This window comes from Notolepis coatsorum, assembly GCF_963971535.1.
Source record: "Notolepis coatsorum genome assembly, chromosome: 12".
Lineage (NCBI taxonomy): Eukaryota > Metazoa > Chordata > Actinopteri > Aulopiformes > Paralepididae > Notolepis > Notolepis coatsorum.
The window spans coordinates 11,584,823-11,718,538 of NC_140176.1; the positions used below are offsets into that span (position 1 = coordinate 11,584,823).

The following is a 133,716-nucleotide window of genomic DNA, read 5'->3' on the forward strand; positions in this document are numbered from 1 at the left end:
CCACCACACTGGGGGGAATTATATAGGGTTTTAATTTTAATTCTAGGGACCTTCCTTCTCCATATGAATGCAGATATTATCCTTTGTACTTTCTTGAAGAAGTTCTTATGTATAGATATAGGGAGGGTTTGAAAAAGATAGAGACATTTAGGTAGGATGTTCATCTTAATGCAGTTCACACGTCCGATTAGCGAGAGAGGCAGCTGCATCCATCTATCTAGGTCCTTCTCCACCTTTTTAAGTAGTGGTTCATGATTTAGTAAGAAAATTGTATCTATTTGGTTCGGGATTTTTAGACCCAAATATGTTACAAATTGTGAGTTCCACTGGAAGGGGAAATTGGACCTTGGCATTTTTTCGGCTAGTAAGTTAAGTGGCATGGCCACGCTTTTTTGTGCATTAATCTTGTAGCCTGAGATTACATTATACTTTGACAGTGTTTCCATAAGGGCAGGCATGGATGAGTCAAGATTGGTTAGAAACAGGACTATGTCGTCCGCGTATAAAGAGATGACATGGCTCTCAGGACCCACCTTGATCCCACTAATAGCTTTATGTGACCTTATTGCTATAGCCAGGGGTTCGATTACCAGCGCAAAAAGTGTCGGGGAAAGAGGGCAACCCTGCCTAGTACCGCGCCTTAGAGGGAAGGAAGGTGAAATCTCGGAGTTGGTCTGTATCCTGGCTGTAGGGTTAAGGTACAGCATATGGATCATTCTTAGCATATTTGGCCCAAAGTTCATTTTTTGTAGAACAGCGAAGAGAAAGTGCCACTCTACTCGGTCAAATGCCTTCTCCGCGTCCAACGAGATCGCTATGACTGGGTCTTCTATGGATTTGGCACAGTGCGTCAAGTTAAGAAATCTTCTCACATTGTCTATTAATGAGCGATTTTGTATGAAACCGGTCTGGTCCGTATTAATAAGTGAGGAGGTTACTCTCTCAAGTCGAGTGGCTATGATTTTAGTAAAAAATTTATATTCGTTGGAAAGGATCGAAATTGGTCTGTACGACCCGCATAAGGTAGGGTCCTTCCCTGGTTTTGGCAGGACTATAATAAGAGCTTGCTCGCCTTCTGTATTGTTGTTGAATGCTGTTTCACAGTTAGCAGCCACTATACAGCTAAAGAGACTAGTTTTGTCCGGTCTTACGGCTGCTAAAAAGTTGATAGCATCACGATGGATTCAACCGGACAAAATGTGCCGGAAGGTATGGGTTCTTACCTATCTCGATGTGATTTATTTAGAGATATCTACAGCAAGAATTTTAGGTGTCAATGAAGCCAGCATTGCAATCTGGTTAGAAGTGGTGGAGAGAATAAAGGTTAGCTTAATATGAATTGTAATCTCTGGTTGGAAACGAATAATGGATGGATTATCCAAGGGGGGTCCTGAGGGGGGGGAAGAAGAACGAGCAAGAGCATATGTATGTACTGTATTGTATAATGGGGATAATGGGGATTATGTATATATCTTGTAACCTACATTTATTGATTCAAAACAGGAACGTATATTCCTGTGATTTATTGAGATATTTACTGTTAATGTTTGTATTGTCAAAAAAATTATAAAAAACAATTTGTTCACCCCTCTGGGTGGTGGCGCCCTTAGCATTTGCCTATTTGCCCTTAGCATTTGCCTTCTCGTTCTTTCATTCGAAGGTTTTTTGCTCAGAAGCCTCCTGCAGTTTGAGAGTTAGAGATAGTTATTAGTGTGAATTTAGTTTAGAGATGACAACGGCACCAGCGCTTCCATCGCTTGGCCTCCACCGCTCACTGCGGGGGTTCCCTGGACCGGCTGTCATGGCAGTCAGGTGAGCCCTCGCGGCGTGCGGTGGGGTGTTTGAGCCGCCCGGAGGCCGTGGTGGGGGGCCCCTCTCGTGTGAGGAGGACCCCCGGCCCTGGTGTCCCCACAGAGTTCAGCCTGGGTAGGCTGCGTCGCTAAGGAACCTGTCAACCTGGGTTAAGTGGTTGGCCCCTACAGCGTGGCCCCTACAGCGTGGCCCCTACAGCGTGGCCCCTACAGTGTGGCCCCTAAGTGTGGCCCCTTTTGAGCAGTCAGTTCCGCTAGTGCCCCCTGTGGTTTACGGTCAAACGTGTCTCCTCCAGCCTCCAGGCACGGTCGAGCCCTGCTCTCGCTAAGGAACCTGTCAGCCTGGCTTAAAGGAGCAATCCTCCTCGAGGAGTGGATGTCTCCTCGGTATGCCAGTGGTCACGCAGCATACCAGACGCCCCCCCCCCCCCCCCCCCCCACCTGGTACACCAGTTATAAAGGTGTGGCTACATCATGGACTCAGGACTCACTGAGCCTCCACCTATTGTTTTTCCCTTTTTCCATGCGCTTATGTCTTGGAACGCACATAGGGAACTTCGGGGCTACCAGTCAACGGTTCGTTAGAAGGTAAAGCACGGTGGCCCTGACGAAGGAGAGGTGGTGTCACAAACAACGCCTGTGGAGGACACGTATGCTGCAGGATAAAGGGGGAAGATATATTTTAGTCTGGGGATATATGGGAGACCAACTGGTCACTATGCTAAATGTATATGGTCCGAACTATGATAACCCTAACTTCTATGTGAATCTTTTTTTTTTTTTTTTTAAACTTAAATTTTAATTTTAATTTTTTCAACAACATACATAGACAACATTCATAGACAATACACAGTACATAAATTAAAACAAATAGACAAAAAATGAGTAAAGAAAAAGTGTGACATGGGTCCTTCGGTCCATTCTACATTTGCATTATTTATTTACATTTTTATTCATTTCCTTGTATCCTTTTCAAACCTCTGTGATGTCGTTACTTCCCCTCCTGTATTCTTCCCATTTTCCCCATTTCCATTCAAACTTTTCTTCTTGCAGCCTCAGCAGATGTGTGATTCTCTCCATTTCCTGTATCCCCTCTACCAACTCTATCCATTGATCCTTTGTCGGCACTTCTACCTTGTACCACAGTTTAGTTAAAGCTTTCTTGGCTGCCACTATCAATATCTTAATCAAATATTTGTCTTCCCCTTGGATTCCTTCCTGTGACAGATTCCCCAAATACAACACTTGGCCTCCCTGGGGTATTTTGTATCCTATTATTTCATTTATTATCCCTCCTATCTCTTCCCAGTAGTGCCTTATCTTCTGACATCCCCAGAATATGTGTGTATGGTTCACCCCTTCCTGTCCACACTCCCTCCAACATGTTTTCTTTGCTGGTGTGTAATTGCCCTGTATTTCTGGTGTTATAAAGTATCTAATTATATTTTTCCACCCAAATTCCCTCCATATCCTTGATCCTGTGGTTGTTTGTTGTGTCTTACATGTGTCATACCATTCCTCCTCTGTTATCTCTATTTCCAACTCTCTTTCCCACTTTTCTTTCACATACAATGTTGTATTTCCCTTACTGTCCATTATTGCCTGATATAGTGCTGATATCACCCTCCCCTTCCGTCCTTCGTATGACTTTACCATTATCTTAATTACCCCATTCTGTTCTTTGTCTCTATCTTGCTTTATTTCCTTGTTATAGTAGTCCCTAATCTGTAAATATCTAAAGTGGTCCCTATTCTCTAGTCCGTATCTTTCTTTCAATTTTTGTAGAGTCTGCATCTCCCCTCCTTCTGTCATCGTGCACATTGCTGTTATACCCCCCCCCCCCCCGTTCCCACCTCTGTGAATCTTTTTCTTAACCTGGTATTAGACCCTGCTATGGACAGATCCTCCCCTACCCCTAAACCTTTAACCTCAGCGGCCAAGGCTCTTAAAAAATAACTTGTAGATCTTAATTTGTTGGATATATGGCGGGAGCCACAATACATACAACAACATACAACAATGTGGAACGCCCTATACCCACAGCCGTAAAAAGATGTGATTCCCTACCCACATTCAAAACCGCTCTTAAAGAGCACCTACGGGAGGCTGCAATACGAAACTGGCCACCGTAAATGTCCAAACCCCCCCACCCCACCCCCTCCTAATAGACAGTCTCCTCCCCACCGTATGTATATTTATTCTCTCCCCACCGTATGTATATTTTTTCTCCCACCCACCCACGCCCCCTCCTAATGTACAGTCTCCTCCCCATCATATGTATAATATACAAATTATACTTATGGCTATAACATATAATTGTTTTCCTGTGGTCAATTAGTAGTTTATTTACGTTTATTGATGAGACTGTGTTTTTTTTTTTATAGATGCAAAGCACTTCTATGACTGGCAACACACCAAATTGTAGATTTTAGAGCCTTATGCAAAGTGGCCCAAACGCGTACATCCTCTGCTTTCAAAAGCGTTTTTGCTACAATGGCCATAGCCTCTGACTCTGTTACTGGTGACTGGGATCAGCTGACTGTAGCTGTGTGTGCATAATGGCCTAATGCAAAACTACATTTTTATTGCCCCTTTTAATTAAATGTTTCCTGGCTTCAATCAGCAAAAGATGCAAAAGTAATGGGTTCAGGTTTACAGTTGGAAAGTCATGAGTTGGAGGCTATGGCATGAAATGACGTGACTGGGGGACGACCGCTGTTTGGAACGGTGTTAGAGTCAAAGTCGCTGAGCTGTGGTGTGGTGTGGTTTTTAATTAGATGGAGGAAGATAAGCGTTTAGGACACATTCTCAGATACACTTGAAGACGGCTGTGGAATCTGCAGAAAATAACTACCAGATGTTTCAGTAACGGTAAAAAGTTGTGAAAAGAGAAGAAGGAGATTTATTTTGTATCAAGGCAGGAATTACTTGGAACCCATTCATCAAAAAGACTGTCCAAATGACAAGTGCGCCATAGACACGCAGACACAGTGGAGACGTTCTGGATGACTTACAGGAGACAGAAACATTCTGGATGACTTAACTTACAGGAGACAGAAACATTCTGGATGACTTACAGGAGACGGAAACATTCTGAATGACTTACAGGAGACACAGCCACTTAGCTTCCTCCATCTAATTAACAGACGCTATACAGCTCGGACTCTTAATACCATAAGACAAATGACGTAATGATTTTCTTTATACTTCAGACTCATTGGCCTTGGTTAAATTTCTTTGAAGAACATAAGAACACATTTTGTGCACACACGCACACACATTTATATTAATATGTGGTGTTCGCGTCCCAAAAGTGTGGGAATTGTAGGCGAAAACAAGTCAATTATGGTAAGAATTTAACAAAAAGGTTCACTGTGTACCTTCACTGTCTGCCTCCACCTTGTTTCATTTATATATTTCAAGATAAACATGATTTATTCCACTCATGTCTTGATTATAATGGATTCTGGTTTTTCACATTTTATCACACAAAACAAATAGCACTTTTATTGATGAATGTTCTCTAGCAGAGGTAAATGGCTATGCTGTCTAAATTGCTTTGAGATAGAGTATTTTTTACATGAATTGTTATGGCTTTATTGTTTTAAAATCGAAATAATGTTGTGGGTCCACCAGACCCGCAGACATTGGGTGAGTAACAACATTAACCTCCAGTGTATGACTTTCCAACTGTAAACCTTAACCTAGAACTTTGAACTCAAGTCTTCCTAATCTAGTCATTTACCTTTAATGGATTTCCTGTCACGCACAGCACAGAAAACATCCAGCTCTTGGGCTGTTATTGACTTATGGTAAACATCTGTGATCATTCACCCAGCAAGTCACATTGTGATTTGTGCTTTGTTCCCTGCCCCCAGCCAGAAGTCATCGTATATAGAAGAAATGCAATCTAACTTCGTCTCCGTCCAGGGGGGCATTTTTATCGGCCCCTTTTTTTTCCACTGAACCTTGGCAGCATTCAAGGCCCCCAAGCTGTGATCTGGATCAATCACTGGACAAACCAACTACCCATTTTTTCTGGTCATCCAGGATATAAGGAGGAACCATTTAGAAGTGTCTGACTGTTAGAAAGTCCCCTTTGGCTGAACAGTGGCGGAGTAATTATTCCAGGGCGCTAACTCTTTGATCAGATTAATGAAGATCTCTCGGGCATCACGGCTCTGTGTTCTCCTCCCGTCTACAAGGTGTTGTCCTCGCCAGCTCGCCGGTTTAATTACACTGTCACTATTCTCTCCTCACCTCGGGGACGAACTCCACAGAGGAACGAACGGTCGGCCATTATCTACTCTTGTCCAGTCGGTCGCCTCGTTTGAAAGTGATTCAAATTGTCGTCTCAGATCGGTCGCACCACGTCGTCCGCCCCCCTGGGCCAGGGAAGTAAAGCCCTTGACTCAAGGAGCAAAACAGGAACAGGGAGAAGAAGGTTTTGATCAGACCATAATGGGAGCTTCACTGAAAAAGACCGTCATCATTAGCATCCATTCCTGAGGCACTCTAAGATGCATAGCATGGGTTAAAAGTGACTCGCGTGAATGGTTTTGTTTGATATCTTTGCATGTTATGTATGTTTTTTTACATCACAAACACCAATTTGAATCTTATTTTATTAAATGTTTGCATAAAAAAAACTTTTGGTATCACTACCCTTATAATGTATAGGATGGGTCAAACACTACCAATATGTATTCTCGGAGACCTGCTGTGTTATTTTCACCTATTTTAAAGATGGCATATTTGAATATTTCTGCATACTGGGGACCCTAAACAGTCTGGAAATTGCATGAAGTGGATATGCCTGGAAAGCTGAGACTCGTGTGTAGTCAAGTGTGATGATGAATAGATTAATTAAGCCTAATTTCCCTTTTCCCTTTTTTTACTCCAAAGCTTTTGAATATGTTATGCATCTGATGATTGAAAAATCATCTTGAATGCTTTGAAAAAGCTTGATAACAGAAGACTTTCCCCCCTTCTCTGTTGTCTTTTAGAGATGACTCTTTCATGATTATCACTCTTACAGAATACAGAGTATTTTAATGGAATTTTAATGATTGCAATTGTTAGAGCTGAACATTGAGATCAACCTCTCCATTGCAAAGTCAAGATACAAATATGCCCACCCTCTGATATGATATGAATCACCCTCATACATAATAACTAACCTGCTGGGTATCATAATGTGGTAAACAACACCACTGTGAGATAGACCTACAGTATAATACAGACACATCATTTGAAAGCTTACATTCTTTACTTTCACAATCTGTAAAAATCGGAGAAAATGACAATGGAGACATGTGGCCACGATCGCTGGTCGCAGTCATATATATATATATATATATTTTCTTTTCCGATTTTCTTTGGTGGGGGGGTGCTTATACTGTATGTAGGATATATGGAACTATATGGTACAATAGAGATATGGTCAAATACACTGAACCTCCTGTACGTGTGTTCGCACATTCTTACCCGAGCTGCATTTTGCTGCAAGCGCCTCTCTGATCTGATATTCCCAGCCCCGTTGTTCTATACAGTATGTCTAAACTTCTGTTGGAATAATGGAGTCTGAGAGCATGTATACACATTCAAAACCAGGTCCCATGGTTCCAAATGACGCTTGTTTCATTCATCATTTTATGAATAATGGAATAGGCTGCAGTAAGAGTCATGGCACACACAAGCTCGAATTAGCTGTACTGTTTAAATTGAGACTAATATGATGATTATATCAATATCCTGCTACTCTTAATCGAATCCCTCGTTATGTCCAAGCACTATAATACTACTGATATGTATTGACAACGATTAACCCTTTCACTACCACACTACCAAAGGTTTAACCCTTTCACTGCGACAATACAGAATGTTAACCGTCTGTAGTGTGGTAGTGAAAGGTTGACCTTCTGTAGTGTGGTAGTGAAAGGTTGACCTTCTGTAGTGTGGTAGTGAAAGGGTTAAAGGTGGGGTGGGCAATTTTGGAGAAATGAGCAAGAGTGAGTTTAGTGTCCAGCAAAGAGCATCACATCTCAAGTCAGGCATGTGCACTTTGTACGTGCGACTAAAGTTTTTCACAGACTCCCAGAGGCACCAACAGCTTCAAATTGGAATTAATAAAAAAAAACAATATTATCAACAGGCTTTTTTGCCCACTTCTTCTGATGAGTCCCTGGGAACCTCTTGGCCAAAACTACGGGATTTGGTTCTTAAGATTCAGGCCATTTTGGAATGGCTGATTACAGGGCCTGCGAGAGTCACAGAGACAGCGCATTTCTTTCTCACAGAATTAGATTTCACGGGTTCGGATTACACCAATGGTGACGCAAACACAGGAAATAGGTTTACATATTTAATAGGAATTTGATCGTTTGAACAGTCAAATCACCATATAGGCATCTCGAGGAGGATACACTTGGAGCATGCTCGTGGCCCTCGGGCATTCCCTCTTTCTCCCTATACCTCACTTGTAAAGGGAGTGTCTATATTATTATGACTTGATGGGAAGCTTTTATTTTCCTGCAGGGAAAAGCGTCCCACACTCAGTGAGTGAGGGGAGGGGTGATACATAATGAAAGCCTCTCTCTGCATGGGAGTCCAACATTATACACTCTGCAGGTACATACAGAGCTTGACGAAATGAGCAACGCACGCCAAGGGAGGACAGCTCTGGGATCCTTCATCATGATCACCACAGTGGAATAGGGAATATTCACATAATGAGCACACTTACTCACATGTAAACTCACTCACTCACATGCACATACACACACAGACACACACACGCACGCATGCACGCACGCACGCACACACACACACCTACGGGAGACTGCAATTCAACACTGGCCCCTGTAAATATCCTAACCCAACCCCCCCCAATGTACAGTCATTTACCTAGTATGGTTTTGTCAATAGTCCAATGTACAATTTTGTTTGTTTGTACAGTGTCCCCCCCCCCCCCCCTCAATGTACAGTTTTGCTTGTATATACAGTGTGCCCCCCCCCCCCCCCCCAACCACCTCCAATGTAGATTACCCAGTATGGTTGTCAATATCCCAGTGTACCCAACCCCCCCCCCACCCAACCTCCTCCAATGTACAGTTTCTACGTCAAATGTATATACTCCCTTTTCCTGACTCCTTCTGTATCACAAACGGTACTGTATTTGCAAATCTGGTATGACATAAATGTATAGATGTAGCAGTACTGACTATCTGTATGTCATGTATGTCATATATGTCCTGATGAATTGAAAATGGGGGACCCTGATGTAAACAAGACGAAAGTCTTTCTCTGGTCTGCATCCCCTTAACAATTGTGTGTATTGAGCTGTACTGTATTGTACCCATTCTGCAATCTGTTAATAAAGTTTTCAATCAATCAATCAAAACACACACACACACACACACACACAAAACCACACACACATATATATAAACAGCAAATAAAGGCAGATATGTTAGCAACTTACATGTACACACACACAGAGGCCAATATGCAGACATGAACACTCATACTCACATACACACACAGACAGACACACACACACCTAATTCATATTGATTTCTTGTTCATTTTTATTTATTATTTAAGAATAAAAGTTTACTTTCAATAAAAATCCTAGTGACTCGTCGAAAGAGAACTGCCTCATTGTTTGACACAGGAATTTAAATTCATAGGACATGTACGTTTGTGGTTTGCTTGCCTCAGGGACTATCTGATGGGTAATTGACCTGTCTCCATGTCTTAATTACACTGATTCGTACCTGGTGTGACTGGTTAAATGTCTCCTTATAATATTATCTTTCTTGTCACACCGCCAGTGTCATATCGATCAGCAAACTGTCCGTGAGTAATACCTACAGCTCTAGTCTCATCGTTCCGTGTCACGGAAGATGAGTATGTCTCTATGTGTTTGAATCACAGTGTTATTATTGATTAACATGTGTATCCGCTATTGGAAGATTATCGTATTGTGTGTACATGCAACTCCGTCGCTTGACGTGTGTACCACCAAGTAACGTGTTTTGGAGACAGTGCTCTCTCCACTTTGTTTTCCCCATTTATCGTATTGTGTGTATATATGCAACTCCGTCGCTTGACGTGTGTAGCAAGTAACGTGTTTTGGAGACAGTGCTCTCTCCACTTTGTTTTCCCCGTTTATCGTGTGAGTACCCTATGTATTGGGGATATATTCATATATAATGTGTTTTTGAGATGGAGATTCATCTCCCCTTTCATTTATACGCCATCGTCTGCATGTGCCGTTCGTTACACAATTAAAGTAACGGTGCCTTGTTTGAAAACCAACATCTGCCTTTCGTCGTATTTGTTCTGTACTGCACCTGGGTCCAACACAGCTTCATTTTATATAGCGCCTTTCAAAAGACCCAAGGTCGCTTTACATAGGGGGGAAAAATAACAAAGTAACAAACATAGTGGACAGACACAACATACAAAGTGAGAAATTAGGGGTTAAAGGCCAAGTTGAAGAGGTGGGTTTTGAGCAGTTTTTTGAAGGAGTCCAGAGTTGGGGTGTTGCGGAGTTCTGCGGGGAGGGAGTTCCAAAGGGTGGGAGCTGCCACACTGAAAGCTCTGTCCCCGAAGGTCCGCAGTCTGGTTCGGGGGATGGAGAGCTGACCAGTGTCCGTGGATCGCAGGAACCGGGACTGAGTGTAGGGGTGGAGGAGGTCAGTGAGGTACTGAGGTGCCAGAGCGTGGAGGGATTTGTAGGTGAGCAGTGATGCGGGATTTGATGGGGAGCCAGTGGAGGTGGATGAGGGTGGGGGTGATGTGCTGCCAGGGTTTGGTGCAGGTTAGAAGCCTATATAAAAACCTATTTTATCTATCTAGTTGTTTTATTATTATTATTAATTATTATTATTATTATTATTATTATTATTATTATTATTATTATTATTATTATTATTATTATTAATATTTTACTTTGCTTTGTTTTTAACATGTACTGTAGCACTCAGATTAATTGTGAAATGTAGAGTGCACTACACATAACATATTATTATTATTATTATTATTATTATTATTATTATTATTATTATTATTATTATTATTATACTATGACATTCTGGATGGTAGGCTACATCATCCTTTTAGGGCTACGTTGAACTGATCCCATGTTTGATGCCTCTGGCATAGTTTATATTGATTCTATATTCATGAATAAAATCAATCAATCATGGTTCATATATTGTCATTGAGCTTCGCACCTGTTCCATACAAAGTCTTATTCGTGGGCTGGTATGAAAAGGCTTGCAAATCCAACGTGTAATGATGCACACTGGCTGCTTTGCTGGTACTACTGTTGGATGATGCGGAGGATGGAGGATGAAGGAGTTCGAAGAGATTGAGTCTCAGGGACCGGCAAGACCTACCGGCCAATGACGACGAGTCATCTGGTAATCCGGAGGTTCCTGGTTCGATTCCCGTTCTTCCCGGAGTGATTGGGTAAAATGTGAGAAACAAATTGTAAAGCGCTTTGAATAAAAGCTGCTATATAAATGCAGGCATTTACCATTATTTTACCATGGGCTGTCCTGCTGGACCTCTATGCTTTACTGCGGAGTATCTGCAGGAACCATGCCTTAAAATTCTGCCACTCAGACGCATTTCTGGCATTGGTGATGCCGGCACCTAGTCCACCAAACTATATTTTTTTGTCTCCCCTATTAGAATCTCTATTTCACAATCCAATTTATTTTCTTTGCCTCCTTTGCCATGTTTGCCGTCATGTTCTCTATTTGGACCGTATCGATTTCTGTGATTTGGGGGGCGTTTCACTGGCCATGTATGGGTGTTAATTAAGAGGGTGGGACAAAATACATGCTCACGTGTTGCGCAAAGTTTCAAGTTGATCATGATTTATAATGGGGTCATTTATAATCTGGTTTCAGATCAGGCCACAGCACTATTACTGCCGTATTGAGTGTGACTCGTCTTGACCAAAATAATCAGCATTGTGCTGCTCTATTTATTGATCTTTCTAAGGCATTTGATTCAGTAGACCATGAATTGCTGCTAAATATACTTGTAAATATTGGTTTTACTTCTGCGACTGTTGACTGCATGGTTGAGAAACTATTTGGTACAGTAGATCGAACACAATGTGTCTATGCTGACGGCCACAAACTGGGTTTCTGGAGATTATTAAATGTGTCCCTCGGCTCTATTTTGGAACCTATTAATTTTCCATTTTTATAAATGGCCACTTGGGCAAAAAACACATCTCTATGTGGATGACCCTGTTGTCTACACACCCAGGCCTCCACTATAGACCAGGCTGTTGAAGAGCTTCAGGCTTCATTTCAAGCCATACAGGCTGCTGCTCTGTGCAACTTGAAACTGTTGAAACATGTTCATGATTCTTTTACGTGAACTCGCTCTGAGCCGTTTGATGAGCTGCAGCCTTTTTACATCGGAGGGTAAACCTACACTGAGATGGTGCCGTTGTACAAGCACTTGGGTATTTGGTTTGATGACGAGCCCTCTTTTAACCCTTTCACTGTCACACGACAAAGGGGTAACCCTTTCACAAACATACTACAGAAGGTTAACCCTTTCACTACCACATTACAGACGGTTAACCGTATGTGGTGTGGTAGTGAAAGGGTTAAAGTACACATTGACAACTTGGTCAGACGGCTTAGGATAAAGCTTGGCTTTTATTTTAGGAACACATCTTGTTTTTCTTTGAATGTCAAGAAAAAACGTGTCCAAGCTACTTTTATGTCTGTACTTGATTACGGTGATGTTGTGTACAGCTTCCACTGTCTTACAGAGCCTTAATCCAGTGTGTATCATGCATCACTACATTTTATTATTATTACTAATGCAAAGTCTAACTCACCACTGTACACTCTACCAATTAGTGGGCTCGACATCCTTGGCTACACGCAGACTGCAACATTCATATGTCTTTATTTATAAAGCTTTACTAGGTAAACTACCCCTCTACCTTTGTTCCCTGCTGTGTACCTGAACTCAAGCAGCTATTCACTACGCTCCCAGAACTGTTTGCTCTATAATGTTCCCATGGCTCATACAGAACTGGGAAAAACAGCCATCTCCTATATTATGCACCGTGATCGTGGAATACTCTGCAGGAAAAGCAGAATTTTGTGAATCTCATAGCTCTGGGTGATTTTAAAAGTCTTAGTCTACACAAGATACTGTAACTGAGTAGTGTAAATGTTTTTGAGATGCTATGTTTTCTGCAAGACTGAATAGCTGTCTCTGTGTATTTGTTTTATGCATTGTTGATTATTGTATTGTCTGTAATTATTGTGTAGGCCTACAATGAGACTTCCTGGATAAATAAAGGTTAAACGGAAAAAGAAAATGAGCGGAGGAGGGATAATTGGCCTTGGCAAGGGTGGGAGGGGTTGGTGTGGATGTAGGAATTGTTATGGTTTGTAACCGACCCCAATCGCACAACACAAGACAGGTATGAGAGTAGCCAAGAACTGGGCATTTATTGAACAGAAGGAAAAACGGCACTGTCCCTTAAAGGGAGAACACAAAATAATGGATAACATGAAAGGGAGAAGGCACAGTGCCTTTAAGAGGCGAGCTGGCTAAGGGGAAGGCTAAGGGAACAGGCCGGGGCAGGAAAACAGGGAGGAACTAGGAGGACCGGACGGGAGGGACTAGGAGGACTAGAGAGGGAAGGAGGGACAGAGGCCCGCGGAGGCGGGCTGGGGACAGGGAGGACTGGGAGGACTAGATAGGGGAGATGGGACAGAGGCCCGCGGAGGCGGGCTGGGGACAAAACAGGGTAAGGCCTTGGAAAAAGCAATAATGAGCACAGAATAGGAAAGTCTAAACAAGACAGGAACACAAGCAAGGGGGAAAATGTTCTGCTGCTCTGCAGCTTCTCCCGTGGTGGTAGTAGGGGGTAGCAGATGCTGACTTCTGAGCCGCTCTGCAGACTTCTCTCGGCAGAATCTCCGAGGTGTTGCGGGACCGAGAGAGAGAGAGAGGGAGTGAGTCAACAAGGGTGCAGGTAGAACGAGCAGGAGAACAGGAGAGGTGACTTGTAACCAAATACAAAAGTTATCCAAGTGAACTAATCTTCGTGTAGATACACACAGTGAGCAAAGTTCCAAAACACAATCCCAAGTGAATATCTTCGTGTAAAAAATAGACACTGAGAGTGAAGTCCAAAAAACAATCCAATGTGAATAATATCTTCGGTGTGAACAAACACACAGTGGGAGATGTAAGGTCCAAAAATATTATCCCAGTGAAAACAACAAAAAGGCGATCGCTGGGTGAGTGACTGTCTGATAAAAAAGGTGGTAATCTTCAGTGTTATAGAAACACACGAAAACGGAATTTGATCAAGACAGTCAGTAAAACTCACCCAGACGTAGTGCGTAATGAGCGCTGGAACAGCAGCGGGGCGAGAGCGTCGCCACCGGGGAGCCGGCTGTCCGAGCGGAGGTCAGAGTGGTGCGCCACTGCTTGGAGTGCGCGCCGGTACAGAGGGCGCATTTGCTGCGCGGAGGTCTGGAGTGGAGAGCGCGTCTGCGCGGAATGCGCGCCGGTACGGAGAGACGCATCTGGAGTGCGTCTGCGTGGAAGAGCGCGCCAGGCTCGGAGGTCTGGATGATGCGCGTCTGCTGAGAGTGCGCGCTGGTACGGAGGACGCATCTGGAGTGCGTCTGCGTGGAAGAGCGCGCCAGGCTCGGAGGTCTGGATGGTGTCTGGGCGTCTGCAGCGCGGAGGTCTGGATGTGCGTCAGGACGACTGCTGCGCGGAGGTCTGAAGTGGATCACTGGGATACCTCCCGTGGAAGTCTAGGGAGCGCAGTCCAGTCTCTCCCTCAGGCAACGGCGACAGGAGGCGAAGGCTGGAGCACATCTTTACGCCGGAGATAAAAACAGCATAGACAGAACAGAGGACCTCCCGAAGGAGTCTTGATGATAGAGAATATGATACCGAATGTTACGGCATGTTACAACACGACCCCACGAGGAACAGAGGGGAAGAGCCAGGTATTTAAAGCCCACAGGGGAACTAATTAGAATGCACCACAGGTGCGAGAGGTAATTGATAATCGAACTAAAAGTGTGAGTTCGGCACCAGACCAATCAAACACATAATGACAGGTAGTACAAGGGTGTGGCTGCTGAGAGCAAACGAGAGTAACGAACAAGAGGGTGGGGGCTAGTGAGAGTGAGTGAGAAGGGAATTCCTTAACAGTAGGCTTAAAGGAACAGAGAGAGTAGGTGAGCAGCGGACAAAACCTCACAGGAATTATATGCATTGCATGAGCAAATATTTCAGGTAGGTTGGATGAGCAGATGTTTGACAGTGGCTTTGGGTTGGTTGGATGAGCAGATGTTTGGCGGTGGCTTCGGATCGGTTGGATGAGCAGATGTTTGGCGGTGGCTTCGGATCAGTTGGATGAGCAGATGTTTGATGGTGGCTTCAGGTCGGTTGGATGAGCAGATGTTTGATGGTGGCTTCAGGTCGGTTGGATGAGCAGATGTTTGATGGTGGCTTCGGGTCGGTTGGATGAGCAGATGTTTGACGGTGGCTTCGGGTCGGTTGGATGAGCAGATGTTTGGCGGTGGCTTCGGGTCGGTTGGATGAGCAGATGTTTGGCGGTGGCTTCAGATCGGTTGGATGAGCAGATGTTTGATGGTGGCTTCAGGTCGGTTGGATGAGCAGATGTTTGATGGTGGCTTCAGGTCGGTTGGATGAGCAGATGTTTGATGGTGGCTTCAGGTCGGTTGGATGAGCAGATGTTTGATGGTGGCTTCAGGTCGGTTGGATGAGCAGATGTTTGATGGTGGCTTCAGGTCGGTTGGATGAGCAGATGTTTGATGGTGGCTTCAGGTCGGTTGGATGAGCAGATGTTTGATGGTGGCTTCGGGTCGGTTGGATGAGCAGATGTTTGACGGTGGGTTCAGGTCGGTTGGATGAGCAGATGTTTGATGGTGGCTTCAGGTAGGTTGGATGAGCAGATGTTTGACGTGGCTTCAGGTCGGTTGGATGAGCAGATGTTTGACGGTGGCTTCAGGTAGGTTGGATGAGCAGATGTTTGATGGTGGCTTCAGGTAGGTTGGATGAGCAGATGTTTGGCGGTGGCTTCGGATCAGTTGGATGAGCAGATGTTTGATGGTGGCTTCAGGTCGGTTGGATGAGCAGATGTTTGATGGTGGCTTCAGGTCGGTTGGATGAGCAGATGTTTGATGGTGGCTTCGGGTCGGTTGGATGAGCAGATGTTTGACGGTGGCTTCGGGTCGGTTGGATGAGCAGATGTTTGATGGTGGCTTCGGGTCGGTTGGATGAGCAGATGTTTGGCGGTGGCTTCGGATCGGTTGGATGAGCAGATGTTTGATGGTGGCTTCAGGTCGGTTGGATGAGCAGATGTTTGACGGTGGGTTCAGGTCGGTTGGATGAGCAGATGTTTGATGGTGGCTTCAGGTCGGTTGGATGAGCAGATGTTTGATGGTGGCTTCAGGTCGGTTGGATGAGCAGATGTTTGATGGTGGCTTCAGGTCGGTTGGATGAGCAGATGTTTGATGGTGGCTTCAGGTCGGTTGGATGAGCAGATGTTTGATGGTGGCTTCAGGTCGGTTGGATGAGCAGATGTTTGATGGTGGCTTCAGGTCGGTTGGATGAGCAGATGTTTGATGGTGGCTTCAGGTCGGTTGGATGAGCAGATGTTTGACGTGGCTTCAGGTCGGTTGGATGAGCAGATGTTTGACAGTGGCTTCGGGTCGGTTGGATGAGCAGATGTTTGACGTGGCTTCAGGTCGGTTGGATGAGCAGATGTTTGACGTGGCTTCAGGTCGGTTGGATGAGCAGATGTTTGACAGTGGCTTCGGGTCGGTTGGATGAGCAGATGTTTGACGGTGGCTTCGGGTCGGTTGGATGAGCAGATGTTTGACGGTGGGTTCAGGTCGGTTGGATGAGCAGATGTTTGATGGTGGCTTCAGGTCGGTTGGATGAGCAGATGTTTGATGGTGGCTTCAGGTCGGTTGGATGAGCAGATGTTTGACGGTGGGTTCAGGTCGGTTGGATGAGCAGATGTTTGATGGTGGCTTCGGGTCGGTTGGATGAGCAGATGTTTGATGGTGGCTTCAGGTCGGTTGGATGAGCAGATGTTTGACGTGGCTTCGGGTCGGTTGGATGAGCAGATGTTTGGCGTGGCTTCAGGTCGGTTGGATGAGCAGATGTTTGACGTGGCTTCGGATCGGTTGGATGAGCAGATGTTTGACGTGGCTTCAGGTCGGTTGGATGAGCAGATGTTTGATGGTGGCTTCAGGTCGGTTGGATGAGCAGATGTTTGATGGTGGCTTCAGGTCGGTTGGATGAGCAGATGTTTGATGGTGGCTTCAGGTCGGTTGGATGAGCAGATGTTTGATGGTGGCTTCAGGTCGGTTGGATGAGCAGATGTTTGATGGTGGCTTCAGGTCGGTTGGATGAGCAGATGTTTGATGGTGGCTTCGGGTCGGTTGGATGAGCAGATGTTTGATGGTGGCTTCAGGTCGGTTGGATGAGCAGATGTTTGACGGTGGCTTCGGATCGGTTGGATGAGCAGATGTTTGACGGTGGCTTCGGATCGGTTGGATGAGCAGATGTTTGATGGTGGCTTCAGGTCGGTTGGATGAGCAGATGTTTGACGTGGCTTCAGGTCGGTTGGATGAGCAGATGTTTGATGGTGGCTTCAGGTCGGTTGGATGAGCAGATGTTTGACAGTGGCTTCGGGTCGGTTGGATGAGCAGATGTTTGACGTGGCTTCAGGTCGGTTGGATGAGCAGATGTTTGACGTGGCTTCAGGTCGGTTGGATGAGCAGATGTTTGACAGTGGCTTCGGGTCGGTTGGATGAGCAGATGTTTGACGGTGGCTTCGGGTCGGTTGGATGAGCAGATGTTTGACGGTGGGTTCAGGTCGGTTGGATGAGCAGATGTTTGATGGTGGCTTCAGGTCGGTTGGATGAGCAGATGTTTGATGGTGGCTTCAGGTCGGTTGGATGAGCAGATGTTTGACGGTGGGTTCAGGTCGGTTGGATGAGCAGATGTTTGATGGTGGCTTCGGGTCGGTTGGATGAGCAGATGTTTGATGGTGGCTTCAGGTCGGTTGGATGAGCAGATGTTTGACGTGGCTTCGGGTCGGTTGGATGAGCAGATGTTTGGCGGTGGCTTCGGATCGGTTGGATGAGCAGATGTTTGACGTGGCTTCAGGTCGGTTGGATGAGCAGATGTTTGATGGTGGCTTCAGGTCGGTTGGATGAGCAGATGTTTGATGGTGGCTTCAGGTCGGTTGGATGAGCAGATGTTTGATGGTGGCTTCAGGTCGGTTGGATGAGCAGATGTTTGATGGTGGCTTCAGGTCGGTTGGATGAGCAGATGTTTGATGGTGGCTTCAGGTCGGTTGGATGAGCAGATGTTTGATGGTGGCTTCGGGTCGGTTGGATGAGCAGATGTTTGATGGTGGCTTCAGGTCGGTTGGATGAGCAGATGTTTGACGGTGGCTTCGGATCGGTTGGATGAGCAGATGTTTGACGGTGGCTTCGGATCGGTTGGATGAGCAGATGTTTGACGGTGGCTTCAGGTCGGTTGGATGAGCAGATGTTTGACGTGGCTTCAGGTCGGTTGGATGAGCAGATGTTTGATGGTGGCTTCAGGTCGGTTGGATGAGCAGATGTTTGACAGTGGCTTCGGATCGGTTGGATGAGCAGATGTTTGATGGTGGCTTCAGGTCGGTTGGATGAGCAGATGTTTGACGGTGGCTTCAGGTCGGTTGGATGAGCAGATGTTTGATGGTGGCTTCGGGTCGGTTGGATGAGCAGATGTTTGGCGGTGGCTTCGGATCAGTTGGATGAGCAGATGTTTGATGGTGGCTTCAGGTCGGTTGGATGAGCAGATGTTTGACGGTGGCTTCGGATCAGTTGGATGAGCAGATGTTTGATGGTGGCTTCAGGTCGGTTGGATGAGCAGATGTTTGGCGGTGGCTTCGGGTTGGTTGGATGAGCAGATGTTTGACGGTGGGTTCAGGTCGGTTGGATGAGCAGATGTTTGGCGGTGGCTTCGGGTCGGTTGGATGAGCAGATGTTTGACGTGGCTTCAGGTCGGTTGGATGAGCAGATGTTTGATGGTGGCTTCAGGTCGGTTGGATGAGCAGATGTTTGATGGTGGCTTCAGGTTGGTTGGATGAGCAGATGTTTGATGGTGGCTTCAGGTCGGTTGGATGAGCAGATGTTTGACGTGGCTTCAGGTCGGTTGGATGAGCAGATGTTTGACGTGGCTTCAGGTCGTTGGATGAGCAGATGTTTGACGTGGCTTCAGGTCGGTTGGATGAGCAGATGTTTGACGTGGCTTCAGGTCGGTTGGATGAGCAGATGTTTGACGTGGCTTCAGGTCGCTGTGGGCAGCGATGGTATCGGCGTCTCTACAGAATGAGTGGGATGAGAACTGATGAGCTGCTGGGAGGAGGCCTGTGCAGGAAATGACAGCTTGTGCCTTTACAGGGGCGTACCTTCCTACAGGCGATATAGGCGGTCGCCTAGAGCGCCACCCAGAGGGGGGCGCCAAAAAAAAAAAAAAAAAAAAAAAAAAATTCTCTGTGCAGTTTTGGCGCCCCCCTCTATATCTGCAACCATTATTTTTACATAAAAAAAATTCTAACATAAGGGAAAATGAGCCAAAAATCTAAAACGGTCGGTCGGTCTGAGCCTCAGCTTTAGGTGTTCACAGTCAGAACATGCTAGAGCGCTGTGCATTGATGGGTATCGGTCAAGTGTTTATAGAATTGAGCGTTGAGGAAAGAAAGACTAACGTTAGAGAACTATGAAGAGGCAAAAGCCATACAAAAAAAATTACAAAAAAAAAAAAAATTACAAAAAAAAGGGGCGGCGCAGTGGTGAATCTCGCCTAGGGCGCCAAATGTGCTAGGTCCGCCCCTGTGTGCCTATATATATATATATGAGATATGGAACTCTAAAATACACTGAACTTCCTGTACTTCTGTTTGAGCGCTCTCTCTCTCTAATCTGATATTCCCAGCACCCTGTTGAGCTATACAGTACGTCTAAACTTCTGTTGGAATAATGGAGTCTGAGAGCATGTACATGTATACACATTCAACACAAGACTGAGAGCATGTATACTGTACACATTCAACACCAGGTCCCACGGTTCCAAATGAGGCTTGCGTGGGAAATGGTGGCTTTGAAGTGGGACTGGAAGAAGTTTACAGGCAGGTAGCGGGGCTGAGAGGTGTCGGAGGTGAGGAAAGGGGAGAAGGGAGGGGAATGGGAACAATATCAGATGTAGGATGACTGGGAGTGAGAGTGGTTGAGGTGGGATCATGGGACATCAAAACTGTAGACGGAAGGGCGGCTGGGTAGCGCCTGCCTACCACCGCAGAGACACTGGTATCGAATACAGCTGTCAGCGGTACCTCCGGCTTGGTCGGTCGTCCATACTAACACAATTGGCAGTGTTAGCGGGTGGGAAGCCGGTGGGGTGTGTATCCTGGTCGTTGTAAACAGCGATTATTATTAATAATAATAATAATTATAATAATAATTATAATTATTATTATTATTATTATTATTATTATTATTATTATTATTATTATTATTATTATTATTATTATTATTATTATTATTATTATTATGTGATAGTATCTATCAACCCTCCCTAAACCGGCATGTGGGGGGAAATGCGCGCAACGGCCAGGAAAGGAATTGGCATAACGACTAAATTGGGATGGGAGAAAAATACAGAAAAAAGGGGGAGAAAAAGTAGATACATTTTTTTTAAAGAAACTGTAGACGGAGTGACCACATTGGTCAGTTTTACTGTGTTTAATGTGTATTCGATGGAGGATACAATAATGGGAATGCACTTACAACCTAGGGTTATGACAGGAATATAAATTAATTGGTGAGGGACGAAACAGCAAGCCGCCAGCGCGACTGCCAGGGAGGGACTGTATGATGGATCGTGTGGCTGGCAAGTATGGCAGGGGTTCTGCAGAGAGAGAGAGAGAGAGAGAGAGAGAGAGAGAGAGAGAGAGAGAGAGAGAGAGAGAGAGAGAGAGAGAGAGAGAGAGAGAGAGGGCAAGCATGGTGCGCACATTTATTTTTAAAGATACTTCAATTATCGGTAGGTATTTGCATGTAATGAGGATTTCACCAAATATGACCAAAATAGTTTAACAATAATTTGCCTTCCCCACCTTTAAGACCGGTATTCCCGACCTTGGGGTCAATATCAAAATGTGACGCACCACACGCACCCCATCATAGCCATTCAACTCTACCTTAATTATTCATTATTTTCTCTCTCTGTCTTGCTTGACTGGACAAGCTAAATAATTCAATAAACCTTGAATCTTCAATCTTGAATTATTTTGCTTGTCCAGTCAAGCTGGCATGTCAAATCCATCAGACTTTAATCACAGACAACCTATTGGTCAAAGGCTGAATACCTAGTCCAGTTGAACAGTTTTGTGTAAACAGGTCAATAGACCTAGTACTGCCATTTCGCTCACAAATGACTAGGAAACAGTTCACCCCAAAGCAGTGTATGACTCTATATACTATGGTAATATTTCTGTTCACTGAAAGCATTTAATTTCATTCTTTGTTCATGTCATATATTTCTGTTGAGCCTAAATTAAAAATGTATTCTGCCATATTGTGTAGGGCCCCCGACGCACGGAAGGCCCCTGGACACTTGCGGTGGCGTTTGACATGTTTTGTTGCTTGTTTATTCCATTTGCAGCCAAAACAGCAACACAACTGAGTTGAGTTCATAATCAACAGGGGGAAGAACTTGAAACGCTGCTACTCCAGATGGCTCTGAACAGCCTGTGTTCCTGGATAAATCACCAGTGGCATCAATCATACGATTTCAAGAAAATATACACACACACACACACACACACACACACACACACACACACACACACACACACACATGCATCTATATATTTATATAATGTATTGTTCTATATTGATAAAGGATAAGGAGGGCAAGGTGTTGACCAGCGAGGACAGTGGTGAGAAGGTGGAAGGAGTACTTTGAAGAGCTGATGCTGCTATGACAACAGAATGTATCCAAGGGGATCAATAAACACATGATTTGACTTGACTTGAAGTGAAGTGTTAGTGAACGCTTTGTCTGATTAGCAGTGTAATTGGAACACGCCTCCAAGTAATGTCTTAGTCTGCAGAAAACGAGAAGTGAAAATGTTCTTCTAGTTATTCTTGTGAGGCAAAATGAGACACTAAAATGAGTCTGCTATTTGCTGCAGCACGAATAATAAAGCACTTGCAGAAAAGCTTTCAGAAACACAGCAGAGCAGCTGTGATTATTGACTCACACCCCTCCCATCCACATACACATTGATCTTCTTCTCAAATTATATTTAATGGAGATGTTGAAATAGAATAGAGAAACCTTCAGAAAATAAATACTGATTAACAACTCAACATGCGCGAGGAGCATTATCTTTAGCAAATGACAAGTAGCTGCTAACGTTGTCTGGCTGCATACCCAACAACATACAACAGATCTTCACCATCCCTGTGTAATCCATAAGATACATTTATATCTACATGTAATATCAAATAAAGCTGCAACTATACTGAGGCAACTCCCAAGTATATAGTATGATGAGGCTCTCATAGTATGATGATGGGACCAGGCTCTTATATAGTATGAGGATATGATGAGGCTCTCATATAGTATGGTGATATGATGAGGCTCTCATATAGTATGTTGATATGATGAGGCTCTCATATAGTATGTTGATATGATGAGGCTCTCATATAGCATGGTCAAGGCCAGATTAAGAATTCAGAGGCCTCTGGGCCAGACTCTTGTGGAGGCCCCCACACACACATACACGTGCATGCACGCACAGTGGTGTTTTTATATGTAAAACATTGGTGGGGCAGCCACTAACCAAGGCTACATACCAGGCAAACTACAGTAATCAAAATGACAGTAATTTTCGTAAATTTCGCACCACATATCAGGCATAGGCTACAGGTAAGCCTGCATTGTTAGTCGTGAAAGCAAATTAACCTGTCCACGCTGAATTAAACCCTCTATTTTCCTCAGACTTTTCTTTTTTTGGCCACAGTATGACATGATGATCTCCAAAATAATAATAAAAAGTGAAAAAAACAATAATAATAAAATGATTTTTTTTTGGAGGCCCCTCGTCACTAGAGGCCCACGGGCCGCGGCCCAAACGGCCCGGTCGTTAATCCGGCCCTGAGCATGGTGATATGATGAGACTCTCGTATAGTATGATGATATGATGAGGCTCTCATATAGTATGATGATATGATGAGGCTCTCATATAGTATGATGATATGATGAGGCTCTCATATAGTATGATGATATGATGAGGCTAGGGTGACCAGGTGTCCCCCTTTTGGTTGTACTGTCCCACCATTTGACCAAATGTCCCACGTCCCTCATATTGAGAGGATGTCCCTCTTTTCGAAGCCAAAAAAAACATGCGTCTAAAAGCCCCTCCCTACAGACAGTAAACGTAGCAACCCGCCTCTTGTCCACACACATTGCTCTGATTGGTTATAGTACTTTAGCGTGCTGCTTGCCTGCTTGTGACGTGACTGAGACTGAGTCGTGACGCTACCTCATATCGCAAATCTGATTGGTCAAAAAAAACACAACAACATTACAAGCGAACTAGTTCAAGATGGAAAGCAGTAAAAAGAAACGGACCTGCAGTTACAACCAAGACTGGCAAACGACACATGACTGGGTGAGGCAGATGGCAGGCAATCCGCAGCAGGCTTTCTGTGTTTTGTGTCATAGTTCGTTTTCAATTGCGCATGGAGGAGAATACAACTTGAAGCGCCACAGTGGACGTGAGTCTCACTTGAAAGTGGCTCACCAAAAAGAAACATCCAGATCTATGGATACGTTTCTTTTTAAACCAAACAATGATAGCCAGACGGACAAGGTCACTGCAGCTGAGATAACAAGTGTCTATCACACAGTACAACACTCCCATTCATACAGGTCAGCCGACTGTGGTAACCTTTAACCTTTGATTTAAATCTATTCAGTGAAGACCATGGCAGTTATTCTAATATAGAAACACAATTTATTTGTATTATTATTTTTGTATTATACTACACTGTTTTCCCTTGTTCTGTGTTAACAGGGAATATCAAACACAAGACATTCCTGTCAAGTGATGACGTTTGAATATTTAAAACAGATGTAAGGTGGTATTTAATTTGTATTTATTTTGATTTAACCTTTAACCTTTGATTTAAATCTATTCAGTGAAGACCATAGCAGTTATTCTAATAAACATTTTTACATTATCTATCTGTCCCACTTTGTCCCACTTTGTCCCACCAAAATCGTACTGTTGTCCCACTTTGTCCCACCAAAATCTTACTGTTGTCCCACTTTTGGACTTTTTGCATCTGGTCACCCTAGATGAGGCTCTCATATAGTATGATGATGTGGCAGTGGCTAGTCCTATAGCGGAAGCCGAACTAGAATGGAGAAGTAACACAACTCCTTCCCTCCACTAGTCTGAGGGTCCACCTTGGGCAAGTGTTGGTAGTACCCTCTCTAGCCTCCCTACCTAGGGATACAGGGTGCCGCACTGCCTTGTGTGTGTGCGTAGGGATACGCAAAGGCTAAGGGAGAAAACCCTGAAAGAAAACCACACTGCCTTGTGTGTGTAGGAATTCGCAAAGGCTAGGTCCTCACCGACAATGGGGTTACCTGTAAGGAAGGCCATCCGAGGTATAAAACTAGCTACAAACCAAAAATGATGACTCCAGTGGTGTGGAGTCATCGCCCGTCCAACCTCACTGTAGTGGGAAAATAGGGACGTAAAACGAAGATGATGATGATGATGATGATGATGATGATGATGATGATGATGATGATGATGGGACCAGGCTCTCTCATAGTATGATGATGTGACCAGGCTCTCATATAGTATGATGATGGGACCAGGCAGCTCCCCAGGTAGAGGAATACAGGATCGGAGGGAAAGGACAGAGTTTCTTTGCTCTTGGCTCTATAAAGGCAACGGAAGAGAGATGGGGAGGGGGTCCATATCTGCTTCCATTCATTTGAGCTATTTTTTGAGCAATGTTTAAATAGGGGCTGGGTTTAAAAAAAAAGGTGAACTCGTAATAGCATAGAGCAAATATCATTGAACAGATTCAACTTTTAGAATGAGAGGATCTGTAAGCAGGTAGAAAAAGGGGGTTTGAAGGGGATTTGAGGGTCAAATGGATAGTTCTAATAGTTCAAATAGTTCTAATAGTTCTAGTTTTTTACTGAATGTGTCATTGGGGAGTGAGGTAGAAGTCATTCTGGAAGGATTTCTCTGCACTAAGACGTCAGGCGTGATACTTGAGTAACTGTTAATTAACAGTTTGTAAACATATAACCTAGTTGCTCAATAGGTACTTATTCATTATTAGCCTAGTTGTGATTGTTGGATCCTTAGCCCTATTCCTTACTTACCGATTATCTTTTCACAGCGCAATCCATGCTGGTCCTCATACGAGCTCCGTATAGTTGGCCACAAACCAATGCAAGGTCAGTGAGGTTGAGCTGCTGTCTGTACAAGCTGACTGAGGCTCACTGACATCTACTCCACACAGGGCACACAATGTCGATTCCAGTGAGCCTCAGTCAGCTTACACTGACTATCCAGAGCTAGTATGAGGAACAGCATGGAGGGGCAGGAATGGCATGGAGGACGAGTACTGGTTTTGACTGAAGGGGGGGAAACAAGATGGAGACAAAACAAACACTGGGGAAGCAAAGACATTGGGATGTAACACTGATCAACAACATCATTGGTAAGTAAGAAATAAGGCTATAGGTTTCCAAAAATCACCCTTTAAGCATGCAGACACTGTGATAGTTTGGTTAGAAAAAAACATATTGTGTTGAAAACATTAGAATGTTGCATTATTTCATTTTGGACTAATATCATTTACATCATTGCACAAAGATGAATAATAAGCAAGGACAGAAGAGCCAAGAAAGTTCCTTAAAATACAACCGCAGGCTGGAGAGAGACAGCAGAGAGAGAGAGAGAGAGAGAGAGAGAGAGAGAGAGAGAGTGAGTGATCAGCTCGTTCGCCTTTTAATTGCTGTGATATATCAGCGGGGCTATCATTGTCATGGGCCAATTATTATTACGGAGGGACATATTCAGTGTCTCCCAGTCTTCCTCTCATTATTCCTGGGGGAGCTCTAATTAGGCGTCTTGCTTCCCAACTCCGTCCGCAGCAGGTGGGAGCGAGAGAGACGGGAGAGCGGGAGGAGGGATGACATGATGGAACCCAGCAGGCTCCCAGACGCCTGGGTACATCGTCTGATAGGCTGCCTGCTGCCTGGTGGTGATGTACAGTATGATGTCACCGGAGACCTTTCTGAGGGAGTGTGGAACCCAGAGACCCCGACTTGTTATACTGACACCCCCTACTCTAGAAACCGCTGACCTATGAGAGGACCAGGGACAGTGTGACAGGATGAGACACCCGTCCACAATGAGCCACGGTTTCTTGCAGTGTGTCTTTTTTATTTTTTTTTTATTGAATTGAATTTTTGTCAGCAGTGTTGCCGGTTGACAGTGAATGAGGCATGAATATGAGGCGTCTTTGTCCTCAAGGCTTCATTAACCCTTCGCTGTGCTTCTTATTATGTTTTGTTGACTCAACACACATCATTAACCTGTTATTATATTCCTTGTTGGGTGTGTTTTTAATTTCATTTAATTTCATTTTTATTTATTCATACATGGAATTGTTACAGTCCAACAGTATACATATTAATATGCTCCACTAAATTCCATGGCCGAAAGGATCAGGAAGAAGAACATTCTTATTTTACACACATACAGTACACTGATAGTGCAATGTTTACCAAACCAAACAGAATGTACAGTACATACTTATTTTGCAGAAATGGAAACATCAACACAATTAAATTAACATAAATAAATAAATAAATGTTGTGTATCTATCATGCAATTAAATTGCATATTTAGGTTAATTCATTTATACACACACACACACACACACACACACACACACACACATGCATTTATATATTTATATAATGTATTATTCTATATTATACTTTTAATCTATATACTATATAATTGTATTATTTCAAATGTATTATAATATAACTAAATCATACTATTTATACTACACTATATTGGTATACAGTATTATACAATATTTTAATATATTATTATTCTATGTTACGCTGCTATATACTATATTACTATACTCCTACTAGCCTATACTGTAATGCTATGCTATATTATCCTGTTATGCTCAACTGCAATATTATACTAAACTGTGCTATACTGTCTATTTATCTTTTCTTTGTACAACCTCTTGAAGTGAAATATATTAGTAGAACTCTTTTCATAATTCTGCAAAGAGTTCCATAGTTTGATACCTATAACTGAGGTGCACCTTTGTTTTAAGGTGGTTCGTGCAAATTGGTGCTTCAAATTAAATTTCCTTCTGCTGTCATCTGGACAGGGAATGAACAACCTCTGTATATTTGCTGGTAATACTCTGCATTTTGCTCTAAACAAAACTAATAAAGTCTGTATTTCAGCTAACTCTTTAAGTTTCAATAGTCTGGATTTAATAAATAATTCATTGGTATGTTCTCTTGAATGTACTTTGTGAACTATTCTTACTGCTCTCTTCTGTAATATAAATAATGGCTTTATGTTACTTTCATACGTGTTACCCCACACTTCCACACAGTAACTCAAATATGGTAGGATGAGTGAACAATATAATATTCGTATAGAATTATAATCAAGCCCATTCCTTTCCTTGTTCAAAACAAAAACACTCTTGGCTACCTTCTTTTTTATGTACATTATGTGAGGCTTCCATGTCAATTTCTCGTCCAACATAACACCCAAACATTTGAACTCAGATACTCTTTCAATATTAACTCTGTCTATACATAATGCCACATTGTCCTCCTTCTTTCGATTAGTAAATATCATAAATGTCGTTTTTTTCAAATTTAGGGATAACTTATTGTTATCAAACCATATCTTGAGTTTACACATTTCATTTACAATGTCATATGCAAATTTGTTAAGGTATTTTCCTGAACTGAAGAAATGTGTATCGTCAGCTAATAAAACAAATTGCAATATGTTTCTTCTTCTTCTTTCGTGTATCATCAGATGGCCAACTCCGTGTCCTGCAGCCACGCCCTCGTCTCTGGTCCTACGTCGAAAAGACCAGCTTCTGAGGGCGGGCTGTAGAGGGGGCAGCCGGTGATTATATGCTCGGCAGTCTGTGCAGGCTCGCCACACTCGCATGCCGCACTGTCCGTGAGGCCCCACTTCTTCATGGAAGACTTGAAGCGCCCGACTCCAGTGCGTAGACGGTTCAGCGAGGTCCATAGATGGCGTGGCAAATCGTCTCCTTTTACACCACCTCCTGGGTCCTGGATGTATCGCTGGATACGGGAGGGCCCAGCCGACCCCCATGATCGTTTCCAGGATGCCGCCAGCCAGGCGTCTCTGGACAAGTCCTCAGATATAGAATGTAGCATTTCTTGTGCTGCCTTGTTGTAGGGATGGCAAGAGTTTAGCCTGCCTGGTGGTGCCGGTGTTGTTGTGGCCAGTCGTACTTCTGGGCTTTTCTTGCCAGGGTGAGGGTAGCCACATCACGTCGGAGACTGGCTGGGGCGATTCCAGCTATAGGACTGGCAGGTAGGACACAGGGGTGGGTTTCAGGCAACCAGTTACTGTCGGAGGGCGCTGTTGATGACAGTATCTACCTTGTTGACGTGGGGCCTTCTGCTCCAGACAGGGGCGCAGTATTCTGCTACGGGCAGGACCAGGGTTTGCGTGGATATGCGCAGGGTCTGGGGGGAAGCTCCCCAAGTAGAACCCGCTAGGCGGCGGATGAGCAAGACCCTTGCTGTTGTTTTGGCCTTCACTTCATCTAGGTGTTGCTTGTAGGAGAGTGTCCGATCCAAGCGTACGCCGAGGTACTTGGGGGCTTGCTGGAACTCCAGGCGGTGGTTGCCCACATGCACATCCAGTTGCCTCCTTGCTTCCCGATTAAAGAGGTGGTAAGCTGCAGACACTGTTTTGCCCATGCTGAGCTGAAGATGCCACTTCTGGAGGTAGTTTGCCAGAATGTCCATATCTTGGTTGAGGCCATCTTCCATCTTCCAGCAATATGTTTGACACTTCACATATATCATTAATATAAAAAATAAAAAGTTTGGGCTGGGTGGCGCAGCGGACATTACGCTCGTCACCAACGCAAGAGACCCCGGGTTCGACTCCGGCTGTCGGCGTTGCCTCCGGCTTGGGCCAGTCGTCATACTAACTCAATTGGCAGAGTTAGCGGGTGGAAGTCGATGGGTGGTAATCTGGACGTTGTGGACAGCGACTCCTACAGGTCGGTTGGGGGACGGCTGCACAGCAGAGACAGGAAATGGCGGGCGTAGTGTGAGCCTCCCACACGTTACACCTCGCCAATGAGAGTCCGCACTGGCAGGTGAAAAGATGTGACAGGCTGCCTCCTCGTGTATCGGAGGGCACACGTGATGCAAGGCTTCTATCCTCCCTACAACCGGTCAGTGGGGGGCATATGCAAGCAACGTTCAAGACAGGGGAGGGGAGAATTGGCACAGCGGGTAATTGGGATGGGAGAAAAATAGAAAAAGAGGAGGAAAAAGTGGATAAAAAAATAAAATAAGTTTGGGCCCCAGGACCGAACCTTGAGGGACACCACATTCAATATTCATACATACATAACCAGAGAGTTGTACATATTGTTGTCTATTTTCAAGATAGCTACTTAACCAGTTCATTGCCACCCCTCTCACACATTTGCAATTTAGAAATTAAAATGTGATGATCTATCGTATCAAATGATTTTTTTAAGTCAATAAACACCCCTATTGTGTAATTCCTCTTATCTACTGCTGTGGTTATGTCTTCATATATATTCATTAAGGCTAAAGCTGTTGATCGATTTGCCCTGAATCCATACTGACTCTCACTCAGCAGGTTATTCTTTTCAATAAAAAAAATCTAATTTGGCGGCTGGGTGGCGCAGCGACAAGGCGCTCGTCACCAACGCAAGAGACACTGGTATCGAATCCAGCTATCAGCGTTGCTTCCGGCTTGGCCGGCTGTCATACTGGCTCGATTGGCAGAGTCAGCGGGAGGGAAGCCGGTGGGTGGGTCTGGGAATCATCCTAAGCTACCCCCCCCCCCCCCCCCCCCCCCAGCTACGCCCCTGCAACAGAACACCGCTGTAGTACAGTCACACAACAGAACACCGCTGGTTCGACCAGCGCTTTTGCCGCGTCTCTCTTGCCGCAAGGGCGTGTGCTAGTGGATTGATTGATTGGCCAATCAGAGAAACGCTGAACGAAAAGCTGAACACAAGTTGGTTGCCTTTAATATTCACGCCTCCCAGACCGACGGTAGGGGGTAGAGTGCGCAACGACCAGGAAGGGGATTGGGAATTGGCATAACGACTAACATTGGGAGGGGAGAAAAAAGGTAAAATGATCTTCGAAAATTGTGAAAGCAAGGACACTGGTCTGTAGTTGTTAAAGCTGTGTTTATCCCCAGATTTAAAGAAAGTTGATTTAATAAAAATAAATAAAAAGACTAATTTAATCAGATTAATCAATTTATTCAAATTGAGGATTTAGTTTGAGGATATTTCTTTAAAAAAAAACTGACAAAGTTCGAAGCCCAAAAACAGGCTTCCCAATCGCACGCATAGCCCTCAGACTATTCTCTCGTCCCCCTAAGCCCCCTCACCCTGTACCTCCCTCCCTCTCCCCCTTTCTTCTCTCTCTCTCTCTCTCCCTCTGGTTCTCACTCTCCCTCTCTCTCCCTCTTTTTCCCTTTCTCTTTTTCCCTCTCTCCCTTTCCTTCTCTCTCCCTTATTTATTGTTGTCCTTGTATACTATTGCTATACTGTAATTTTGTATTTTATTTATTTGTATGCATGTACATAACCTTGTTTTTGTTACAGCCTCCCTCAAAAGGCCTTTGCTTTTTGGACAGGCTGCTTTTGTATTTAAGCATTACATCACGCGCAGGAGTGGTTTGTGAACAATAAACCATGCCTAGGGGTGGTCGTTAGGCCCGAGGCGCAGCCGAGGGTCGTTAGACCCCCCTAGGCATGGTTTATTGTTCACAAATCACAACTGCAAGTGGTGTAAAGCTTTTATACAAATGCCAGATTCATCCAACCTTATTTCTATACAATAAACACACATTAATCGAAGATTTATTGAAAAAACCATCCGCCAGAAAAAGTAGTTCCCACAACTACAAAAAAGACAAGTTGCCTCCATGTGGAAGCAGCTTGAAGTGCATCCAACCAAACTAACACATCCAACTGTGTATTATTGGAATGATTGAGAGAAGTTGCCTCATGTGGAAGCAGCTTGAAGTGCATCCAACCAACTAACACATCCAACTGTGTATTATTGGAATGATTGATTGAAAATTTTATTACCAGATGCAGAATGGGTACAATACAGTACGGCTCAATACACACAATTGTTAAGGGAATGCAGACCTACTTTCCATAGAACTTCATTCTTAGATGCTTCTATATAAAGTAGGTAAAACAAATTAAAAAGTTTTCTTTGCCCTATAGGAAAAAAACTTTTTCTTCGCCCTATTCTTTTATTTATTTTTTTAAACCTACTGTAGAGGGCCTAAACTTAACCAGTTGGAAACCAAGCGTACAGTAATAAAATTAGCAATCAATCAATCAATCAATCAACTCAATAGGCCATGCTCACTTAGAACAGTGCAGCACCCAGCTCTCAGACTATCCCCCGCGTTGCAGGCAGAGTGTGTGTGTGTCTGTGTGTGCGTGTGTGTGCGTGCGTGTGTGTGTGTGTGTGTGTGTGTGTGTGTGTGTGTGTGTGTGTGTGTGTGTGGGGGGGTGTGTGGCGGTGGGTGGAGACTAGAGCGAGCGCTGACAGTCGAAAGGAAAAAGAAATTAATCAATCAATCAATCCGCGATTTTTCTTTTGTTACAGAATGATTCAAGACCGATCAATTACATCATCCAACATTGTTTAAACGACTAAGACATTCGCTGTGACAGAATCGCTTGATATTTAGTCGTTTAGTCGCTATCAACATATCCATTTGTAAAGATTATTGTCCACCTTCTTGTGATCCGGCGGAGTGATGTGATGTGGCTCGGTTGTGGGCGGGTCCTGGGCCAGCAGCGTGGAATTGTTGCCAATAAAGACGTGTAAAATGACTGTTTCAGCCAATCAGAATCGAGAAATTTGCATGCCGTTGTATAAATAATAATTAGTTCTTAATTGCTTGCCTGGGTAAATAAAGGTTAAAATTTTAATTAATAAAAAAAAATGTGAGTCGCCTCCTCCTCACACACGACCTCGCTGCAGCCCAGTTCCGGCCAGCCAAGCTGCAGAGGCACGGCGAGGCGAGGCGTACACACTTTGCTATTAATCACCCAAATACAAAATGTCCCGGAGGAACCATTAGAGCGAAAACTTCTGTGGGTTGGAGATAAATGCCAGGGAGGGATTCACAGGAATCAATCCCTGCCACTAAACCCCCGCCCGGTCACAGTCCCTTTTTCACTGCCAAGATGGGAATAATGACTCGTAGTCAGGGGATGTGGTGGTCGGGTAAACTCACTTAATCAATTTAGTCACGCTATCTGTGAAATATGAGTTTAACTTAACCTGCGCCCCCAAAAGTGGCTATTTTAGTTTTAGTTTTTGAGGACTACATACTTTTTTTGCAAACCAAAACAACATACTTTATACTTATAGCACATGCAGGAGCCTGGTCACTCTTGAAAGATGACATTCTGAAGTTTTCTGTGGTAGTTAGTAGTCCAGAGGTAGTATTTCCCCAGAATGTCTGGAGGCTTAATCATCCAGACGGAGCCATAGCCTGAAGCCTTATGTAGTACATGTGCAAATGTCCTAAAGATCCATTCGAAATGAGTGATTAGGAGTGATTTTGGTAAACTGTGTACAAAAGAAAAACTCAGTTTTCTCATAGACTTCAATTAATTCTGCTGTTTTGTTAGTTTTTCACCTAGATCCTAGATCATACATCGCCATATGGGGTATCATTGGAAAGCCACACTCATTGGCTACAACCCTCCACAATCATTTTTGAGATCGCCAAATGATTGACGGAACTAGAGCCTCAAGAGTCGGGAGTGGTATTTTGCGCAATACCGTGTACTTTGCACAAGCCTCAAACTCAAATACCGGCATGTAACTCGAGAACCGCTGAACGGATTTTGACGCTATCGACAGGCAACAAATAAGCCTTCAATTCGATATATATATTGTATTACAAAATATGCACACCCGAGCCACTAGAGGCCCACATGTGGTACGTTGCAGGGTAAGAGGTCAATAATGTCAAAAAGGTTCTGAGCACAGCTGTAGAAGAGACATCCTGCATAACACAGTTCAAGCAGTTCATACTTGCATCTCAGTTATGCAATAATCCACAGCATACATTTTGACTTTGATTGGGCGGGTAAATTCAATAGGTGCATATTCCACAGGTGGCAAACATTTAGTATATTTAAAAAAAAAAGTGCATGTTAAAATGACAATGTCAATATATAGGAAGGGGGTTGTACATTTACATTTAGTCATTTAGCTGACGCTTTTATCCAAAGCGACTTACAAGTTCTGTACGACAAGTCATCAGGAAGGGCACAACTCTATCAGCTGAGTAACAATGTTCACACAACGTGTTGAGTGCTACAGTGTAGGTTAGTTTATTAGGACAAGTGCATAACAGTAAGGTTAGTTAGGGTTAGATATTTTTTTATAAATATATATATATATTTTTTTATGTATTTATTTTTCAGATAATGGTTGAAGAAGTGCGACGAAGAAGTCGACGGCGAAAGATTGGACGGGTTTCGGCTGTCCTAACTGGGGTGGGCAGTTCATTCCACCATTGTGGTGCAAGGACTGAGAAAAGGTGGCTTCAAGTTCAAGTTCAAGTTCTTTAATAGTTGTCATACAGAAGTACAGAATACTTTCATACAAAATGCTTCTTACTGTTACGCTCCAGAGACTGTGCTAGACAAGATAGTATCAAATAACATAATAACATAATATAGCATGAATTTAGAAGAAGAAAATGAGGTCACAGTGTTCGGTATAGACATATGTACAATGTTCTGAGTTACCATATAATATACAATACACAATAATATGCAGTGTACTAATGTACAGTACTATCTAGTGCAAAGCAGAAATGGGATGAGGTACAATGACCCTCCCGGAGCTCGGGTAGGAGTGGGTCTGAGACGGCCAGAAGATGCAGAGTGTAGGGGTCTTGAGGGTGTGTAGTTATTAGAGACCATTGACCGGAGGTAGGCGGGAGCGGTTCCCTTTGCCGCACGGTATGCCAAGTCGAGGGCCTTGAAGCGGATTCGTGCAGCAATGGGGAGCCAGTGCAGGTCCCTAAGAAGTGGGGTGACATGGGCCGACTTCGGTAGGTTTGAGATCAGGCGGGCCGCTGCGTTCTGAATGAGTTGAAGAGGATTGGTGGCAGTGGCCGGGAGGCCAGCAAGCAGTGCGTTGCAGTAGTCGAGGCGGGAGATGACTGTTGATTGGACGAGGAGTTGAATGGCTTCTTTTGTCAGGAAGGGGCGGATCCTTCTGACGTTGCTCAGGAGGAATCTGCAGGTTCTGGTTGTAGGGGGATCCTTGTCCTGTCATCCCGTGACAAGTTTCCCAATTACTGCACTTCCAAACACACACACACACACACACACACACACACACACACACACACACACACACACACACACACACACACACACACACACACACACACACACACACACACACACACACACACACACACACACACACACACACACACACAGATCAATGAAAGTGACCAATACATTTTCTTTTTCCGGCCCTTTCATTTCATGGAGACGCTCCCGGGCAGCTGAAGTTGCAAATATGACAGTAGAAATATGGTATATGGTGAGTGGGCGGCATTCATCCCCCTCCATTTGATATGAGCAACGCTGCTATAAAAAATGAATTCAATATACGATCTCTCTCCCTCTGACTCTCTCTCTCGTTCTCCCTCCCGGGTTGTGTGATATATCTCGCCCGCAGCAGTCATCTTTAAGCCAGATGCCAGCAGCCTCTTTAATAGACCCAGTCCTCTCTTGCTAGTCAGGTTACCACAGGCTGTATGTGGTGAGTGATGTACTAAAGATGCGCCATCAGTTTAACGCGTTCCTCGCTGCCTATTAGGACGAGGTGACAAGTCAGCGACACCACGACCGTAACCCTTAGATTGATCCTGTTAATGTGGGCCGGCCCATTTACAAAACTGTCAGCAAATGAAATAATCTGTAGCTACAGTATGTATATCTTCCTGATTTAGCACTGACTACGAAGGTCTAACCTTTTTATACAAGGCTGTAACCTTCCAAAATACATTCAATAAATCATAGGCATCGTCTCTGCTGATTCAGCGCTATAGACACAGTGTGTCAGCAGTTATCACTATGGAGTCATTCCAGTCTCCTGGGAACCACACTATCCTGGGAACTCTGACTGCACTGCAAAAAAGTCTGAACAAAGGATGTACTTCCTGTGGCCTACACAGCCACTATTGAGTCCATCCTCACCAACTCCATAACAGTTTGGTTTGGGTCAACCAGCACTCGAGGCAAGGCCCAACTGAGACATCCAGACAGTGGAGAGAATCTTGGCCTGCAACCTGCCAACCCTCCAGGACTTCTACAGCTCAGCACTCCAGGACCTCTACAGCTCAACACTCCAGGACCTCTACAACTCAACACTCCAGGACCTCTACAGCTCAACACTCCAGGACCTCTACAGCTCAACACTCCAGGACCTCTACAGCTCAACACTCCAGGACCTCTACAGCTCAAAACTCCAGGACCTCTACAGCTCAACCCTCCAGGACCTCTACAGCTCAACCCTCCAGGACCTCTACAACTCAACACTCCAGGACCTCTACAACTCAACCCTCCAGGACCGCTACAACTCAACACTCCAGGACCTCTACAACGCAACACTCCAGGACCTCTACAGCTCAACACTCCAGGACCTCTACAACTCAACCCTCCAGGACCGCTACAACTCAACACTCCAGGACCTCTACAACTCAACACTCCAGGACCTCTACAACTCAACACTCCAGGACCTCTACAACTCAACACTCCAGGACCTCTACAGCTCAACACTCCAGGACCGCTACAACTCAACCCTCCAGGACCGCTACAACTCAACCCTCCAGGACCGCTACAACTCAACCCTCCAGGACCTCTACAGCTCAACACTCCAGGACCTCTACAACTCAACCCTCCAGGACCGCTACAACTCAACCCTCCAGGACCTCTACAGCTCAACACTCCAGGACCTCTACAACTCAACACTCCAGGACCTCTACAACTCAACCCTCCAGGACCGCTACAACTCAACACTCCAGGACCTCTACAACTCAACCCTCCAGGACCTCTACAGCTCAACACTCCAGGACCTCTACAACTCAACACTCCAGGACCTCTACAACTCAACACTCCAGGACCTCTACAACTCAACACTCCAGGACCTCTACAACTCAACCCGAGAAAATTGCACCAGTATTGCACTTTGGCAATCTCAGAATCCTTTCCTATGGCAACACCGAGGTCAGTGGATGAATAATGAATAAAAATATAGAATAAAAGTATAATAAAAATACCAAAACCCGATATATCTCGGGTCTGGCGCCCAACGCATGGCGAGTTAACCCGAGATATCTCTGGTCTGGCAGTCAATGTGTTAATGCACCATCTACCCCCAGTTAAGTGCCCTTTTGTTACCTTGCTGTGTGTCGTTGGATGTTTCCCTCCCCCATCCTTTGCTGTCTGTGCTCGTAACTTTTTCCTCTATTTTAGTCTCACTGGGTGTACAAAATAGCAACATATAATGATGAAAATACAAAATACTACCAAAGAGTAGGGATGTCCAATATTATCGGCCTACCGATATTGGCATTAAAATGTAATATCGGAAATTATCGGTATTGGTTTAAAAGAAAATAATAATAATCTTCTTTTATTTATTGTCAAAAGTATGCATAATGTTGTGTTAATTCCACGACAAGAGATATTATGTAATGTTAATTACCTGAAATTATTCCGTTTTTGGGGGGGGGGGGGCCTGCATATATCGGTATCGGTTGATATCGGTATCGGAAATTAAGAGTTGGACAATATCGGTATATCGGATATCGGTAAAAACATCCGAACATCCCTTCCAAAGAGGTTATATACACACAAGAAGATCAACTCTACTTTTGTCAGCAGAGGGCGCTCGAAGCACAATGTGTCACAGTTCCTACCTGGCTACTCTCTCTATTGTTCTCTAGTCCATTGTTCTTCGACTGTGTCTAACCCTTGTTGTCCTGCGTCTCTACATTTCGTAGCCGCATTTCTGCAGACCCCTCTCTGATTGGTTGAGCTCCATTTCTGCAGACCCCTCTCTGATTGGTTGAGCGAAGTCCCTCTCTGATTGGAAATGTACTACCAGATTCGCTTATAACGTTATTTCGCGTGACTTCGCGGTTTATTCATAACGATAACGTTATGCACATTTCACAACACAGCCAGCTGTCAGAAACTGTACATTGTAACGTTGTTATTTCGCGGCCTGCCCATTTGATGTTCCCAAATCATATTCAGAAAGTATCACAGAGACTTCTATTGACCAAGGAATTAGTTATTATTAGTAAGACACATTTCCAACATATGTGTAAAGGCACACACAACATATTCCAGTTAACGGTATATTTTTTTAATGATTCGTTATGGCGTAATCAATACTTCCATGCGTATAAATTGCGTTCGCGACCTCCATGTTTTGGGGCTATTCATCAGAAAACTCGGATCCGGGATTCGGCTCCCATCCGTCGGGCAACAACTGTGGGTTTTCAGCCTCTCTCTCTGGAGCTTAACAGAGTTTCGACTCCTGGCTAGAGGAGCTTGTCGCGGCTCATGCGCATGCGCGCGCTCGGCCAATCAGAGAGCGGTCTGCAGAAATGGCCTCAACCAATCAGAGAGGGGTCTGCAGAAATGCGGCTACGAATTGTAGAGACGCTGTTGTCCTCCTTCCCCGCAGTCCTACCTGGCTCTTCACCCTGTCCTCTGGCTCTCGATAAGACGTGCTCTGACCCCTGCCTGCCTGCCTGACAACTCTCCTTGCCTTTTCCCGGAACGTACTGTATGAGGACCTGTACCTGTTTTGACCCCTGCCTGGCTGACTACCCTGTACCTGTGTATCGACCCCTGCCTGGCTGACTCTCCTGTCCCGCGCACGCCCCTGGACTGTACGAGTGCTCCCCCCGTGTATCGACCTCTGCCTGAATACCTGACTACTCTTTTCTCATTAAATATACCCGTACTGGCAGCGTGTACCACTTCCGCAACGTATTTGATTTCCGGGGTTGGCCTGATTGGCCGCGACGGCCACGTGACGCGCGTGGCACGCCCCCGCGGCAGCCGCAGCGGCAAGCGCGCTGCCGTTGGCGAAAGCAGGATGAGAGAGCGTAGATTTCGATTTGAAAGGCATACATTGTTGTCATACAGAAGTACAGAATACTTTTATCCAAAATGCTTCTTACTGTTACACTGTTAGAAACTGTGCTAGACAAATGAATGACTAATTCGGTCTGAAATAGCGTAACTAATAACGTTAGTAAGCACTGCTTATATGCTTATTATGTCTGCGGGGTACAGTAATGTTGTCATACAGAAGTACAGAATACTTTTATCCAAAATGCTTCTTACTGTTACACTGTTAGAGACTGTGCTAGACAAATGAATGACTAATTCGGCCTGAAATAGCGTAACTAATAACGTTAGTAAGCACTGCTTATATGCTTATTATGTCTGCGGGGTACAGTAAACGTTTCTCCCGGTACATTCTGAAGAGCACACCGCTGTATGTTGGAGAACCAGCGGTCTTCCGCTCCTCCTCACTCTGGGCGGCACCTCGGCACAGCTCAGCCCTGTGAGACGCGAGCAGGAAGGAGGAGATGGGAGTCCTTCCAATCGGAATATGTTGTTTCTTTACACATATGTTGGATTATGAATATGTCTTCATAGCTACAAATGAACGACTAATTCGGTCAGAAAGCAGTAACACAACAGTTGCAATGTTGTGTTACTGCTTCTCGGCGTAAGCCCCAATAAGACCGTCACCAGAGCTCAGCGATGCCGCTCGCGTGAGCATATTCTCCCCGCTGGTGATCGCAGCACGGAGGGTTGCGGACCAGCCTGGCAGCATAGCTATAAAGACATATTCATAATCCAACATATGTGTAAAGAAACAACATATTCCGATTGGAAGGACTCCCATCTTCGAATCCAGCTCACAGCTCCGGCGTTGTCACCAGCTTGTTCGAATCCAGCTCACAGCTCCGGCGTTGTCACCAGCTTGTTCGAATCCAGCTCACAGCTCCGGCGTTGTCACCAGCTTGGCTGGCCGTTCACACTAATACAATTGGCTGTATTAGAGGGTGGGAAAGCTGGCGGGGTGGGTCCGGGTCGTTGTAAACAGCGACTCCTACAGTTCGGTCGGGGCGCCTGCTCAGCGCGGATAGGATCTAAGGGGGGTAGTGTGATCCTTCCACACGTTACACCCTCTCAGTGAGAGTCCGGGCTGCCAGGTGAAAAGAAGCGGTTGATTGGCTAGACGTGTGTCGGAGGAAGCACGTGATAGCCTCCACTCTCCCAGACCGACTGTGGGGGGTAAGTGCGCAGCGACCAGGAAGGGGATTGGGAATTGGCATAACGACTAACATTGGGATGGGAGAAAATCGGAGGAAAAAGGAGGGGGAAAAAGATCAATAAAAAATTATAATAATAATAACGCCCTTATTCCCATCACTGGATGTCACAGTATGATGTCATAATCAAACATTCTAGAACATTTGTGATGATGTCATAATAGTACATTCTAGAACATTTGTGATGTCACAGTATGTTATGTCATAATAGGACATTCTAGAACATTTGTGATGTCACAGTATGATGTCATAATAGGACATTCTAGAACATTTGTGATGTCACAGTATAATGTCATATCAAACATTCTAGAACATTTGTGATGTCACAGTATGATGTCATAATCAAACACTCTAGAACATTTGTGATGTCACAGTATGATGTCATAATCAAACATACTAGAACATTTGTGATGTCACAATATGATGTCATAATAGAACATTCTAGAACATTTGTGTACAGTATATATTCAACAATTCTCTCAGAAGTTCTCAGATCGCAGAAGTCCAAGTGAAGATATCACTTGTTGTTTCCGGCTACTTGTCTTTAAGCTTGAATATATTCTGTAGATACCATTTTAAAATCACCACATGGAAAAGGAAACAATGTCCTGTACAATCCTTAATGAGCTGCGTCTGGAGGGAAGGCTCTGTGATGTGGTTATTAAAGTCAACAGCACTGAGTTTAATGCCCACAAGGCCCTCCTGTGTGACTGCAGTGACTATTTCAGGTAAGTTTAGCTTGGTTCAGGTTAGCTTGGTTCAGGTTAGCTTCGTTAGTAAACAGATACCATACTGTACTTTTACTGTAAACAAATATCATACTGTACTTCTACTGTAAACAGATAATATACTGTATGTCTACAGTAAAAAGATAATATACTGTACTGCTACTGTAAACAGATACTGTACTTCTACTGTAAACCGATACTATACTGTACTTCTACTGTAAACTGATACTATACTGTACTTATACTGTAAACCGATACTATACTGTATGTCTACTGTAAAAAAAACTATACTGTACTTCTACTGTAAAACGATACTATACTGTACGTCTACTGTAAACATATACTATACTGTACTTCTACTGTAAACAGCACTTATACTGTAAACAGATAATATACTGTACGTCTACTGTAAACAGATACTATACTGTACTTCTACTGTAAACAGATACTATACTCTACTTCTACTGTAAAAAGATACTATACTTCTACTGTGCTAAGACCCTATACTTCTACAGTGAAAATATATTACTACTAGGGCTGTCCCCAACTAAGGATTTGCCGTTAGTCGACTATTAGTCGACTATATAAAAAAATATATATATATTTTTGTATCATTCCATTTGGGCTGTGGGGGGTGCTTAATGTCTGAAGGAGTCGACTGAAGGCTTGTTGTCCTCTGCAAAAGCATGCAATTGGTCCACTGATGGATACATCTTGATATTTGTCTAGTCTAGTGTGTTCATTAGATGGGTGAAATCCTCTTTCAGTGCCTCTGTGACTGTTTTCTTAGGCAGTTGGCCTCTGGTATGCGTGCCATTAGCGTTAGCCACGCTTCTAAGAGGTTGGCAGTCGACTATGGCTCCTTTCGACCGATTAGTCGACTATTCGACTAATAGGGGTCAGCCCTAATTACTACACAGGGCAGAATGTTGCTTACTGTTTACTCATCAGATATCTCTGTACTCTGCGTCCCACAGAGCCCTCTTCACTCGCTGGAGCGACTCAGAGAAAGCAGTCTACACTATCCCTGGGGTGTCCCCGGGTATGATGCAGCTCATCATAGAGTACGCCTACACACGCTTTGTGCTGGTGACAGCAGAGAACGTGAAAGAGCTTCTGGTTGCTGCAGACCAGCTTCGCGTCACTGGCATAGTAGGAGCGTGCTCTGACTTCCTAGAAGGCCAGCTGTCTCTGGAAAACTGTGTCGGCCTCTGGAGGTTCACGGACATCTACAACTGCCCTGACCTGAGGCGCAAGGGCCATCTCTTCATCGTGTGCCACTTTGAGGAGATGCTGCGCGTCTCACAGGAGTTTGTGGAGCTGTCCTCGCAGCAACTGGTGGACATCATTGAGAGAGATGATCTGAACGTGAAGAGCGAGGAGACGGTGTTCGAGGCCGTCCTCCGTTGGATCAACCACTCAAGTGAGGAGCGTAAAACACACATCCCTTTGCTGCTGCCCAAGGTAACTAATTGTATTACGGATACGCAAACATGGTTGCTAGTGCCTGAGCCACATTTATTTTAAAATTTATTTTTATTATTTTACTTTTTCTTGTTTGTCTGTCTCTTGTCAAGGTCATTATGATTCATGTTACTGTTATTATTGTTGTCGTCGCTGTTGTCATTGTTATTATTATTATTGTACTGTTATGTTCTGTTTTATGTATGAAAATAAAATAAAATAAAATCATGTATAAAAAATAAAAAAAATTATTGTATTACTGTGCATTACATTAAAACAACACTACAGTGGTTCCCAAACATTTGGGTCCAAACTGTTCCCTAGCAACAGAAACCGTCTACAACCGATGTCTAAGTTGTACCCGCTGTCTGCTTGTCTCTTCCCAGGTTCGCATGGGCTTGATGAGGCCTGACTACTTCAGGAACAACGTCCAGAACAACCCTGTGGTGAGGGACAGCCACGACTGCAGGGCCCTCATCCTCAGCGTCCTGAAACCCCCTGGCTCCGGCAGGCTCCCAAACCCCCTGACCCGCCCACGCCTGCCCCAGGAGATCCTATTGGCCATCGGAGGCTGGCCTAGGGTGGCGACCATGGAGGCTTACAATATCCGAGCCGATGGATGGATGGACGTGAGTGTTGAGGGGGAGAGTCCCCGGCGGCACCACGGCACCGCTTATCTCCACGGTCTGGTCTACTGCGTCGGCGGCTGGGACAGCAGTAAGCCTCTCAACAGTGTGAGCACGTTCAACCCCGTCACTCGCAGCTGGCTGCAGGCGGCTCCCATGCACTCACACCGCGCTAACCTCAGCGCGGTCGCGTTGGACGGCTGTATCTACGCCATGGGAGGGTGGCTCGAGGATTTCGTGGACCTGAACACCGCCGAGCGCTACGAGCCTGAAACCAACCAGTGGACAGTGATCTCACCCATGCTGGAGCACAGGAGCACCGCCGGGGCAGCAGCCCTCCAGGGCAAGGTGGGTGGAACTGAGGGACACGGGGTGCTAGATGAACACAAGGAACGTTAGATCAGAAATCATAAATGTCTTTATTGCCAAGTAAGCTTGCACATACAAAAGATGTGTCTGGGTCCTTTGGTGCATCAACATTAACAGACAATTAAAGTAGAATGAAATCAAATGGAATATATAAACTAAATTAGAATATTCTTTCTTATTACAGGTTTACATCTGTGGTGGCGACACTGGCGAGAACAGGACGGGGTGTCTGCTCACAGCTGAGTGCTACAGCCCAGACATCGACCAGTGGACTCTGATCGCCCCCATGAGCAGCAGGCGTGGCGGCCTGGGAGTCGCTGCCTACGGAGAAGAAGTCTATGCGGTAGGTGCACACAGAGACAAATGCTTTATACTAGATATTTTTATAGTTATGTATCATTTGACTTCCAATGCTGCTGTGATGCCCTCATTTCCCTAAATGGATTAATACAGTGTCTGCCTGCCTGAGCCACACACTAAAACATTCCTCTCATGTGTCCTGTCCTCAGGTGGGAGGGTGGGACGGTAGAAACATCCTGCGTAGCGCGGAGGCCTACAGCCCCTTGACTGACTCCTGGAGCGCCCTGCCCGACATGCTCACCCCCCGCAGACACTTTGGCATCGCGGTGCTGGACGACCTGCTCTTCGTGGTCGGAGGCTACAATGACTTCCACACCCTCTCCAACAAGGTGGAGCGCTACGACCAGAGCAGCGTCAGGTGGACTGCAGCCGAGGACATGAAGATCCAGCGCGGTAGCCTAAGCTGCTGCATAATGCATGGCCTGCCTAACATGAGCCAGTACGCTGCTCCCCGTGGAGGAGGAGGAGGAGGAGGAGGAGGAGGAGGAGAGGAGGAGGAGGAGAGGAGGAAGAGGAGCAGGAGGAGCAGGAGGAGGAGGAGGGATGAGGAGGAGGAGCAGGAGTAAGAGGAGGAGAGGAGGAAGAGGAGGAGAGGAGGAAGAGGAGGAGGAGGAGGAGGAGGAGGAGGAGGAGGAGGAGGAGGAGGAGGAGGAGCGGGGGGGGGTGGACTCCAGTTAAAAGTCACGAGATAGCAAGATAAAGCAGGGGACTTTGACACACACACATGACTGCGGTGATACCTACGCACAAGCTGCTCACGTACACTCGTTGGGGGCGTCCATCTCTCCCCCAGGAGATGAAACTGGACACAGTACATGGGCTACGATGCAATTCAGGGACTATACATGTTTAATACTGAACGATTCTGTGTGATTCGATGCGATACGATTCGATCTGATACAGTTCTTAACATTTGTTTAATGTAGACTCTCTCTCTCTCTCTTAAAAATAAAATGAAATATGAGCTAAGTTAAGACAATAGAATAATATATTTATGAAATAATATAGGCCAGGGCTGTACAAGTGGGCAGATGTGGTCAATTATACAATTATAATACACGAATTAGAATGAAGTAACAATACAGTGGGCAAGTATATAGTCCAGTAGGGTGTGTTAATGTAACACAGTGGGGGGGGTGTCAGTGAGTGTCCTGAGCCTTGTTGATGAGGCTCACTGCAGAGGGGAAGAAACTGTTCTTGTGGCGTGAGGTTTTGGCCCTGATGGACCGCAGCCTCCTGCCAGAGGGGAGCGTCTCAAACAGGTTGTGACCGGGGTGGTAGGGGTCAGAGGGGAGTGACTCCAACAGGTTGTGACCGGGGTGGTAGGGGTCAGAGGTGAGTGTCTCAAACAGGTTGTGACCGGGGTGGTAGGGGTCAGAGGGGAGTGACTCAAACAGGCTGTGACCGGGGTGGTAGGGGTCAGAGGGGAGTGGCTCAAACAGGTTGTGACCGGGGTGGTAGGGGTCAGAGGGGAGTGTCTCAAACAGGTTGTGACCGGGGTGGTAGGGGTCAGAGGGGAGTGACTCAAACAGGTTGTGACCGGGGTGGTAGGGGTCAGAGGGGAGTGACTCAAACTGGTTGTGACCGGGGTGGTAGGGGTCAGAGGGGAGTGACTCAAACAGGTTGTGACCGGGGTGGTAGGGGTCAGAGGGGAGTGACTCAAACAGGTTGTGACCGGGGTGGTAGGGATCAGAGGGGAGTGTCTCAAACAGGTTGTGACCGGGGTGGTAGGGGTCAGAGGGGAGTGACTCAAACAGGTTGTGACCGGGGTGGTAGGGGTCAGAGGGGAATGACTCAAACAGGTTGTGACCGGGGTGGTAGGGGTCAGCCACAATCTTACCTGCACGCTTCAGGGTTCTGGAGGCGTACAGGTCCTGGAGGGATGGCAGGTTGCAGCTGAACATCTAGCAGTGCTAGCGATTTGATGTAAAATCAGTGTAAGCAAAGCGCACGATTCGGGGCGTCTCCGACGTGAATCCGCAAGTAGGTGGAACAGAATGTGCACAAAATGTGCACAAAATGTAATAATAATAATAATAATAATAATAATAATAATAATAATAATAATAATAATAATAATAATAATAATAATAATAATTTAGGACCTGCTCAGAGGTCATTAATCGGCATGCATGCGATGCATGTATGCGATTTGTCTCTGCGATTAACCCATCCCGTCGTCCTTCCCCCCCAAGGGCAGCCGGGAGCAGACAGGCGCAACGTGAGCCGCGCCAGGGGACCAATCCAAGTGCTCCTGTCCGTCTTCATCAAGGACGCCACAGCGTTAGCGATCTGTTGTTGTGCATGTTTTTCCATTGGGTTTATGTTATCGGGGGGGAAACCCTTGCGAGCACGGGGAGAACATGCAAACTCCACACAGAAAGGCCTGGGAGATACCCCACCTGGGTAACTGGCATCATGGAAACCTGGTCCCCAAGCGGGCATCGAACCCTGGACCTTCTTGCTGTGAGGCGACAGTGTTTAACCACTACACCACCGTGCCGCATACTGTTACGGTATTAATATAGCCAAATGATTAGGGCCTATTACAAAAAAGATTTAAAATAAAATAAAATATAACTGTATTTATCAATGAACAAGTCCAAGTCCTCGTCTGCACCTTCCGAGTCCGAATGCAGTCAATGCTCGAGTCCAAGTCTTCAGTGCTCAATTGCAAAGTCGAGTCACGAGTCCTGAAAATCAGTCCAGGACTCGGACCGGAGTACTACAGCACTGGCACTGTAATAATGTACTGTGTGTTGAGTGACTGCAAGAGTGAGTCATATACATGTGAATATCCTCCGAGTCGTGGCCACTCAGGAACGGCAAACGGTCATGGAAGTATGTACCGTTTCTCAAGGTCATTTAGCCTTCGTCATCCCAGTAATGAGTGCTGTGTCTTCATCAGATGCATCAAAGTGCCTTTAAAAGTTTTGCTTTGAGGGGGGCAATCGTTGAGACACACATGATAGTGGTCACAACTTTAACTTTGCTCTTTACTTTGATATACAACTCTGGCACGCGTTTGTAACATAAACACCATTACACTGTAAGGTTGTAGTTCAGTGCTTAGCTAGAAAACGGGCAATAGATGGCCATGATTGATTATGTTTCAAGTTTCAAGTTTCTTTAATAGTTGTCATACAGAAGTACAGAATACTTTCATACAAAATGCTTCTTACTGTTACGCTCCAGAGACTGTGCTAGACAAGATAGTATCAAATAACATAGTATAGCATGTAATTTAGAAGAAGAAAATGAGGTCACAGTGTTCGGTATAGACATATGTACAATGTTCTGAGTTACCATATAATATACAATACTATGCAGTGTACTAATGTACAGTACTATCTAGTGCAAAGCAGAAATGGGATGAGGTACAATTTAGGTACAATTTACAGTAAGGTGTACGAGTTGTAGTGCAATCCTTCATCAATAAATATAAAGTGTGGGGAGTGGGTGCTACAGTGTGTTTGTTTAAAGTGGGTGTGTGCTATAAAGTGTGTGGAGTGGGTGCTACAGTGTGTTTGTTTAAGTGAGTGTGTGCGTGTGGATGTGTGTGCTATGTGCGTTTGGTGGTTGTTGTTGTGTAGTGTTCATTCATTGTTCGTTTAGCAGCCTGATGGCCTGGGGATAGAAGCTTCTTCTGAGTCTTTCTGTGCTCGCCTTGAGACTCCGATATCGCTTGCCTGACCGCAGCAGTTCAAAGAGGCAGTTGTTCGGGTGACTGGAGTCTTTAATGATTCTCTTAGCCTTGCCCTTGCAACGCTTGTTGTAAATGTTCTGGAGGGTGGGGAGCCCCCCTCCAATTGTGCGTTCGGCTGAACGTGTCACTCTTTGTAGTCTGCTTCGGTCTTGTGCAGTGCTATTCCCAAACCAGGAGGTGATGTTGCCGGTCAAGATGCTCTCTATTGTACATGAGTAGAAGTTCTTAAGGATCTTCTGACTGACTTGGAACTTCCTTAGGCGCCTGAGGAAGTAGAGGCGTTGTCGTGCCTTCTTCACAACACTGTCAATGTGTGTGGTCCATGTCAAGTCCTCGGATATGTAGGCTCCGAGGTACTTAAAGCTGTTGACTCTCTCAACCGGTGCCCCGTCGATGCTGAGGGGGCTGTAGTCCTTGACCCCCGACCTCCTGAAGTCCACAATCATCTCCTTTGTTTTGCTGACGTTCAGGGAGAGGCTGTTTTCCTGGCACCATCCCGCCAGGACCTTGACCTCTTCCAGGTAGGCCCTCTCGTCGTTGGCAGAGATCAGGCCCACCACCACTGTGTCGTCAGCAAATTTGATGATTGTATTGCTACTCCGCTGAGCCACACAGTCGTGTGTGTACAGGGAGTAGAGGAGGGGACTCAGAACACAGCCCTGGGGGGCCCCTATGTTGAGGGTGATGGATGAGGAGGTGCAGTTGCCTGCTCTCACCACCTGGGGTCTGCCAGTCAGGAAGTCCAAGACCCACTGGCAGAGGTCATAGTTCAAGCCCAGGTCCCTGAGCTTGGCTATGAGTATGGAGGGGACTATGGTATTGAATGCCGAGCTGTAGTCGATGAATAGCATTCTCACATAGTTCCCCTGCCTCTTGTCCAGGTGTGATGCTGCTGTGTGCAGCACATGGGCTATGGCGTCCTCCGTGGACCTGTTGGGGCGGTATGCAAATTGCAGGGGGTCCATGTTGATGGGGAGGGAGGAGCAGATGTAGCCCTTTACTAGCTTCTCAAAGCACTTCATGGCTATGGAGGTGAGAGCTACAGGGCGGTAGTCGTTGAGGCAAGCAGGCTTGGATTTTTTGGGTACAGGGATAATAGTGGACTTCTTCAGGCAGGTGGGGATGACAGCCTGTTCTAAGGACAGGTTAAATATGTCAGTGAATACTGGGGCCAGTTGGTCGGCACAGACTTTTAGGACGCGGCCGGGGATGCCGTCCGGACCTGCTGCCTTCCTGATATTCACTTTTTTAAAGGTCCGCCTCACCTCATGCTCTGTTACCCTGAACACTGCGCCTCCATCAGCAGCCGACCCCCCCCCCCCCCCCCATTGCCGTGGCTTGTGAGCTGGTGTTGTTATTACCAGCATCAAACCTTGCATAGAAGGTATTGAGGTCATTTGCTAAGGAGATGTCACTGTTCAGTTTGAGAGAGGCGCCTTTGTAGTCTGTCATCGTTTTGAGCCCCTGCCACATAGCTCTAGAGTCAGCTTGTTCAAACTGGAGTTCAATTTTATCCCTGTAGCGCCGTTTGGCCTCTGACACTGTCCTCTTTACGTTGTATCGCGCCACCTTGTGGTCATTCATGTTGCCTGCCACTAGGCCGTCGTTGTATGCTTTGGTGCGCTCTCTCAGAGCTTCACGGACGGATTTGTCTACCCAGGGTTTTTGATTTGGGTAGACTCTCATTTTGGTAGTGGGGATTGTTTCTTCCACCCTAGTACAAACATAGTCCAGCACTGTTTCCGTGTAGACATTAATGTTATCTGTGTCGCGGAACACATTCCAGTCTGTGCAGTGAAACACAGACCGGAGCGTCTCCTCTGACGTCAAATCCCATTTCTGCACCTCTCGCGAGACTACAGGAGTACTTTTTATTCTCTGTTTGTACTTTGGTGAAAGAAAGATTGACGCGTGATCTGATTTACCAAAGCCACTATCAGAATGAGCCTTGTAGCCACCTTTAAATTGCGTGTAACAGTGATCTAGGATGTTACCGCCTCTGGTGTTGCAAGTCACATGCTGATAGAAGTCAGGTAATACCTTTCTCAGATTGGCGCTATTGAAATCTCCCAGAACCAAAATGGCGGCGTTAACGTTCGTCGCTTGTATTCTATTTACCTCGTTGTGGAGTCTGGAGAGCGCGGCGTTGTTGCTGGCTTGCGGTGGAATATACACTCCGATCAGGATGATCGCCGTTAACTCCCTCGGGAGGAAGAAAGGACGGCACTTGATGGTTATATACTCCAGGTCTGGGCAGCAGTGGTTGGATAATTCCTTCACGTTAGTTGGATCGCTCCAATTTTTGTTAAACATGAAGGCAATACCTCCTCCACGTTGTTTACCGGACTCTGATGACCGATCCTTGCGATGGATAAAGAAGTGATCGGCTGGTTGAATTGCGTGGTCTGGAACCTCCGGTGTGAGCCACGTTTCGGTGAAGCAGAGAACGTTGCAGTCCCTAACGTCTCTTTGGTATTGAATCCTTGCTCGGATGTCATCCAGTTTATTGTCAATTGATTGTACATTGGCTAGCAATATACTGGGCAATGGTGTTCGGTGGCGTCTGGATCTCAGCCTGTTACGGATCCCAGCTCTCTTCCCACGCCGTCTGGTTCCTCTGTTCCTGGGATCAAGGAACAAAGGATCTGGTCCTAATCTCCGGAGAATTTCTTCAGGCCATTGTTGCGGTTCGGAAAGCTGGTCCAGTGAGTAATCCAGTTGGTAAGTTTCCCGTAATCCAATGTCTATGAGTGACTGACGGTCATATACATTAAATGCACCAACAGTTGGTACAAACAAAACTCTAAAAACTATAAATATTAACAAAAGTAAGCACAGTCTCGACGGAGCGCACAGACAGGCAGCCGTTCGTTGCGGCGCCATCTCATCACGTGTTAGACCTGTTGTGAAGTTGTGGCTGGAAAAAGGTCAATATCTGTGTCAGATCACAGACATGTCACTGCATCACTGAGCACAGGGTGACGGTACTATCCTCCTGGACTTTTACTTTCAAACCAACATAGTAAAATGTTACACTTACTGTATATTTCTGTATATTTTTATTGTATATTTTATATTAGAATGTAACATACAGTAGGAAATGTATATCCCGGACCGTATGTTATTCTCAGGCTTATTTTTATTCGTATTGGTGACTTTTGTTTTTGTCTACCTAAATGTTTACCGTGAGCGATAGTGTAGTGCCAAATTTCGCTCGGGATGAATAAAGTATTACTATTCTATTCTATTAGAATCCAAAGAATCCTTGTCGCTTGCATAGATTGGTTCCACCGTGGAGGCCAGACTTTTAGTAGTACTTTCCAAAGCGTTAGAGTTTAGATTCGGCGGTGCGCTACATGTAAACCGCGTCGGTGTTCGCAGACATGTTGTTCTCACTCTGAACACCGTTGACCCTCGTGACCTTCCGCACGCACACAGACGGTGGAGGTGCTTTCACCCACTTTTATCATTGGCACAACATTGGCAACGTTAGCAGCTAACATAGGCGACATTATAAATGTTAGCACCATGCGTTAGCCACATTGTTATTAGAATTTTTGTCTTATTTACTTGTTTTAGGCCAAATTCGTCTCAATACAAGATTTAATTGAGTGTTAAGGAGGTTATTTGTCTCATTGTATTCATGTAAGATATCTAGGGACGGGCCGGCTGGTATGATGCTATGCCCTCCGTGTCTTTTACAATAAAGCTGAGAAAAGGATTCTTACAAAACATCACAACAGATGTTTTTAAATGTTAATGGAACCTAGAGCAGCAACAGCGCCACCAGGCTATGGAACCGTTATGTTTTCCAGCTCCTACCTCTCAGCTGGAACTTAAAAACAGGCATCTGGCAACCAGTACAAAGAAATGTGAGTACACAAAACCTTTACTTCAGTGTGTTCAAACCTCTCTTACTCTATATAGCACTCAAAGTGATTTTAAATGGCAAATTACTGGGAGTGTTGCATTTATTTAATTTATTTTACATTTTTTGGACTTTATGGTGTTTTTGTTTTGTCTCCAGGTCTTCACCCGCAGGTCAGTGTCTCCAGGTCTTCACCCGCAGGCCAGTGTCTCCAGGTCTTCACCCGCAGGCCAGTGTCTCCGGGTCTTCACCCGCAGGCCAGTGTCTCCGGGTCTTAACCAGCAGGCCAGTGTCTCCGGGTCTTAACCAGCAGGTCAGTGTCTCCAGGTCTTCACCAGCAGGTCAGTGTCTCCAGGTCTTAACCAGCAGGCCAGTGTCTCCAGGTCTTCACCCGCAGGCCAGTGTCTCCAGGTCTTCACCCGCAGGTCAGTGTCTCCAGGTCTTAACCAGCAGGTCAGTGTCTCCGGGTCTTAACCAGCAGGCCAGTGTCTCCAGGTCTTCACCCGCAGGTCAGTGTCTCCAGGTCTTAACCCGCAGGTCAGTGTCTCCAGGTCTTAACCAGCAGGCCAGCGTCTCCAGGTCTTCACCCGCAGGTCAGTGTCTCCAGGTCTTAACCAGCAGGCCAGTGTCTCCAGGTCTTCACCCGCAGGTCAGTGTCTCCAGGTCTTAACCAGCAGGCCAGTGTCTCCGGGTCTTAACCAGCAGGCCAGCGTCTCCAGGTCTTCACCCGCAGGTCAGTGTCTCCGGGTCTTAACCAGCAGGCCAGTGTCTCCAGGTCTTCACCCGCAGGCCAGTGTCTCCAGGTCTTAACCAGCAGGTCAGTGTCTCCGGGTCTTCACCCGCAGGTCAGTGTCTCCAGGTCTTCACCAGCAGGTCAGTGTCTCCAGGTCTTCACCCGCAGGTCAGTGTCTCCAGGTCTTAACCAGCAGGCCAGTGTCTCCAGGTCTTAACCAGCAGGTCAGTGTCTCCGGGTCTTAACCCGCAGGCCAGTGTCTCCGGGTCTTAACCCGCAGGCCAGTGTCTCCAGGTCTTCACCCGCAGGTCAGTGTCTCCGGGTCTTAACCAGCAGGTCAGTGTCTCCAGGTCTTAACCAGCAGGCCAGTGTCTCCAGGTCTTCACCCGCAGGTCAGTGTCTCCGGGTCTTAACCAGCAGGTCAGTGTCTCCGGGTCTTCACCCGCAGGCCAGCGTCTCCGGGTCTTAACCAGCAGGCCAGTGTCTCCGGGTCTTAACCAGCAGGCCAGTGTCTCCGGGTCTTAACCAGCAGGCCAGTGTCTCCAGGTCTTCACCAGCAGGTCAGTGTCTCCGGGTCTTCACCAGCAGGTCAGTGTCTCCGGGTCTTCACCAGCAGGTCAGTGTCTCCGGGTCTTCACCGTGCAGGCTAGGAGAGAGGATGAGAATAGAGATTATAACAAGGTTGTGATCAAGGCCAGCATCTCCAGGTCTTCAATCAATCAATCAATCAATCAATCAATCAATCAATCAATCAATCAATCAATTCACTGTATAGGCTAGGAGAGAGGATGAGAACAGAGATTAGGACAAGGTCGATGAACAAGAGATCCAGGCGAACAACTTAAGCAACAGAGTAGATAACAAGAACATAGTAACGTGACTAACGTGGTAGGAGAGTTTACGATCTGACAGCTTCTCCACGTCTGAGGCGGGTTTATATACCATGATACACTCTGCCTCCAGACCGCAGATCAGCTGCCTCGTGACACACCACCTGTGACTAGTTAACGATAATGAGAGCAGTAGAGTGGTGGGGCGGACCTAGCACATTTGGCGCCCTAGGCGAGATACACCACCTTTTTTTTTTGTAATTTTTTTTTTTGTATTTGTTTTTTTTGTAATTTTTTTTTGTATGGCTTTTGCCTCTTCATAGTTCTCTAACGTTAGTCTGTCTTTCCTCAACGCTCAATTCTATAAACACTTGACCGATACCCATCAATGCACAGCGCTCTAGCATGTTCTGACTGTGAACACCTAAAGCTGAGGCTCAGACCGACCGACCGTTTTAGATTTTTGGCTCATTTTCCCTTATGTTAGAATTTTTTTTATGTAAAAATAATGGTTGCAGATATAGAGGGGGGCGCCAAAACTGCACAGAGAAAAATAAAATAAAATAAATAAAATAAAAAAAATAAAAATAAAAAAAAGCTTTTTTTTTTTTTTTTTTTTTTTTTTTTTTGCGCCCCCCTCTGGGTGGCGCTCTAGGCGACCGCCTATATCGCCTGTAGGAAGGTCCGCCCCTGAGTGGTAGAGTGAACAGAGAGAGGTAGAACCATGACAGGTAGAACCATGACATGCTCTGCGTTGGTAGGTACTGCCCAACCCATCTTACTGGCTGCTGTGGCCATGTTGGGTTCCCCCTCATCCAGTCTGCGCTGCATTCAGACCACCAGTAAGCAGTTCCAAATGAGCTTTTCTGTTCCCCCGTCCTCAGTGTTTTTCCTCCTGTACATTAACCCGTTCACTACCACGCTACAGAAGGGTGAAAGGGTTAACCCTTTGTCGTGTGGCAGTGAAAGGGCTAACTTTTTCCTCTATTTTAGTCTCACTGGGTGGGAATGTGTACAAAATAGCAACATGTAATGATGAAAATACAAAATACTACCAAAGAGTAGGGATGTCCGATATTATCGGCCTACCGATATTATCGGCCGATATTGGCATTAAAATGTAATATCGGAAATGATCGGTATTTGTTTAAAAAAATAATAATAATAATCTTCTTTTATTTATTGTCTAAAGTATGCATAATGTTGTGTTAATTCCACGACAAGAGATATGTAATGTTAATTACCTGAAATTATTCCGGTTTTTTTTTGGGGGGGGGGCCTGCATATATCGGTATCGGTTGATATCAGTACCGTATCGGAAATTAAGAGTTGGACAATATCGGTATATCGGATATCGGTAAAAAAGCCAATATAAAACATCCCTACCAAAGAGGTTATATACACACAAGAAGATCAACTCTACTTTTGTCAGCAGAGGGCGCTCCAAGCACAATGTGTCACAGTTCCTACCTGGCTACTCTCTCTCTCGCTCTCTCTCCCACTCTCTCGTTAAGTCAGGTGTAGAGTGCAGTGTGATGCTGTCAGCGCAGCAGCTGATTGACGTCTGTGGGCCAATTACGTCAGTAATATAACCCCGCCGCAGATGTCATGAGGCTGCCAGATCGTAACTTCGTATTTCCCAGTTATTCTGCTCCCTCGTATTGTTCTCTAGTCCATTGTTCTTCGGCCGTGTCTAACCCTTGTTGTCCTCCTTCCCCGCAGTCCTACCTGGCTCTTCACCCTGTCCTCTGGCTCTCGATAAGACGTGCTCTGACCCCTGTCTGCCTGCCTGACAACTCTCCTTGCCTTTTCCCGGAACGTACTGTATGAGGACCTGTACCTGTTTTGACCCCTGCCTGGCTGACTACCCTTTACCTGTTTTGATCCCTGCCTGGCTGACTACCCTGCACCTGTTTTGATCCCTGCCTGGCTGACTACCCTGTACCTGTTTTGATCCCTGCCTGGCTGACTACCCTGTACCTGTTTTGACCCCTGCCTGGCTGACTACCCTGTACCAGTTTTGACCCCTGCCTGGCTGACTACCCTGCACCTGTTTTGATCCCTGCCTGGCTGACTACCCTGCACCCGTCTTGACCCCTGCCTGGCTGACTACCCTGCACCTGTTTTGACCCCTGCCTGGCTGACTACCCTGCACCCGTCTTGATCCCTGCCTGGCTGTCTAACCTGTACCTGTGTATCGACTCCTGCCTGTCTGACTCTCCTGTCCCGCCCACGCCCCTGGACTGTACGAGTGCTCCCCCCGTGTATCGACCTCTGCCTGAATACCTGACTACTCTTTTCTCATTAAATATACCCGTACTGGGTTTGAACAATACCTGTCTACCATTGCTCTTTATCTGCATATTGGGTCCAATGCCCCGGGACTTGACACAATGAGTGTATAGAATGAATTGTGGTCAATGGGAGAATTACACAAAATAGACATTTATGACTAACAAAAGACACACTTTAATTTCTCTAAAAAGGTTGTTTATATAGATTATCTTGAGAAATAGCATTTCTATTCACGATCATGTGATGAGACAGTGACATGTGCTCTGCTAAACTGATTTATGGCTTTTAAGACATGCGCACACCTTCAACGGCGGACAAATGTGCTCTAATGGGAGAGATCGACAATTTTTTCTGAGTTTAAAAGCGATGTTACTATGTAGACTATGAGAATGGAGGTCATTCTCATCTACTGACGTTATACAACTCGTTGGCTTCAATACAGCCAACAAATACACACCCATACACACACACACGCACACACACACGCACACACACACACACACACACGCACACACACACACACACACACGCACACACACACACACACACACACACACGCGTGCACACACTACCAACAAGCCTGGACTAAGCTAGAGGGAGACAGACGGCCTGTCAGAAATGTTTTCCACATCACCTGACGTTACAATTAGTCTGTCAGCCTCCCTAAGTATTATCTTATTGTAGGCTAACTTCTTATCTGTCCAAAGCAATAGCAAAGACAATACTTCCACTCTGCTACCAAACCAAAGTCATCTCTTCTTTGACAGCAGCTACAGTATAACTTTCAGTTCAGTCTAGTTGTGTCCCATTGGTCCAGAAAAGCAGATGGTATTCCATTAATCTTGTTGTTGATAATGCTGTCTACAATGTTTTACTGTTTTTAGATTATCATTGTTAATTGTGATTGTCATATGTATCTCATGTTGTTATGTTTTGTGTGTTCTGTTGTCCTTCTGTGTGGACCCCAGGAAGACTAGCTCGCCACTTAGGTGACAGCTAATGGGGATCCTTTTAAACAATAAACAATAAACAATCCATGGGGCAATTCTTCTCTGCTTCTGTACTAATGTTAATATCCATCCATGGGGCTGTTCCTCTCTGCTAGCTTCTGTAATAATGTTAATATTCATCCATGGTTCTGTTCTTCTCTGCTAGCTTCTGTAATAATGTTAATATTCATCCATGGTTCTGTTCTTCTCTGCTAGCTTCTGTAATAATGTTAATATTCATCCATGGTTCTGTTCTTCTCTGCTAGCTTCTGTAATAATGTTAATATTCATCCATGGGGCAATTCTTCTCTGCTTCTGTACTAATGTTAATATCCATCCATGGGGCTGTTCCTCTCTGCTAGCTTCTGTAATAATGTTAATATTCATCCATGGTTCTGTTCTTCTCTGCTTCTGTAATAATGTTAATATTCATCCATGGTTCTGTTCTTCTCTGCTTCTGTAATCATGTTAAAGCATCTGCATATCTAGTGCACCGCAGACCCTGTGGACAACTTGCTGGCTGGCTGTTGGCTGGCTGCTGGCTGGCTGCTGGCTTAGGAGTAAAGCTAACATTAGGCCTGTTCATTATTTCCTGCAATGGAAGGAAATGTAAAATATGAGATATGCTAATTATATCTACTTTTCTGTACTACAGGAGAAAGGGGAAAAGTTTTGTTTCATTACAAAATATAATATTCAATGAAGTAAATTAAATACTCACATGTGGGTGGGGAGGAGATGGGGAGGGATTTGTTTAACTGTAAATAATTATTACAGGCCTAACAAATGCAAATATACTATTCCTTTCTCCGTATTGTAGTTTGGGAAGGAAGCCAATTTTATTCTGTGTAAAATTGTTCACTTTGGGTTTGGGGGTCTAATCCAACTGGAGTGTTTCTAAATAGACCACTACTGCCCTCTGGCGGTTACATATCGCGGTCGCACAAAGTGGTGCGCAATAATATAGCAATGATGATGCGCTCAACGTCTGAATCCAGATGTTTAACTGAATTAACATTAACTATATAGACTGAGCTTCGGAGCTCCAATTCGAAAATACTCCAATTTCTTCCTGTCTCCCGGTTAAAATGGGAGCCTAATATGGCATATGCGCATTTATATGCACCTTAATAATAATTATAATTATTATTATTGATTAGTGATCGATTCTTGAATTAAAATTTTACATTTACATTTAGTCATTTAGCTGAAACGCTTTTATCCAAAGCGACTTACAAGTTATGTACGACAAGTCAGCAGGAAGGATACAACTCTATGCTGTAACAATGATCATCAAACAGTGCCGAAACTTGGGTGCTGCAGTATTGAGTGCATATATACATAAGACAGTATAGTAGGTAATAATAATAATAATAATAATAATAATAATAATAATAATAATAATAATAATAATAATAATAATAATAATAATAATAATAATAATAATAATAATAATAATAATAATAATAATAATAATAATAATAATAATAATAATAATAATAATAATAATAATAATAATAATAATAATAAACTGTATTTGTATAGCACCTTTCATACAGAAACTGCAGCTCAAAGTGCTTCACAACAGAAAAAAGACAGGCATAAAATTAGCACATAAAGTGCAGACATATAGAATCACAGTTTTCCCACATTAGGATCTAACATCAACAGGCCAGTTTATGGTTTGATTCAGTTTTAAATAGACAATAATAAAAAGAGTAAGATAAAAATAGACAAGAGTAAAGTAGTGCAATAGTGCAGTGGTAGTATTAATAGGACAGTAAGAGGTTAGTGTTTTTTTCCCAATTTTTTTTCATTTCAGATATTGATTGAAGAAGTGCGTTTTTAGTCGACAGCGAAAGAGATTGGTCGTCGGGATTCGGCTGTCCTGACTGTGGTGGGAAGTTCGTTCCACCATTGTGGAGCGAGGACCGAGAATAAGCGGCTTCTCTTCGACGACCCTCCCGGAGCTCGGGGTCTGAGAGGCGGCCAGAGGATGTAGAGCGGAGGGGTCTTGATGGTGTAGTACTGTATAGTGTGCATTTCTATAGACATGCAGTCTACTCCCAATCTACTCACCAGGCCTGTTAGAAGTCATACGGTAGGTATATATAGGCCCATTTGTCTTTCTTGGTGCACACACACGATGCTCTAGCATTTAATGCATATTATAGGCGAATAAAATATCCCTTTGGGGGGGGGGGGGGGCGCATGCGCGTAGCGGTTAAACCAACTGGTTGTGTCTTTAATCGGAGCAGACGGTTGTGATCGAGCCAAAATCACCTGTATTCTGGCATTCATGGTGACACAGTGAGTACGAGATTTGCATTTGATTTTTTACATATAAAGAGACGCCGGCCTGTGTGTATGTATGCTTGCTATATCAATGCCACTGACTGGCAGCTTATTTAAATAAATCTCCATCTTCTGCACATCTGCAGAGGAGAACGAGGCGCAAAGAAGAGCCTCTAGTCGGTTATAGGTTGAGGGATTTTATTAAACTGTTCCAGCTAAAATGAATTCCTGACTAAATATGTTCTTCCTCAAAATAAACACATATTGTAAACACCATGGAAATTGCAATCTGTGTTTGTTGGCTATGTAGGTCGTATCAGCCATTATAGCTGTGTGGTTATCGGCTGATGTGCGTGCGGCTTCTGTCTTTATAGGGAGAATTCCTCTATTTGCACTATATTAGATATTCTGCATTATGATAATTATTTTCTTTATGATAGGCACAACCCGCCAGCTGCAGGATACTTGTTGCTGTTAGAATAAAATGTGTACAATAGTCCGTGCAAAGTGCATCCTCTTTGCGGGTGTGATTGATGGAGGCTGCGGTGCAGCCGAGTGAACGCCTTGTCGTTGTCATACAATTCGCCCCCTCAGAGGATGGAAGCTGCGCTCATCCCGTTTCCACACAGCCGGCTACCGTTCATGTTATTTATATCTCAAGCCAAATAGCAGCTACTATTATTATCTCGTCTGCTCTTTTCGTTTTTATATGAGCGTGTTCTGACGCTTTTTGCTCTATATATAGAAACGAGGTTGATTATCGAGCTTGTGTGACACACAGAAGAAGTTAATTTGAATGAAGTATAACCTATTCCGAAAGAAAGCATTCCTGACACAGATTCCTCCTATAATGTTGACCAACGCCCATTTATTATTAAAAGGCGGAATATTAAATTGCCCCTATATATAAAAAAAATAAAAATAAAAAAAAAATCCCAAACATGCACTAAGATCGGTTCATTAATCAACTTTCATTAATGTCTGCCAAAAGAAAACGCCAAAGATGTATTGGTGCCCTACCGGACATCGCTTCCTAGTAGGTGTCATCATCAAACCCTCTTAATTCAGCATGATGTTGTGTAAACACAGTGTGATTTCCCCTTGTTTATGGAGGAATATGGAATATGGTTCGTGTACAGTGCACTCTCTCCGTGCCTATATACGGTCACTATCTTATTATTTCCCGCAGTCTATGGGTTCCGAGAGCCGGGTGGAGATGCGTAAGAGACAGATGCAGATTCACCAGGAAGCTGCCACCAGTGTCCTCCAAGCTCGCCACAGCCACACCGACATGGGCAACACCCACACCAACGCCTCCAACGCCTGCTGCTTCTGCTGGTGCTGCTGCTGCAGCTGCTCCTGGTGAGAAGAGCCTCGATCCCCCACACTATACCCCCCTACTGCAGACCCACACTATACCCCCCCGCTGCTCCCCTACTGCAGAGCCACACTATACCCCCCTGCTCCCCTACTGCAGACCCACACTATACCCCCCCTGCTCCCCTACTGCAGACCCACACTATACACTCCTGCTCCCCTCCTGCAGACCCACACTATACCCTGCTGCTCCCCTACTGCAGAGCCACACTATACCCCCCTGCTCCCCTACTGCAGACCCACACTATACCCCCCTGCTCCCCTACTGCAGACCCACACTATACCCCCCTGCTCCCCTACTGCAGACCCACACTATACCCTGCTGCTCCCCTACTGCAGAGCCACACTATACCCCCCTGCTCCCCTACTGCAGACCCACACTATACCCCCCTGCTCCCCTACTGCAGACCCACACTATACCCCCCCTGCTCCCCTCCTGCAGACCCACACTATACCCCCCTGCTGCTCCCCTACTGCAGACCCACACTATACCCCCCTGCTCCCCTCCTGCAGACCCACACTATACCCCCCTGCTCCCCTCCTGCAGACCCACACTATACCCCCCTGCTGCTCCCCTACTGCAGACCCACACTATACCCCCCTGCTCCCCTCCTGCAGACCCACACTATACCCCCCTGCTCCCCTACTGCAGACCCACACTATACCCTGCTGCTCCCCTACTGCAGACCCACACTATACCCCCCTGCTGCCCTACTGCAGACCCACACTATACCCCCCTGCTGCTCCCCTACTGCAGACCCACACTATACCCCCCTGCTCCCCTCCTGCAGACCCACACTATACCCCCCTGCTCCCCTACTGCAGACCCACACTATACCCCCCTGCTCCCCTCCTGCAGACCCACACTATACCCCCCTGCTCCCCTACTGCAGACCCACACTATACCCCCCTGCTCCCCTCCTGCAGACCCACACTATACCCCCCTGCTGCTCCCCTACTGCAGACCCACACTATACCCCCCTGCTCCCCTCCTGCAGACCCACACTATACCCCCCTGCTCCCCTACTGCAGACCCACACTATACCCTGCTGCTCCCCTACTGCAGACCCACACTATACCCCCCTGCTGCCCTACTGCAGACCCACACTATACCCCCCTGCTGCTCCCCTACTGCAGACCCACACTATACCCTGCTGCTCCCCCACTGCAGACCCACACTATACCCCCCTGCTGCCCTACTGCAGACCCACACTATACCCCCCTGCTGCCCTACTGCAGACCCACACTATACCCTGCTGCTCCCCCACTGCAGACCCACACTATACCCCCCTGCTGCCCTACTGCAGACCCACACTATACCCCCCTGCTGCCCTACTGCAGACCCACACTATACCCTGCTGCTCCCCTACTGCAGACCCACACTATACCCTGCTGCTCCCCTACTGCAGACCCACACTATACCCTGCTGCTCCCCTACTGCAGAGCCACACTATACCCTGCTGCTCCCCTACTGCAGACCCACACTCAATATTGAGAATAGTTCAATTGTCCCCCTCAAAAGATTATAGCTAATGAAAGACAACCCCCTCTCCTCTGGAGAAACTGGAGAATAAATATTTGAAAGCAATACAGAATGCCTGAGAGAGCCTTGTACTGCATTATATATTACAGTTATCATTTAACATATTAGATTAGATTTTTCATAAATAAAGACATAGATTGATGCAGAAAGGGCACAAATGGGTGCACAAAAGTACACCAGAATGCAGGAAATTAAGTGTTTGATGCTCAAAATTGCATGGGGGATGACCCCCAGACCCCCCCCCCCCCCCCCCCCAAGTGTTGAAACCAATTTTAGGAGACTTAACAGGCCTACTTTTTCTACTAAATCAAATCAAATCAAATTTATTTGTAAGGCCCGACAACACACGTTAATGTCCCCATGGGCCAGACAACAAGTCAAGAAGAAACATCACAATAAGTCAAGAACAAAACAAGAACACCATAAAGTCCAAACAATTTTTAATGAATGCAACACTCCCAGACATACCCCACGCGAAGGTATGGAAAAACTCACTAAAACCTAGCAATAGGGAAAAATGCACCACAGGCAATGTGGAGGAGAGAAACCTTAGAAGGGCCGTTCAAGGGGGGGATCTCCCTTCTTAGATGTCGGTGATAGTAGTGTTGCAATAAAACAGGTGAACAGTTGGTAGGCATGCACTCATGTGTGTAGTGAAACACCGATAAGTGCATGCGATAGCAACTGAACATTTTGAAAGATTAAAGATAGAGCTGATAGCGGATCTATTTGAGGCAAAGGGGCGGCGCAGAGAGGGTTGCATCCTCCCGGTCTTCATCACGGGACGTCCAACACATTTATACCCTTCAGGCTAATAGTTACTATTTATAAATGGGGTTTGTATGTACAAGCAGCTCATAAACATGATATATTATTTATTACCGTTGCCCAACCACCTTTAGGAGTTCACCTAATATGTAGCCTATATCCAAATACGAAGATATGATGTTTAAAATGCATGCTCTCTCCGTATCAGCCACGTCGTACACGCGCTCTCCTCCTCTCGAGCGGCCGCGCTCCTGGACGCACCTGTTGTGTGCCGAATACGGCCACGCGGATTCACTCCGCGGGGAATGGATTTAAGTTCTGTCTCCACATCTACCTCGATTAATTTCGGGCTAATTGCTCCGCGCCTCTGCCGTGGCGGCGCCAGGGACCTATACTCCCAGATGCAACAGCGCCTTCTGGATTCTCACATTGGTCCTAATTAGCCAACAGGTCATGGCTACATCAGGTGTTCAGATAATTTCAATTACATATACGGTCCCCTGTAGGACTATCTGGAGGGTTGACACACTGTAATGTTTACGTGTGGGACTCCCTCTGGACTAGAGCAACCAGATCTGGGTGTTCTGTATTTACCATGACTGTGCAATGTGGAACAAACAACATGCCTGTCTACCAGTTTCCTGCTGCCCAGAATATGGAATATCAGTGATCTGGGGATTTATTTCGGTTCAAGCTCCAATTGGCTCTTCTATGGCACTGGTTCTCAACCTTTTTTTGTGTGAAGGACCCCCAAATGTATATATACATAAGGCAGCGGGTCACCCATTTGATAAGATGGTGTCATCGGTCTAACTTTTACTGAATTAAATAGTGAAATTAGACAATTCCACATTCCTTAAGGACCCGTTTGTTTGTATGAATGTGGTGGAGATAGGGGACAGGGTCTCTGGGTAACAGACTCTCCTTGTATGGATGTAGTGGAGACAGAGGACAGGGTCTCTGGGTAACAGGCTCTCCTTGTATGGATGAGAGTGGAGACAGGGGGTAGGTAGGGTCTCTGGGTAACAGACTCTCCTTGTATGGATGTAGTGGAGAGAGGGGACAGGGTCTCTGGGTAACAGGCTCTCCTTGTATGGATGTAGTGGAGAGAGGGGACAGGGTCTCTGGGTAACAGGCTCTCCTTGTATGGATGTAGTGGAGACAGGGGACAGGGTCTCTGGGTAACAGGCTCTCCTTGTATGGATGAGAGTGGAGACAGGGGACAGGGTCTCTGGGTAACAGGCTCTCCTTGTATGGATGTAGTGGAGAGAGGGGACAGGGTCTCTGGGTAACAGGCTCTCCTTGTATGGATGAGAGTGGAGACAGGGGGCAGGGTCTCTGGGTAACAGGCTCTCCTTGTATGGATGAGAGTGGAGAGTGTGTCTCAGTTTCTCATGACATTTTCTGCTCAGCTCTCTCCCTCCCACAACTTTATCTGCAATATTAATGAGAGGCAGGTCGTTCTTTCATGCACACATTGACCATATCCTCACACAGCAAGAAAGGAATCCCACCCTGAGCGTGAGAGCAAAATGGCCACCGTGTGAATATGGTCAATTGAGTGTGATCTGGCAGCATGGGGTGCAATCTGGCAGCTCCCGCTAAAATTCTTTCCAATTTCTTCTCTGTGCATTCAGTCGAAAGCTATCCGACTGCAAGCTAGCCTAGCTTAGCACAAACTAAGCGGATACGGATCAGTTAGAGCAGCCTACCTTAAAACTCTGGGAGAGGTGTTTTTGGCCAACAGCTACAGTAGGCTAGCTGAAAAGGTGAAAAGGCAAAAGAAACGATTGAACGTCGGCTATTGTATGCGTATTGGCTAGACACCATAACGATCCTAACACAGACTACACATTATATACAGAAAGAAGGAATAAAAAATCGCTGTCAGACAGGATCCGTGTTTCAAGGAAGCAACATTTTTCTTTTGTGAAAGGTCACATATATACACACACGCACACTCAGCTGGTGTCAAATCAGTCAATCACTCAGCTGGTGTCAAATCAGTCAATCACTCAGCTGGTGTCAATGAATCAATCAGTCCCCACTCACACTGGGATATTGGGATAATGATGACAGGTCACACATAACTGTATGTTTTTGTATAGTATATCCAAAAGGAAGAGCTAAGAAATCGACTAGTAGCTACCAGGACAGGAGGGCAGAACAACTTAGGAGGAAGAGAAAGAAGAAGGAGCGAGTCGGGACAGAATTTGATAGGGATCCATTTAAGTTTGTTAAAGGAATGTTCAGACCAGGAAAGAGAGGACAACTCAAAGCCTCAAAGCAAGAGGTAGAGGAATATTAAAAAAAAGAAAAATACTTACTCAGATGCAGGAAAGAATAGAGAAATGAGCCTTCCTCCAAATATGTAGTAAGGCATGCAAAGGCTTATTCAGCCCCAGGGCCGAATGGAGTCCCCTACCGGGTTTATAAAAGTGTGCCTGATGTACTACTTGTGGAGGTAATTGAGAGTAGTATGGGATACGGTACCCAAAGGCTTGGTGTATAGAGCAGGAGGAATCCTAATTCCCAAGGAGAAAGAGTCCTCACTGTTAAGCCAGTTTCGGACTATATCCCCTGTAGACAGTAGAAGGTACGATTTTCTTTAGTGTAGTTGCCCAGAGGCTAGCAAACTATACCTAGAAAGGAATAGTTTAATAGACACCGCAGTGCAGAAAGCAGGAATCGCAAGGTTCGCCGGATGTATAGAACACACACAAGCATGATATGGCACCAGATTCAATCAACCAAGATAGAGAAAAGAGATTTACAGGTGGTATTTTTAGTAGACGTGGCAAATGCGTTTGGTTCGGTACCGCATTGCCTTATTTGGAGTGCGTTTGATTTCTTTAGAGTGCCAGCGGTGATTGTAAACTTGGTGAAAGCATACTTCCAAGATATTATAATGTGCTTTAGTACTGCAGAGTGTACAACAGCATGGCAGAGAGACTAGAGATAGGCATTATATAATGGCAGGGTGCACTATTTCACCACTAGCGTTCACAATGCCGATGGAAGTAATTATCAGGGAAGCCACCAGCATGGAGTAAAGCAGGTCCCACAGAAAGGAGGAAGCTGGTAGTGGAGCAGGTGAGGCGGCGACAAGAGGAAGTAGTGAGGTGTACAAAGGCTGTGGCCCAGGCTAAGCAGGGGCAGTGGATGAACTGGGAAAGTGTAGAGAAGTGGAAGATTAGTTGGAAGGACCTGTGGACTGGAGTATGGAGGAAAATCGTATAAAGTTCCTAATAGGAGCTACTTATGATGTGCTGCCATCACCACAGAACCTAAAGCAGTGGGTCGATGGAGACCCGTCTTGTCCACTGTGTTCAGAGACGGCAACATTGAGGCATAATATGCCAGGCTGTAAGACTAGACTTTCTTTATCCACTTTTTCTCCTCCTGTTTTTATGTATTTTCCTCTCATCCCAATTTAGTCGTTATGCCAATTCCCCCCTCCCCTTCCTGGCCGATGTGCGCATGTGCCCCCCACTGGTCGGTCTAGGGAGCCCTGAAGTCTATCACATGCTTCCTCCGATACATATAGGAGACAGCCAGCAGCCTCTTTTCACCTGACAGCGCGGACTCTCATTGGTGAAGTCAGTGTAACGCGTGGGAGGTCACACTACCTTCACCATCTCCCTCCCTCGCTGTGCAGGCGCCCTGACCGACCTGTAGGAGTCGCTGTTTACAACGACCAGATTACCACCCACCGGCTTCCCTCCCGCTGACACCGCCAATTGTGTCAGTATATGACGGCCGGCCAAGCCGGAGGCAACGCTGACAGCCGGATTCGATACCAGTGTCTCTGCGGCGGTAGACAGACGCTTAGTCCGCTGTGCTACCCGGCCGCCCTAAGACTGGTCTTTCTCAAGGCCGATATACATGGTGACATAACCAGGGTTTGAAGAGCTTAGTGGCAGGAATTGAAAGTAGAAGAGTACAGCTGAATTCTGGATGTAATCGGATGGAGGGTGCAGCCATTCAATTTGTCAGAGAGGCAGAGAGAAATGTAGAGGAGGTAGGTTTTTAGTAGGGATGTCCGATATTATCGGCCTACCGATATTATCGGCCGATATCGGCATTAAAATGTAATATCGGAAAATATCGGTATCGGTTAAATTTTTTTTTTTTTTACATTTCTATAAGCTTTATTTACCCAGGCAGGCAAGTAAGAACAAATTCAGATTTTATTTATTGTTAAAAGTATGCATAATGTTGTGTTAATTCCACAACAAAAGATATGTAATGTTATTTACCTGAAATTATTCCATTTTTGGGGGGGGGGGAAACCCTGCATATATCGGTATCGGTTGATATCGGTTGATATCGGTATCGGAAATTAAGAGTTGGACAATATCGGTATATCGGTATCGGTAAAAAAGCCAATATCGAGCATCCCTAGTTTTTAGGCATGAGTCGGGCCACCTAAATGGAGCTACTGATTGGGAGATGCAGGTAGATTTGGGAGGACAATTCGTTGTTTCACGAGAGATAGTTAGTACTAACTTGAGAGGCCTGACCTAGTATTATGGCCCTGCTAGTCAGCCGGTTAGTTTACTTTATAGAATTGACTGTGCCTTGGGAGGATTCAGTGGAGGAGGCATATGAAAGGAAAAAGCTGAGATATGCAGACTTGGCAGCAGAAACTGAACAGTGAGGATGGAAAGCTAGGGTTTGTCGAGTGGAAGTAGGATGCGGAGGATTTATAGCACTCAACTTTATCATTATTGGGAGAGTTGGGGATTTGTGGGCGGAGCTTGAAAGGCAGTCAGTGGATTTGGTTGAGGAGAAATAATGTCGGCTGGGGGCCAAAGTAAACAAAGGGTGAGAGTATTCCTTTTCTTCTCTGTTATTGCTGTTTCATGTGTAATTTTGTAGGAGTTGTATTTTTGAGATAGTATAACATAGGGAGGCTCGGCGTGTGAATATCATGGAAAAGTGGGGGCTAGGGGGGGGGGGGGTTCTGGGACGCTGGAATTAACCTTCGATCCTTCCTGAGGTGTCGTGGTCCTAACTTGAAGAAACACCAGTGAAGGGGGGTGGCGTGCCCACTTGATAACCCTAGTGATATGCTGACTCTTGCTGCTTTTCTTTTTTTTTGCTGGCTCTTGCTGCCCATCTATCTGGGTTGTGACGGCCATTGAGTTTCTCCATTGAATGTTTATCCTTATCATTAGGGCACAAGTATCTTGTGTTTTATTATAATTACAATTTACAACACTAAATTAGCCCTTTCAAAGATGATGAACAATAGGTCCTACATAGGCCCACGTGATTTGTATTATATTGTTTCCCACAATGAACTGTAGATAATTACACTATGTAAATACTGTAAATAGTACAGTAACTAGGGCCTGATTTCAGATCCTAATGGATAATGCTGTATTATTTTTGTTATTGTGTTTTACTCACTAAAACAATTTAGCCAGGGGCTAGTCTTAATTGGTGTCTGGTCAAAGGTGTTATATATAACATTTTAATGTAATAATTTAAAAAGAAAATAATAATAATAATAATAATAATAATAATAATAATAATAATAATAATAATAATAATAATAATAATAATAATAATAATAATAATAATAATAATAATAATAATAATAATAATAATAATAATAATAATAATAATAATAATAATAATAATACATCCACAGAGCTTTTAGAAAGTTGCTTTGTTTTGAATTTTTGGAAAACTTTTGTTTACCTCCCATTTCCCCACAGGGAATGCACCTGATTGGATAAATGACATGCTGGTGCTCTAGTGCGACATCTAGCGGCTGAATGTTATCTATATAGCACATTTAATAGTCAAAAAATAATGCATTTCTTTATCACAAAATGTTATTAATAATGTTCCTTTTCATTCTCTGCCAGTCTAACTGTTAGGAGCGAGGATGAGAGGATTCAGAGGACGACGTATGAGAGGAGGACAGAAGGAACCATCATCTGTGATGAGAGGTAATGGATGAAACACTGGCCAAGGACAATTACCAATACACACAATGAGATGTCGTTAATTAATGGAATATCATATGATATGCTGACTCTATGCTAAGTAAAGGCTGCTATTAGTGCAGCAACGGAGAGGTGGGGAGCGCCTTGTGCATCTCGGGTTGGTTCTGAAACAGGTCCCCAAAGGAGCGCACACGCACGCAATAAATATAATTAATTTCACATGCATAACTCATGATGACGATTTAAGACAAGCTTAAGACAAGCGTTCTCTAGGCCTTTGAAAATATAGGGGAGACCTCATGGAGCAGCCGAGATACGAGAGAAACCTCAAGGAAACGCCTGCCTTTTTCTTTCTCTCATTTGATGCACGACTTTAAAAATAGGATTACTGATATTTCCGTGGGTCCAAACGAAAAACAGGGCAGTCCTACAGGTCGTTTTTGTAGTATAGACATAGTAGTCAAGTCAAGTGTTTCTATATTAATCCCCTCGGGGAAATTAAAGTGTCATAGCAGCATGGGGGGGGGGGGGATAGGTAGTAATAATAATATAACATAGTAGATAGTAGTATAGACATAGTAGCATAGTAGGTAGTAAATAGTAATATAGACATAGTAACATAGTAGGTAGTAGTGTAGGCATAGTAGCATAGTACATATTAGATAGTAGTATAGACATATTAGTATAGTAGATAGTAGTATAGACATATTAACATAGTAGTATAGACATAGTAGCATAGTAGATAGTAGTATATATATATATAGTAGAATAGTAGGTAGTATTATAGGCATAGTAGCATAGTACATAGTAGATATTAGTATAGACATAGCACAGTAAATAGTAGATAGTAGTATAGACATAGTAGCATAGTACAACAAAACCAGACAGGCCTGTATCACCCATATCACAATTGACAACCACTCCATCCCCCTCTCCTCACTTATCACCAGCCTGGGTGTAAAGTTGGACTCATCACTGTAATTCGATGCAACACGTAAAAACGTCAAACCTCCTTCTGCCACCTGAGCAACATCTCAAAACTCAGACCCTCACTCTCCCAGTCTGACGGTGAAAAGCTGGTCCACGCCTTTGTCAGTTCCCGCATCGACTACTGTAACTCTCTGCTGGCAGGTCTTCCCTCGAAACCCTCCAGAGGTTACAGTACGTTAAGAACAGTGTCCTCACCAAAACCCCGTAAAAATCCAATCACCCCAGTCCTCCACTCCCTTCACTGGCTGCCAATAAACGAGCAGATTAACTTTAAGGTTCTCCTGCTGGTCTACAAGGCCATTAATAACTCCGGCCCCACCTACCTCCAGGACCTCCTCTCCCCTCAACCTGCATCCAGGTCACTCAGGTGTGGCAGCCAAAAAACCTCCTCACCATCCCACGTACCAGGCTGTCAACCATGGGGCACCGTGCTTTTTCCGCACTGGGGGCCGCGCCTGTGGGATCAGCTGCCAGGATCCGTCAAGGCCTCAGACTCCCTCGCTGCCTTCAAGGCCTGCAGCCTTAAAACTAATTTATTTTACTCTGCCTTCCACTAGGGCCTGTCTTTACTGCTCCTATGTCACTTTTATTTAATTAATGCCTTTACTTTTAAACCTTTTTATTTTTCCTTTTGCTGTGAAGCACCTTGAGATCTTGTTGAGTTTAAAGTGTGCTATATAAATTAAATGTATTATTAGTATTATTATAATAGGGACCGATGTCTTAAAGGAACATGCCAACATTAGGGGAAATGCTCTTACCATCTTCTCCAGAGTCAGACAAGAAGATAATATACCAATTCCCTCTCTGTGTGTTCAGTAGAAAGCTATCAGACTGCAAGTTAGCCTAGCTTAGCACAAATTAATTAAGGTGACTGAATTGGCGATGTGGTCAATATACTGTATATAATATACAATATATATATATAACTGACGATCAGAGGCATTTCTGTGATATATACCTTTTGCTGTCACCATAGGTCTAGAAGATATCTAAGCCTTAGACTAGGGTGTGTGCTGAATACTTAGGAGCCTGGTTTAGGATAGGTCTAGTTATATAATGCCTTAGACTAGGGTGTGGGTATGGGTGTGTGGAGCATGGGTGCATCATTGGAGTTATAATTGATTGATGATTTTATTTTCGAGTCACGCACACAAAGTGCCCAACCCTCATGAGTTCATAAGACACCAAAAATACTGTTGCAGTGTTCCATTATTATTACATTAGATTTAATTTCATAACCTTAATACAGATTACAGCTCAGTCTTAAACAAAGTATGCTGCCTTCTCTCCCATGCCTGGCCAATAAAATCTGCTACAAAAAAGGTTCCCTTCCTGAAGCACAACTCAAGGTTTTCATATTCATCCCAATCAAGAGAATCACCATAAATGGAGGACATTTTACTAAATAGTACATCCCAGACGACCCTCGTAGATAGGGCAGTAAAACAAAAAAATGTACCTTGTTCTCAATTTCACCTTGCTCACACACCAAGCGAAGCTTGTCCTCCTCTGGGGTGGCGTTAAATCTGCTGGTCTCCAGAGCTAGTGGTGACATCCGTGACCGAATATGTGCACATACTGTAGGGATCTTTGTCTTTTGTTTAAATTATACTTCACATAAGGTTCTGCACTGTAACTATTCTTTATTTATTCAGTACGTTTGTAATTCTTGTCATCAACAGACTTATTTTCTTTATACACGAGAAGCATTTGACTCCTAATCTCCTGAATTTCACACAATAATCGATTCTGGAAAATTAATGCCAAATCGTTCCATTCAAATTATTTCATTGAGTGGGTGTGCCTCCTATTACAGACATCCCTTAGTTTGAGTAAAGGCCCACAGCAGCTCCAGAAGCCTCAATCGATCCTGATCTTTTGAAATGTCACAGGTGTCATTGCAGAGAATGAATGCTCATCTATTTCATCACTCAAATCCAGGCTTAAATATACATTGTTAAATTAATAGCTTCACTCTCATAAAACCATGAAAATAGTTTTTATGAACTTATTTCACTTTACTTTTTTATTTTTTTATTATCCGATGATTTAATTCATGAGTTGAGGCCCCGTATAGGCCCATCTGGGTCACTTGCCTCTACTCAGCACCTTTTATATGCACTTTCTGTCATGGTCAATGTTTAGATTTGTACTGTTTTGCTGAAATGGTGCGAAATAAAGAAAATAAGAATAACATTATCCAGTACTGTCCTGTAGCCATACAACCAATATGACTGGCTGAAATGGCTGAAATCAAAGCAGCAGTGCTCACATATGTAGACACGGACTGGTTTTGTTATTTTGATCATGGACTCTTGCTCTGGTAAACTATTTGTTCTGATTTGTGATTTAAATTCTGTATTATACTGTTAATTTTATCCTATCTTTTAGAAAAGCCTCAATGGGGACCTAGTGTTGAAAACTAGCACTTGTGTGCTATAAACACGCAAAACAACACATCATGGTCTGTCCACTGTGACTGGTCCAATGTAGCTGTGGTGTCCATTTTAAATAAACGTTTTCATTCATTCACGAGTGTTGTATTCCCTGTTGAAGCCTCAAGCCTGCGCTGGACGACGCACGTTCCTGGTCCATGTCGTTCGAGAAGGTGATGAAGAGCGCGCCGGGGCGAGGCTGCTTCAGGAAGTTCCTCAGGACGGAGTTCAGTGAGGAGAACATGATGTTCTGGCTGGCCTGCGAGGAGCTCAAGAAGGAGACCAACAAGACCGTGGTGGAGGAGAGAGTGCGTCAGATCTACGAGGATTTCATCTCCATCCTTTCCCCTAAAGAGGTGAGACTTCCTTGATTCTGCTCCATGGTTCTTACAGGGGTCTGGAAACTGTGTCATTTTCACGTCTCACCGTGCAGAGATATTGTCCCAGTCTTTAACTAATGTTGTGTTCAGAGGTGTATAAAGTGGGCGGCCGGGTATTGAATTGATTGATTGATTGATTGATTGATTGATTGATTGATTGATTGATTGATTGATTGATTGAAAACTTTATTAACAGATTGCAGAATGGGTACAGTACAGTACAGCTCAATACATACAATTGTTAAGGGGATGCAGACCAGAGAAAGACTTTAGTCTTGTTTACATCAGGGTCCCCCATTTTCAGCGCAGCGGACTAAGCGTCTGTCTACCACCGCAGAGACACTGGTATCGAATCCAGCTGTCAGCGGTGCCTCCGGCTTGGCCGGTCGTCATACTGACACGATTGGCAGTGTCAGCGGGAGGGAAGCCGGTGGGTGGTAATCTGGTCGTTGTAAACAGCGACTCCTACAGGTCGGTCAGGGAGCGCCTGCACAGCGAGGAAGGGATCTGGGTGAGGTAGTGTGCCCTCCCACGCGTTACACTCACCCAATGAGAGTCCTCGCTGTCAGGTGAAAAGAGGCTGCTGGCTGTCTCCTATGTATCGGAGGAAGCATGTGATAGACTTCAGGGCTCCCTAGACCAACCAGTGGGGGGGGGGGGGGGGGGGGGGGGCACATGCACGCAACGACCAGGAAGGGGAGGGGGGAATTGGCATAACGACCATTGATGTTGAAAATGGGTGGGAAATATGCTGCATGAAACGTGAAAGTCACTAGGCATAGGTCATTCACTCTCGTGAAAACAACTGCACCTTTACATTCGCTGTAACGTTACTGTATTACTCTGCTGCAAGCCATTTTAATTTGCGCAGCAACCTGAAGATAATAACAAGTGCACACAACTGAATGCATAAGTTCAACATGTAGAGCTTGTAGTAGAGTGTTAGTTTAACATGTAGAGCTTGTAGTGTTAGTTCAACATGTATGGCTTGTAGTAGAGTATTAGTTCAATATGTAGAGCTTGTAGTAGAGTGTTTTCATTTTGGCCAAATTAAATTATTTAGACAAAAACACGGCCATCCCTATTGCCATTTGCTATTTTTACATCTACATCATTTCATTGAGCTGTAATGAACAGAACGCAAGGATTCAGTATCCTTCCATGACATCACTGGAGGACATACTGCATTCCAACTCATTATATCCCAATAACTTTTCAAACTAAATTGACGTGTACCAAAGTGTCAAATATCAGCATTGTTTTATAACTAAGTGCCCCTATTTATATTGGCGTCACACAAACCATGGATCCGGGTCCGTATTCACAAAGCCTCTCAAGATTTGGAGTACCGATCCAGAGTCAGCTTCAGTCTGTTTGAATAAGGTCACGAAGAAGACAAGTGTTCCTTGTCACTGACCTCAGATAAGAACTCCTACCATAGAAACCTTTGTGGGCCTGGGGGAAGAATGAATGAATGAAAATTTTCACTTTTTTTGTCATCGGTAGTGGGAGACCCTAGCGTACAATCAATCAATCAATCAATCAATCAATCAAATGTATTTATATAGCACATTTAAACATGACACTTGTCACCCAAAGTGCTTTACGGTGGGCCGCGTAGCTAAGAAAGTACTCCTAAAGTATAAATAAACAGAAAATAAACAACCAACAGACAAACAAAGGAACAGAACAACACGTCAAAACAAACAAGGCAAGAGTCACAGAGTGAGTCAGGGAACGCTAAGGAATACAAGTGAGTTTTGAGCTTAGATTTAACCCTTTCACCGTCGCACTACCAAATCGGTTAAAACCCTTTCACTGTGACAATACAGAGAGGGTTAACCCTTTCACTGCCACACACGACATCCGGTTAACCCTTTCACTGCCACACGACAGAAGGTTTAACCCTTTACTATCACACACAACCGACGGCGAACGGACTCGATGGAGCCAGGGCAAGCACTTGTTGTGTGTGTTTGTGTGTCGTGTCTGTTTGTGTGTGTGTTCATAACTACACCTGTCTATGTGTGTGTGTGCACTTCCTCCCCCAGGTGAGTCTGGACTCCCGCGTGCGAGAGGTGATCAACCGCAACATGCTCGAGCCCACCTCCCACACCTTCGACGACGCCCAGCAGCAGATCTACACGCTGATGCAGAGAGACTCGTACCCGCGCTACATGAACTCCACAGCGTATACAGATCTACTGAAGAGCGTAGAGGAGCCGCCTCCTCCTCCTCCAGAGCCATAATAGTCTCCTAATATCTCCCCTTAGCTTCTTTTGAGATGGCGCATGTCCTATACCAGGAAGGAGTTTAGTGTCACTGTTCCTGCTGCTGTTCAGCTGTTTATAGAACGACCAAGGAAACTATAAAAGTGGGGAAAGGTCATCGCGTCAGAATACCAGCGTTCTATGCTCCGCTTGGCGCCAGTTGATTGATTGATTGATTGATTGATTGAAAACTTTATTAACAGATTGCAGAATGGGTACAGTACAGTACAGCTCAATACATACAATTGTTAAGGGGATGCAGACCAGAGAAAGACTTTCGTCTTGTTTACATCAGGGTCCTCCATTTTCAATTCATCATGACATTTATGACATACACAATACATGGGAGCCTGTATTGGAATTCTCAATATACCAGATATCTGAGGAATTATTCATCAAACGTTAACTATAGTAAACAATGCAACAAATTGCAGACGATTCTGACATCCGAGGTAATAACTTGTTTAAATTAACATGGTCATAAACAAGGAGATGTCGGCCGAGCTGAAAGTGTCCACACTTGGCACCGATGTGCGTTCACATGATGCTACACACAGTGACGTGACGACCCTTCCTTCTTTTAAAGTGTCCTTGATATCGACAGGGAAATGAGCAGTACTTACCCACCATCAGTCCTTATCAAGCTGTAGTTACTGTTTGTTGACCTGTCATTTGCACCAGAACCCTCAGAGCGAGCAAGAACGAACAAATGCTATAAGGTTCAGCATCAAGACGGTTAACTTGTTTAAAAATATTTCTATTTTTATATACTCCCTAGCGCTTGACATTGCACTTTTCTATATTGTTTTATGAAGGAAAGCATGATTCTGTGAGCACTGTGTTTGTGTTTAGGTTAATCTCGTCAGCCTTGAGGTATATTATTCAGTTATTGTAAAATGTTTAGAGGTAGAATCTGTAATGCAGTCAAACAGCGACCGCTAAGGCAACAGATCACAGCTTTGGCGCCGCTTGGTCTTCTGACACGAGGTGGTGCTCTGTAACTTATTATACTGTGAATTTCTCCAGACCTCCCGATATCCAACCCACACATCAGTCAAAAAAATAATAATTTAAACAATGCGGTTACCAAGAGGAGCTCTTTTGCCTATAGAGGTCGCTGTTGGGCACATTACGGATTCGACCTTTAATGTTGACTTTAGAAGGAGGTCAGTGCCTTGGCATTAACACTTTCACAGGAACACCTTCAGTGTGATCTGAACGGTGCAACAATTATATACTGTTGGTGCTTTCAGCTCCTCTCAAAAGACGACACACTTTTTACAAACGACGAGCGGATACAGAAAACAGATCTCGCCCGTGTGTTTCAATACTGTGATGTTCATTTAGTTGTTCTTTTAGTTGTTCTATTTAATTTACAAAAAGAACAGGGATCAATAAACTAGATAACACATGACCATTGATATATTTGTGTATTTCCAATTAATTTGTGTGAAATAGCTATTTAAATTCTCACAAATTAAATAAAGCACACTTGTATGTTGTATTTCATTCATTGTTGTATAGCATGAATATTCAGGAAATATTATTTCTTGCAATGCTATATATATATATATAATATATATATAGAGAGCGAGAAGACAATTCATGTAACCTGTAAATGTTTTCCCTTTACAATCACGCAACTGCTGTGATATCCTTGAAATATTTTAATTACAAACAGATTATTAACAACAAGCTGTTTTTATTGTGAGATATTAAATTAAATACTAAAGCAGAAAGTAGCCCTAGTGATTCCAGTACATGAGTTTCCTGCAGGTAATGGCTTATCTCGCTAGCAGACAGCTATTATACAAGTTGACAGTGGCAGCTAACGTTACTCTATTGCAACACAGTAGGATTGTTGCTGTGTGGCTCCAGTCCAGAGGAAACACTTGTCATTCAGTCGTTGCCTCTTCTGGGCTTAACACTTTTCAAGCCCCGGGTCCGGTCCGGCTCTACAAGAAGCAGCGAGGTTTGTGGAGTTGAGTTTGTCAAGTTGGTTCCGCGGGTCTATGGAGCTTCACCGGGGTTCAGCTCTGTCTGTAGATCTGCCCGGCGGTCTGGTCTGCTGTGTGGGTGTGAATTCAGCCACTCGACGACATCAATCATCACGGATAGGTGGAAGATGCTTCTCTATGAACCGTTTAACATCCACCATTTCCTGTAGGATGTGAGAGAAATACTATAGGTAAAACAATATGCTTTCCTGTAGGATGTGAGAGAAATACTAGAGGTAAAACAATATGATTTCCTGTAGGATGTGAGAGAAATACTAGAGGTAAAACAATATGATTTCCTGTAAGATGTCATGTAAGAGATAAATACTATAGGTAAAAACAATCTATGATTTCCTGTAAGATGTGAGAAATAAATACTATAGGTAAAATAATCTATAATTTCCTGTAGGATGTAAGAGAGTAATATTATAAACAATCTATAATTTCCTGTAGGGCGTAAGAGAGAGAAATACTATAGGTAAAACAATATAATTTCCTGTAGGATGTAAGAGAGACATACTATAGGTCAAAACATTTAATTTCCTGTAGGATGTAAGAGTGTGCCGTGTGCTGCCCGTCTGAAGCTGCCTGTTTGGATCAGAACCCCGGCCACAGAACTCTGTAAGTAAGCTAACGCTTATGCATCGACTACACCAGTGCTTCTCAAACTTTTTTTGTCAGGCCCCCCTTTGGCGGACCAAAATATTTTGGGCCCCCCCCCCCCCCCCCCCCCCCCCTCGCCCCAACAAAATAGTCATGAAATGGGCCATGTTTAAATTTATTGAAATAACACCAATATCGTGACCTTTCAAATTGGCCCTATATTTTGTTTTCAGAGCTGTCATGGATGAAAAGCCAGCTTCACACATGATACTGTATGTGGTGCTGAATGGTATCAACACCTTAACTGCTGCATCATGAGATACTTGGTGGGCCATGAGATGAGATACTTGGTACTCAGCACCACACTCTGAAACTAGCTCTCTAGGTGGTATCAGATGAGATTTCAAAGAGTTCTTCCAAGAGTTTGGATGGAGATGTGTCAGGAAGCTTTGTCTCAATGTTGTCTGTAAAGGTTTTTTTTATCCAGAGTAACTTGGTGATCCTTTTCTGTGTTTTATTAAATAATGATTTTCAGATTTTGAGAAATGGTATTTTCATGGAGAACAGTGCAGCTGCAACAGATAGCACTTTAGTGATAATTTTCTGTAATAAATAAAAAAAAAAAAAAAAAAAAAAAAAAAAAATTATAAATCTCAAGGTTCCCTCTGTCATGCCTCTGCGCCCCCCACTTTGAGAAACACTGGACTACACTACTGGCAAGTATTTCATACTGCTTAAATAAAAGGATAGTTCTGACTTTTAGGTTGTATGAAATACATCAAGTATAATTAAAGTTATTAGAGGACATTATTCCATGTTGAAGGTATCGTTTTTTTAAGAGCTGTCTTTTCTATGGGCCATCTATGGGATCAAAGTTCCTTTATGGATAAGAAATAATACTAAGAATCTGCACACTGTTGCCCCCGCTGTATTTATTGTGATCAACATTTGGATCAAAAGGATCTTCATCAGGATCTTGATCTCAATAAAACACAGCAGGAGTTGTGGATTCTGTTCGCCCCCTGCACGAGGTCACCAGAGATCTGGATGTGCATAATGCTCGACCTTTCGGGGCCAGAGCGGATTAAGCTGCACTTCTAGGGTTTGGCCAGCAGGGTGTGCTGTCCCCTTCCCTCTACCCCTGATTTCCTGTCATCCACCAAACCCATCTAATAAAGCAGAAATCAGTATTGGAGATTAGTTAACTGTAGTTCAATTACTAGTTGAACTACATTTAGCAGTATCCGGGTGGTAGTTTAACTACATTTAAATCTCAATCGCTTTTTCAGTAGTTTAGGTGATTCATTACAAACAATTTCCCTAGAAATAGTGCATTTTGCCGATTCACGGTAGCAGCTCCCTGTCCTCTCGTTAAAACGCACCCCCACGGGTGGTGTGCACAAGTGACGATCGGCCTGCCCTGGTCCATAAACCAAACACACGATTGTAACTTTAATTAGTGTCAGTTCAGTGGTTGCTCTGTGTAACTATATGACATTCCAGACTTAAAATTTTCCGTGAAGCAGTTTAGATGTAGTAGTGGAATTACTTTTTCAAAGAGTAGTTCATTTAGAGTAGTTAAGATTTTGTTTAATTACTTTTCATTGTGAAGTAGCCATTAGTTTGGTAAACTAGAGTTTTATAGAGTAGTTTCTCCAACACTGCGAATGGCTGCAAAAAACATCTTTATAAAAGAATATTGTTATATGGCCCAGACCTACAGTATGTTGTATTACACATTCAATGGCCACGCATGAAGAATGCATCTCTACTAGAGATGCTCGATATTGGCTTTTTTACCGATACCGATATACCGATATTGTCCAACTCTTAATTTCCGATACCGATATCAACCGATATCAACCGATACCGATATATGCAGGGTTTCCCCCCCCAAAAAACTGAATAATTTCAGATCATTAACATTACATATCTCTTGTTGTGGAATTAACACAACATTATGCATACTTTTAACAATAAATAAAATCAGAATTTGTTCTTACTTGCTTGCCTGGGTAAATAAAGGTTATAGAAATGTAAAAAAAAAAAAAAAACGATACCGATATTTTCCGATATCACATTTTAATGCCAATATCGGCCGATAATATCGGACATCTATAGTCTCTACTCTTGCCTCCTACACACAGACCCTCAGGACGGGCACTATGAAGAATGCGTCTCTACTCTTGCCTCCTACACACAGACCCTCAGGACGGGCACTATGAAGAATGCGTCTCTACTCTTGCCTCCTACACACGGACCCTCAGGACGGGCACTATGAAGAATGCGTCTCTACTCTTGCCTCCTACACACAGACCCTCAGGACGGGCACTATGAAGAATGCGTCTCTACTCTTGCCTCCTACACACGGACCCTCAGGACGGGCACTATGAAGAATGCGTCTCTACTCTTGCCTCCTACACACGGACCCTCAGGACGGGCACTATGAAGAATGCGTCTCTACTCTTGCCTCCTACACACGGACCCTCAGGACGGGCACTATGAAGAATGCGTCTCTACTCTTGCCTCCTACACACGGACCCTCAGGACGGGCACTATGAAGAATGCGTCTCTACTCTTGCCTCCTACACACGGACCCTCAGGACGGGCACTATGAAGAATGCGTCTCTACTCTTGCCTCCTACACACGGACCCTCAGGACGGGCACTATGAAGAATGCGTCTCTACTCTTGCCTCCTACACACGGACCCTCAGGACGGGCACTATGAAGAATGCGTCTCTACTCTTGCCTCCTACACACGGACCCTCAGGACGGGCACTATGAAGAATGCGTCTCTACTCTTGCCTCCTACACACAGACCCTCAGGACGGGCACTATGAAGAATGCGTCTCTACTCTTGCCTCCTACACACGGACCCTCAGGACGGGCACTATGAAGAATGCGTCTCTACTCTTGCCTCCTACACACACACCCTCAGGACGGGCACTATGAAGAATGCGTCTCTACTCTTGCCTCCTACACACAGACCCTCAGGACGGGCACTATGAAGAATGCGTCTCTACTCTTGCCTCCTACACACGGACCCTCAGGACGGGCACTATGAAGAATGCGTCTCTACTCTTGCCTCCTACACACAGACCCTCAGGACGGGCACTATGAAGAATGCGTCTCTACTCTTGCCTCCTACACACAGACCCTCAGGACGGGCACTATGAAGAATGCGTCTCTACTCTTGCCTCCAAAAAAACGAACGAACTAAAACGAAAACGCAAAAAAACGAACTAACTAAAACGAAAACGCAAAAAAACGAACGAAAAAAAGAACGCAAAAAAATGTACAAACGAAAACGAAAAAGAAAAAAAGAAAGCAAAAAAACGAACGAACTAAAACAAAAACGCAAAAAAACTAACGAACTAAAACAAAAACGCAAAAAAAAGAACAAACTAAAACGAAAACAAAAAAAAAAAACGCAAAAAAACGACCGGAAAAGAATGAACTAACTAAAACGAAGAATGCGTCTCTACTCTTGCCTCCTACACACGGACCCTCAGGACGGGCACTATGAAGAATGCGTCTCTACTCTTGCCTCCTACACACAGACCCTCAGGACGGGCACTATGAAGAATGCGTCTCTACTCTTGCCTCCTACACACGGACCCTCAGGACGGGCACTATGAAGAATGCGTCTCTACTCTTGCCTCCTACACACGGACCTCAGGACGGGCACTATGAAGAATGCGTCTCTACTCTTGCCTCCTACACACGGACCTCAGGACGGGCACTATGAAGAATGCGTCTCTACTCTTGCCTCCTACACACGGACCTCAGGACGGGCACTATGAAGAATGCAATGACAGCAGGGTCTAGTGTAGAACAGTGACAGGTGGGTGCGAAAGTTGTATTTTCCATGTTGGCGCTGAACCATTCGCAAAAAAAATTACGAACTAAAACGAAAACGAACTTAAAAAAAAGAATGCAAAAAAAAGAACACAAAAAAGAACACAAAAAAATGAACTAACTAAAACAAAAACGCAAAAAAACAAACGCACTAAAACGGAAACGCAAAGAAAACGCAAAAAAACGAACGAAGTAAAACAAAAACGCAAAAAAACAAACGAACTAAAGCGAAAACGCAAAAAAAAGAACACAAAAAAATTAACTAACTAAAATGAAGAATGCGTCTCTACTCTTGCCTCCTACACACGGACCCTCAGGACGGGCACTATGAAGAATGCGTCTCTACTCTTGCCTACACACGGACCCTCAGGACGGGCACTATGAAGAATGCGTCTCTACTCTTGCCTCCTACACACGGACCCTCAGGACGGGCACTATGAAGAATGCGTCTCTACTCTTGCCTACACACAGACCCTCAGGACGGGCACTATGAAGAATGCGTCTCTACTCTTGCCTACACACGGACCCTCAGGACGGGCACTATGAAGAATGCGTCTCTACTCTTGCCTCCTACACACGGACCCTCAGGACGGGCACTATGAAGAATGCGTCTCTACTCTTGCCTACACACAGACCCTCAGGACGGGCACTATGAAGAATGCGTCTCTACTCTTGCCTACACACGGACCCTCAGGACGGGCACTATGAAGAATGCGTCTCTACTCTTGCCTCCTACACACAGACCCTCAGGACGGGCACTATGAAGAATGCGTCTCTACTCTTGCCTCCTACACACAGACCCTCAGGACGGGCACTATGAAGAATGCGTCTCTACTCTTGCCTCCTACACACAGACCCTCAGGACGGGCACTATGAAGAATGCGTCTCTACTCTTGCCTCCTACACACGGACCCTCAGGACGGGCACTATGAAGAATGCGTCTCTACTCTTGCCTCCTACACACAGACCCTCAGGACGGGCACTATGAAGAATGCGTCTCTACTCTTGCCTCCTACACACACACCCTCAGGACGGGCACTATGAAGAATGCGTCTCTACTCTTGCCTCCTACACACGGACCCTCAGGACGGGCACTATGAAGAATGCGTCTCTACTCTTGCCTCCTACACACGGACCCTCAGGACGGGCACTATGAAGAATGCGTCTCTACTCTTGCCTCCTACACACGGACCCTCAGGACGGGCACTATGAAGAATGCGTCTCTACTCTTGCCTCCTACACGCGGACCCTCAGGACGGGCACTATGAAGAATGCGTCTCTACTCTTGCCTCCTACACACAGACCCTCAGGACGGGCACTATGAAGAATGCGTCTCTACTCTTGCCTCCTACACATGGACCCTCAGGACGGGCACTATGAAGAATGCGTCTCTACTCTTGCCTCCAAAAAAACGAACGAACTAAAACGAAAACGCAAAAAAACGAACTAACTAAAACGAAAACGCAAAAAAACAAACGAACTTAAACGAAAACGCAAAAAGAAACGCAAAAAAAGAACGAACTAAAACGAAAACGCAAAAAAACGAACGAAAAAAAACGAACGAAAAAAAGGACGCAAAAAAATGTACAAACGAAAACGAAAAAGAAAAAAAGAAAGAAAAAAAACGCAAAAAAACGAACGAACTAAAACAAAAACGCAAAAAAACTAACGAACTAAAACAAAAACGCAAAAAAAAGAACGAACTAAAACGAAAACAAAACGAAAACGCAAAAAAACTAACGGAAAAAAACAAACGCAAAAAAAATTACAAAAAAAAAAAAAAAAAAAAAACACAAAAAAACTAACGAAAAAAACTAACGCAAAAGAATGAACTAACTAAAACGAAGAATGCGTCTCTACTCTTGCCTCCTACACACGGACCCTCAGGACGGGCACTATGAAGAATGCGTCTCTACTCTTGCCTCCTACACGCGGACCCTCAGGACGGGCACTATGAAGAATGCGTCTCTACTCTTGCCTCCTACACACGGACCCTCAGGACGGGCACTATGAAGAATGCGTCTCTACTCTTGCCTCCTACACACGGACCCTCAGGACGGGCACTATGAAGAATGCGTCTCTACTCTTGCCTACACACAGACCCTCAGGACGGGCACTATGAAGAATGCAATGACAGCAGGGTCTAGTGTAGAACAGTGACAGGTGGGTGCGAAAGTTGTATTTTCCATGTTGGCGCTGAACCATTCGCAAAAAAATTTACGAACTAAAACGAAAACGAACTTAAAAAAAAGAATGCAAAAAAAAGAACACAAAAAAGAACACAAAAAAATGAACTAACTAAAACGAAAACGCAAAAAAATGAACTAACTAAAACAAAAACGCAAAAAAAACGCAAAAAAACGAACGAAGTAAAACAAAAACGCAAAAAAACGAACGAACTAAAGCGAAAACGCAAAAAAAAGAAGACAAAAAAATGAACTAACTAAAATGAAGAATGCGTCTCTACTCTTGCCTCCTACACACGGACCCTCAGGACGGGCACTATGAAGAATGCGTCTCTACTCTTGCCTCCTACACACAGACCCTCAGGACGGGCACTATGAAGAATGCGTCTCTACTCTTGCCTCCTACACACAGACCCTCAGGACGGGCACTATGAAGAATGCGTCTCTACTCTTGCCTCCTACACGCGGACCCTCAGGACGGGCACTATGAAGAATGCGTCTCTACTCTTGCCTCCTACACACAGACCCTCAGGACGGGCACTATGAAGAATGCGTCTCTACTCTTGCCTCCTACACACAGACCCTCAGGACGGGCACTATGAAGAATGCGTCTCTACTCTTGCCTCCTACACACAGACCCTCAGGACGGGCACTATGAAGAATGCGTCTCTACTCTTGCCTCCTACACGCGGACCCTCAGGACGGGCACTATGAAGAATGCGTCTCTACTCTTGCCTCCTACACACAGACCCTCAGGACGGGCACTATGAAGAATGCGTCTCTACTCTTGCCTCCTACACACACACCCTCAGGACGGGCACTATGAAGAATGCGTCTCTACTCTTGCCTCCTACACACGGACCCTCAGGACGGGCACTATGAAGAATGCGTCTCTACTCTTGCCTCCTACACACGGACCCTCAGGACGGGCACTATGAAGAATGCGTCTCTACTCTTGCCTCCTACACACGGACCTCAGGACGGGCACTATGAAGAATGCGTCTCTACTCTTGCCTCCTACACACAGACCCTCAGGACGGGCACTATGAAGAATGCGTCTCTACTCTTGCCTCCTACACACGGACCCTCAGGACGGGCACTATGAAGAATGCGTCTCTACTCTTGCCTCCTACACATGGACCCTCAGGACGGGCACTATGAAGAATGCGTCTCTACTCTTGCCTCCAAAAAAACGAACGAACTAAAACGAAAACGCAAAAAAACTAACTAACTAAAACGAAAACGCAAAAAGAAACGCAAAAAAAGAACGAACTAAAACGAAAACGCAAAAAAACTAACGAAAAAAAACGAACGAAAAAAAGAACGCAAAAAAATGTACAAACGAAAACGAAAAAGAAAAAAAGAAAGAAAAAAAACGCAAAAAAACGAACGAACTAAAACAAAAACGCAAAAAAACGAACGAACTAAAACAAAAACGCAAAAAAACTAACGAACTAAAACGAAAACAAAAAAAAAACGCAAAAAAATTAACGAACTAAAACGGAAACGCAAAAAAAATAACGGAAAAAAACAAACAAAAAAAAAAAAACAAAAAAAAATAACGCAAAAGAATGAACTAACTAAAACGAAGAATGCGTCTCTACTCTTGCCTCCTACACACGGACCCTCAGGACGGGCACTATGAAGAATGCGTCTCTACTCTTGCCTCCTACACACAGACCCTCAGGACGGGCACTATGAAGAATGCGTCTCTACTCTTGCCTCCTACACACGGACCCTCAGGACGGGCACTATGAAGAATGCGTCTCTACTCTTGCCTCCTACACACGGACCCTCAGGACGGGCACTATGAAGAATGCGTCTCTACTCTTGCCTCCTACACACGGACCCTCAGGACGGGCACTATGAAGAATGCGTCTCTACTCTTGCCTCCTACACACAGACCCTCAGGACGGGCACTATGAAGAATGCGTCTCTACTCTTGCCTCCTACACACAGACCCTCAGGACGGGCACTATGAAGAATGCGTCTCTACTCTTGCCTCCTACACACAGACCCTCAGGACGGGCACTATGAAGAATGCGTCTCTACTCTTGCCTCCTACACACGGACCCTCAGGACGGGCATTATGAAGAATGCGTCTCTACTCTTGCCTACACACGGACCCTCAGGACGGGCACTATGAAGAATGCGTCTCTACTCTTGCCTCCTACACACAGACCCTCAGGACGGGCACTATGAAGAATGCGTCTCTACTCTTGCCTCCTACACACGGACCCTCAGGACGGGCACTATGAAGAATGCGTCTCTACTGTTGCCTCCTACACACGGACCTCAGGACGGGCACTATGAAGAATGCGTCTCTACTCTTGCCTCCTACACACAGACCCTCAGGACGGGCACTATGAAGAATGCGTCTCTACTCTTGCCTCCTACACACACACCCTCAGGACGGGCACTATGAAGAATGCGTCTCTACTCTTGCCTCCTACACACGGACCCTCAGGACGGGCACTATGAAGAATGCGTCTCTACTCTTGCCTCCTACACGCGGACCCTCAGGACGGGCACTATGAAGAATGCGTCTCTACTCTTGCCTCCTACACACGGACCCTCAGGACGGGCACTATGAAGAATGCGTCTCTACTCTTGCCTCCTACACACGGACCTCAGGACGGGCACTATGAAGAATGCGTCTCTACTCTTGCCTACACACGGACCTCGGGACAGGCACTATGTGGCAGACCGCGGTAGGTCTTGAAGGTGACATTGGCCGGGTTGATGAGGTTTGTCAACTTCTCTGCCGTCTGACTGCCGAACACGTAGGGCACCAGCGGGTCGGCGTCGCCGTGGCACTGCAGAATGTGCATGTCCTTGTTCGGGGAATTGGCAGAAGCCTGAAAATAGAAAAGATTAGGATTATTATAATGAGATAATTATAGATTATGACTAGGTCCAGGGGATTTGCCTGATTGGTTTAGGCCTAGGAGTTAATGATGTCAAATTTACATGATACCTAAATATTTGCGTTCGATAAAAACTTTAAAATCGAAATAGTACACAGTGGGGGCACCTGAGTTTGTTTGAAATGGTCCGAATCAAAAGTGAAAATGTTACTTTTGTTGCCGTGTTTATTGGTTCGGTTATGTGCCACTATGAATTGAAAATGGGGGACCCTGATGTAAACAAGACACACGTCTTTCTCAGGTCTGCATCCCCTTTAACAATTGTGTGTATTGAGCCGTACTGTATTGTACCCATTCGACAATCTGTTAAATAAAGTTTTCATTCATTCATTCATTCATTCACATTGCCAGTTGACAAACAAACCAAGAGTTTCTGAAACAAAGCCATGTGATCATGCAAGTCATCTTTTATTGCATATAATTCTGAATCCTAACAAACATATGTGCATAAAAGCCAAAGTGACTTATGCATGCAAGGTAATTTAGTATCACAACATTACCAGCAGTGAAAATAATAACCTTGATGATGATGAAAATTATACGTTTGTTAATATATGGCAAAATATCAAGCCAGTGTAATTCACGACGAGGACGTCCAGATTGTTGAATCTTACAAATACCTGGGAACTGTGTTTGATTGTAAACTGTTCAACTTAAATACAGAGTCCATTGTCAAAAAAGGTCAGCAGAGGATCTACTTGTTGAGAAAGCTGAACTCTTTTAATGTTAGTGTGAAGATCCTGAGCACTTTTTATGGTTATTTTATTGAAAGCCTCTTAACTTTTTCTTTTATCTGCTGGTTCAGTGGCCTATCAGCCTACAGTATATTGTGAGTGTGCTCCAAAATAATTGGAGTAAAACAGAGAGACCTATGTTCTCTCTGGACGGACCAGGTGGTCAAGAAGGGGACGAGCATCACAAATCAACCTCTCCACGCTCTGTCTCAGCGGTTTTCGTTGTTGCCTTCTGGCCGCCGTTATGACGTTCCATTAAAAGTCTGATAGCCGAGGGGACAAAAGATTTGGCGTAATGGTTGGTCCTACTTACCGGTAACTCATTGACCGCCACGCTATTTTCCCTTCTTTACTCAATGGCGCCAGCGTTATTGACCATTTTAGCGGTGTTTGCGGACCCATCGTGTGTTCTGTATTATAGCTATGGAGACAATAGTATGGCTCATTTGACAGGCATTGTTCATAGTGCAACACTGACTAACCAGTTAATTTCTACATACTGTAGTTTGTTACTGCTAAACATCGCCCTTTCCAAAATAATCCAGTCTTTTTTCATAAATCGCGAGATATGGCGCGTTATATGCATTATGCCCAAATCGTTCGGGTTGCTCGCCTGAAACTCCAAATACTTCCAAATCAAAGGTATATACCATGTACATATGTACAAAATCATCAAGGGGGGGGGGGTCGTTTTAACTGGAAACTGCCAGCATTACCAATGTTTTAGGTCCGGTAAAATACGACACTGTGATGGTTACAAAAACATGTTTTAGGTTCGGTAAAATAGACATAGAATAGACCTTACCTTAGCCAGAAGGCTAATCCCAGTGATCCCATCGCAATCGCGATTACTCGTGTATATGTGTATACAGGAAATAGGTTTGAGGCGATAAATTCTCAAAGCGATCGCTCTGTCCTGATTCCCTCTGAGGGGGAGGAGTTCTTGAAAAAAAAAAAAAAAAAAAAAAAAGTGGCCCCACACTAAACTATCCCAGTTCAAAAGGTAGGATTCGATAGTCATTGCAATTTTAACGTAGGCAGATGTGCCAGGGAGCTCCGGCAGAGTGTTTAGAACGGGGATCAAAGGAAAAATATCAAAGGATCAAACCCAGAGAAAAGTCGGGTTTGGGTTAACGGTTGGGTTATTCTGATTGGTTGGGGCATGTGATGCTAAACAAATTTTTGTGTGAACAGACGAATAGTTTTATCTTGTATCTTATCATATTGGTAGAACCCTTTCTCAGCGCAATCCGTGCTGTTCCTCACACCAGCTCCGGTGTAGAGTCAGTGCGATGGAGCTGCTGTCTGTACGAGCTGGTTGAGGCTCACTGACATCTCAAGGTAAACCTCAGTGAGCCTCAGTCAGCTTGTACAGACAGGGGCTCGACCCCATTGACTTTGCATTGGTTTGTGGCTAAAGAGCCAGAGCTGGTACGAGGAACAGCATGGATTGCGCTGAGAAAGGACTCTACCGATCAACAACAACATCATTGGTAAAATCACAACTATCCCTGTAAAGGAATGCCAACATTATGGGAAAATGCACGGATATGGACCAGCTAGCCTATAGCTGTCGCCAAAAACACCGCTCCCAGCTTGCAGCCGGATAGCTTTCTACTGAACGCACACAGCGAGGAAATTGGTATCCGTCTTCTTGTCCGACTCTGGAGAAGAAGACTGTAAACGCATTCCCATATAATGTTGTAATGTTCCTTTAACAACAGTCAGAACAGCCCCTGCCTGAGGGGACGAGGATGTTACTAACCTGGGGGAAGGAGGTCCGGAGAGGCAGCCAGCAGCTCAGACCCACCACTCCTGCCAGCTTCTGCTGCGTGGTGAGAGCCGTGTAGAGAGACAAGGCTCCCCCCTGCACAGACACAGAGTGGTGAATTGATTGATTGAATTTATTTGACAATGTAAAATCACATACAAGAGACACAGTGTAGAGAGACAAGGCTCCCCCCTGCACAGACAGAGTGGTGAGAGAGGTGTAGAGAGAGACAACGCTCACCCTTGCACAGACACAGAGTGGTGAGAGAGGTGTAAAGAGAGACAGCGGTCCCCCCTGCACAGACAAGGCAACGTTTACGCACTTCCATCACTCCCTTGTGTGTCGCTGTTACATCCCCAAACATTGTATATATGTATATTGATTGACTGAACACTTTTTGTTTACGTATACTCTTGACTTTGTCTATTTTATACTTTTTATCTATTTTATCTAGCACACTCTCAGGAGCTCATACAGGGGGGAAAAAAGCATTTCATGGAAAGATATTCTGTATTTTACTGTGACAACTATTAAAGAAACTTGAAACCTGAACATATTCCTAGTATTTTAAAGTTAAAAGCGCTCCATTACCAACCAAACCACATCAAAAGGTAAATGTTGGCCTGTTGAATCCGGGAGACTTCAGAGCTTGAGTCCCAAGTAGAACACAGATCTGTGTGCTTCAGTTTTAGACTAAAGCTCCCGAAGTGTCTCCTATAATCCTAGTGTGGCACAACGCCACAGCCCATTGGCCACGGTTGTCATTTAATGAGCATCCCATTTTAGTTGTTGACAATCACCTGTCGTTTGTCCGCCAAAAGATGTCCGCAGTTGAATATTAAGAGTGCTGTCTGTCTGTCTGTCTGTCTGTGTGGCTGACTGACTGACTGTGTGAGTTGTGTTGCAGGTCAATTGTAAGCTGTTGTGACCAGATCAGTTAATTGAGTGGCACCTGTTTGGAGTGCTTGAAACCCCCTCCTCCACACATTACGTTTACATTTAGTTGTGACGCTTTTATCCAAAGAGACTTACAGATTGTGTACAATAAGTCAGCAGGAGGGGGTACACCTCTGGAAGCTTAGGGTAAGTAATATTGTTGGTCAAACCGTGTCAAACTTGAGTGCATAATAGTATAGACATATTAGCATAGTAGGTAGTAGGGCTGACCCCTATTAGTCGAATAGTAAAAAAGAAAATTAAAAAAATTATAATATAATATTTTTTTTCTTTTTATCATTCTTTCCAAAAGAAAAGAGGCCTAGAAGCGTGGCTAACGCTAATGGCACACATACCAGAGGCTAACTGCCTACGAAAACAGGCACAAAGGCACTGAAAGAGGATTTCACCCATCTAATGAACACACTAGACTAGACAAATATCAAGATGTATCCATCAGTGGACCAATTGCATGCTTTTGCAGAGGACAAGAAGCCTTCAGTCGACTCCTTCAGACATTAAGCACCCCCCACAGCTCAAATGGAATGATACAAAAAAAAATTAAAATATTTTTAGTCGACCAATAGTCGACTAACAGCAAATTTTGGCCAATCATAGTCGACCATCCAAATCCTTAGTCGGGGACAGCCCTAGTAGGTAGTAGTAGTATAGGCATAGTAGCATAGTACATAACCTTATTCAGATATTGATTGAATAGTGTATTTTTAGTCGACGGGTGAATATTTGGGCAGGTTTTGGCTGACTGTGACTGTGATGGGAAGTTTGTTCTTCTACCACTGTGGAGCCAGGACAGAGAATAGCCTGCTTTGCTTTGATGAACCCCCAGGAGCTAATAGCAGTGGGTCTCAGTGGTCAGTTACAGTTACAGACTGGATGTAGCAGTACTGTAAATCATGTATGTCATGTGTGTCATAAATGTCATGATGAATTGAAAATGGAGGTCCCTGATGTAAACAAGACGAAAGTCTTTCTCTGGTCTGCATTCCCTTAACAATTGTGTGTATTGAGCCGTACTGTATTGTACCCATTGTGCAATCTGTTAATAAAGTTTTCAATCAATCAATCAATCAATCAGGCGGCTGGAAGATTGGGAGCGTAGGGGTCTTGACTGAGGGTATTGTAGTTAAAGACGGCTGACTGGAGGTAGGGGCGGAGTTCCAGGTCAAGAACCTTCAAGCGGATTAATGCGTCGACGACGGGAAGCCAGAGAAGTGGGGTGGAGATCAACCTGCCGCACTTCTCAAGAGAGCTGCCCGCTGGCTGCCCGCTGGCTTCCCGCTGCCGCGCAAATCCACTTCAGAGTTCTTCCTCCTCTGCCACACACACACACATACACACACGCACACACATACACACACACACACTCAGACAGCAGACACACACACACACACTCTCTCAGACAGCAGACACACACACACACACACACGCACAAACAACACACACACACACACACACACACACACACACACACACACACACACACACACACACACACACACACACACACACACACACACACACACACACACACACACACACACACACACACACACACACACACACACACACACACACACACACACACACACACACACACACACACACACACACACACACACACAGCTGGAGCAGTATCCTTCTATAGCTGCCACATTTCTCATCGTTGTTCCTTTGGCGGTTAGCGGTTCCAAATATTGTTGAGGGGTGTTGGAGATAAGTGACAGAAAAACTGGTGTCCACGTCAACAACACTGGCCTAAACAACACCACCTTACCTGAGAGAATCCACCGAGCACTATCCTGTGGGAGGGGATGCCGTTCTTCACCTCCTGGTCTATCAAGGCTTTAACTGTGAGGGAGAGGATGATCACGCTCAGTCAGAACGGATTATTCAATTCAAATCACTTTATTAGGGGCAATTTAAGGCATGAATACGGCAAACAGCTGCACTTATACACATCCAAGACAGAACAAGGGACAAGAGACACACATGACACTATTAAAGCACAAGAAACATAATAATAATAATACATCAATATTGTATAGCGCTTTTCCGAATGCTCAAAGACACTTTACAGAGCAAAATAAACAATACAGTTTTAGTAGAAAAAAAATGAAAATAAAAAAATTATATAAAAAGGTGAGAACATGACACTGTTAGAACAGGATCCGTATATATAGCTGATCTGTCAAGTCTAATAAATGAATTCGGTCAGTACAAAAAAAAAATGCACTTTGGTCAAAAAGGTTAAAATCAAGGGGTCAAAGGGTGCACTGTGGCCATTCACCAGTCGAAACAGTTCTTCATACACATTTTCAGTCACTCAGCGACTGTACACTGACGTGAGCATACTGTAGGAAGCCACCAGGCCCGGACAGGCCATCGGGAGCACCCTGGAGTTTTTCCTGCATGCCCCCCCCCCCCCCAAAAATTCATTTAATCAGGCCAGTGTTTCTAGTTGCGATGGCAAGATAGTGAAGATGAGTTGGCGGACTACTCTGCAGACCCTGACTGGCCATTATAGTTATTTATTTTGTTGTTTATTATTTAATAAATATTGGTTAAACATTAGTCCTTGTGTCGTCTCCCTCCTTAATGATATACCTTTGGTCTTTGTAACTAACATGTTGGGGGACCCCCAGACCCTGCTTAACAAGCGGCCTCACTGGGGCTATATTTTACGCTATATTTCCCAGCCTGAATAATAATAATAATAATAATAATAATAATAATAATAATAATAATAATAATAATAATAATAATAAGTAACACAAAATAAACTAAAACTAAAACTAAAACAACAGGATCAGTAGCTTAAAAGAAAAAAGTCAGGGGTGGAATGGGGTGAGCTACTTGAATGATTTCCCCAGTCCAGCCATGGAAGAAGCTACAGGTGTACTGGTCTCAAATCTTTGCAAACTTACCATTTTCTGAAGCCCTTTTAATGCCAGACACGTCTTCATCCGCACCCGGGCTCAATCCATAGATGTCGAACCTACGAATTCAAAAGACGACAGTGAGACCAGACCAAAACATCTGTCCAGTCATTCAACAACAACAATCTGTAGCCTGTTCAAGAAGACAGAGTGTGGGTTCTTACCAAGACGGCATAGACATTCTCATGTTCAAGGACACAGGCATGGTCGGACTGTGGAATATACGCAGATGATTAGATTAGGTTAGATTAGAATGTATTGTCATCGTACAACACAACACAAGTGCAGTACAACATAAAGCAGTTGGCATCTAACCAGAGTGCAAAGGTAACAGTAAAGTGCATTAACAATATACAATGTACAAGTGATTAAACTGGAGTATATATATATAAAGGAGTACTAATGAGTAACAATGATAATCAGGTGTATGCACAGTGTTACAGTATTATTGTGTACAGTGATACAGGCATAAGTACACATGGCCAGCAGTATAACTAGTAAGAGTAGGTAAGGTATATTTAAAGATATAGATATAGTATAATGGGTATGTAAACAGGAATATATGCAGGTACATTCAGACAGGTGTGGATAAATATGGTAAACATAAATATATAATTATATACGGTATACGGTATATACCGTATTATTGTACATGACTATCATATACCGAGTTATATCGGTAGACTATAGTTTGAGGTAGAAAAATAGAATAATTGATTTGATTTGATTAGGAAAATTACAAGTATCATACATAACATTGAAGTATCATGATTCATGACCCTGCACTCCAGAGGATTGCAAGCGTTACTTAAAACTAGGGATGTCCGATATTATCGGCCGATATCGGCATTAAAATGTGATATCGGAAAATATCGGTATCGGTTTTCAAATTTTTTATTTATTTTTTACATTTCTATAACCTTTATTTACCCAGGCAAGCAAGTAAGAACAAATTCTGATTTTATTTATTGTCAAAAGTATGCATAATGTTGTGTTAATTCCACAACAAGAGATATGTAATGTTAATTACCTGAAATTATTCCGTTTCCGGGGGGAAACCCTGCATATATCGGTATTGGTTGATATCGGTTGATATCGGTATCGGAAATTAAGAGTTGGACAATATCGGTATATCGTTATCGGTAAAAAAGCCAATATCGAGCATCCCTACTTAAAACACTTATTTCCAAAGTGGTCCTCGATGGAAAACATTAAAAACACAATAAAAACACAATAAGAACACAATAACAATAAAAACAAAACACAATAAAAACAAACACAATAAAACAAGACATAAAATACATTTCGTACCCTGCACTACACTACACTGAAAAGATGGAAAAAAAATTTAAATCTCAATCCTACACTTCTTCCCAAAGAAGCGCCTTTACTTTTGTTTTAAAAAAAAACGCTTTAGTCTGGCTTTGTTTGATGTGCACAGGCAGGCTGTTCCATGTGGATATATGGATCATATCACACAAACAGTGCTAAATTTACAGTGTTGATAATAACAAGTCAATACTTACGCATGGGGACAGATGTATTTCACGTGAGGTATTCTGATGCCTGCGAAGGCTTCTGCCCAGCCATGGCTATATTGATTAAAAACAACATTAAAGCGATTTAGAAGAACACACAAGACGTTTTATTTGTTAAAAAGTATAAGAGATTCTGCACCACATGAAAGAGGCACCTACCCAGTATCACCCAGACCATGGAGAAATATCACCTGTGTGTGAGAATAATAACAGGCTACGTTATTCAGTCTGTTATTCATTTCACTATGAATTGAAAATGGGGGACCCTGATGTAAACAAGACAAAAGTCTTTCTCAGGTCTGCATCCCCTTAACAATTGTGTGTATTGAGCCGTACTGTATTGTACCCATTCTGCAATCTGTTAAATAAAGTTTTCATTCTTTCATTCATTCATTCATTCATTCCTATTATTAAAGAGTAATAATAGACTATCTTCAAGTTTCAAGTTTCAAGTTTCTTTAATAGTTGTCATACAGAAGTACAGAATACTTTCATACAAAATGCTTCTTACTGTTACGCTCCAGAGACTGTGCTAGACAAGATAGTATCAAATAACATAGTATAGCATGTAATTTAGAAGTAGAAAATGAGGTCACAGTGTTCAGTATAGACATATGTTCAATGTTCGATGCAGAATAGACGTAACTGAGTTACCATATAATATACAATACTATGCAGTGTACTAATGTACAATACTATATAGTGCAAAGCAGAAATGGGATGAGGTACAATTTAGGTACAATTTACAGTAAGGTGTACGAGTTGTAGTGCAATCCTTCATCAATAAATATAAAGTGTGGGGAGTGGGTGCTACAGTGTGTTTGTTTAAAGTGAGTGTGTGCTATAAAGTGTGTGGAGTGGGTGCTACAGTGTGTTTGTTTAAAGTGAGTGTGTGCGTGTGGATGTGTGTGCTATGTGCGTTTGATGGTTGTTGTTGTGTAGTGTTCATTGTTCGTTTAGCAGCCTGATGGCCTGGGGATAGAAGCTTCATCTTTCAGAATATGGTATAGATTAGAATGGATTAGATTAGATTCAAATGTATTGTCATTATACAGCACAAGTAGTACAGTACAACGAAAAGAGGTTTGGCATCCAACCAGAGTGCAGAGATATACAATATATCAATTAGTACTACTGAGTAATAGTGCTAATCAGATGTATGCATAGAGTTGTAGTATTAGTATATAACAGTATGTGATACTGGTGTGTCATAAATGTCTAAATGTAGCAGTATTGTCTACCTGTATGTCATGTATGTCATATGATGAATTGAAAATGGGGGACCCTGATGTAAACAAGACGAAAGTGTTTCTCTGGTCTGCATCCCCTTAACAATTGTGTGTATTGAGCTGTACTGTATTGTACCCATTCTGCAATCCGTTAATACAATTTTCAATAAATCAATCAATCAATCAATCAATCAATCAATCAATCAATCAATCAATCAATCAATCAAACAGGTATTATTAACACTGTGGTAGTAAGTCATACTGGCCAGCGGTATGACTAGTAGTTAGAGTCATACACATATAGATATATAGTATCTAAAAGATACAGGATGTAAAAAGTATTATATGCAGGTATATCAAGACAGGTGTGGATAAATAAGTATAAATATACAGTATATATAGTATTATTGTACATGCTATCATAGAGAGTTCTATGTGGGTTATCAGGTGTATAGGACTAGTTAGTCATACACATATAGATATAGTGGATAAATAAGTATAAATATATACAGAGTATATATAGTATTATTGTACAGTGCTATCATAGGGTTAGCAGGTGTATAAGACTAGTTAGAGTCATACTCATACACATATAGATATAGTATCTAAAAGATACAGTATGTAAAAAGTATTATAATATACAGGAGGTATATCAAGACAGGTGTGGATAAATAAGTATAAATATATACAGTATACATAGCATTATTGTACATGCTATCATAGAGAGTTCTGTGATCAGGTGTATAAGTGGTAGGGTGGTGACTGATCATTGGGGTTCGTTATTATTACTCTGTATCCAAACACATGTGTTTTAGTGGCTAGTAGTTCAGGAGGAGCACCTAATATCTAAATGTGGATCAGGATCAGACTCACCGCTGCAGTGGCTTTCCTCGCGGCGGGCACGATGGCAGGTAAAGGCGCTGACATGTTATTACCGCACATGCAGTGCACAGGCAGCTCAACGTGTAATAATAGAGAATGGAATGTCACTACTGTATCCTGACACTGACACTGACACACAGTAACGAAAGTGTGTCAATTGATATGATCGCCCCCGTTGTTGCTCCCGACTCTTTGGCTGTCAGCGGCTGCCATGCGTGGAGAGAGATGAAGGACAAAAACAAGGTTGCCAGGAAACCACCGCCTCGTTGGAATTGGCGAGACTGATATCGATATATTTTTGTTTCTTCTTTATAAAAAAAATGGCAGTGATTAGCAGAAAATAGAACAAGTTACCTACATCGCGGTTGGATCGCACGTTCAGTGTACCGACTGACACACTTTGCAAGTCCCGCCCTCTTTGCTAGACAATTGGAGGTCATGGGATTTTCTTCACAAATGCAAAGCGGCTATTGGTCCGTGGGGATGTCAATCACGTTTGGGTGTACTGACACATGGTCAAATAATCTCCTTTGAGGAAAACAACAAAGTATTTATATTGTAAATTGAGTAAGTACGCTCACATATATTTATTTTATAGACGGTTTCACTGGAATTATGTTGCTAGGGAACAGTTTGGATACAATTGTATTTTCTGTCAGTTATTGCATTTAGCAAAACATTGCAACAGGAAATAAACGTGGGTCATTAAAATTAGGATGTTGTTGTCACTTTGAGAAGCGTCTATGTGTGACCAAATTCACCAGAATCATTAGTGCAAAATCAACCAACCAATCGCTGAAAACTGCATTCAAAATAAGTTCAGTGGGAAGATTACAGTCCTGTAAAAGTAGTAAGAAATATATTTTTTTATACAAAAAACTAGCTTTTATTTTGAAAGCTATATACCGGAATTTGCAATAGGGTCCAGCTGCAGCCACGGAGAATCCTCTCACTGGGCAAGCCTGTGCCAGCCACGAACCTACTTTCTATAGAAGCAGTTCGGAGGTGCGCTGTTTTAAGTGAGCGTGTGTTATTGGATTGATTGGTTGATTGATTGATTGATTGATTGATTGATTGATTGATTGATTGATTGATTGATTGATTGATTGATTGATTGATTGATTGAAAATTGTATTAATGTCCAACTTTCAAAAACACTCTCAAAAAACACCTAAGGGAGACTGCAACTCGAAACTGGCCCCTGTAAATGTCCGAACACAACCCCCTCCAATGTACAGTAAATTACCAAGTATGGTCTTGTCAATAATCCAATGTACAGTGTTGTTTGTACAGTTGTACAGTGTCCCCCACCCACCCCTCCTACCCACCCCCCCCCCCCACTCCTACCCAACCCCCCCCCCCACTCCTACCCAACCCCCCCCCCCCCCCCAACCACCTCCAATGTACAGTCCCCCCCCACCCCCACCTACCCAATCCAATGTACAGTTTCTACGCCTAATGTATATACTCTTTTCTTTCTGGACTCTTTTTGTATCACAAACAGTACTGTAATTGCAAATCTGGTATGTCATAAATGTATAGATGTAGCAGTACTGTCTATCTGTATGTCATGTATGTCATATATGTTAGATGAATTGAAAATGGGGGACCCTGATGTAAACAAGACGAAAGTCTTTCTCTGGTCTGCATCCCCTTAACAATTGTATGTATTGAGCTGTACTGTACTGTACCCATTCTGCAATCTGTTAATAAAGTTTTCATTCATTCATTCATTCATTCATTCATTCATTCATTCATTCATTCATTCATTCACACCTTGTTTCGAACTGGTTATGCTTAGGCCCCCTTTCGAAGTCGCCCTCTTTCGAAGTCAGAGTTTGGAATCAGGGCTGGTGGTCTATCGCAAACATGTCAACCCTCCCATTTTTCAACCTTCAACCTTCTCTCCCGCCGCCCTTCTGTTAAATATGTTCCCGTATTTTTCCAGTTTTTTTTTATTTATACAAAATGGCTGCAATTGCCCTCCGTGACGACAGGTGGCAACAGTGTATTGATTGATTGATTGATTGATTTAATTGATTTAATTGATTGAGAAAAAGGCGGGCAAAGGCTGTGGTTTCTCAGTGTATAATGTATGGTGCTCTCCCTCAACATGAGAGTAGGGTGAGACAACACCATTCTTTAGTCCAAATAATACCCTACTTTATACTATATTATTGTCATTCGTTTAATGTAAAGTCAGTCTTACATTGGCACTGCTTTAACGTTACATTTACCCATAATCCATTGCTGTATTAGACCCATGTGCCAGTATAACTTTTGTAAAGTAATGAAGTGCAACGGAGGTACCGCAGTATATCCACAGTCACGGGTACAAGTAGTGACGTGGCTGTGGATGGTAAGCGGTACTGCAAGTAAACTCACTCCCCAGAGGCATCCAGACCCGGAAGCAAGAAGTGAATTCACTTCTTGCTTAGTGGTCTGTGATGCCGCCCGTGACGCGGGCGTCCGGGGTTCAACTCCTACTCAGGGCGATCCCTTAACAGGGGTCGAATCGACTAAACACAATGCAGACAAGATCACACCGGCTACAGAAGCGCAAATGTAAAGTTAATCAATACACAATGAAACAATATCTCTATATCACATGTCAAAACTACTTTAATAAAACAAGATTTCCGTTTTTAATTTCTACTCATTCATCCAAAACAAGACAGCAATTCTACTTCTGCATGCACCAGGAGAATTGAGCTCATAGCACAGATTTGGAGTTGATAGAATGGACATTGCTGTTCTTAGGAAATGTTGCACATGGTGGAAATAATGGAAATTAACATTTATAACATTAACATTTAGTGTATGTTTAAAGTTGATACATTGAGGCATGGTAGAATTTCACTTTATATTACAGCAGTATCCGTTTTTAACATTACAATTAGTGTCTGACACTATAGACACATGTAAAAAGTCAAAGTCAACTTTGTCATTTTCCAATTTGTGCAAGACATACAGAAAAATTCAATTACGTGCCCCCCTTCCCAAGGTGTATATAGAAAGAGACAATAAACACAAAAGTAACACAGGACTGTACAATATAAACAGTACCTACAATTAAATTAATTAATGAATTAAATAAGAGGTCAAAGAGAACTTAGTGTAAATATTCCTTAATTTGTGTCAACGTTATAAAAATCCTATTGTATTCAACAAATTAATTATGATACACCACAATGTGCCCTTTCTATCTATTCTAAATCTATGGCCTTGCGATTCCACGGCTGTGCAGTGCTGACAAGAGCAGGCGTTCCATCTCCTCTACAGAAACACTGACACTTCCATTCATTTAATGCAGGGATGTACACAGCATTTCACTTTCAACCAGGTATCTGATTAATTTAATGTAGCAATTAGTAGTTCACCCAGTCCTTGGGTACATACAGGTTTTGACCAGCAGATGGCAGGGACGAGGCAGCTCAGCAGAGAGCAGCTGTCAACAAACATCCTAACAGAAAATAGGCTTGTTCGAGATGGATTTCGGTTTGCCTCGACTAGTAGACGAGAGTAGCCGAGTGAAGCCGGGGGAGGAGTTAAAAAGGCGGACACTGCCGATTTCACGAGAGCCTCTCGCCTAGTCTCGCATGGCAGATACGCTTTCACGTCACCACACACACATTACACACCTGTCCAGCTCATTATAATGCGATGGCCGTGTGCAAAATTAGATCAGATTCAAATGTACAGCACACCATATACTGCTATAGTGGAATATACTATTCATATACCATAATGTATACCATCTTGTTGCGCGCTCCTGGCCGCACGCACACACAACACACTGCTGAATAATTCTGTTTTGCATCAATATATATATTTATACTATGTATATTGAGGCAAAACAGAATTATATATACAGTATTGAGGCAAAACAGACGACGCATGGGTGTATGTGTGTGTGTGTGTCTGACAGCTTGAAGTTTATCATGATGATATGATGATAACGCATAACATAATAAAGTTTTCAATCAATCAATCAATCAATCAATCAAACGTCTCATAACTCCCTGGCTGTCACGTGGTTGGTGACTGACAACTTTTCTGAGCCAATAGGTGCTTTGCGCGACCGTAGCAAGTCGCTTCCCAGCCGGGAGCAGCCGAGTGAGAGGTACTGTGGAGCCTCGCTCTGAAGGCTGTGCGTGGCTCGCTCCCGCGAGAGTTCCGCGCCTCGCCTCGTCAGATTTTCAGAGCAAGTCGGACAACATTCTAACCGTCATGCAACGTGCTTGGCGAGGCCGTAGTAAAACCTGCGCAGATCTGCGTCCGCTAATCCCATCTCGAACACGCCTAATATATACATACAAGGGGGAGGAGACTACATTAGGAGGGGGCGGGGCGAAATCTCAATTTTTTTTTAAATCCCAATGTTGACAGCAATGGTCTATCGCCCTGACTAAAGATAAACTCTAAGCATAACCGACTTCGAAAGAGGGCCTAAGCATAACCAGTTCGAAACAAGGCGGACATTAATAAAATGTTCAATCAATCAATCAATCAATCAATCCAATGACACACGCTCCCCTTGAGAGGATTCTCCGGCGCTGCAGCTGGACCCTACTCGGAAGTTGTGGTTAGTAAACGCAGAAGCAACACTCCGACAAAGTAGGTGGCGGTAATGGAATTGATTGGATTCCAACCGGCGTAAAAACCAAATAAACGAAGAAGAAAAGGAAGGAAGTTGTGTTTGAGGCGGAGTCACGTGACACATGTGTCCTTAGTGGTCCTTGGCTTCGGTGTCTTGGTGTCGCTTTGACATGTGAGCATCATCAGAAACATGTCTTTCACCAAAACACCCGGTGGAAAAGCCATAGATGTTGTACGGAATCTACCTCGCATATCTCTAGCGAACCTGCGACCTGAACCAGGGTCTAAAGCTAGGGCAAGTGTGGTGGTTGTCATTCAATTTCCATTCAGTGTGTGGCTGTGTGCTAACTTACCTTAGCTAGCCTAATCATGCAGGCGTATTATGTCAACGTTGTGGTGGTGAGAGCAATAGCAAATCAATTATTGTGAAATATTTATAATACATATATAATTGCGAAATGTTATATACATTTGTGTTCTTTTTAGATTTTATGCACGTGTAATGTATTGGGTACAATTGGCATCTAACCAAGGAGCAAGAGCAGTAAAGTGCATTGCAGTATATACAGTATAACATGTGAATATATGGAGTATATATGACAAAGCTACAGAGTAAATATGATCAGCTAATGTACAGTATTATTATATACACTGGTATGAGTATGGATACACTATGATAATAAGCTGGGACACCAGTGCTCAGGGTGAGGGGTTAATGTTGAGGTCCTTGGTTTCCACAAGGTCACCAAGTTTGGAGATGAGTTTGGACTGGAGGGGATGATGGTGTTGAATGCTGAGCTAAAATCGATCGAACAACATTCTCACATGAGTATTGCTGTCATCCAGATGGTTGAGGGCGAAGTGTAGCACTGAGGAGATGGCGTCCTCCGTGCTCCTGTTTTCACGTTAGGCAAATAGCTATTTATCCAGAGAAAGGTCAGATTTGAGATGAGCCAGGAGTCCAGGACCAGCCTCTCAAAGCACTTCATGATGATGGAGGCGAGTTCAATATATGGTCTGTAAGGCTCGCTGCAGAGGAGGAGTGTTTCGGCACTGGCACAATAAGAGGTGGTTTTGAAGCATGCAGGAACAACTACCTGGGCTGGTGACTAGTTTGAAGATGTGAGTTAATACCACGGTCAGCTGCTCAGCGCAGTTTAGTGAGCACACGACTGGGGATGCCATCGGTGCTGCCAGCAGCCTTATGCGCATTAGTCCTGCCCAGTGCGGTACATACGTTGGTGGGGGAGAGAGGGAGGGGTTGGAGGTTAGCCTCCTGGTTGTCTCTGTCAAAGCGGGCATAAAGGTTATTGAGCTCATCAGGGAGAATGGGGTTACTGGTTGGGGGAGAGTGGGTTTATAGTCTGTGATGGCCCCTGGATGCCCTGCCACATGCGCCGGGGGTCGGAGTTGTTCATGTGCTCCTCAACCCTTTAGCTTGTGGCCGTGCTTGGTCCCCTTGATTCCCCTATTCAGGTTAGCCCTGCCTGGCTGAACAGCAGGCCTGCCCCTCACCACATCTAAAAGCGGGGTGTGTCACGGTGCCTTCAGGTAGAATCACGTTTTTTTTTCGTTCTGTGTCCGTTCTTAGGAGAAGCGGCGAGGCAGAGGTCAGTATGGCGGGAACAGAAGTGGTCGGGGACACAAAGGAGAGCGACAGAAAGGCAACCGTCCTCGCCTGGGCTTCGAGGGTGGTCAGACCCCGTTCTACCTCGTCATCCCAAAGTATGGATACAACGAGGGACACAGGTTAGAAGCTTTTCTTTTTCAGTGTTGTTGTTGTTCTGAACTGAACACGGTCAAAAGAACCAATCCAGTTCCACCCAGGAAACACTGTGCATCCTAATTGACCTCATGGGTAGCAATGTGAACACGCCTCTTTGCTACAGTGGGGAAAAAGAGTTCTTTGAGTCAAGAGTCAAGTCAAGAGAGTCGAGAGTTTTATTTGTCACGGCATACAAGTATACAGTGAAATGCGGGGGGTCTTGGCCGCAGCGATGTACTATTACAATGTACTATGTTTGGTTTGGTTACCTTAAAATCAGTCATGAGTCATGACACTTCACTGCACGCCTGCAGGCACTTATATAATCCAGGTTTTTCCACGATTTTCAAACAAGATTGTGCTGAATCATAACTAGGAGGTGGTCCGGAGGCGTCTATGCCAAATACAACGCAGTTCGGTTTCCGGGTTCCTCTGATTGGCCACTAAGCCCACGTGACCGCGCGCTAGCACGCCCCCCTTATCGCCCGCTGCCGCGCTGTGAAGCGGAAGAGCCAGCGAGGCTGCATGGGTGTAATCTCTCCTCTAGCTATATCAAAGAGGTTGCGTTCAGGAATCGACGTTGTGATGTCCTTTCTTGCGGTGAATTCCTGCCTTGAACATTCAAGACATGCTGTATTGCGTGGGGCTTTTAGAGAGGAAGATCCGTAGGATCTCAACGTCGATTCCTGAACGCAACCTCTTTGATATAGCTAGAGGAGAGATTACACCCATGCAGCCTCGAGTGTCGTGTGCAGTGTAAACAAACATTGTTTATGAGAACACATCCAAAGGGAACACAGTTTCTTGAGTCTGGCGTTGTTGTACTTTATCTATTTAGTGTTACTTTTGGGAGTAGTGGGGGAGAAATGAATGAATGAATGAAAACTTTATTTAACAGATTGCAGAATGGGTACAATACAGTACGGCGCAATACACACAATTGTTAAGGGGATGCAGACCAGAGAAAGACGTTTGTCTTGTTTACATCAGGGTCCCCCATTTTCAATTCATATCGACATTTATGACATACACAACATACATGACATTAGGGATTAATAAGAACGAGCCGCCGAGCCGCTGCTGCTGAAACCACCGCCTCGCGTCGCCTCGCTGGCTCTTCCGCTTCACAGCGCGGCAGCGGGCGATAAGGGGGGCGTGCTAGCGCGCGGTCACCTGGGCGTAGTGGCCAATCAGAGGAACCCGGAAACCGAACTGCGTTGTATTTGGCATAGACGCGGTCGGGGGGGGGGGGGGGTGGGGGCTCCCTCATCTGGGAGGCCAAAAAGGTTGCAATAAAGAAAGCCATTTTCTGTCAATACCTGCAACTTAAAGATATTATTTCAATAAAATAGCAAACACAACGGTAAGTTCCAAATAATTTATTAGTACCGTGTATATGGTTGCACAATAATCTAACGTTGAACACGAAAACACATTCACATACACACAGTGGAACAGAGGACAAAGCAATCACGTATTAGACAATGATGTGTCTGTTTCTAAGCTGGCCCCAAGTTTTCACTCCTAAAAAAAAGTATAATATTAAAATGCTGACTTGTTGTCATAGTGGTGCTGTGCCCCTATACCATTGTTTAGAGAAGAGCCCTGTAATCTAAAACACCACAGACGGTCCAAAGCCTCCTTTGTGTATTGTATATTATATGGTAACTCAGAACATTGTACATATGTCTATACCGAACACTGTGACCTCATTTTCTTCTTCTAAATTCATGCTATATTATGTTATTATGTTATTTGATACTATCTTGTCTAGCACAGTCTCTGGAGCGTAACAGTAAGAAGCATTTTGTATGAAAGTATTCTGTACTTCTGTATGACAACTATTAAAGAACTTGAACTTGAACTTGAACTTTCCCCTAGAATAGTCGCGTTGCCACCTTGCGAACCTCCGAACCGTCCCAGCAACCTGTTGGTTGGTCATCATGTTGTCGTAGTGAACGTGCGGCATGATGAGTAGAAGCGCCTGGTCACAGAAACACAGAGCTGGTGGAACAAACCATTCATTATGAACTAAAATTGGAATAATTGAAGTCTGGAGCTCTGTGTTGAAGTGTCACAATTATTTAAAGGCAGAGTCCGTAATGTCGTCAAAACAGCGACCTCTAGACAAAAGATGACAATGTGGTGCTGCGCTTTGTTTACAGTTTTTGTCTGATGTGTGGATCAGATTTCAGTTGGAGGCAGGGGAGGAAACTAACTTTTTGGCTTACCAGCCAACTGGCGAGTATCTGATTTTTTTTTACCAGCCAAACAGATTTTTTACCAGACAAAAAAAATCGCTAATTGTGATAATTACTTCTTTGTATGTCAAGCCGCGTCAATGTTGTGTATGCATCTGGGTAGGCACACTGTGCCTTTAAGACAGCACGGTGGTCTTACGACAGTGCTGTGAAGTACCGTCAAGTGTTGTGGTAACGTCAGTTGGGTTGGTGTGCTGTTGTGCACAGTGCACTGGTTGAGCTAGCCCCTTTCGTGACTGCGATGTGCAAGCCAGGGGCTTTTGAGCATGAAATAAAATGTCTAACCTTACGTCGTAGTCCGGTGCTTTTTTGGAAACATTATAGTCATAACAGATACACCTAGCTGGCTGCTTTGAGCACACGGGGCTAACGTTAGCTAGCAAGCAGCTATAGCTAAAACGCTAACTAGAAGCTAACCACTGTATACAGTTCCAGTAGACTAACATTACACCTCTGTGATTTAAATGTGTCCTTAGTAACTTATACTCGAGGGTTGTACTAGGGTTGGATGCAGTTCCCAGTTGGTCAGTCTGTCTGTTTTCCATCTTCTGCTGTGTTTAACGTTATCTGTTTGCGAGTGCTCCTGATGGCTAAGCCTAGTACCGCGGGACTTTTATTATTATATGTCCGCAGGTTGGCCAGTACTGCGCAAACGTTTATTAAACATTATATGTCCGCGGGTGGTCTTGTGCAGTGCTCTCGTGGCACTGTCAACTAAAGCGAACACTCAGAAGACGCGCACCGTTTGCCAGTGCAGTGATTGCAGAATGTTTTATTTTTTTGTATACTCGCCAGCAGGGGAGGAAACTAACTTTTTGGCTTACCAGCCAACTGGCGGGTATCTGATTTTTTTTACCAGCCAAACGTAAAAAATACTAGCATTTGGCCAGTAAAGTGGCCTAATTTCCTCCCCTGGTTGGAGGGGTTGCTAGTTTTTGCTACTGCTGGCTACACCTCATGCTCTGCCAAGAGAGGTCTGGAGACATTCACAGTACATCACCGGTTACTAAACTCCAACCCACACGTCGGACCAAAACAAAAAAAAATTACAAATCGCAGTACCACCAAGCGGGGCTCTTTTGCCTAGAGGTCATTACCGATTCAACTTTTTAAAGGTAAACAAACCACAACTCTGTACTGTCCCACTGTTCAGACGGCAACCATGTAGGCCAGGGCTATTCAACTGGCGGCCATCTGGCCCGCGGGCCAGATCCGGCCCGCGGGATGATTCTGACCGGCCCGCCAAAGATTACATGATAATAATAATAATAATAATTATATATTTTTTTTTAATATTTTTTATTATTATTATTTTTTTTACTTTTTTTTTCATGTCAACGTTAACACGCACAATTGAGCCAAAAGTCACTCAATTAATGACAGATTTCATTGATAAATTGAGGGAAAACTTTGCAAGTCGATTTGATGAATTTGACATGTCCAGAGAATTGATGCATTTTGTGAGCAACCCATTTGCCAATGTAGCTGCTATTTCCACAAAAGGACAAGAGTTCCTTGCATCACTTCACATTGATGAAGGTCTCCTGCAACTTGAAATAATTGACATGCAAGCATCATCTGCTCTGAAGCAGGCACTTGAGAATGAATCCACCACAACATTTTGGATAAAGTGTATTCATGTCAAGACATTCCCCAAAATAAAAACGCTGGCAATATCTGTGCTAACAATGTTTGGCTCAACATACACCTGTGAATCCAGTTTCTCTCACATGAATGCCATTAAAACAAGCAACCATGCCTCCTTGACAAATGAGCATTTGCATCACTGTTTGCGGGTAGCCCTCACTTCCTATGAACCCTCTTTCTCTGCCATTGCCCAGTCAAAGAAGTGCAATCGCTCTCATTAGATGTGTGTATGTAGGCTAGGCCTGTCTGCCCCCCACCCCCCTGATGTTTGAGAGTTAAGAGTCGACAATAAGTGCTAATAAGATGCTGTGATTTGCTGTTGTTGCACAGACATGAAGCACTTTTTCATAAGCTCAGCTGCACTATAAATGTGTTTTTTTGTTCAAGTGTTGATGTTAGAATGTTCATATGCACATCATGCACTTGTTTGTTTTTTATTTTATTTTTATATTGAAATGTTGAAGAGGAGATGTTGCAGTTGTTGCACATAAATGAAGCACTTTTTTTGAAAAGTATACTACTTTTGCAATGTAGTTAAAGGGGATCTTATAAATGGCCTTTTTCAGTGTTTAGCATTGTTTCCTAGCTATGTGGACTTATATTAATATGATCTATGTCTCTAATTCTCATATTGGCGCATTCCAATTCTCCTCTCACAATATTCACCCTCACTGAACTGAGTCATCTGAAAATGTGCTGATTTGTGATGATGTCAGAGAGACACCGCTGCATGATAATCAGCTGAGTTTCCACACAGTTCCCACAGTGGTTGGAGCCCAGGCTCAAAACGTGTTTTTGAGTACTTGATTAGAAATACAAAACAATGAATTAAAAAAATATATATATTACAGAGGTGTTCCATAAACCCACAGGAATTGTGTAAAAGTGCCCAAATAGTGAAAGAAATAGTAAAATAGTTCCCCTTTAAATAAAAGTTGTGAAAATGTGGTTGCGTGTTGTGTCAAGTGTACATATATTCATAGCACGGGGAGGCGCCGTGGCAGTCCGGCCCCTGGCCCCTTGGGTTTCTGACAATGTGGCCCCCTGAACAATTTAGTTGAATAGCCCTGATGTAGGCTGATCTAACGGCAGGGTTCCCAGTACTCGTCCTGGAAAACCTGTACATTCAGAAACTAGATTTCCAGTCATGGAAAACCTGGAAAATTTACTAAAATGACTAAATATCCTGGAAATAAATCCTGGAAATGTTTAATAGTATTGTAGCCCCTCACTCGGATCGCCTATGTAAACCTAGATGTGTATTTTGTTTGGTAGGAATAGCAGTGCCGTCCAATTGATGGCCCGCGCTCCCTTCGTTGTGGCCCGCCAGGGCAGCCTGATTGCTTTTACCAACGCGTTCGTGTTTCCGCCTCTCCGATTGGCCAGGTCATGTGACATGTGCGCCCAATCGTGGGACCGCAAGTTTCTACACTGGTTAAGCTTAGGCGCTCTTTCGAAGTTGGTTAAGGTTAGAGTTTGTCTTAGAGCAGGGCGATAGAACACCTGCCCTGATTCCAAACTCTAACCTTAACCAACTTCGAAAGAGTCGCCTAAGCTTAACCAGTGATAAACTAGGCGTTAGGTAGTTTGCAGGCTGTTCGACCCGGGAAATAGGCGCAGAACTTGCCGTCCCACGATTGGCGCACATGTCACATGACCTGGCCAATCGGAGCGCAAAACGGGAACCCGGAAACACGAACGCGTTGGTAAAAGCATAGACGCGCCAGGGCATGTGGCCGGTTGCTAAGCTAGGCGGCGCGGTGCGCTACATCCAGTCTCTGAGCCGTCCTCTTGTGTGTCGTCCTCCACAGTAACCGTCCTCAGTATCAGCCTCTGTCCCTGAAGCGGCTGCAGTACCTCATCGACCTCGGACGCGTCGACACGTCGCAGCCCATCGACCTGACGCAGCTCGTCAACGCCAGAGGAGTCACCATCCAGCCCACCAAGAGGGACTACGGGGTTAACCTCGTGGACGAGGTAATAATTAGGGATGTCCGATATTATCGGCCTACCGATATTATTATTATTGGCATTAAAATGTAATATCGGAAATGATCGGTATCGGTTTTCTCAAAAGAAAATATATATATAATACTTTTTTTTTTTTTTATATATATATATTTATTTAACCTTTATTTACCCAGGCAGGCAGGTAAGAACAAATTCTTATTTTATTTAATGTCAAAAGTATGCATAATGTTGTGTTAATTCCACAACAAGAGATATGTAATGTTAATTACCTGAAATTATTCCTTTTTTTTGGGGGGGGGGGGGGGGGGGGGACCCTGCATATATCGGTATCTGTTGATATCTGTATCAGAAATTAAGAGTTGGACAATATCGTTATATCGGATATCGGTAAAAAAGCCAATATCGAACATCCCTAGTAATAATCACTCGACTCGTCAGACCTTGTGTGTAATTGACCACGGCCTCGTTTACTAAGATGTTTTATCCTTGTAACGACGGATATGCTCTCCTGTCAAATAGGAAATTAGAATCCTGGTAGATTCTTGAACTTGTGTTTTGGGTATTCTGATTGTACCAAGGTAGTGCTTATGCACATATATAAGTACATGTTTAAATGCACCCATGATGCACTGAAGACGGATAGCAATCAAGTTCACTGCAGGAAGTATAAGAGAAGAAGGGGGCGACAGTGGCTCGGTAGGTAGAGCAGTCGTCTGGTTATCCGGAGGTTCCCGGTTCGATTCCCACTCCTCCCAGGCAGCATGCTGAAGTGTCCTTGAGCAAGACACTTAACCCCTAACTCCCTAACTCCCTAACTCCCGATGAGCAGGTTGGCACCTTGCATGGTTGCCTCTGCGGTCGGTGTGTGTGTGTGTGTGTGTGTACATACCTGATGACATCACACATTTTAGTTTTAGTATTCTAGTTTTTGGAATTGAGAGAGTTCTTTATGTTCACTAATATTATTGGACTTAGAAAATATGAATAGTATGAATTCTTAAATTGGGCATAGTTCCCTTTTTAATGTTTAGTTTTTTATTGTTTTATTGTTTATAGTTTCTTATGGTTCCAGGCCAACAATAAAACGTTGTATTGTTGGCCTGGAAGATGTGTGTGTATATCAGGTTTTAGATTCTAAATGTTTGAATATCCTGTTTTGCATTATAGGTGATATAATATGTCTCACCAGTAGGTGGCACCATAGGACAGTGTTGTTGTTAATATGGCACACATTAAATTGCTGTGCTTCTCCCCGTTTATCATCTGCCACCCATGGTACATGCTAGATCCCACGACCCGGAAGGATGTTTTTTTTAAATATTTATTTTAAATGTGTAGGTAGTGAGAGTGGGGTAGGGTTAAGATTTAAGAAAAAAATCCTGTTGTACCTTACATTTAAGGTATGTGTTATATACCCTACCCTTATCTATCCTGCTGTACAGTAACCTTACATTTAATGTATTAGTAGTTATATCTTTACCCTTATCTATCCTGCTGTATGTTAACCTTACATTTAATGTATGTTATATACCCTGCCCTTATCTAACATGCTGTATGTTAACCTTACATTTAATGTATGTTATATAATATATACCCTGCCCTTATCTATCATGCTGTATGTTAACCTTACATTTAATGTATGTTATATACCCTGCCCTTATCTATCATGCTGTATGTTAAGCTTGTATTTTTGCCTCATTAGGGTGCAGAGATGTTTGCAGCAAAGATCAACATTGAGGTCCAGCGAGCATCTGAAGGAGCCATCGCTGCTATTGAGAGAAACGGGGGGATCATCTCTACAAGTTACTATGACCCCAGAAGTCTTGGTGAGTAATGACTCAAATTAATCACCGTCTGACCACCTGACCCCTGACCCTGCCCCAGTGGTGGAAGAAGTACACGGTTCCTTTACTTAAGTAAAAGTAAGAAATACTCTGATAAATACTCTGATAAATACTTTGGTTAATATACTTTATACTTGAGTAAAAGTGGAGAAGTATTTGATATTGGATGTACTTAGCTTAAATAATAAAACATTTCTATATGACATTTGTGGTTTCCACTGCCTCAATTTAATCAATTCAAAATAAACTTGCTTCCATTGACCTCCAAAGGTTTTTAATAATGCAGGACCTGCTCAGAGGTCTTTAATTGGCATTGGCTATTATCCACAACACACACACACACACCGGAACACACACGCATGCATTCGCTGATGCGAAGGTTATGTTAAAAGGTTAAAAGGTTATGTTAAAGTGGTATGTGGTCCAGTTATGCTGACTCTGATGACGTTGTCTTGAAGTCGGCAGGCTTCAATTTAAAGTGCATCGTCTTTTATACAAAGGTTATTATAGTTAACTAAAACTCAACTTAAAACTAGGTGTGGAAAAAACTTTTTTTTAGAAACGAAAGCTAAAACTAAACTGAAACTATTGTGTACTTACAAAAACGAACTAAAATTAAAATATACAGAACATTTCTTCAGTTTTTGTCTTTGTCAATTTGGTCAAACGTGTCGTTAACACAACGAGCGTGTGGAACACGTGTGCATGGTGTTTATTGAGCCGTCGACTCTACAGGACTGTGAGTCAATTTCCTTCACAGAATGATGTGTTTGTATTACTCAGTCACTCGCTACCCATTCTGGACTTCTTAAATCTTGCCCCCAACAAACCACCCCATTATAATAAAAAGAAAAACTAAAACGAATACAGAAACTAATACAAACTAAACAAAGAATAAAACATTGTAAACAAACTAAACTGAAACTATAGCTGAATTGAACTGAATTGAAAACAAAATATTTTAAATGAAAACGAATGGAAAAATACAAAAGCTATATAATAACCTAGCTTTATACATTTTTGACATGTTTTCTACGCAAGAGATTTCCCTTGAAAACAACAAGTGTCTGATAAATCAATTGGAGTAAAAGTACATGAAAATACTAAATACTCGAGTAAAGTGCAAGTTTCTCATTCATCCATTAATTTGTTCAAACCTTTATTTACATCTCGGAAATTCATTGAGGGTGAGTCATTTGCAATGATGCTGAGCTTACAGAATACAGTGCTGTCATGATTCAAACGGGTTAAAAAAAAACATAATCTAATAAAGGAAAGAAAACCAGTTGAAATAATTAGACGGTTGAATAAATAGGATGAAAAAGATCTAAATTACAAACTGAAGCAGAGATTTGTAATCATGTTTTTAAATTGCCCACAGGATAGTGGGGTATTCATTAAGAAGCCGGGGCATTCAAACAAAAGGCTGACTTTTCAAGTTCAGTCTGCACTCTGAGGACCTTAAGCATGAACCAGTCATTTGAGCGCGTCAGACAGGGTCCATAGTTTTCAATCTAGCAACACTGTGATAAGGTGCTAATTTCCCGGCAATGGCCTTTAAAGATAAACAGATACCAATGTTTATTTTGCCTCTCTGCCAGAGAAAACCAACCTACTTTTATCATACAGGATGCCATGGTGAGTAGCATATCTATCACCAGTGATAGATCCGAGTGCTGCATGATAGACCGTGCCTGGAGGTTGAAGAGTGGAAGGAGCAGCATTTCTATAAATCACATCTTCATAATCCAAGACGGATTCAGATTCAATGACCCTCTTTCTGCTAATCAGATCATATTTGTATTCTGTAACTCTTGTGATGTCGGAACCATTCACATTCATTCAGTCAATATATGCCAGTCATTGTAAACAATATATCTAGCCCTATGATGCCCTAAAATATCCTGAATTGTGTTTTGCTTGTTTAAGGCCAATAAGCACATCTTGCAGAGCATTAAATGAAAGTCGCAGGTTCTCATCGACTATCGTTGTACTGAGCAATACAATATACAATAGTATCATCTGCATAAAGATGAACTTGACAGCCACACAAAGATGAGACAATATCATTAATATAAATGGTAAATAAGACAGGACCCAGGACTGATCACTGCGGGACGCCTTTTGTAATGGATAGGAACTCTGATTGGGCATTGCCAGTTTTCACACACTGAAGTCTCTCAGACAAATGGCTCAAAAATGATGCCGTGATGCTTTTGACAGATCTGCAAATAAGGTTTTCCTTTGTCTAGCATGGAATATCATTCACAACTAAAGTAGTGGCTGAGATCGTGCTATGGTTTGCTCTGATTTGTGCCTCAAATTTGTACTTAAACACAGTTCTTAAGAGTAAAAAATACTTGGTTACTTTCCACCACTGTCCCCTGTCATCATTCCTGATAGTTGTGCCATACGCCTATATAATGTTCTTAATAATTATTTGAATTTTTTTGCATTTCTTCAGGGATTGTTATCAAGCCTGTGCCATTCTTCCTACGCGGGCAGCCCATTCCAAAGCGAATGTTACCGGGGGAAGATATGGTCCCGTACTACACGGACGCCCTAAACCGTGGTTACTTGGCAGACCCGGAGAAGATCCAGCAGGCCAGGCTTGCTCTGGCACAGAAGTATGGCTACATTTTGCCAGACATTTCAAAGGATGAACTGTATCACATGCTGGCTATGAGGAAGGATGCTAGACAGATTTTCTTTGGCCTTTCTCCAGGTTGGGTGGTCAACTTGGCCGAGAAGAAGATTCTGAAACCCACTGATGAGAAACTGCTCACATATTACAATTCTTAAATATTTTTGGGTAAATCGGTTAAATGTATTGATAATACATCGTGTCATCACCAGAGGCCCCACGATGCAATAGTATCACAATACTAGAATCACGATTAATTTCAACTGCAAAATTATGTCCCCAACAGAAAACGTTGTCAATATCTGCATAAAAAATATATTAAAATCATCTGTTTTATCTACTGAGAGAACGTTGTCGGCCTGTTCACCTCACTCCAATCATTTTTATTGCAGCAAAATGTATATAGAGATGTTTTATTATCATGTCGTCAGTGTATCAGTATAATATCGCCACCCCTAACACACTCTGTTCTTCTCATTTGTTATTGTTTGTTCCTACATGTGTCCTCGTGTTCTTCATTGTCCCTGTCATTTCCCTGTTTGTACTGACAATAAACGCGAAGAGTCGACCGGTCGGGATGGAAAGCGCTGTTTTCAGAGAATATATGAGCGGTTAAGCGTCGGTCATTAAAGCAGATCTTGGGAGTAGATGTTGGTGTCAGATTGTGAGAGTGTGTGTGGACTAACAGGTGAGAGGGAAACAAGGAAAATAAGATAACTCAAAGAATGAAAACAGGAAACAGATGCCTGGCGATGTGTGTTACATGTGAAACGGGCCTCAACCTAGAAGGGGAGTTTGACATTAGTCACAGGCAGCTGTATCCTGGCCTGGACGTTCAAACAACCCCCCCCCCTCCTCTCTTGGAATACAATCAGACGCATATACTTACAGCGTTGCCCCTGTTTTTTGCTATAGAGACATGACTGGTACAGACTTATTTTTTTTTTGGGTGGAAAATGCCATGAAGAACGTTGATCCTGTCCCGTGGATAACACTTCCTCCAAATATCAAAATTATGACCGTCTTATGCGTTCCCAGTTGTGCAGTATATTCCACTTGAGCCGCGTGTCACTCGCATTCCCCAAATTCCGCTTGCACTAGTCTGTACATCAAACATCTGATAAACCCGCGGCGGGTCTTTGGCTTGTTCCATAGTTTCTGGGGGTCTGGTTTTGAAAAAGGAAGTCTGTATATCTGAACGGGGCATGTTGGATCAAATCCGGTCCAGGCTTTACACAGTAAAAGGACCAAAATAAATCTCATTGCTTTTTTTTTTTGCTTGGTTCAGTCTTTTTTTTTTTTATTATTTATTTTATACTCTCCCATTACTCTGGTGTTTTGAAGTAAAAATGTGGGCTCTATAAATAACGTGGTATTTTACGCTGATGTTGTCTTTAGGGACGCTAAGCTGCTGCCATACAATTTCTGCGGGTATAAAAAAACACTTTATCAAAGGAAGCATATGTTTGTTGCTCCAGACGACCAGTATTGTGTTTCTCCGCTCGTAGTTCCCACTGCGCTATAGTTGGTTCCTGCTCGCAGTGTTGTAGTCGAGTCACTAAATCTCGAGTCCCGAGTCGAGTCTCGAGTCCACAGCCACCAAAGAAGAGCCTGAGTCGAGTCCTCATTACCCAAGTCCAAGTCCCAAGTCATCAAGGTTGAGTCCACTCCACTCTGGCAGTCAAAGAGCTGACGTTCAAATACAAATAAAAAAGGTCTACATTAAACAAATGACACAGCGGTCACCATTCATTTCAAAGGGAGTTTATTTACTTTGTGACACAATAGCCAAACAAATGCACTAGCCATCAATATCTGATGCTAAATGATTACCGGTTAGTCCGAATCCGAGTCTGCACCTTCAGAGTCCGAATGCAGTCAATGCTCGTGTCCAAGTCCCAGTCATCAGTGCTCAAGTCCAAGTCACGAGTCCTGAAAACCAGTCCAGGACTCTGACTCGAGTCCTACAACAACACTGCCTGCTCGGTAAACCTTGGATTACGCAGGGATTTAAAAGGTTATATGATGTGTAGGTATTGACAGAAACTCCACAGCCTTCTCAATTCAATGTCAAAGAGTGTGACGAGAAATTTGACAAATTGTTCAATTAGATTAGATTCAGATTTATTGTCGTTGCACAGTGAAAGTACAGTACAACGAGAAGAAGTTTGGCATCCAACCAGAGTGCAAATGTAACAGTAAAGTGCATTACACAATGTACAAGTGATTAAACGATATAAAATATATAAATGAGTACTACAGAGTAATAGTGCTAATCAGATACATGTACAGTGTTATAGTATTGTGTACAGTGATACAGGTATAAAGACACTGGTAGTAAGTCATACTGTTATTGGTCCTTAATGAAGTTCCAATAAGGTAACAGTGACCTCACATATATTTGTAAACATCATCATGTATCCTTTTACAAATGCAATGCAAAGGCGATTAGATTAGATTCAAATTCACAAAATGCAGCACAAATACTGTACAACGAAAATAAGTTGGCTTTTAAAAGTACATCAGCAATATACAGTGTGATTAAATGGAATATATATAATGAAGCTACTGAGTAATATGCTAATCTGATGTATGTTCAGTATTATTATGTAAGAGTAGGTATTGGGTATATATATATATATAAGAATATACATTATATTAGAGGGCTATTATAACACTTTTCCAGGGCAAAGGGCTATGGCTCTCCTGAGTATTCTCCTGAATCTCAAGTAGCCAATAATAAACGGCCCACAAGTTGGGGACACATCCACGGCCGGCCAGGAAAACCAGCCCAAATCCTTACAGCATAATACTTTAAATAAATCACACCGCAGGAAAGAAACGGCACAATCATTGTTTATGGCAGAGCTACAGTCCTTATCTTCAAAGCAGCAGATTCTTTTGAATTTCTATCAGGTCTCGGGACGAACAGAAGGGGCAAGAGAGATTGAGGCGAGCTAAACGTTTTAATAATAATCTTAAAGGGGCACTTCGCAAAAAAAAACTATTCTTGATTTATTCTCCACATAATCTCACACATGTCCAAAAACTCTTAACAGTTTTGCACACATTCATTTAATTGGACTGTCATAGAGAGTTAATGAGTTTGAATATGGCCACCCCACTATACACGGACTTGGCTGATAGAAGGAGCACGTTCAGTGTTAGACTCCCAAGATGTAACACTGAACGGCACAGGAAGTCCTTCATTCTGACAGCCATCAGACTATAACGCATCACTGTGCAGCACTGCAGAGCACAGGGTGACAGTGCAGCCTGGCGAAATCTTCCTGGACACTTTAACATTTTTACACTTCTCACAATCTTCCTGGACACTTGACATTTTTACACTTGACATTTTACACTTATTACTGTACATTTGACTGTATATTGCTGTATAGGTTATATTTAAGATTTTAGAATGTATATTCATACCAGAAGGTATATCCCGGACCGTATTTTATTCCTTATTCTATTTTATTCTTATTTTTATATTATATTCTTATTTTAGTCCTATTGACTGCTAAATGTTTATTGTTCAATGTGAGCGATCTGTATAGTGCCGAATTTCCCTCTGGATTAATAAAGGATTTCTATTCTATTCTATCTGGGACATTGAATCCTTTTGTTAATTATAGCTCCATGAAATGATGTAGAATAGATGAAAAACTAGCAAGACCTTGTCTTATAGGGACTGCTACCTTGTCATTTCAATGATCTCTAATTAACACAACACATCACTAGTCGCCATATTCAAACGCATTTACTCCCAATAACTCATACTAAATGAATGTGTGCAAACTGTTTAGAGTTGTTGGATGTGTGTGAGATTATGTGCAAAATAAATCACCATTGCTTTTAGGTGAAGTGCGCTTTTAACACTAAGGATTTCAGTTCAAATTAATTTGTAGGCTATAAAAAAGAAAAGAAAAAAGATGATGTTATAAGCATGTCAGACCAAACCCTTTTGAAGAGGAAAGCCAATGGCTGAAATATGAGAATTATTGCAAAGAATACGGCTGGGCATAAACAAAGTTATTTGTTAATAATATACCTTGTAACATGCAATGTATTTCAACATCACTCTTAAAATGACATTTTACGTCATCAAAAGTAGACCTAACAACAGAATATCTTTAGAACCCTCCGGAACCTTCTGAACTTCTGAAGGGCCCAAGAGAAGAAGGTTGTTGGAGAGCCCAGACTCTGGGCAGCCCTGACACTTGAGATTAAAAAGATTTGTTAAGTTTTTTTTAATCAGGCAGACATTTTATCTCTCTTCTATGGAAAAGCCATCCCATGTATGGTTTGTGTGCCAAATAATCTAATGTCTGAGTCTAACCTGCAGTTCACACTGTTTAATTAAACATTCAAACATTGTGGTTGTCTGGAGCAGACCTCAGAGTCTCAGCCTGGTTATCTATAATGTCTTGACGAGGAGAGCAGACTGCTGTCTGACGGCTCAGAGGCTGCAGTATCTAGTTCCAGTTCATAATTAGGGCTAATTACCACTAAGTGGAGTTCTCTCGCTCTCTTTTGTCTGTCAACAGATGATAGGAGTTCGACAGACACGGGGAAATGGAGGCGCAGAGATACCGGTATACATACAGAGGTCCATCAGACAGGAGCAGAGATACCAGGACATACAGAGGTGCAGAGATACCAGCACATACAGAGATACCAGTAGATACAGAGATACCAGTAGATACAGAGGTCCACCAGGCAGGAGCAGAGATACCAGTAGATACAGAGATACCAGGACATACAGAGATACCAGTAGATACAGAGATACCAGTAGATACAGAGGTCCACCAGGCAGGAGCAGAGATACCAGTAGATACAGAGATACCAGTTCATACAGAGATACCAGTAGATACAGACGTCCATCAGGCAGGAGCAGAGATACCAGGACATACAGAGATACCAGTTTATACAGAGATACCAGTACATACAGAGATACCAGTACATACAGAGATACCAGGACATACAGAGATACCAGGACATACAGAGATACCAGGACATACAGAGATACCAGTTCATATAGAGATACCAGTTCATACAGAGATACCAGTTCATATAGAGATACCAGTTCATACAGAGATACCAGGACATACAGAGATACCAGTTCATATAGAGATACCAGTTCATATAGAGATACCAGTTCATACAGAGATACCAGTTCATACAGAGATACCAGTTCATACAGAGATACCAGTTCATATAGAGATACCAGTTCATACAGAGATACCAGTTCATATAGAGATACCAGTTCATATAGAGATACCAGTACATACAGAGATACCAGGACATACAGAGGTCCATCAGTAAGGATGCAGCCTTCATGACTGTCAGAGTCATGTAGAAACTTGTCGAAATGTAATTGATAGAATGTTTGATGATGTTGTCATGGAGATCTGTTGGTTCGGCGCAGGAGACCCACAGTTGCATCACCATGGCATATTATAGTGTCTATAGATGTATGTTGTGTTGTGTTATACAGTATAGCCATTCAACTGTCCTGAGTCTCGTGCACTGTCCACTTGTGAGAACAATGGTTCCCATGACGACGTCGTCACGTTTCTATGGAAGCCGTCCCATGTATACGTATTTAGTTGCTATAGATCCCAAGGGCATTTGAATGTTTAAACACGTTTATTTTTAACATGTAGGTAGTGAGAGTGGTTATGGTTATGGTTAGGGTTCAGATAAGGTACGGGTTTATAAACAACTCTTACGGTGAAAATAATTCACCGACTTGCAAATTGGCCAAAGATTTACGACAACCAATAAAACACTAATGACACTGTTGTGATCTATTATGGAATTAACCTTGATACCTGCAGTGTGATCTATCTACCTTATGGAATTAACCTTGATACCTGCAGTGTGATCTATCTACCCTCATGGAATTAACCTTGATACCCAGTGTGATCTATCTACCTTATGGAATTAACCTTGATACCCAGTGTGATCTATGTGCCGTTATAGAATTAACCATGATACCCAGTGTGATCTATGCCGTTATAGAATTAACCATGATACCCAGTGTGATCTATGTGCCGTTATAGAATTAACAGTGATACACCATCCACTCCAGTTCTGTGGTCCCACTGAGAAGGTTCTGGGAGGAATGAATGAGGCGCCAGCAGCCAAAACTCAATTGTCTGAACAATAAAAGACTTTGTGGGGAAACATACTCAAGTCTAACAGATAAGGACCTTATCAGAGACCAGAATACAGTTCCTCATTTACAATGAATAGAATGGGTTTTTTGAGTGGGGATTTTACTTCGTTAGTGTGTCCCAGAGCTCATGGGCAATACACCACGTTTAAAGGGGCACTTCACCAAAAATCAATGAACTCTAAAACAGTTTTGCACACATTCATTTAGTTTGCCATATAGGGAGTTATTGAGAGTAAATGAGTTTGGATATGACCACCAGTGATGTCATCAGTATATTGTGTTTATGTGTTCTTTTTACTATATTGTGGTTTTTACTGTGAAGCACTTTGGTCAACCATGTTGTTTTTAAATGTGCTATACAAATAAAGTTGGATTGGATTGGATTGGATCAGGGACATTGAATCCTTGTGTTGTGTTAATTACAGCCAGATGGAGATAAGGCAGCAGTCCCTATAATAATAATAATAATAATGGATTGGATTTATATAGCGCTCTTCGTGACACCCCAGAGACCCCAGAGCGCTTACAGAGTCCATTATTCGTTCATACACAGTCATACCGGTGGTGGTAAGCTACAATTGCAGCCAGAGCTGCCCTGAGGCAGACTCACGGAAGCGTGGCGAATAATCAATGCCTACGGCCCCTCCGACCACCACCAACATTCATTCACATGCATACACATTCATACGAGGCAAGTAGGTTAAGTGTCTTGCCCAAGGACACAACGGCAGTGGGATGGACATGGGCTTGAGCGGGATTCGAACCACCAACCATTCGATCATTGGACGACCCGCTCTACCCCTGAGCCACGCCGCCCCACAACTATAAGACAAGGTGTCACTGGTGGCCATATTCAAACTCATTTACTCTCAATAACTGTCATTATTAACATTAACTAAATGAATGTGCTCAAAATTGCAAAGAGTTTTTGGATGTGTGTGAGATAAAATCAGCATTGTCTTTTGGTGAAGTGCCCCTTTAACAAAACATATCAACTAATGATTGAATGGGCCATTTATTTTCCACAAGTCAAAATCACGAGCTTTACATTGCACAATTTAAATTTTTAGACACATTAGTGCACCAATTGATTTCTCAAAGTATGGAATTGTATAAACATAACAGTTCACAAGTGACACAAAGACCTAACAACATAATATCTTCAACCCTCCAGGGAACCTTGAACTTCTGAAGGGCCCGGTTGTTGGAGAGCCCAGACTCTGGGCAGCCCTGACACTTGAGATTAAAAAGATTTGTTACGTTTTATTTTTTTTATCAGGCAGACATTTTATCTCTCTTCTATGGAAAAGCCATCCCATGTATGGTTTGTGTGCCAAATAATCTAATGTCTGAGTCTAACCTGCAGTTCACACTGTTTAATTAAACATTCAAACATTGTGGTTGTCTGGAGCAGACCTCAGAGTCTCAGCCTGGTTATCTATAATGTCTTGACGAGGAGAGCAGACTGCTGTCTGACGGCTCAGAGGCTGCAGTATCTAGTGCCAGTTCAGAATTAGGGCTAGAGTTTTTGGATGTGTGTGAGATTATGTGCAAAATAAGTCAGCATTGTCTTTTGGTGAAGTGCCCCTTTAACAAAACATATTAACTAAATGTATCACACAACCCCGTATAGTTTGAATATGGGCCATTTATTTCCCCCACCAGTCAAAATCACGAGCCTCATGTCAACTTTACATTGCACACAATTTAAATTTTTAGACACATTAGTGCACCGATTGAGTTCTCAAAGCATGGAATTGTATAACATAACAGTTCACAAGTGACAACAAGAGAAACAGAATGAAAACAAAATGTTTTATTATATACATGTCACCAAAGACTCGACGGCTGCCTCTACTGTATAGCATCACGCCGTGCCCCCCCCCCCATGTCCTGCGTGCAGTGTCTCTGTCCTCTGTATGCTGCACTGTACAGGATGGGCTCTCAGGTGGCTGTGCTTGAAGTCTGGCATGAGTCTGCGTGGTGTTATCATGCATGCTGAGGGGGGGAGGGCTCCACTAATGAGGCCACATTAAGCTGCAGGCCTCCCCAGGGGCCATGTAATCCCCTCAGCAGGCCTCACGTCAGGCGGCCCGGGCAGGGCAGGGCAGGGCATTGTGGACTGTGTGGAGGAGTGTGGAGGCCATATAGCGTTCTGGGCCTGCTGCGTGAGTCTACTGCTGCTGAATGTTGCTCAAACACCTGATTAGAGGTGGCTGGGGGGGGGGGGGGGGGGGGGGGGATGCACAAGCCACTAGCATAGAATGGTGTCTGAACCTCGATGCCATGCAGCCTGCTGTGCCCGCATACAATACAATGCAATATAAATCATTGCAATACAGTCCTTATTGTTAGAACATTGGCACCTGAGTCCACACGGTCTTCTTCTTCACACGGTTGAAACAATGCAGCTCTTCATGGTAAACTATAGAGGAGACACTGAAGGAATACAGTGGTCACTATAAGGTCAGGACGCAGGGGAGCCTTATAGAGAAGACACTGAGGCTATAGGAATACAGTGGTCACTATCTAAGGTCGAGACCCTTAGATCCACATCTTTACATTTTCCTCTTTCTTCTTCTCTCCTTCCGCTAAATTATCCTGCCAAAGTCCTTACTTTAACTGTGTTGGTCAATATATACAGTATAGCACCAAAAGGACAGCCGGTCAGCAACTCTTACAGCAAATATTCAAATACTCAGCCACCTGCAGATGGCAGATATGGTATACGGTACAATACGGCACAACATAACACCTATATACATCACAACATACCACCAACACTGTAGTATGCATGGCACAACATAACACCATACATCACAACATGGTATACGGCACAACATAACACCAGTTATGAGGAAAGGTTTTCATGTCCCTTGTAGTTTGTGCCTATTAGCTCATGTTGCATGAATTTGTCCATGTGATTCATTATATACCAGACCACGTGGGTCAGTCCATCCATTATGTCCCTTTTTAAAGTCACAGAGAGAGAGAGGTGGTTAATATCCTCCATATTTTCCAGATCCAGAAGCCCTTCGTTAAATCCATGAGCGATGCTGTCCGTTGAGAGGTTGAGAGGTCCAGTTTAGTCCAGTGTGTCCTCCTGTGTTCAGAGGAGCTCCATACCTGTGTGTCCACTTGGCCATCTCTCTTAAAGTAAAGTGCAGAGCTAGCTATAGGGAGAGAAGTGCTCCTCAATATATAAGATGTGTCCAATACAATAGAACAATCCCTATTCAGGGATCATAGTGACCATTCAACTGCAGCACTGTCCCCTTGTTTGACCATAAAACAATGCAATGATAGGCCCAGCTCAGTCATGTATTCATGGATTAGTGATTCACTTGGAAGTAAAAGGCCCAATGCTATTTATACTGAAATAGGGAACAAATAGAAAGATAACCATTAAAAAAAAATTGTACATGTATATCCGTAATGATTTTTGTAGGTTTTGTAATGTTTTTTGTTTGTTTGATGAGGTGTAAAAAAGACAACAATATTGGCTAAATTGGCTTGGAAGTCACATATTAAACCAACATTTGTTCAATATTACACTTACTGTACAATTACTGTATATTTCTGTATATATATTTTTTTATTTTATATTAGAATGTATACATAACATATAGGAAATGTATATCCCGGACCGTATTTATATGCTTCTTTTATTCTTTATTCATAGGCTTATTTTTATTCTTATTCGTGACTTGGATGTTTACTGTTTACTGTGAGCCATTTGTATAGTGCCAAATTTCCCTCGCGATGAATAAAGTATTTATTATATTCTATGCTATTGCATCGTATACAATAATCTGCTCGATTTAGCAGAAAAGCTCACTCGAAACTAACATTATTGTAGTCACGCTGAGTCGTTCAAGCTAATTGATTCAATCCATTAGATGCTTTTCACGGCGCAATGGAGCTTCGCGTCTTGTTTGGCACCGGAATGTGGATTCAGCCGCTAATAACAACCCGATAAATAGGGCATATGAATAACAAAAGAAGACAACTGCTGTTTGTTTATTTTGGCTGATGAATGTATATATGTCTAGGACCGGGATTTTTAAACATTAATTCCATATGCATTTGTATACCTGTAACTTATAGTTGTATTTATTAATTCATTTATATTAATTTGTATTTTAGAATGCTCAGTGATGTTCAATTCTAATTCTCTCCCTCTCTCTCTCAGTCTCATCATCATTATATTTAGATCATAGCCTGTAGGCCTATATACTGTTGTCTTAATCGAGTGGTCGACGCTCAGACTCGTCTGCTTTGAAGAGAATTGAAGATGAGTTAAAGAAATGTCCCTGATCGTCCTGCTATTGAATTAGTCGATATGTCACTGTTTACCCTTATTCTGTTTGATCAAGGTGTTAGGTCTGATGTGTGTTTGTGCGTGCGTGCGTGCGTGCGTGCGTGCGTGTGTGCGTGCGTGCGTGTGTGTGTGCGTGTGTGTGTGTGTGTGTGTGTGTGCAGGGGCGTAGCTGGGGGGGGGGGGGTAGCTTAGGATGATTCCAAGGGCCCAGCACTGGGGGGGGGGCCCAATTTTTTTTTTTTTTTTTTTTATACTTTTTTACTAGACATCACTCAGGTGTATTATTGATGCTCTCATTGATACTATGTTTGTTTCTGAAGTGTGTGTGTGTGTGTGTGTGTGTGTGTGTGTGTGTGTGTGTGTGTGTGTGTGTGTGTGTGTGTGTGTGTGTGTGTGTGTGTGTGTGTGTGTGAGATATATAGAGAGAGAGGGGGGGCTTTGGTAGACTATTGCATTGGTCCATTCATTGAAGATGAACGCAATGCGACATCCTTTACTAGGCTCACCCACCAACAGTGCAGGTGCTGAACTGCTGATCCGAATGTATAGGTAAAAACCATATTATGCGTTTTCATCAAAAAAAAATTCCGCTCGCACGCTTACCCGCGCTCGCATTCACTGGGGGCCTACAAATACATTCTTTCATGGGGCCCAGAATCTGAAGCTACACCCCTGTGTGTGTGTGTCACCTTCAGGCCACCTTTTCCTGCGTGGCCCGCGGGCATGTCATGTGTCTATCGCCACATCTCCAGTACAGCTCGCAGGTGCGCACCGACCCAAGTCTGTTGTGTATTAACACTAACAGGACGCCCCGGCCGTAATATACGTTTTCGGAATATGCAAGAGCTGCCATAAATTAATCGTCTTCCTCCTCCATGACAAAGGAGTGTATTAGGCCGCAGTGTATTCTGCGTTCAACACCAACATAAACGCGGCATCTATTGTTTGCAAAATGTTTGCTGCCTGTTGTCAGAGAAGCTGGATATTTACTGAAACAACGTCTGAGCTAGATGTCATGAAATTAAGAAATACAGAGAGAGCGAGACACAGAGAGAGAGAGAGAGAGAGAGAGAGAGAGAGAGAGAGAGAGAGAGAGAGAGAGAGAGAGAGAGAGAGAGAGAGAGAGAGAGTGTACGTGTATTGTGTGTGAATAGCTCAGGTATATATGGTCTCTTTATGGAAAGTACAGTTTCAAATCATAACAATAACCATAATCAGTGTAAATCATATCATGACTTGTCGATCAAATCATCAGTTTTCATATTTCATAATCCATAAACTCTGCATTTTCATAATTGAAATAATTTCATGGTACAAACTCAAAGATTAAATAACTCAAGAATGGCTCCTATACACCATATTCAAACAGACAAGGCGAGAACCATGCAGCAGCAACCTATACCTGTACAGTTTGACGATAAAACACTACTAACATATAAAAAAGGACATGTGAAAATATGAAAATGGAAATGTTCAGATGAATGTGTTATTGCACAGCTATATATTGCACAATTATATTGCACTATAGTGTGTGTGTGTGTGTGCGCGCGCGCGAGTATGTGTCGCGTGCGTGGAGAGAGAGAGAGAGAGAGAGAGAGAGAGAGAGAGAGAGAGAGAGAGAGAGAGAGAGAGAGAGAGAGAGAGAGAGAGAGAGAGAGAGAGAGCGTGCAGGCCAGGTGCGCGCATGGTTGCAAATTGCAATTAAACTGCACGTTTTCAGAATGAATACACACAAATATAACCTATATGACCCCGAACCTGCAACTTAACAAAAGGCTTCAACCTGCACGGCCAAGGCCATGCATAATTGATGTTTATGTTTGTGAAAACTACCAAAAAGAAATACAGAAAGCATGCCAGTAAATGTACTTATTCGGCCCACGTTATAGGCTACTTTGTCAATTTAAAATAAATTTAAAATAAATTCAGGTATAGGCGATATTATCTGTAAATTGTCCTTCATCTTATAGTCTGGGTTTCTATGTCAGAATTATAATAAAGCACTGTGCCCTAATGATAAGGATAAGCGCTCAATGAAGAAACCCACTCCCATTGCCTATATAAATAACATGTATAAATACTTATATGGAATTATATACATCTGTATTACGTGACCATAATGGCCCCCAAACAGCAACTTCAACAGACCCGATCCTAAATATACAGTGCATCTGAAACGTCATCAATGGGATGCTATTCCAGCATCTTAATAGTTTTTAATATGGTTGATTGATTGAATTGATTGAACATTTTATTAACAGATTGCAGAATGGGTACAGCTCAATACACACAATTGTTAAGGGGATGCAGACCAGAGAAAGACTTTCGTCTTGTTTACATCAGGGTCCCCCATTTTCAATTCATCATAAATTGGTCCTATGTGTATTTCATTTATTTTGACAGTCTGTATGTATTTTCAATAAACCTCTGGCTAATCATGGGCCTGCGTCTGTATAACAGGCTAAGACATTTTATTTTATTTTCTAGTCAAGCATTTAGTCGAGCTCGTCATGTCCCTCTTATCGAAATCTTTTGTGTTGGGTAAATATTTGTCTGGGGGGTTGTAATCATGTAATAAGCCTTGATCATGTTAGTTTCAGCCATGTACAATACCTTTGATAGAGACAGTGTTGTTGTCCCGATAAGAGCTGAGGGTGGCACGTGACCCACGGCAGTGTAATTAGTAACCAGCTCTGAAACTTTGATGTTCAGGCAGAGGAGAGGATATCTATACCTTTTATGAACCTATCGATTATTACATTCCATTGATCTCGAGCAGGAAAAATGAAATGACAAAGTAGCCTAACATGGGCCATAATATGCAAACCGCGAGGTGTGTGTTAGTTAGCAATGCATTCTCCTCTTTATCAGACTGCACGTCTGGAGTTATTATCATATCCCCAGAACTCCTCATAAACCCAAACATCATCAAAGTAACGAATAAACACATATTTGTATTGGCTTAATTAATAGTGATTTGCACATGTATTTTGTATATATAGGCTATTGTTTTTCATACAGCGCATGCGTTGGTGCATGGTATTATATATAGTGAAACGAAGAGATCGAGCGATGTTAGGAATAATTGTGAGTGATTCGCAGTCTTAGATCTTACAGTTGCTTTCGATTTTCTTTAACCTTCAAGTTTCGTGAGACCGTTGATTGGAGCATTTGATGTTTCACAGACTCGAGAAAACACCTGGATTTCACACCTGTAAACCCACTCCTCCTCGACTCCCATTGGCCGGGTGCGGGGCATATAACGCCGCGGTGGTCACCGGAGAATGACAGCGGCCCTCGACTCGAGCAGAGAGAGAGAGAGAGAGAGAGAGAGAGAGAGAGAGAGAGAGAGAGAGAGAGAGAGAGAGAGAGAGAGAAATCAAAACCCTGTCATCATAACAACAACAACAACAACCATGTATTTTGATCGTCTTCCGACCACTTTCGATCTCAAACCGGTGTTTGAAATGTTGAACGTGAGCGAAGTCAGCGCATTGTCGGCCGGTGGTGGCGAGCGGATGGTGATGACACCGATGAGCGGCGACCTGCGCTCCCCGAGCTCCGGGCCCTCCAGCCCGCTGTCCGTGAACTCTGACACCAGCTGCTCCATGAGCCCCGAGGGGGCCAACAAGGTGAGCTGCACCACCACCACGCAGCAGCAGCAGCAGCAGCAGGAGCCGCGGGTCAGGAGGCCGCTGAACGCCTTCATCATCTGGACCAAGGACGAGCGCAGGCGCCTGGCGCAGCTCAACCCGGACCTGGAGAACACAGACCTGAGCAAAATACTAGGTAAATTACCCTCCATGGACCATGCATCATGCAGCACAATACTTTTATTATACCTGACACAAAATATGAATGACTTATTTCCGAAACAATAAACATGTTTATTTGTTTATTTATTAACCCTTTCAATGCGACAATACAGACGGTTAACCCTTTCACTACCACTATTTATCTATAGCATCTATTATCTCAGGAGCAAAACAGAAAGAAGCATTTCATACAAAAGTATTCTGTATTTCTGTATGACAACTAATAAAGAAACTTGAACTTGAACTTGTTAACCCTTTCACCACCACACTACAGAAGGTTAACCCTTTCACTACCGTGAAAGGTTAACCGTCTGTAGTGTGGTAGTGAAAGGTTAACCTTCTGTAGTGTGGTAGTGAAAGGGTTAACCTTCTGTAGTGTGGTAGTGAAAGGTTAACCTTCTGTAGTGTGGTAGTGAAAGGTTAACCTTCTGCAGTGTGGTAGTCAAAGGTTAACCTTCTGTAGTGTGGTAGTGAAAGGTTAACCGTCTGTAGTGTGGTAGTGAAAGGTTAACCGTCTGCAGTGTGGTAGTGAAAAGGTTAACCGTCTGCACTGTGGTAGTGAAAGGTTAACCGTCTGCAGTGTGGTAGTGAAAGGTTAACCGTCTGTAGTGTGGTAGTGAAAGGGTTAATATATAAACATTTAGCCTGCATGGTGTATATATTCATTGAAGATTGGTTCTATATAGGCGTATAATGCAATATAATAAGTATTTTTGTGGCCTATATAATAACCATGCAATGAATATAGCATGCGGTGCAGACACGATCTCTAACCTCTGACCTCTGTGTTTCTGCTGCAGGCAAGACCTGGAAGGCCATGTCGCTGGCGGAGAAGCGGCCGTACATGCAGGAGGCGGAGCGCCTGAGGGTGCAGCACACCGTCGACCACCCCAACTACAAGTACAGGCCCCGCCGCAGGAAGCAGCTGAAGAAGAGCTCCATGAAGGCGCAGCAGGCCGCGGAGACCCCCGTCGTGCCCCTCTCCTCTCTCCCCCACGAGCCGTACGACCTCAGCTACCTGCTCCAGAACCACCACCCCCACCACCACCACCACCAGCACCAGCAAGCCTACCAAGCATACCCTGCACAACACACAGCCACCTTCCAACAACAACACTCGCCGGATAACTACAGCAGCCACATGCCCGGCGCCGTATACCCGGACATGGCCGACTGTTCAGACCCATCGTCGAACATCAAGATGTACTCCGGCCTGCTGCACCCGGGATACCCCATCACCGCCGAGGAGCCCCAGATGTACTTCGGCGGTCCTGCAACACAGGGACACGCGCAGTACCAGTACGGTCCCCCGGGGGGGGCGACGCCCGCTGCCTGCATCATGGCGGAGCAGAGGGAGTTCCGCTCCACCCTGGACGCCACGCTGGAATTCTACTTGGAGCAGGTTCAACTGGACATGCTCTACGATCTGGACCGCAGTGAGTTCGAGCAGTACCTGGGGCCGGCCCATCAGCGCAAGCCGGAGTCCGTCGTTGTCGCTCCCCCCGCCGCCGGCAGCGGCTACCACCACCAGCAGCAGAGCGGCCTCATCAGAGAGGCCCAATCACTGTCGTAAAAAACATTTATTTGAAATGATGTCCGGTGCATGACTTGCACATGTGTACAATGCAGCATTTTAATGACACCCTGAATGTGGTGGTCTCACTGTACATTTTGTTCATTTTTGGTTTCTTGTCCCAGATTTGTAAATGTTTATAGTGTTTTTTAAATTTAATTATTGCATGTCAATAAATACATCTAAATCTTAACAAAATGTGAATGCCTTTATTACCAGACTGTCAATCTGAATCCTGCTTAATAATAATAATTCATTACATTTATATAGCGCTCTAGACACTCAAAGCGCTCCCCACAATGTAGGGTGGAAATTGCCTCCTTCACCACCACTGGTAGCATCCAACCTTGGGCTATGCATGGCTCAATGGCTGCCATACACTGGCACCAGGCACACATCACACTACAATGGCTGAACGGTTCAGGAGACAGGGATTGATATCAGCCCATTAGGGGAAGGGATGATTAGGTGGCCTTGATGTCAGAGACCTGATTGGGAATTTGGCCAGGAATGTCGGGGAACCCCTATACTCTTTACGATAGGAGTCCTGGGTTCTTTAACGACTGAGATTCAGTCCCTTCCATTTAAAAATGTGATTTCCCTCTTCTTGGAGGCATAACTTTGACCATACAGTTTGTTATTTATGTAGAACTTGTCACCACGAGTGCCTTTTTCTCATGCTTCAAGTTCAAGTTCAAGTTCTTTAATAGTTGTCATACAGAAGTACAGAATACTTTCATACAAAATGCTTCTTACTGTTACGCTCCAGAGACTGTGCTAGACAAGATAGTATCAAATAACATAATAACATAATATAGCATGAATTTAGAAGAAGAATGAGGTCACAGTTGTTCGGTATAGACATATGTACAATGTTCTGAGTTACCATATAATATACAATACACAATACTATGCAGTGTACTAATGTACAGTACTATCTAGTGCAAAGCAGAAATGGGATGAGGTACAATTTTAGGTACAATTTACAGTAAGGTGTACGAGTTGTAGTGCAATCCTTCATCCATAAATATAAAGTGTGGGGAGTGGGTGCTACAGTGTGTTTGTTTAAAGTGGGTGTGTGCTATAAAGTGTGTGTAGTGGGTGCTACAGTGTGTTTGTTTAAAGTGAGTGTGTGCGTGTGGATGTGTGTGCTATGTGTGTTTGGTGGTTGTTGTTGTGTAGTGTTCATTCATTGTTCGTTTAGCAGCCTGATGGCCTGGGGATAGAAGCTACTTCTGAGTCTTTCTGTGCTCGCCTTGAGACTCCTGTGTCGCTTGCCTGACGGCAGCAGTTCAAAGAGGCAGTTGTTCGGGTGGCTCGAGTCCTTAATAATTCTCTTAGCCTTCCCCTTGCAACGCTTGTTGTAAATGTTCTGGAGAGTGGGGAGCCCCCCTCCAATTGTGCGTTCGGCTGAACGTGTCACTCTTTGTAGTCTGCTTTGGTCTTTTGCAGTGCTATTCCCAAACCAGGAGGTGATGTTGCCGGTCAAGATGCTCTCTATTGTACATGAGTAGAAGTTCTTAAGGATCTTCTGGCTGACTTGGAACTTCCTTAGGCGCCTGAGGAAGTAGAGGCGTTGTCGTGCCTTCTTCACCACACTGTTAATGTGTATGGTCCATTTCAAGTCCTCGGATATGTGGGCTCCGAGGTACTTGAAGCTGTTGACTCTCTCAACCGGTGCCCCGTCGATGCTGAGGGGGCTGTAGTCCTTGACCCCCGACCTCCTGAAGTCCACAATCATCTCCTTTGTTTTGCTGACGTTCAGGGAGAGGCTGTTTTCCTGGCACCATCCCGCCAGGACCTTGACCTCTTCCAGGTAGGCCCTCTCGTCGTTGGCAGAGATCAGGCCCACCACCACTGTGTCGTCAGCAAATTTGACGATTGTATTGCTACTCCGCTGAGCCACACAGTCGTGTGTGTACAGGGAGTAGAGGAGGGGACTCAGAACACAGCCCTGGGGGGCCCCTATGTTGAGGGTGATGGATGAGGAGGTGCAGTTGCCTGCTCTCACCACCTGGGGTCTGCCAGTCAGGAAGTCCAAGACCCACTGGCAGAGGTCATAGCCCAAGCCCAGGTCCCTGAGCTTGGCTATGAGTATGGAGGGGACTATGGTATTGAATGCCGAGCTGTAGTCGATGAATAGCATTCTCACATAGTTCCCCTGCCTCTTGTCCAGGTGTGATGCTGCTGTGTGCAGCACATGGGATATGGCGTCCTCCGTGGACCTGTTGGGGCGGTATGCAAATTGCAGGGGGTCCATGTTGATGGGGAGGGAGGAGCAGATGTAGCCCTTTACTAGCTTCTCAAAGCACTTCATGGCTATGGAGGTGAGAGCTACAGGGCGGTAGTCGTTGAGGCAAGCAGGCTTGGATTTTTTGGGTACAGGGATAATAGTGGACTTCTTCAGGCAGGTGGGGATGACAGCCTGTTCTAAGGACAGGTTAAATATGTCAGTGAATACTGGGGCCAGTTGGTCGGCACAGACTTTTAGGACGCGGCCGGGGATGCCGTCCGGACCTGCTGCCTTCCTGATATTCACTTTTTTAAAGGTCCGCCTCACCTCATGCTCTGTTACCCTGAACACTGCGCCTCCATCAGCAGCCGACCCCCCCCCCCCCATTGCCGAGGCTTGTGAGCTGGTGTTGTTATTACCAGCATCAAACCTCGCATAGAAGGTATTGAGGTCGTTTGCTAAGGAGATGTCATTGTTCAGTTTGAGGGAGGCGCCTTTGTAGTCTGTCATCGTTTTGAGCCCCTGCCACATAGCTCTAGAGTCAGCTTGTTCAAACTGGAGTTCAATTTTATCCCTGTAGCGCCGTTTGGCCTCTGACACTGTCCTCCTTACGTTGTGTTGCGCCACCTTGTGGTCATTCATGTTGCCTGCCACTAGGCCGTCATTGTATGCTTTGGTGCGCTCTCTCAGGGCTTCACGGACGGATTTGTCTACCCAGGGTTTTTGATTTGGGTAAACTTTCATTTTGGTAGTGGGGATTGTTTCTTTCACCCTAGTACAGACATAGTCCAGCACTGTCTCCGTGTAGGCATTAATGTTATCTGTGTCGCGGAATACAATCCAGTCTGTGTTGTGGAACACTGACCGGATCGTATCCTCTGACGTCACATCCCATTTCTGCACCTCTCGCGAGACTACGGGAGTACTTTTAATTCTTTGTCTGTACTTTGGTGTAAGGAAAATGGATGCGTGATCTGACTTGCCAAAGCCACTATCAGAATGAGCCTTGTAGCCACCTTTAAATTGCGTGTAACAGTGATCTAGGATGTTACCGCCTCTGGTGTTGCAAGTCACATGCTGGTAGAAATCAGGCAATACCTTTCTCAGATTGGCGCTATTGAAATCTCCCAGTACTAAAATGGCGGCGTTAACGTTCGTCGCTTGTATATTATTTACCTCGTCGTGTAGTCTGGAGAGCGCGGCGTTGTTGTTGGCTTGCGGTGGAATATACACTCCGACCAGGACGATCGCCGTTAACTCCCTCGGGAGGAAGAAAGGACGACACTTGATGGTTATATATTCCAGTTCTGGGGAGCAGTAGTTGGATAATTCCTTCACATTCGTTGGATCACTCCAATTTTTGTTAAACATGAAGGCAATACCTCCACCACGTTGTTTACCGGACTCTGATTGTGTCCGATCCTTCCTATGGATAAAGAAGTGATCCGTTGGTTGAATCGCGTGATCTGGAACCTCCGGTGTTAGCCAAGTTTCGGTGAAGCAAAGGACATTGCAGTCCCTAACGTCTCTTTGATATTGAATCCTTGCTCGGATGTCATCCAGTTTATTGTCTATTGATTGTACATTGGCTAGCAATATACTGGGAAGTGGTGTACGGTGTCGTCTGGATCTCAGCCTGTTTCGGATCCCAGACCTTTTTCCTCGACGTCTTTTCCTGGGGTCTAGGAACAAAGGATCCGGTCCTAGTCTCCGGAGGATTTCTTCCGGCCATTGATGTGGTTCGGAAAGTTGATCCAGCGAGTAATCCAGTTGGTAAGTTTCCCGTAATCCAATGTCAATGATTGACTGACGGTCATACACATATAATGCACCAACAGTTGGTGCAAATAAAACTCCTAATACTATAAAAATTAACAAAATAAAGCACAGTCTCGTCGGAGCGATCAGAAAGGCAGCCATCACAGCAGCGCCAGGTGCTTGCCCTGGGTAGTGAGAGCTTCTCTGTAATTCCCTGATATCTGAGTTGCATATGTGATGTCACTATAGGATACGTTCACACTGCAAGCCTTAGTGCTCAAATTTGATTTATTGCTCACATTTTTTATTTTTTATTTTTTTTTAAACGTGGCCAAGATCAGATTCCAGTGTGAACTGATCACGCTCCTGAACTGACCCGCCTGCGCAAATGAACAATAACGAAGATGGATGTAAACATGGGGGACACTAAAGTCACAGTTTATGGTTTAATTTTTAAGTTGATGTGGAGGAGGCCAGCTAATTGGTGAGCACGTGATAATGGGGATGAGGAGGAGGTGAATGAGTTCTTCTTTCTTTTTTTTGTATCTACTTTTTCTCCCATTTTCTATTTTTCTCCCATCCCCAATTTCGTATCGTCCAATTCTACCCTCCCCTGTCTCGAACGCTGTTAGGCCATGCCTCCCACAAGCCGGCTGCAATGTGGACGAAGCCTTACATCACGTGTCCCCTCCGGTACTCGAGGAAGCAGCCGTCGCATCTTTTCACCTGCACAGCGCGATCTCTCAGCGTCGGGGGTCTGCGTTTGGAGGCTCACGCCGCCCCCGTCGCTTCCTGATTCTGCTGCGCAGGCGCACCAACCGACCTGTAGGAGTCGCTGTCCACAACGTCCGATCCCCACCCATCAGCTTTCCCACCCCCTAACACTGCCAATTGTATTAGTATGAACGACCAGCCAAGCTGATAGCAATGCGGAGAGCTGGGCTCAAACCCAGCGTCTCCTGCATTGGTGGTGAGCGCCTTGCCCACTGCACCACCTAGCCACCGAATGAGTTCTTCTTTCAATATGCTTTCAAACACGGACCGGTTATGATACGTCCCCTCAGGTTTTGCTTGTATCACCCTAAATATTTATAAGGTAAACACCTCACTGACCACCTCCATCACCAACATGGTTTGTATTCACTGAGTGACTCCCGCCATGAGTGTACAAGTGTCATGAATGTTAATCTAGAGTGACGTAAAAGTCGCATGAATTCTGATATGACTGAGGTTCAGACTGAGGTCGCATTGCAAAAAAATCAGACCTGTATCTGATTTATTAGGACCATATTATGAAAGTGGCCCAAGTCAGAATTGAAAAGATGCAGATTTGGGCCATTTTCACCTGCAGTCTATCATGGTCCAATATTATGGTAACTTGACACCGGCTTTAGCTTCAGCAGAAACAGAAAACATGTATTGACATGTCTTGTGTAAATAGCTGCTATAGGAATTCCTTGTAAACATCAATGGGATGCTTGTAGCTCATTTGCATATTCATATATCCTTGCATTCTCAATGAGGATAAAGGTGTTGAGACGCTGCTAAGCAAATTTTCAGTCGTTTATTGAACGACTTGGTGGAAAAAAACATATTTATACATACAACATATTTACCCAGTGGCTGGCAGAGGGCGAAGCTGTTGACACGTCGTTTTATCTCCCTCCGCATGGCTCTCTTGGCTGAAGGAGGGAAATAGGGTAGGCGCCTGGGGGCATAAACTTCCCAACTTCCTGTTTCATTTTAAAACATCTCACAAAGGCTCTA

The 133,716-nt window shown here is 43.9% G+C and overlaps 3 protein-coding genes across 3 annotated transcripts; 2 read left to right on the forward strand and 1 right to left on the reverse strand.

The window, feature by feature from the left end:
* Positions 1–57,954: 57,954 nt before the first annotated feature.
* On the forward strand, positions 57,955–73,694 carry LOC311237617 (regulator of G-protein signaling 20-like; the record flags this gene model as incomplete). The annotated part of the gene is made up of 5 exons (XM_084325556.1): positions 57,955–58,004; positions 59,179–59,351; positions 67,557–67,640; positions 71,187–71,421; positions 73,497–73,694. Exons 2-5 carry the CDS (start codon positions 59,182–59,184, stop codon positions 73,692–73,694), a joined length of 687 nt encoding a protein of 228 aa, XP_084181682.1. The 5' UTR covers positions 57,955–58,004; positions 59,179–59,181.
* Positions 73,695–75,367: 1,673 nt separating this feature from the next.
* Positions 75,368–95,727, reverse strand: LOC311238242 (acyl-protein thioesterase 1-like). The gene is made up of 9 exons (XM_084326265.1): positions 95,326–95,727; positions 93,383–93,414; positions 93,212–93,277; positions 91,850–91,897; positions 91,674–91,744; positions 90,524–90,597; positions 87,787–87,888; positions 85,042–85,218; positions 75,368–75,876 (listed from the first exon to the last, which is right to left on the reverse strand). The coding sequence occupies exons 1-9, from the start codon at positions 95,392–95,394 to the stop codon at positions 75,817–75,819; spliced, it is 699 nt and encodes a 232-aa protein (XP_084182391.1). The 5' UTR covers positions 95,395–95,727; the 3' UTR covers positions 75,368–75,816.
* A 4,316-nt stretch (positions 95,728–100,043) lies between these two features.
* On the forward strand, positions 100,044–113,108 carry mrpl15 (mitochondrial ribosomal protein L15). Its single transcript, XM_084326033.1, has 5 exons — positions 100,044–100,228; positions 101,525–101,682; positions 107,418–107,583; positions 109,280–109,403; positions 111,886–113,108. The coding sequence occupies exons 1-5, from the start codon at positions 100,124–100,126 to the stop codon at positions 112,221–112,223; spliced, it is 891 nt and encodes a 296-aa protein (XP_084182159.1). The 5' UTR covers positions 100,044–100,123; the 3' UTR covers positions 112,224–113,108.
* Positions 113,109–133,716: the final 20,608 nt, after the last annotated feature.

Coding starts and splice junctions, on each gene's coding strand:
- LOC311238242 (XM_084326265.1), bottom strand. CDS start 95,394: ATGTGCGGTAATAACATGTCAGCGCCTTTACCTGCCATCGTGCCCGCC. Junction 90,598..91,673: donor TAAAAGGGCTTCAGAAAATG/GTAAGTTTGCAA, acceptor TCTCCCTCACAG/TTAAAGCCTTGATAGACCAG. Junction 87,889..90,523: donor TGCTCGGTGGATTCTCTCAG/GTAAGGTGGTGT, acceptor GTGTCTGTGCAG/GGGGGAGCCTTGTCTCTCTA.
- mrpl15 (XM_084326033.1), top strand. CDS start 100,124: ATGTCTTTCACCAAAACACCCGGTGGAAAAGCCATAGATGTTGTACGG. Junction 100,229..101,524: donor AACCAGGGTCTAAAGCTAGG/GCAAGTGTGGTG, acceptor GTCCGTTCTTAG/GAGAAGCGGCGAGGCAGAGG. Junction 101,683..107,417: donor GGATACAACGAGGGACACAG/GTTAGAAGCTTT, acceptor CGTCCTCCACAG/TAACCGTCCTCAGTATCAGC.